The sequence below is a fragment of the Humulus lupulus genome, chromosome 8, assembly GCF_963169125.1.
Source record: "Humulus lupulus chromosome 8, drHumLupu1.1, whole genome shotgun sequence".
Taxonomy (NCBI): Eukaryota; Viridiplantae; Streptophyta; class Magnoliopsida; order Rosales; family Cannabaceae; genus Humulus; species Humulus lupulus.
The window spans coordinates 37148170-37292348 of NC_084800.1; the positions used below are offsets into that span (position 1 = coordinate 37148170).

Here is a 144179-nt window from a genome sequence, read left to right on the forward strand (position 1 = left end):
CTTGGTGGAGGTGCAATTTCTTGGGGTTCCAAGAAATAAACATGTATATCTCATTCCATTATGGAAGCAGAGTTCATAGCTCTAGCTGCTACCGGCAAAGAGGTCGAATGGTTAAGGGATATGTTGATAGAGATTCCCCTAATCAAAGATAATGTATCTACTATATCAATACATTGTGATAGCCAAGCGACATTGGCTAGAGCATACATCGGAGTGTATAATGGGAAGTCTAGACACATTAGTCTAAGACATGGATATGTAAGAGAATTGATTCAAAGAGGAGTCATCTCAATATCCTATGTGAGAACAAGTGAAAATTTGGCGGATCCTTTCACTAAGCCACTAACGAGGGATTTAGTGGCTGCATCATCTCGAGGGATGTGACTTAAACTCCCTAAAGAGATTCACAATTGATGGTAACTGTTACACCCGGATTTCGAGCTATGTTAATTATGACCTCGAAAGTTGGATTCGCAAATCAGTGGACTCATAAGGTTGGAAACATGCTCCAGGATTGTATGTCGAGCTTGCAGGATATAGACGACCTCGAGTATGGTGACCTCAAAATATTCATGATCTCGGAAGATAGCTCCGTGAACACACTCATCTTCAGGGACGACTTCGGATCAGGGGTCCCGAGCTCGACGCACGTACGATCTCGAAAGTCATGTGGCCTCGGGAGATGTTTCTAGCTCGATAGATGACGGGAAACCTGGGAGGCTAAAGCCTTAGAGATACACGATAACCACCTTGAATATCTACAAGTGTTATAAATATGAGATGTAATCCTCATTTATTATTGTAAATCCCTTAGAATCGTGGGATATTATTTGGTCAGTTATACGTCTCCTGGTCTTCAGGGGACGTTTCCTTTTATATCTGATTATAGGCATTTAAAGCCATAAATGTTATTTATACAAAAAGAGTAACTACCCAAAATATGTGGGATAGTATTCTTTAGCCTTCTCTATAAATAGAGAAGCCATGCACCATTGTAAGGGACGGAAATTCTGATCCTTGAGAGAAAACTCTGGAAAATTCATTCTTGAAGAATTCCTAGAGATAATCTTAAGTTTAATAACAAAAACTCGTGGACTAGGCAGATTTAACTGCCGAACCACGTAAAAATCGTGTGTTTACATTGTTTTATTTCAATTGGCCATTTTCAGTTATTGTTTACGTGCTCTTCTTTCACTGTTTGACGAAAAACGGCGTCAACAGTAACCTATCGTAACACTAGTTATTCAACTAGTGTTAGGTTCAATAGGTAACAACAAGTCAATCAAGTGAATATTAGTTGTACTCAAAACAAGTCTCATCTGAGATATTGAGTACTTGTGTGTTACCAAGTAGAAGGTTAAAACCGAAAGGTTTTTTAATAGAATTCAGTCTTGTAAAGACAAGTATTATTGGTAACAAAATACTATAAGAATTCTACCTATATGGACCTAGGGGTGGTGCCGCCTCTCATGAGAATTGGGAGTATTCTCAAGAACGTCCATGAATGGAAAGTGCACATGGCCATTAACGGTGCAAAGCGAGACATAGAGGTCTCAAGTGAACATCGCAAAGGTGTGTGTGTTATCACCGATTTGTCATCATGAAAAGATGGTTCAATGCCTAGTGCAACCTAATTTTCGACAAAATTTGTGATAATTACACTATAGTAAAGTTTAAGTTGAAAAACACTTTGCTTTATGCACTAATGCAATGACTCCTATAAGAGAGAGTTCTTATTTAATCAAGTGGGAGATATGTTATATTTCAAAATATAATGATTGATTAAATAAGTGTTACAATAGATGACTATTTAATCTAGTGGGGGAATGTTATATTATTTTATAATATAATGTAATATTATATTATATTATAATATAATGTTTTAGATTAAATAAATGTGACAAAGTGTGTCACATGTTGTAACATATAATAGAGAGTTACAATATTTAGATATATCCAAATAATGTAACATATTTGGTGTTACAAATTTGTAACTTCCAAATATTACCCTTTATTGTGTAAATTTGTTGTTACACAATATTGAGATGAATTTCATAAAGCCATATGTGATATGGCTGTTAGAGATATGATTTTAACCCCAATAATGTGTTTTGGGAGGGTTTGGAACCGTTTGGAAAAATATCACATTTTTTGTGCTGAAATTAGTCGGTGGCCGCGGCCTGTGGGTCAGAGACCAGTGGTCGCGGCCACTAATGTCTCTGGCCGCGGCCACAGGCCAAAACTGACCAATTTTTCAGTTTTTTCAATCTTTGTTGAACGGCTCAAAAAACCCAAATAACTCCCAAATCTCATTTTTAATTTCATATTAATCCAATTAAATATTGGTAACAGCCATGGGGGTTGGTGGAATTTGAAATTCAAAGGGTGTCTCTAAACTCTATAAATAGGAGCCTATATGTTATCCCCAAAAATGGAGATTGATGACGTGGCAATAGAGGTGACAAATGGCAGTACATGGTCCGTAAAAGACACATTAAATAGTCAATAAATACATTGACTCCTCAGAGTTGTGATAAAGTGACCCGGTAGACTGATGAAGAATTTTGACTGCTTGAGAGGTGTCATGTCCAAGCCAAGTGCGTCCGAGGAGAGCCCAAGGGGCGTGGTCGGACACATGCCCGAGGAGAGACAAAGGTCTGGTCCTTATGCGTATGTCCAACAAGTGCATGGTTGTCCAAATAAAGAAATGGCATGCTAGAGGAGAGTGCCATGTTAGAAGAGAGGAGAACCGTGAGGTGTGGTCGGACCTTGGTCTGAGGAGAACCATGAGGTGTGGTCGGACCTTAGTCCGAGGAGAGCCTAGAGGCGTGGTCGGAGGAGACCCCAAGAATGTGATCCTCGGAGAGCCCAAAAAGTGACTGGTCGGACTTTGGTCCGAGGAGAGTCCAAAGGGACTGGTCTTTATGCATGTGTCCAGCAAGTGCATAGTTGTCCAACGAGAGACATGGTATGTTAGAGGATAGTGCCATGTTAGAGGAGAGATATGGCATGCTAGAGGAGAGTGCCATGTTAGAGGAGAGATATGGCATGCTAGAGGAGAGTGCCATGATTAGAGGAGAGATATGGCATGCTAGAGAGGAGTGCATGTCCTACCCATGTCCTACCACCATGCACTTGTCCGACCAACAAAAGCATGTCCTACCAGCACTTGCATATGTCCAGCATGCATGTGTCCGACCAGCACTTGCATGGGTGGTCAGTAGGAGATATGGGTCGACCAGATAGAGGAGGACTAAGTCAAGATTCCCATAAACGGCTTCAACAAGAACCGGTCTTGGCACACGCGGGAATCTCTCATTCTTCCCACAAATTGGGGGTTTTGTTACATTTTGAATGTTTTTTGTAATTTAAATGTAATAAATATAATATGAGTAATAAAATATCCCGATCCTAAGGGGATATCAGTTTCTGGTCCCAAGCCTATAAATAGAGGGTTAATGAGATCAGAAGGAGGACTTTTGGCAATTTGAAAATTGGTCTGAGTTTCTAGAGAGAGAAAGTGTGTTTTCCTTGAGAGAAACCCTTTTTGTATTCCTGAAAATTTACACTAAAGAAACTCAGTTGACACTGGTTCATCTGATCTTAAGTGTAGATAGAGTAATAAAATCTCTAAGTGGATTAGGCTATTATCGACTGATCGGGGTTGAACCACTATAAAATCTTGTGTGTTATTTACTTTTCTTGATTAAACTGTCTGTGTCGTTTAACTTCTCTTGAAGGTTTGTCGTATTGGACGTTCTCACGTCGTTGGCTAAAAACACAGTCAACACTATAGCTCACTTGTAAGACACAACATTTCTATCCATTAGAGCACTTGGATAGAAACACCTTGAGGCTTGATAATTCCATAAAGTTTTTCCAATATCTGAGAGAGATCACTTAGTGCTTGAGTTAGGGGGAAATAAGCTTTTGAACAAAGGTTTTAAACCTTGTTCATGTTGGTGATCTCCAACCCTCTTCACTTAGGTTGTGTAAGTGAGAGTTTCTTGCATTTTTGTTCTTCTTTCTATTGTATTGTTTTCTTCTTATTCTCTTGTTCTTTTACTTGTATTTCTTGTTCAAGAGTTGTAATCTTTTCTTTACTTTTGTTTCAAACACCTTACTTTATTTGTAACATTTTGCTTAGAGTTGTATTTTACTATTCTTTTCTTCTTCTTCATCTTCTTCATTTCCTTTTTATTTGTATTTTCAGTTATAGAGTTGTAACACTTTATTTAATCAATCCTTGTCTATTGTAATATTTTCCATAGAGTTGTAACATATTATTATCATTTCCATTGAGGCAAAAAATTTTTTCCTAACAATAACAATCACGCATGTCATATATACACAGGGTGCAGTTTTCTTACCTCCTGTTCGAACGAGAGATAATAATAAGAACGACTCCTGAGAACGATCGACCTTTTGGTCCTTTAGCGGTTACCTGGTCATAACCAATTATGGTATTCCATCAATAAAATGAATGACAAAGGGTTCCCAAACCAAAACCTAGCCTCCGGGACATCGAATACTACTAAACCGGGTAGTAGGATCGATCCCGAGGCCTAAGGCTAGCATCCCCGAGCCAAAAACTCATTTCTGGCCAACAATGCCACTAAGGGCCGCGACCCTCCCTAGCCATGTCGCGACTCGCCCCTCAAACAGAGGCGGCCTCCTTCAGCACCCCTCAAGAGCCGCGACCCTCCTTAGCCATGCCGCAGCCCAACCCCCAGTTCAGCCAATACCCTGGTTTTTCCTCCCTTGCGATTTCCCTTGGAACCAACATTTCAAACCAAGCTCAAACACCACTCAAACATCCAATGCAACCCCTAAACTTGATCTATATCACACCCTTATAAAAACCCAAGTTAAACCCTAACCAAAACTTCCATCAATTCCAACTATCCACAACAAAATCACAAGCTGAAACTAAACACCAAAACAGAGCAAACCAGGGAACTAGTGGCTAGAAGATTACCTCAAACTCAGGTTGTGATGCTCTTCAATGGTGGAACACTCTCCCAAACTCCCAAGGTCTACTTCCTAAGCTTGAATCCTCAACAAGTGCTCAAAAATTCACAAAGGAAATGGAGGAGAAGGAAGGTATGGGTAAGCTCAAGAACTTGCTATGTTTTCCCTCTGTTTCACAGCCAAAGGTAGTTTATATCTATCCTAGGGTTAAAAAGACCATTACACCCCTAGGTCAATTAAGGGTTTGTAAAGGCTCCAAAGGGCAAATTTGTCATTTCCAAACTATCTCATTAATCATAATTAACGCTCTCCAATTCCCGCTATTCTCGATAATCTCAAACACCAATAATTTATATCCTAGTACCCTTTAACTCCCGGTAATGCTTTAATCATTAAAATCACCCCGAGACTCATCCCGTGCCCCGAACTTAAACCTATTATGACTAGACCGCTAATCAATAATCCAAGATCGTCTCATGCCGAATAGCTCGAACAAACCCACATTATAATGTGGTCTCAACAATATACCACCGACATGCATACAAATATGCAATTATGCCCTCAGCGGGCCAAATTATCATCACACCCCTGTAATTAAAATGTGGACCCACATGCATGCATTTAACATCATATTGTAATATAATTCACATAAACATGCATATATTCATTTAATGGCATAATTAAACAAGTATGGCCCTCCCGGCCTACTATTCCCGCCATTAAAACACATCTGAGAATTCGGGGCATTACATTTCTTTTGCTTTTACCTGCACCACATAGCACCCGTGAGCTGAAGCCCAGCAAGAAAACTCAATATGCTCATGAACAGTAATAACATGTCATCAAATCGTAAGGCACACACCTAGCAGATATAGCCCTAGTCAAGCAGGCAACAAATCCACGTAATGATGGGTATCCAGGATAAGAAATCCTGCCCTCCTGAATGGATGACTATCAAGTCAATCTCAATCAGATAAGTGATTTAACACTGGTGGTTTCGGTAACCATACCGGGCTGATAGCCCTGAATAAAAGAGTGACAGTGGTACAAGTCACTAAGGTGGGTTCCGTTCCCTTTTATAAATAAGTGATCCTTTCACTAGCTTAAACAGGATAGGTGCATGATGATTAGTCACCAACATAACCTTCCTCATGACCCTAGAGTAATAACTATGGAACATTGTTCCCTAGCCATGTGACAAGCAGTCACCTAGGCCTTAGGCCCTGGCTCTGAGTAACTAGTCCTAGACTAGCCAAGCGCTTATGATTTTCATCGACCTTCAGGTCGGTCCAACATTAATACCCTATATGAGTCATTCAACATTGATGTCGATTAGATCTAATCTTTAATTGGCCCTGCGTTCAGGACACTTATGCCGTTTCTGACTCTTAGGTCAGTAAAACACGACCAGTGTTCAACCCGTTGTGAACTTGACTAGCAAGTCAAAGCTTCATAAACGGATCTGACACCATTGCCGATTCTAACTAGTAAGTCAGTGCCACACACAAGTAAGCAATGCTATCAGGCATATACCATATGTCAAATATCCAAGTACAGGGCATTCAGCATGCTTACTTAACAATTGCTAGCATCATTAGGACCATGCATAAACATAGAGGCTCAAGCTCTAAACAATCTCATATTCAATATTCATAGCATGCCCTACTCACATGTTTCTCGTGCAACACATGCATCACATTTAATCACTTGACATGCCTCAACAATAACCATGCATGTCACATTTAAACATCCAACATGCATCAAGAATAATCATGCATGTCATATATATACAAGGTGCAGTTTTCTTACCTTTGGTCCAAGCACAGGTTACCAATAAATGAGCCACAAGCACGATCCTGATTCCAAGCCTTTAGTGATAACCTAGTCACAACCATAACATAAAACCTCATTAAAATGAGTAAATAAATACTTCCAAACCCAACCCAAGCCTCCGGGACGTCGAATCCCACTCAACTAGGTAGTAGGATCAATCCCAGGTCCTTAGAGTTAAGTTCCCATCACAAAAACTCATTTCTGGCAATTTTTCCCTTAAGGGCCGCGGCCCTCCATGGACCATGCCGCGGCCCGCCCCCCTGGCAGAGCCTATCACCACCTTCATTAAGCTAGGGCCGCGGCGCCCTAGAACAAGGCCGCGGCCCAACCTCGCACTAGCCTAAAAACCTCGTTTTCCACTTTTAAAACCTTCCAAAAACCTATCCAAACATCTCCAAATCCCAAAATCAAAGTTCCCAAACATCCCCATGATCCAAAACCCATAAAACCCAAGCTTCAATTCTAACAAAAACTCATCAAAACACAAAATCCAATTCAAGCTTAAAAACTTTAAAAACTTAAAACTTAAAACTTGAATTACCTCCAATTGAGTTGTTTCCAACTAAATCCTCCGGCTAATAAGCTTCTAACATTTCCTAGGATCGCTATGCCTTGATCCTTGCTTGATTCCGAGTCCTAGAACTCAAGCTACCTTCGAAAATACGATCGGGAGACGAAAAGGAAACTTAGAGGGAGAGAGAACGTACAGAACGTTCTTTTATTCTTTTAAAATGTTACTTCAAGCTTAAGTAGCCTCAAACAAATCCTAACGCTCGGGATCCCGAAAACACTCCCGGGGGCAAAATAGTCAAAACCTCCTGAATTTCCCCCTGATCTTACTAACTCCAAATTTATCACCAAATATTAATTCCCATTACCTAATAACCTGGTAATGCTCTGAATACCCCTTGACTTACTCCAAGTCAAGCATAAATCCCGTTGTGACTTTCCCACTAGCTTACCTCCTAGGATCATCTCGTGCTGGGTAACCCTGGCATAACCAAACAATAATAAAGCACCACACACATATCACATATATGCCAAATATGCCCGAAATGGCCAAAATATGAAAATCGCCCAATTACTCAAAAATGAGTTCACATGCATATTTAATACACCTAAACATGCATATTATCATTTAATAACATAACAAATCAATTATGGCCCTCCCGACCTCCTAATCAAGGTCCTAAACCTTATTAGGAAATTCGGGGCATTACATTAGAGTGAGAGACTTACTAGTCATCTACTCAGAGCGCAAGACTCCACAAACATTTATTTGTACCTGCTTGCATGCGTGATTAAGGCTATTATTTCTAGGCATGCACATTATGATTTGATGACATGTTATTACTGTTCATGAGCATATTGAGTTTTCTTGCTGGGCTTCGACTTACGGGTGCTATGTGGTGCAGGTAAAGGCAAAAGAAAGCTGGACCATCCTTGAGTTGGAGAGCTTATGTAATGCCCTGGATAGCCAAGACCGTCACACTGTGTACTTATAAGGTGCAGGACTTGCTAATCAAGTCATTTAGTTAAAAACGTGTCACTAACCATGAGTGTGCTAGGGTTAAAAAGGTTTTGGTCTCAAAAGTTACACTTTATATAATTAAACAGTTTTATACATGGGATCCCAAAAAGAAATAGAGTTTAAAAGTTGGTGTTTAACGCCCAAACGTGACTTCCACTTAGCGGTAGTCGTAGTATAGATGGGCGGTCGATTCCACAAGGAGGTAAATAAACAAGTTAATCAATAAATAAATGTTAGAGATAAATAATATGAAAAAAATAGAACAAGTGATATTTTTGTTGTTTTTGAGATTTAAAGATTAGAAATAAAGATAGATTAAAATGTGATGTAACAATAGATAACAAGTAGGAAGGATCAAGAATCACCAATATGCGTACTTATTTCTTTGGATCTTTGATTCACAAAATTTACACAAATGGATAGTTCACATCCCAACTATTCATCTGGAAGATTTAACATTGAAGCACAAATATATTTAACAAAAATGTATTCAAGTGATTATTATTCTTTACCATGGAAAGATGAGATAAATCTTATGAGAAATCTAAAATTGACATTATACCATTGACAATAATGCAATAAGAGATTGGACATAAAACCTACCACAAATATTACTTTTACTATTTATAAAATACATAGAAAGAGCATGACTAATTCTATATAGATTTTAGTAAAAGTGAATATATATGAATGAGATGGAGAAAATGATAAAGATATTATCTATATTATTTTCACTAATTTGATAATACATAGAAAGTGCATGACAAAATCTATATACTATTAGTAAACATAAATATAGATAACAAGATGAAGAAGTAGAGATGAAATAAAATAAATCACTCAAATATATAAACTTTAAGCACATGGTGAATCAAAAATATCAAACAAAGTCATAGTGCATATAGAATCATCCTAACCTTCCCAAGAAGGTTAGCCTATTATGCTAGACATTCTCATAAAATTCTAGAGATAAAATATGAGAGATGAGACTAAAATTTGGTAGAGTTTTGCTACCTAAAAATTACATAGAAACTGTGAAGAAAGTGTCCCTATTTATAGATGGAGAAAATGACTAAAAAGAAATTAAACAACAATTTGGGGTTTACAAAATAAATCTGAAATATTAATAATAAAATATGATTTTGGAAAATCAAATCTTATTATTAATATTAACCTAGTTATTTTGGTGTATGGTCAAAATGCCATTTTTCAAAAGCACCAAAAAAGATGAGCTTTAAAGCTCAAAATGGTAATTTTGTAAGGCCCAATACCCACAAAATATGGGTTGAAAGTGGTTGGTGGCAGCTGGTCCATTGACCCATTTTCAGCCAATGGGAAGAAGACACGTGGATAGCAGGCTGGAAAAGGGTGAGCTCGGGTTGGGCTTTCGGACTGGGCTTTAACTGCATTGGATGGAGCTGCAAAAGAAGGCAAGGCCTTCGTTGGGCCTCAGCTTTCTTGGGCCGCTGGGGGAGGCAAGGCCTTCGGATTGCTGATGAGTTGCTGGAAAGAGTGAGCCTGCTGGGATGAATGGCTGATGGTCATTTGCGTTGCTGAGGATTGCCGCGTGGCTGAAGGAGAATTGATGGAGGCTGCTGAAGGGAAAGCTGGTGGAGAGAAGGACGCGTGGCGCAAGGAGGTTGGCTGGCTGGGAGAAGAGTAGCTGGCGGGCCTAGGTCCTATTGGGCTTTCTTCTTGGGCTTTAATCTTCAAAAATACCATTTTCTCTTCTCTTTTTTCAGATTTAATTATTTTCTTTCCTCTTCATTTCAAAGTATCAAAATACAACTTTAATTCCTACAAAATAATAATAAATTAAATCATAATCAAATATTTTCATTTATAAAATAAATCATATTAATTCTATGAAAATATTAATTAAAACTTAATTTATTTTGACTATTAAAATCAATAAATGTGTATTTTTCACCACTAATCAGTTGGTTTACAGGATCTCCAAAATACAGACAACCATCAGCCATACTAAGGCAAAATAGACATTTCTAGTTCACACGTCCCTGCCTAAACCCCAACCGTGGTGGCTGAGCAGCTGGTCATGTACATTCAGCTTGCAGAGCTCTCCAAGTCAGGGCTGATCAAGCTTGCCCTTGCCTTTACCTGCACCACGTAGCACCCGTGAGCCAAGGCCCAGCAAGAAAACATAATATGCAACACAAACAACAATAACAGATAATAAACTCTTTAAGCATGTTCAAACACTTAATACTCCACATTAACCACTCAGCACTTGTACATAACCAATAATGCAACTAATCACAACTAACAATTAGGTCACATAATAGTCAGGGTCGACAACTTAGGTCGTACCCTCTGTTTACTCCACTGACTCCGGCCCGCTTAAACCGAGCTTAGTGCATAATAAGCTGTCCTCAGCTACCAGTGGCCAAGCCGCGCTCTGTGCGCTAGTGTAACTCTTGGCACTCTTAGGCCGTTGGTTCACTATCTACATGGTGTAATACCATCCTTTCAAGCATACATATTAGGGAGCCCTTAGTCCCATTACAGTTATACATCCGGGTGTAGTTTTCTTACCTTTAATTCCTACGTTCACTGATTACGAGCGACGTTCCTCGAGCACGATCTGTTTCCCGAGCCCTAGCCTTAATAGCTAGTCACAACCAAGATATTGGATTCCATTAATATTCAAATAAAGGTTTCCGGGTACAATACTAGCTTCCAGGACATCGAATTCCACCAAGCATGGTGGTGAAATCGATCCCGAGCACCTTAGGCTAGATTCCCGCGCTTAGAATCCCCAAATGTTCAAGAATGCACCTAAGGGTTGCGGCCCTTGAAACCTAGCTGCGGCCCGCCCCTAAGACAGAGCCCAAGGCCCTCAGCAAGCAGACACCTTGGGCAGGGCCGCGGCGCTCCCCCTTGGCCGAGCCTTCCTGGCTCTCTTACTTCGTAGGGCCGCAGCGCTCTAGAACAGAGCCGCGACCCTTCCCTTCGTGCCCAGAAAATCCACCATTTCTAGCATCCTAACCCCATCCAAAATCATTCCAAAGCACCCTAACTCAAAACCCATTAATCACAAAACTTTTATCATGACTCTAACAACATGTTCCAACAGAAATTCAGCCTAAAAACCTACCAAAACTCCATTTTGATTATCTGAAACCCAGCAACTCAAAACACCAAAACTAGTCATGCAAAACTCAAATTTAAACCTCTAAATTACGAGTTGAAGCTTACCTCTTTTGCTGAACCACTTCCTTGGCAATCTCTGAACTAAAACCCAAGCACTTATCTTCAATTCAGCCCTTAAACATCAAAATCATAATCACCTTCGTATTCAGCCAAAAAAAACTTAGAGTTCTAACACCCAGAAACACAATTCAACTCTTACCTTAATCTTGATTGAGTGACCCTTAGTCTGAACTGAGCTAAGCCTTCATGAATTCAGCTCAAACACAAAGTTTTCCCCAGCTGATTCCCTTAGGTTTTATGTAGTTTCTTGGGAGAGAAAAGATAAGAGAAGAGGAGAGAGAGCATGGGTCGGTTTGTGTGTTTATTCCTCTATTTTTCATTAACTTAGTCTAATCCTAACCAGTTAAGTCAATCCCGAGGCTCGGGGTACTAGAAACGTCCCCGAAGGCAAAACAGTAATTTTCCTCAATATTCCCGCCTAAGCTTTCTATCCTCAAATATATCTCCATATATTTATTTCCATAACCCTATAGTCTAAATAACTACCCGATACCTAAAATACCCCTGCCTTATCCAAAGTCATATATTAAGCTTGTTGTGACTTTTCCCGCTATCTAGCTCCCTAGGATCGTCTCAAGTCGCTCCCTGCAAATCTACCCACATAATAATGTGGTTCTCACAGATATAACATTTAACCACATTTACATTCATATAATCATGCATTAAATCAATAAATTCACTTATAAGTCAATTATGCCTTCCCGAAACACTAATCAGGGCCCTTAAGCCATATTAGTGAATTTGGGTCGTTACAGCTTAGGTGACGATGTGTACATATGTGGCTGCTCGACCACCACGGCCGAGGGTTTAAAGAGGAACTAGGGTTAAACCCTATTTTTCCGCTTAGGTCGGCTGGTTGTAAATCTTTTGTTGTAAATAACCTTTAAATTATATTTTTGGGATCTCAATGTATACAGTAAACGTTTTAGTGAAACGTTATATCTTAACAAAAAATTTTAATTCTAAACCGCTAATCATACTTAGTTACACGATTATGGCCAAATGACTCAGTTAGCGAGTTTAACACTGTTCAAAATGCACACCGTAACGGTCCCTGGAGTTTAGGGTGTTACATTGACACTCTCAAAGCTTTTTCATAGCAATTCGGCAGAGTATTCTGAGTACAATTTTGTGCGTGAAAACAAATGAAAAATCTCAGGCTATTTATAGACCTGGTTATGAGAATATCTTCCACTGATTCAGGGAAATTACAATCAATTATTCAAATATGAAATAAATGTAAATACATACATTAATTACATAATATCTCATGATAATTGAGATTTAATATCTGATAACAACAAATCCCTAAGGAATAAGGATTTTCTAATAATTGTCGTGTGCAAAACGCGTTGCTGATCTCGAATGTAAGGTTAACACGCTTTCGAGATCCACCAAGACGTCGAGCTCGTTATTCCAGTCAGCCTCCTCCTTACCTAGCGGTTTCGTCGAATTGATTCTTCGGAGACCAATGCCTTCGAGCTTGCAACTTTGGCTCGAACAATACACTCATGCTTTGGAGAAGATTCTCGCTTTCAAGCCTACAACTTATGCTCGATGGTTAATAACAACAGATCAGGAATTGTGTCAATTTATACAAGTGTTTAGCCAATGCTTGTTATTTTCGAGCTTACATCTTACGAGTCTAACAAATATATGTCCCCCATTTGTTAAAAAGAAATAACAAATTATTTTATTAGTAATATATATCTCCCAATAAATTATATTAATTTTTAGAGTAAATGACGGATAAAATACTTAATTATTTCAAAATGTTGCACTTTTATACCCATTCTTTTTTTCATCGGTAAATATAACTAATGTGTTCAAAATGTTGCACTTATATACCCAAACTTTTTTTTTGCGGTAAATATACTCAATGCTTTTAAAATGTTGCACTTTTATACCTATTTTTATTATTTTGACAAATAATAAGAAAATGAATGAAAAATATAGGATTTTAATTATTTTAAAATTTTAAATTATTTTCTCTTTCTTATTTTCTTCTCAAAATAACTATTTCAAATTAACCATTAATAAATGTTGTTGACTGCCTTTTTCGTTATCAACTTTTATAAGAGAGGTTAAAGAAAGAACTGTAAGAACAAAAAGATTTTTACGTGGTTCATGTTGTAAAAGAACCCTAGTCTACAAGTCTCTAGTATTAGGAAGACTGCAAGCCTGTGATTACAAGCTTTTATGGTGTCTTTTCAGGTAGCGTTTTGGGTGCTCTGAGTACAAATAGTTTTCTCTCCAAAAAACTCAACCCCTTACAATGAGATTTCCAACCTTATTTGTATAGGCTGGGGTCATTAATGTTAATCATCAATAATGAATACACATCTTCCCATAAATGGAGGGTTAATACATTTCAATGCATTGGGCTGCATTAAATAGAGACCACGACCCAAGCGAGATTTGCGAGGCCCATTGCAGGAAGGTAACCACTTTACGGGGAACATGCCCCTGAGATTGTCAGGGCATGCTGTACGTATTTCCGTGCTAGGCGGCGTAGTGGGAGTGCGAGTTGTCGAGTCGTACCATCGGTAACGCTGTAGGCGGATCGCCCAAAAATGTTGTCAGGTCTTCCTCTGAGACAGCTAGTCTGCATTGGCTGACACCTAGCCTATTCCTAAGATTCTGAGGACTAGGTCCTCGGCTTGGAACATAACTGGGAGAAGGGAAAAGACGTGGACTATCGAGCATCCCTGGGAGATAACCTTATGAAGACATTCGTAGCTCTCGGGACAAGGCCCAAGAAAGATATCGACGCCTTCTCATTACCCGAGGAGGTCGACCTCCAACTGTTGACCGATCCCCTGAGGACATATCTCTTGGGCGCTGCCTCATATAAAAGAGGCACATGTCCTTGGTTGAAAACACAAACAACAAATGTTTTATTAAAATTAATAAAAATGATTTAAAATAATTAAAAACTTATATATTTTCATCAATTTAAAATATAAATTTTAATTATTTTGATTAATTTTACTAATCTTAATTTTTTTATTATTTTGAAAGTAAAAATAACTAAAATCATATAATTTTCCTACACTTTCTTATTATTTATCATAATAATTTTAAAAAATAGGTATAAAAGTGCAATATTTTAAAAACATTAGGTATATTTACCACCAAAAAAAGTTTGGGTATAAAAGTGTAACATTTTGAAGACATTGAGTATATTCACCGCAAAAAAAAAGTATAAAATGACAACATTTTAAAAACATTAGGTATTTTAGCCGCCATTTACCCTAATTTTTACTTTCTTTAATTTTAGTTAGTTTCTCACATATTTTATTTCTCTCGGTATAACCAAAATAAAAAATAATAATAAACATCACAAAATGCATGTGATTTTATTTGGGATATTTAAATTTTGTAAGCTTTATAAAAGTAGCGGACCCACTATTCAATTTGAGCTCGGTTGATTTTTTTTTAAATAATATAAGAGGAAATTACACCAAATATGGGAATTTTTTATAAACTTTGAAAAATATGGCAGTTTTTTTTAAAAAGTTTTTTATGGCATATTTTTTTTATTTACATTTTTATGGGAGATTTTTTCCCATATATTTGTAGACCATATTTTACAAAAAAAACGTTTCGTTCAGCCCCTTGTTCGAAAAGCAAACTCGCGTACTCCACTTCTGCACTCTTTTCACAAAAATCCACCATTTTAGTGACCAAGGACCTGCTCTGAGATAGCGAAAACTTGACTACATGGGCATGGATTTTTTTCAACTCCTTCAAGTTAGTACAGTTTCTCAACGTGGGCACGAATCTAAAGGCGTCTGGGATTTTGGGTATTGCTGAGTATGGTATGCAGATTCATGAGTTGTGTGTTAAATCTGGTTTTGAATGGGTCATTGTGGTGGGAAATTCTATAATGGACATGTATGCTAAATGTGGAAGAATTAAAGACGCAGCTAAGATGTTCGACAAAATGCCACTTCGAAATCTTGTACTTTTTACCCATTCGATGCATATAATTTGTCATAAACAAATGCAGGTTGATGAATCTGTGACTGAGCTGGATCGCCGTGTGCCACCAACAATTAAGCAAGTCTCTTCCCAAGCCATGTCTGCGATCAGAAGGCCCCAGTGGTGGCCAGAGCCGTTGCCACCGAGGTTCAACGCGCTAGAGTGGTGGACACTGCCTCAGGGGTTGCTAAATCAGTGTATGCAAAGTGCAAGCCAAGGGCCAAGGAGTTGTACGCCAAATACGAGCCAAAGGCTGAGCAGTGTGCCGTCTCTGCTTGGCGCAAGCTCAACCAACTTCCTCTGTTCCCTAAAGTGGTTGATGTTATGGTGCCCATGGCAGCTTATTGCTCTGAGAAGTACAACCAAACGGTACTTTCTACTGCAGATAAAGGGTACAAGGTTTCCTCCTACTTGCCTTTAGTTCCAGTTGAGAGGATTGCTAAGGTTTTTGGGGAGCAGGGTTCTGAATCAGTGCCATTGGCTTCCAGCCATGGTGAAATTGATGTTGCTGTTAATTAATGTGGCCTTCATTTTTCTAATTGGCACATTTATTTGATTTTGCATTTTTTATATTGGTTTTTTTTTTCTTGTTCATGTTATACTTCTAGTGTTTTCGTTAGAACCTAAGGAATCAGAACATTTTGTGCCAATTTTTAGATATATGGTTATATATATATATTATATATATAAGAGACTTGCACTATCCTGGATTGTTTATGTGGCCGAGTACTCACTCTATGTAATTATAATTGTAACGCCCTGGTTACCCCAGAACAGTTACGGTGAACGGTGAACCGGAAATTTGACCCGCTACCCGAGTCCTTTGGTTAAAAACGTGATCTAGGTACCATTAACAGGTTAAGGTGAAAAACCAATAAAAAGGAAAGGGTACATTTCATTAAGTAAATAAACTGCTCATGAGCCTTTTAAAATGTTTACAAGTAGTTTGTAATACAAAAAAGTTGCTACAATTCCAAATTTACAATCCCCGCCGGCCTAAGCGGCAAAAATAGGGTAAACCCCTAGTCCCTTTGAGAACTCCTTGACCGTGGCGGTCAAGCGGCCCTGTATGTACATCACATCGCCCAAGCTCTCCACTCAAGGCTGGCCAAGCTTTTCCTTTCCTTTACCTGCACCACATAGCACCCATGAGCCAAGGCCCAGCAAGAAAACATAATAAAACATGATATAATATCAACAACGATCATAATAACTATTCAGGACTATCAGTCCCACAAATAGGTGACAATAGCCAAAAGTCACAATAATGAGCATCGCTCCCTCTAGCCATGTGACGATAGGGTCACCAGGGCTTAACTGATAAGTGATTCTTTCATAAGCTTGTTCAGGACAGGTGCATGGTGATTGGTCACCAACATAACCTTCCTCACGACTCTAGAGTCGAAACTATGGACAACGTCCCTTAGCCTTGTGACAGACAGTCACCGGGGTCATATACCTTGGCTATAATCATCTGGTCGTAGACCAGGCAAGTGCTTGTAAGTTTCTCGACCCTAGGGTCGGTGTGACATTAATGCTATAGAGCCATTCAATGCATGATTCTCAACTTTAGAGTCGGTCCCTGACTAGTCAGTGTCTCAAGCAGGTAATCAGCGTTCAATAGCATTTAAGATGCAATCCATGTCCACATATATCAACCAGCATGCCTCAAATACCAAACCAAACATGCCATATATCTATACAGGGTGCAACTGTATTCTTACACTGTTTTCTTACCTCTGGTTCAAGTGAGAATATTATATGAACGACCCCTGAGAACGATCAACCTTTAAAATCCTTGACGGTCACCTGGTCATAACCAAATTATAGAACTTATCAATAAAAATGATAACCGAGGGTTCCCAAACCAAATCCCAGCCCCCGAGACCTTAAATACTACCCAACCGGGTACTAGGTCCAACCCCGAGGCCTATGGTTTGAATCCCCAAGCTAAAAACCTCATTTTGGCAAAATTAGCCTTAAGGGCCGCGGCCCCCCTCTGCTGCTGCGCCGCGGCGCGCCTCCAGACAGAGAGGCTCCCTGCCTGCCAAACGCCAAGGGCCGCGGCGCTCAGCCCAGAATGGCTAAGTCGGCCACACGAACCAGTTTTCTCCCTGTGCAATTCCCTCTCAAACCAGACCTTTAAACCATCATAAAACCTCCTCCAAACATGTAATTAAACCCCCTTACAACATCCTTATCTCACTCACACCAAACCCCAATCAACTAACACCAAAAACCTCCTTTGATTCATACTTCCCACATCAAGAACATGAATTGAAAACTATAAACAAAAACAGAGTACCAGCTGTGTTAATGGCCAAAACTCACCTTGAAACTTGTCTTGAACCTTCCACACAAGCTAACACAAGTCTCCAATCCAGCCCTTAAGTTTTTCCCTAGCTTGAATCTCCTCCAAGAACTCAAAACCCAATGAAAGCAATGGAGGAAGTGGTGTGTACGGGAAGAGAAGATAGAGCCTCTGTTTTGTTCTACAACCTTCAGCTATCAAACATTATATATATCCACCCCTAAAAAGACCAAAATACCCCTTATGTCATCTTAAGCCTCTAAAGCCACCCCAAGGGCAAAATTGGTACTTCCCGCTTAACCCGTTAATTATAATTAACGCTTCCCAATTCCCGCTAATCTCAATATCCTCAAACACCAATAGTTCATATCCCGTTACCCTAAAATCCTCGGTAGCGCTATAACCATTAATATCACCCCGAGACTCACCCCGAGCCCCGAGCTCAAACCTGTTATGACCAAACCGATAAATCATGTTTAAAGATCGTCTCATGTCGAAATACTCGAACCAATCCACATTATAATGTGGTCTCACAATATATCATTATCACGCAAACAAATATTCAAGTATACCCTCAACGGGCCAAATTACCAAAATACCCCTATAGGCAAATGTGGACTCACATGCATGCATTTAACATCATATTATAATATAATTCCCATAAACATGCATAAACACATTTAATGGCATAATTAAACAGTTATGGCCCTCCCGGCCTACTAATCCAGCCATTAACCATAATAGGGAATCCGGGGCATTACAATAATTTCTCTCTTCCCTGAGACTGTATTAGACTATACTCATGTCAAGAGATGTCGTTTGGGTTTAATTATGTGTTTATTAATTATTTAAAGAAATAGAACTAGAACGTTTGCTCAAAAAATGTATCGATAGGTTTACAAAATTTATTCAGAATACAAGTACAAGAAATAAAAAAACAAGCAAACAAAACTTTTGATTTTTCTGAGTTTTTTTTTCCAAATATGTTTAAGAACCAGGTACCATGACGCCTGAATCATTTTATTCATATCAGATTTTTTAGACCTAGGTGTAACTAGTTACAGTAGCGATTAATTTAGATTTTTTTGTTTAGATTTGATTTTGTTTTCACACCTGACTAAGTAACCAGGTACCATAGCAATTGGTTATTTTTTTTAGATTTGATTTTTTTTCAAACCTCGCTGTAACCAGTTACGATTATCAATTTAGATTTTTTAGTAATGTGGCAGTAACCGGTTACTACTATCAATTTTAACTGTCATGACAAGTACTCGAGTGAATTGTAACTGGTTACTGACAGATTTGGAAGAAAAAAAAACAGATCAGAATACATCCAGTAAAGAAGAAGAAGAAGAAGTTAACCGGTTACTCCTATTAAAATAACTGATTGATAACTAGTTACTGAGCCAAACCTAAAAAAAAAACTCAGAAAATAAAAAAATAATCTGAGAAGTAGCAGTAGAAGAAGTAGGTGGTAACTGGTTACCCCTGTCAAAAAAATGTAACATGTATATCTCATTGGCCTTATTTTGTTCCCTTTTTTTAATTAAAAAAAATCATTTTTTCAAATATGTCCTCATTTTTTATTCAATATGTAATAGTTTGAGTTTCAATATTGTGCTGGTAACTGTGTATTCAATTTTGTTGTTGTAATTTTCACTCAGGTGACGTTTAGAAGTTAGCACACCCTGTTCTTGTCTCCTAATTTATTTATTACACAGTAGTTTCTACCATGTCGATTTTGCCTTCCAAATATGAGGTCGTCTCCGATTTCACAGTTGATTAAGAAATTGACAGTAATACCATTAAAAAAATAAAATAATAATAAATGTTGGAACCTTATTTGATGAATGTTTGGCTGCTAAACCTATTGATCTAAACATCACAGAGAAGAACCTTTTGACAACTTTTGCCATTTTCAACCAAAAAAACTAATCAGCTAACCTAAGCTTTCATATGTTAAAAGTACCCTAAAATATTCAACTACCTAGCTTCTTATACTACCCTAGTCTACACTAAATAATAGCAGTCAACTTTTCTTAAGTACATTTCTTAAATCAAATCAAATATGAAGTCAAGTACCTGGTTACTTAAACAGATTTAGAAAGAAAAAAAAACCCAGAAAAATAAAATATGAAGTCAAGTACCTGGTTACTTAAACAGATTTAGAAAGAAAAAAAAACCCAGAAAAATAAAATATGAAGTCAAGTACCTGGTTACTTAAACAGATTCAGAAAAAAAAAAACCCAGAAAAAATCAAATATGAAGTCAAGTACCTGGTTACTTAAACAGATTTAGAAAAAAAAACCCAGAAAAATCAAATATGAAGTCAAGTACCTGGTTACTTAAACAGATTTGGAAGAAAAAAAACCCAGAAAAATCAAAAGTTTTGTTTGCTTGTTTTTTTATTTTTTGTACTTGTATTCTGAATAATTTTTGTAAACTTGTGGATACATTTTTTGAGCAAACGTTCTAGTTCTATTTCTTTAAATAATTAATAAACACATAAATATTTATGTTAGAACCTTATTTGATGAAGGTTTGGCTGCTAAACCTATATCCAATTGATCTAAACATCACATGGAAGAACCTTTTGACAACTTTTGCCCTTTTCAACCAAAAAAACTAATCAGCTAACCTAAGCTTCATATGTTAAAAGTACCCTAAAATATTCAACTACCTAGCTTCTTATACTATCCTAGTCTACATTAAATAATAGCAGTCAACTTTTCTTAAGTACATTTCTTAAATCAAATCAAATATGAAGTCAAGTACCTGGTTACTTAAACAGATTTAGAAAGAAAAAAAACCCAGAAAAATCAAATATGAAGTCAAGTACCTGGTTACTTAAACAGATTTAAAAAAAAAACCCAGAAAAATCAAATATGAAGTCAAGTACCTGGTTACTTAAACAGATTTTAAAAAAAACCCAGAAAAATCAAATATGAAGTCAAGTACTTGGTTACTTAAACAGATTTAAAAAAAAAACCCAGAAAAATCAAATATGAAGTTCAAAATCAGATGTGAAGAAAGAAAAAGAAGAATAAGAAAGACCAAATAAGAAGAAAAAGAAGAAGAATAAGAAGAAAGAAAGAAGAAGAAGAAATATTCAGTTAAGTCCGCCATGGGACTGTGCCTATCCAAACTCTCATCGGAGCTCCCCCACTCCGACTCCCTCAACGGCGGCCATGAAAGCCGAGCCATCTTCTCCGACCAACGCAACTCCACCAATACTCACACTCAGCCCCACGCTCTCTTCTCTCTTTACTCCCGCAGAGGAACCAGACCTCTCAACCAAGACTCCACAGTTCTCTGTCAGGTAACCATGGCTTCCGATCCAAATCTTCTTCTTCTCTTCCGATTTCTGCCTTTCATTTCGATTTCATTCGCCTTGGTTAGGGTTTTGGAATGACTGAAGCAACCGTCTGTGCTGTTTTCGACGGCCATGGACCCAACGGCCATGTAGTGAGCGAGCTGGTCAGGAATCGCCTTCCTCTGATTTTACTCAACCAAAGAGTCGTCGTCAACGAAAGTTCTCCCGTGAAAATGGAAAACATTGAATTCAAATTGGTACCGCCTAATTTTGATATGGATCCTAAGATTTGGAATGAAGCGATCACCAGTTCGTTCAAAGTTCTGGACGCCGAGCTTGGGATTCCGCATAAATTTGACTTCTCTTGTAGTGGAACCACCGCCGTCGTCGCCATTGCACAGGTTCATATTTATGGTAAGAGAATTAAGTTTATGGTAATTTATTTACCATATTTTAAACTTTTTTTCCAAAACTTACCATATTTTGTTCAATTATTTTTTTTCCCATAAATTTAGAAACTATATATATTTTTCCCATATTTATGTAAACTTCTCATAATATAATTAGTAAAAAAAATTATTAAGAAATTGCTCTTAATTACAACATATATAAATATTGAATATCAAATAATTTAAAATGATACTAAAAATAAAAGAAAAACACAATACAATAAAATCTTAATAAAAAAAATCAATTTTGTTAGCAAAAATATTTTATTTGCAATGGTTCAAATTTGATAGGATTCATGTATGTGTGTAAAAAAATCATTAACATTTATATAAATGAGCTTGAACGTTATGCCAAAATCTTAATGGGGTGTTTGGTATGGGATAAAGTAAATATGAGAATGAGAATTTAAATTTATTTTTATGTTTGGTTCAAATTTTAAGAGGGTAAAATTACTAATTTGTGTGAGCCCCACATATATTTTAAGAATAAAGTGAACTATTTTATACACAAGAGTTTAATATTACCTCAATCCTAAGTTTATCTACAATTTATAATCAAACTACTCAAAACAAGTTTTAAATATAAGCTTCAATTAAAAATATATAAATTAATTAAAATACTTATATTTCTTTAAATATATAGATTAGTTATCATTGTTTAAAAAAAAAATAATAAACATTACAAAATAAAAATTAGGTGAAATTTTAAGGACGTAAATGCAATTTAAATATATATATACAAGCGAAAACTAAAAAAAATTATAACCAAACGCGTTCGGCCATATCCAAGAGGCAGTGAAATGGCGGGAAATACAAGTGGAACGATTGAAGAAGAAATGGACTCTCTTCTCTCCACATTCGACCATATCCAAGAGGTAATTCTCTTATATTTTCAGATTATCATCGTTTATTCTTAATATCTTGAAAAAGAAGGATCGGATCAATTATCAGCTTCCTGAATTATTGAGATTTTTATTTTAGTTTCATAGGCTTTCTTGGTAACCAAACAGAAAATCTAGTTAACTCTAACTGATAACGGTTGCAATGGTGAATTTGATGGTTTATAAGGACTTTAAGAGCGCCCTAATGGAGATCCATCGGCTGAAATCGAGTTCCAATGGAGAAATCAAGAAGCGTGAAGCTCTTGAACTTGCTTGCAAAAGTCTCAAACAAGGTCAGAAAATACCCTCTTGTCTTTAGTTTCCAGTTTCTTGCTCTTTTCAGCTTATTTTCGTAGATTATGCTTTGCATTTTTATCAATGGAATCTCTTAGTTTCCAATTTGCTTTTAAATGCTATTATTACTAAAAATCCATTTGTATCTTGCCATTTAACTTTGCCAAGTTGGATTCGAATCAATACTTGTCGAGAGTTTTCTCAGTTCTAGAAGCTGAAATTTATGGGCCTGTAATTTGTAAGTTCATATGTCATGTTCTATTGGATGACAATGATATTTGGTTCAAAAGTTATTGCTTGTCTCTTTGATAAAAAGGCCTTGTACCAGATTCTTTGGCATGTAAGGAATGCATGGTTAGAAAATTTGGGAAAAATTACTTCTATGAGTTTTATGGTTCTCACATATTGAGAATGACGCTATCTTTACTGATAGACTAATGGAATGGCACTATTGTTACTGATTATCTTACTATTCATTCTATAATGCAAACAAAATTTGTCTTTATGGATTGCTTGGCACGTTATGTCCTGTTTTTATGTTTCTAAAGTAAAGTGAATGAGGAAGGATTTGCTCAAACAAAATATTAAGGATATGCAAATATGTAATGAAATTCTACAAGTTCTTCAATTTGAGTGTTAGTGGGTTGATTGTCGAAAGTTTTGTATGTTTAGCTCTATGCAGATTTTACAGCAGGAAAAAGAGGGAAAAAATTAAATTGATTAGGAAATTCAGGATAAGATCTTTCCTAATTTTATGTTATCAGTCTTTCACAACATGCACGGCTGGTGTGTATCTTATTCAAAGGCACTCTTTGCAAATCTGCATAATATTTCTTCAGTCTCAAATAGAGTGTTCTGTTATCTTGCAGAAAATGAGCGACTTACTAAGCTCTACACAGAATCATTAAACAATGTTGTTGATCAGGTGTCCGTGATTTTGTTTTTCTTTTCACTCTTATATATGGGTCGTACAATAGATTTGCTAGTAGCAACGAGAACAGCTTGTGTCCCCATGCTCTGGATTTGTGTTCTTATAAAACTTTTTTTCCCCTTTCATTTTGGTGTTATAGCTGGAACACCGTACTACATGCCAGAGCTTAAAAGAACGATTGAAGAGAATGAATGATGGATGTCTCAGTAAAGAAGATGTAAACCACCCTGCTTGATCCAATCGTTTTTTCTGATCAGAATCCAGCTAATGGAATTTGGGGCTTGGTTTAGAGACCAGGCTTTTTCTATATGAAAGTGTTGTAGATAGGAGGCAACTATTTTGGGGAAGCTCTTTTTAAGATGAAAATTATTTACTACAAACACTTTTCCATGATATACATTACAGCTTAGAACTTAGAAGCTTTATTCTGTAAGCAGGAGCGCAGGAAGTTCGAGTCGATTAAACACGAGTATGCTAAAAAGATTTCGGACCTAGAAACTCAGATAAAGTGAGTTACCTACCTTATATAAGATTATAACGATGCATTACTATGCCATGTTCGTTATGAAACTTATTTGTTTTCTTTAAACAGAGGGCTCGTGCTTGAAAAGGCAACAAATGAAGCAACTCTAAATCAACTTCGACAAGATTTAGGAGCACACAAATCCCATATTCAATATCTAGCTGGCAGATTGGAACGAGTGCATTTAAACGTCGAATCAAAATGTGAAGTCTCGAGGAACTACACCATTTGAAAAATCCAGGTTCTGTTATATCAAAACCATAACCATAGTTTGCAATGATTCTGTTACAGATGAGCTCGAGATTCAGGGTTTGAGGGACTGTATAACTAATGAAAAAGAGGAGAAAAAGGAGTTGAACAATAAGCTCCAACAATTAGAAAAGGAACGTAAGTGTTGCTTTGCCCACAATTTTTATATGGTTCATTGCTTATCGTTGATGATGCCTGTTTTGGCTCCCGAACAATCTTTTGTTAGTTGCTAATACTTGTTTAATAAAAAGAATTTTCTCGTTCCGTTTAAAATTTGAATTTTCCTTGAAGTGCAGGACTCACAATAGTCAATGTAATCTTTATTTCGTTGTTGGTTTTATTATATTATGTTACGCAAATGCGTATAACCTGATTGCGTAATTACGTTTACAAGAACATCTTGGGTTGGTTCATCGTTATATTATATCATAACTGAAAAATAGAACTAAAGTTACTTGTTTCATGAAGTGTTGATTTGCAGATCAAAGATTGTTAAGCAGCAACAACATTTTACTTCAGATGTGCATAATGCAACGCTTCAGAAAACCAACGTAGAGTCAAGGAAGGAACATAAGATACTAAAACGAAGGCTTATCGAGTCAGAAAGGGAATAGACGAAGATGGCTTGACAGCCTATTTTGTATTTTGTGTTTGGCTTGTTGATGCGTTTACAGAGTTCATCGTAAAAGTATTTAGTATTCTAGTGTACTAAACTAAAATTCTAACAATCGTTTCCGAATTTTACTTTCTTCCACACACAATAAGTTTTTATTGCTCCGGCTTTGAAAGTGGTTTTTTTTTCAATAAACAAAGAACACCTTATCGTAAAAGTTCATTTACTAAATTTGCTTGATAATGAGTTAGTAATATTATTTCAAAATTTTCCTTTGCTATCTTAGTAAAACTTGAATCCGCAGTTCTCTGGCATACTTTCTACATTCTAAATAATCTCAGCACCCAATTCCTAACTAATGCCCCTTTTATGAAAATATATTAGTCATGTGACAAAAGCACTTGGGTAGCCTAAAAAAGATCTAACACATCTATGAAGGCGTGAAAATGAGGATAATATAACCAAAATCTTGTTGCCGCTATCAGACATGTAAACTTCTGAGACAGAAAATCAAAATTATGATTATGGGAATTTGATGACTTCCCATTAGTCAATCCCCTTCCTCTGTTATAAACACAATCAAAATATTTGAAATAAACAACATTGCACAAACTAAAATATAGTCAGACTTATCTAAAAGTTGGATTCTAGGCAATAAGCAATCTGCAAAATACTAACAAATTCAAGAAAAATGTCTCATTTCTTCTTCTCTCCAGCTCCTCCAGCTCTGCAAGCCAAATCATAAAAAATAAGGTAAGTGAAGCCCAATATACATGTTTCCTCATAGTTATTGAAATTTGAAATTACCTCATCTTGCGGAGAACATTGGACATCTCCTCACGCTTCTTCTTTGCTCTCTTGTGGGTTCCTAGCTTTCTTTTAGCCACTTTCAGAGCACGCTTGTCCTTGCCGACTTTGAGAAGCTCGGTGATTCTCTTCTCATAAGGAGCAAAACCAGCAACCTCGCGAATCAAGTTCCGCACAAAATGAACCCTCTTACTGGTTTTCTACATTAGAAAACAAAATAAATCAGCAAAAGATTTCTGCGACAGTGATTTACTTCAAGACTTAGTAACAAGAATGGAAATTATCAAAATGTAAAGAAAGAAAAAATGTCGTATGAAACTGAACAAACAAAATGACCAATAAATATAATGCAGAAATGAAAAACAATAGTACTTTGGGTATCAGGCAGGATCAACTTACTCCTTTACGATCAGAAGGCCGTGGAGCTAATTCTTTCTTGGTCACAACATGACCTCTATTCAATCCCACAAAGAGACCCGTGTTTGGCTGTTTTGGAGCCATTACCTAAATTCAATAAGACCAACCTAAGTTTAGATTCATCTAAAATATATCAAAATCATTTTCAAGTAATACACGTTATCAATTTCAATACATGAAGCAAATCCTTGTACAAACGTGTCCTGAATATAAGATAAAAAACCATCGTACAAGAAAGTAACCAAAATATAATTTCCAATAGTTGTGATGTAAGATTACAGAAGATTTGGCCATGTGTACATAGACATATAGCAAATAGCAGATGACTAAACACTGAAATAACAATAAAGTTGGGTCACCCACCAACCTAATTAGCAAATTATTTAACAAAAAATTTGAAAAATAACTGACTTGAATATACAAGATGTGCTATCTGAAAAGGGTCTTGTATATCCCATTAAAAAACTGACTTTTCATGCTAAGTTCAGAAACTCAAAAATATAAAGCTAATATAAATTAGTGTAAGTAAAGGTAAAAAGCCCATTAACATTCTCCATTCCCTCCAGCGATCATATACGACCAACATTAGAATAAACACACATTCATACACATATAGATTATATTGATTTTCTATCACTTTCTTTAGTAATTTACTCTCAGTTCTCAGCTCAACATCATCCACTTTCTTTCATTCTCTAATGATTATTCTTCTACTAAGCGTCAAAACGATAAATAAACTACAACAGAGTATGAAATCTAGGAACGAAAAGATCAGTGGTCGAGACAACTAAGAGGGTGCAGGAACGTACCTGAGCAAACTTTTGGAGGTGCAGCAGCAGATTCTAAGCCCTCTCGGCTATGGAGTCGATTCTATGTAGGGTTTTCCTTATAATAGGTTTGTCTTTGTTTATTACGAAGGCATACGAAATCGACGATCCACAGTTGTTTTCGAGTTAAACAACGAATCTTGGCCCTTGATGGCTTTGAGTCTTGCGTGTCGTTTTGTCTGGGCCGTCCAACCGCTAGATTTGGTGATGCACTTATTATTTTCTATTTTAATCAGAGATAAAATATTTTTTTTAATAAACAAACTAAAATAAAATAATGAAATCGTTGTTTACAAAGGGAAAATATAAAAAAGATAAGGGTTTATATCAATAGAGTTCATATTCTTTCTTAAAGTATCACGTACCTCGTCAAATATTATTTTGTATTATTTAAATCTCAAAACTTACTAAATATGTTTCATAAAGGTTTTTTAGGTTGAAAAATAACTTTAAAATAAAGCATCTGACTTATGAAGTTAATTTTTTTGTAATTAATTAAGTCATATTTTGCTAAGCTATAAAAATTGTTTTGTGTTGTATATTTTGAAATTGTTTTTCATCATAAAAGATTTATGTGCTACACATTTAGTAAATTTTGGGACCTAAGTGATACAAAATAAAATTTAAGATCAAAATGATACTTATAAAAATAAAAAAAAAAGAACTTCTATTGATATAAAAAGAACCAGTATATATCATTTTTTTCAGCAATAACAATAATACTCAATGTTCTCAAACACAACAATTCAGTTATTGCCTTCTCAATTTTTCTCCGAGTGAACACATGTAACTCCTTATTGTTATATTATTCTTTGTTAATTCCAATAAAAAAACTGAAACGTGTCCAATAAAAAATAATTTTGCCATTTAAAAGCATTTAAAGATAAAATAAAAAATAAATATATTTGTTACCATAACTCTTTTTCTCCAAAATTTTCCCTTCCTCTAAAAAATTGTAAGGGGCATGGCTTCTACTTCTATTGGTTGGAGTGTCATCGCCGTCTGTGTGTGCATCAATCGGCTTTGGTTGAATGGGTTACTCTTTTTGGCAAGGTGTTATCAAAGGTGACATGTTAGGCTTTCTCCCTTCGAGCATGTGGATCTTGGGTTCAAGTTCAACAATGTGAGTTATATCGTTTTGGCAGCTAGATCTGGTTCTGGCCAGGGTGGTTTATAGTTTTAGGGTTTATTTTCCCAATGGTTCGTGGGTTATTATTTCGGTGATTTGCAGTTCACGGGTTTCAGTAACTTTGACCGATTGTAGTATCAATTGGATTGATAGTTCGTTGATAGGCGATGGATGTAAGATGCCCTCATCAGCGAGTTCAATTAAGCTCTGTTTTATTTTTTTATTTTGTTTTTTAAGTTTAAGTTTGAGTTTTCTATTTTCTTTTAGGATTTTTTTAACGCGTAGTTTAGCTTTATTCAATAACTATTTGTATACCATATTGGGTCAATTTTAATAACTTTTGTTGTCGTTTGCACGCTTTTTTGGGATAATAATTTATCATTGTAGCTTATTAGAAAGATATTGTATTAGTCTTAGTTTGTATTGAATGAAATCATTCACTTAAAAAATATATATTACAATAATTTTTATCATTATTAATTTAATTATATATTTTTATTAATTATCCAAAAAAAATTATGTTATAATTATTTAAATAGAAATTTTTTTTTTAATTTTTTAGTTATCTTGTGTTTTTAAATATAAATGCGAGTAAAGTTTTTTTTAAACAAAACTAGTTAAAAGCAACATGTAATACACGCTTATTTAGTTTTAAAATTGTAAATATTGTCTATAATTTTAATAAAAAATTGTTCACTGTTTTATTTTATTTTTAAATATATATAAAATAAAATAAATTATAGTTCTATAGTATATATAAATATTTATATCAATAATCTCTACATATATGACATCTAAACACAAAGTTGACATATGTATATATTTACATGACTACATGACATATATATAAAATACAATAATATTTAAAAAAAATTAATAATAGAAATAAAATAAGAATAGAAAAAGTCGGTGTAAACAGTAGTATACATGCATTAACTATTTTTAGTTTCTAATGTATCTCACAATATCCTTTGGTGAATTTGATGAAGAAAAAGAGCTTCAATCACTTGATAAAAAATAAACTATCACACAATAAAATAAAAAAATGATATGTATGTCTTTATTATTTTTAAATAAATATGATTTAATTATTTAAATTATTATAAAATATCTTTAAAATGTTATATTTTAATGGGATATTTGCGGCGAAAATACATAAGTTCTTCACTTTATAACACTTAAAAATACCTAAGTCTTTTTTTTTTTGCGGCTAAAATACCTAACGTCATACTTTCTTGGCATCCGTAAGTACCTGGCTATTAAGTGTCAAGTAGGCGCCTACGTGGCAACTTCTAATTGGGTCACATTATTTATTATTTAATTTTTAGTTAAGAAATTCATTTAAATATTTAAAATATAAAAAATACTAATTTTAATTAACTTAAAAAACCAAACACATATTAAACTACAATAACCAAATAATTAAAACTAACAAAAACAAATTAAATTTAAAATAGATCAAAATAAAAAAAAAATAAAAAAAAACTCTTCTTCTTCTTCTTGCGGCTGGACTGGGAAGGTTGTCACGCGACTTAGATGGGGAGGCGGCGATGGAATGGCTGGGACTGATGGTTCTTTGTGCGCCTTTTTCGACATGGGGCTGAAATGGAGACTGAGAAGTGGCTGTGGTTGGGCTCCGACGATTGAGGGAGGCTGGGCATCTCCCAATTTTTGTTCTTCTGTTCAACAGGGCGGATCTTCAACGGTGGCTTCAGTGCGAAGTTTCACGACAGAGGCATGGATGCGAACTTGGCTTCTTCGAGATCTGGGGCTTCGTCTTTGTGGAGATCTAGGGCTTCGTCGAGACAGAGGCATGGATGGCTTCGCGAGTGGGTTGCTTCAGAATTGTGGATTTCTTCATATTTGGGTAATGTTTGATTGGTTTTGTAATGTTGTTTGTACAAATTTTGAGATTAGTTTTGATTGAATGTTTGAATATTTGTATGGATTTTGAAACTTGTTTTGATTATGAGATTAGATTGAAATGTTAATTTTTTTTTATGATTTGGGAATACAGACTTTGTAATTGTTCTTAAGTTTGGGTTAGCTTGGATCTTGTAAATCTAGGTTTGTAAATCTGGGTTTTAGATCTTATATACTTGGGTTTGCAAATCTTAGAAACAATGTCTTCTGTAACGACTCAAAATTATTAATAAGGCTTAAGGGCCTTAATTAGTGTGTCGGGAGGGCATAACTGAAGTTATGTGGTTAAATGGTGTGATATGCATGATTATATGAAATGCATGTGTTATGAGTATTGGATAAGCGTGCGGGCCCTGCTTGGTTGTAAGGACATAACTGTAATTTTGGCCCGTTAGGGCATAAATGTGATTTTGTGATAATTTGTTAAGACCACGTTATTATGTGGATATATGTGTTCGCAGCTTTCGGCACGAGGCGATCCTAGGGGGCAAGTAGCAGGAAAGTCACAATGGGACGCGGTACTTGACTTGGGGCAAGTCAAGGGGTATTTCAGGTATTAGATGTTTATTTGGGCTATTGGGTTATGGAAATAAATAATTTGAGATATATTTGAGGTTAGAAAGTGTAGGCGGGAATATTGGGAAATTTTACCATTTTTCCCTCAGGGACGTTTTCGGTACCCCGAGCCTTGGGATTGACTTAAGTACCTAAGGATAGACTAAGTAAACATTATAACTTTAGAAAGCAGTGGAACAAAAGGCTAAACCGACTCTTCTCTCCCTCTCTTCTTCTCTCTCAAGGAACTCAGTGAAACCAAAGGATTTGTGGTTGGGAATTCAGTGGATTGGGGGCTGGAGTCTTGAAAGATTAGTTATGTGTTTAGCTAAGGAATTCAATCAAGAACTGAGGGTTGGATTGAAGCTGAAACTTGGAAGTTAGCTCGGGAATCCTTTAGAGAATTGATTCAACAGAGAATGTGTACACTTGGGCTCAGAGCAAGATCGTGCTCGGGGGTCGTCTTTCCTAATTAAAGCACTTGGAACTAAATGTAAGAAAACTGCACCCGGTTGTGGATATATAATGGGACTAAGGGTTCCCTATCTTGTATGCTTTGAAAGAATGGTATTATGCCATGTATAATGTAAATGGATGGTATCACGCCGTGTAAATAGTAAACGAGCGGCCTAAGAGCGCCGGAGTTTACACATGCGCACAGGGCGTGGCTGTAACGCCCTGGCTGCCCCAGAACAGTTATGGTGAACGGTGGACCGGAAATTTGACCCGCTACCCGAGTTCTTTGGTCAAAAACGTGCTCTAAGTGTACTTAACAGGTTAAGGTATGAAACCAATAAAAAGGAAATTGAGATTTTCATTACAAACTGCTCTGCAAAGCTAATCAAAACATTTACAAGCTGTTTTCAGTACAAAACGGTCACTACTGTTTTAAAGTTACAATCCCGCCGACCTAAGCGGCAAAAATAGGGTAAACCCCCTAGTTCCTCTGAGAACACCTTGGCTGTGGTGGTCAAGCGGCCGCATATGTACACATCACCACATCAACTCTCCACTCAAGGCTAGGTGAGCTTTTCTTTCCCTTTACCTGCACCACATAGCACCCATGAGCCAAAGCCCAGCAAGAAAACATAACACTTTTCATAAACATTATCAAATGATTGTCATTATAAACACACTGAGCATAAAGCTTTCAAGCAAGTGAGTAAACATCACACGAGGTCCTGATAAACCATACTGAGTGACTGACTAGCATGTCACTAATTCAGATGGAAGAGTGGCTGTTAGGTAAGCCACTAGCCTTCAACAGGTTCTGGTAAACCATACTGAGTGACTGTCAAGCATGTCACTGTTTCAAGTGGGAGAGTGGCTGCTAGGTAAGCCACTAGCCTCCAAGCGCTTATTTCATTCATCGACCCTCGGGGTCGGTCTGGCATTAATGCTCTTTGAGTCATTCAATGCTGATGGTCGATTAGATCTAATCATTATTGGCTTGCGTTAACACGCTAAGGCTGTCCTGACTAATGAGTCAGCTCAGTGTGACCAGTGCCCAGTACCACTGCCGAACCTGACTAATAAGTCACAGCTTCACAGTTGATACTAGCACCTTCGCCAAATCTGACTAATGAGTCAGTACCATGCACAAGTGAGCAACATATGCTAAACATTCCATATTCAATCCAAGTCCATATTTACACAACTAACATGCCTCATGAATGTCCATGCATGTCACACTTGGGGTGCAGTTTTCTTACCTCTGGTTCGAGCTAGAGTGAATAAAAGAACGACCCTGAGAACGATCAACCTTTTGGTCCTTTAGCGGTTACCTGATCATAACCAATTATGGGATTCCATCAATAAAATGAACAATAAAAGGTTCCCAAACCAAAACTTAACCTCCGGGACATCAAACACTACTCAACCAGGTAGTAGGTTCAACCCTGAGGCCTTAGGTTTAAATCCCCATGCTAAAAACACTATTCTGGCCAAAATGCCCTGTTGGGCCGCGGCCTGCCCTAGCCGCGCCGCGGCGCGCCTCCAAACAGAGGCGGCCACCCTCCTGACAGGCACCATGGGCCGCGGCTCACCTATGCCAGGCCGCAACCTCCTCCTGCGTTTTTCCTCTCAACTCAGCCCTTCAAATCAACTCAAAACCTCTTCCAAACACCCATTTAAACCCCTAGAGCCTGACATCACCCATAACTCTCCCTCATCATAACCCAAGTAAAACACCACAAAAACTCTCCTTGATTCCAACTTTCCTCACCAAATTCTAGAGCTGAAAACTTAAAACGAAAACAGAGTATAACCAGAAAATTGATGGATAAAACTCACCCCAAATTCGAAACCAAACCCTCTTCAATGGCTGAACTAAGTCTACAACCTTAGCCCCTTGATCTCCTAGCTTAATTCCACCCTTTGAGCTCAAAACTCCAAAGAAGAAAATGAGGGACAAGAACGTACGGGAAGGAGAAGGAAATGTCTCTGTTTTTGTTCTGTTCTATTCTGTTTCTACAGCCATCTAAACCTCACATATATCCTAGCCAAATGACCTAAATACCCCTAGGTCATTTAAGGCTTCTAAACCATTTCAAGGGTAATTTTGGCACTTTCCACTAACACCGTTAATCATAATTAACGCTTCTCAATTCCCGCTAATCTCAATATTCTAAAACTCCAATAATTCACATCCTGTTACCCTTTAATTCCCGGTAACACTCTAATCATTAAAACACCCCGAGACTCACCCCGAGCCCCGAGCTTAAGCCTGTTATGACCAAACCGATAATTAACATTCCTTGATCGTCTCATGCCGAATGGCTCGAACAAACACACATCATAATGTGGTCTCAAAATATATCACCAACATGCATCCAAATAAACATTTTACCCTCATCGGGCCAAATTACCATCACACCCATGTAATTAAAAATATGGACTCACATGCATGCATTTCACATCATATCATAATATAATCAACATATACATGCATTTTATCAATTAATATCATAATTAAGCAAGTATGGCCCTCCCAGCCTACTATTCACACCGTTAAACACAACAGAGAATTCGGGGCATTACAGCGGCTCGGTCACTGGAAGCTGAGGACAGCTTATTATGCACTAAGCTCGGTTTAAGCGGGCCGGAGTCAGTGGGATAAACAGAGGATGTAGCCTAAGTTGTCGGCCCTAATTATCATGTGATTTGATTGTAATTTTTATAATAATTATGATATGTTGGTTAGTTGAATGGCAGACTGCTAGCTTGTTGACTATTATCGTTGAATGGGTGAATGTTGTGTTATGTGGAGTACCTAATTATGTCTTGTGAAATAATTGAGTATTATTAGTGATTGTGTCTTAAATGTTATGTTTTCTTGCTAGGCCTTAGCTCACGGGTGCTAGTGGTGCAGGTAAGGGCATGGGTAAGGCAAGTTGACCATGGGTTGGAGAGCTTTGGGGGTGAGGTGTACATTGTCAGCTGCTCGGCCGCCACATTAGAGGATTTGTACAGGAACGAGAACCTAAAACGTGTATCTTGCCATTAGAGTGGCTTGGTTATTTATAAGCTTTGGAAATTCTGTAATTATGTTATTTAAACCTTAATTTAGGATCCCATATACCAAACATGTATTTTAAATGAAAATTATTTGTTTATAACCAAAATATTTTAAACCTAACCTGTTTGTAACATTAGATTCACATTTTTTTTAATCAAATGACTTGATTAGCAAGTCTCGCACTATTTCAAATACACAGTGTAACGGTCTTGGTTATCCAGGGCGTTACATCTTCTTTAGTTCTTAATTGTTTTAAATTTATTTTAATTTTGATAATGTTTTAGTTTTAATTAGTTATTAATCAGATTTTTGTTTTATTTTTAATTATATTTTTATTTTTAGGGATTTTAATTAATAATATTTAATTTTAATTTAATTAAAATCTGAATTTTAAATCATTTTAAAGTTTTTATTAGATTTTTATTTAATTTTTAAATATATAAATGAATTTTTTAATTAAAAAATAAAAAATATCCACTTAGACAATCAGAAGCCACCACGTAGGAGCTCACCTGGCACTTAACAACCAAGTACCTACGGATGCCAAAAAAGTGTGATGTTAGGTATTTTAGCCGCAAAAAAAAAAGACTTGGGTATTTAAGTGTTATAAAGTGAATAATATAGGCATTTTCGCCACAAATATCCCCATTTTAATTAATTAATTTATTTATTTTTGTTTAAGTTTATGTTTGTTATAGATTTTGAATGTGGCAGTGACAACAAAATATTATATATTTTATGTTTAATATAATTTTTAAGTTTAAGTTTAAATAAATTTTATTTAAGTTATTAAATATATGATTTTAATATTTTAAAATAATTATTATTGTAAAATATCTCAAAAATATCATATATTAATTTGTTTAATTATTTAATTTTATTTAAGTTTAAGCCATGATTACAATCTACCGTTAAATATAAGAACATTCCGTTAAAGTTAACGAAAAAAATAAAAGACCATTAAAACCAATAATTTCCGTTATCTACACATTTTTTTATATAGAAGAGATATGTAAAAATGAAAGTACAAATTGACTAATTATAAGCTTGAGTGAATTTTGCATTAATATAAACATTGAGATTTTTTCTTTTTCTTCTAAATTCTAACTGATATTATTTTATTATATGATAAATCAAAAAAAAAATTTCCGAACTATTAACACTTTCAAATTGTGCTCAACTATTTTTTTTCGTTGTTAGATATTCCCACAAACTATTCACATTTATGAGTTGCAGGACTTTTGTTAGGTTTTGTCCTACGTTGTTAGTTGATGTGACATTTTTGGCCACATGTATAAAAAAGTTAGTTTTTAAATCCTAAATACTAATTAATTCTTAAAAAAATACTAATTTTTTTATTAATTTATAGTTTAAAAATGTTATAAATTTCAATTAAATGAAAATAAGTAATAAAAAAAATAAAAAAAACAAACTTACTAAACCACAATCCTAATTTAATATAAACTTTAACCTTAAAAAGGAAAAAAATATCAAATTAAACCTAGAATCACAAGTAAAAAATCAACCCCTTGAAACTTTAACATTTTCATTCTTTTCGCCAATCTTTTTCTTCTTGTTTGTTTTTTTTCTTCGCAAGTTTGGGAACAGGATGGGGAAGATCAGACAGGAGGGGGAGACGCTTGCGTGCGTCTAGGCAAGATCCTAGAGGTGAACATTTGACCCAAAAAAGCGCCCGACTCGCAACTCGAAAACATGATTTTTTTTGTAAAACCTGTTGATTTCGGGTGAAATCCGACCCGAACCCGACATGGTTCGGGTCGAGTTAAGGTTTTAAAATTGAGAACACACGGGTTCCGGTGTAACCCGAACCCAAATATAACTAAAAAAAATAAAAAATCGAAAAAATTAATGCTTATTTTTTTTTTAAATTACTAATGTCCAATTTCTAAAAAAAAAATCAACATTACCAAACTAATAACAAAGTTAAAAAAAAACATGTGAAAAAAAAGTGTCAAAAAATGGTATTTTAAATTTTTTTTTACCAAGGCCCATTTTTTGCCCAAAGCCCATTTTTGGACCAATCTTACCCGAAACGCGATCAAACCCGACCCCACCAAACCCGAAATCACTCCAAAACTTGAAAATTTCGGACCGGATTCGGTACCACTTTCATCAACCTGAAACCCGCAAAACCCGAACCCGATGCACCCGAAACCCGAAAACCTGATCTGTGTGCACCCCTACAAGATCCGACTGGAACCTCCATGCATTTGGGTGAGGCCGGAGCTAGAGAAGACAATTGACATTATCGTAGTTGGAGGAGAGTGAGTGATGAACATATCTGAGATTTCGACGGGAGTTGAGTGTTCAATGAGATCTCGTTGTTTTGGAGTCGCCATGCTCGGGAATGGACGGGGTTGAGTCATCAAGATATTTATGGTTGAAGAACATCATGAGTTCATTTCTTTATAGTTTTGAGATTGGAAGTTAGATATGAGATTCATGGTTGAAGAAGAATGTCTATGAGTTTATTATTGATGAATAAATTTTTGTTGAGTTTTATGATAAAGATGAATAGTTTTTAAAAATAAATATGGGTTCATTTAATGATGAATATAAAAATTTTCTTTTTAATTTTTTTAAATATATTTTTTATCTTTTAATTATTTAAAATGAATTTAAAAATTTTTAAAATAATTTTTATATTTAAATTATACACGTGTCATTTCCACGTTATCAAACTATCACATAAATGTTCAGTTAGCCAAATAACAGGAAAATTAATGGAACCCATAATTTTTAAGAATTATCAAACTATCACATAAATGTTCAGTTAGACAAATAACAGGAAAATTAATGGAACCCATAATTTTTAAGAATTTTTAAGAACGCCAAAAATTTAAGGGTACTATTTAAAAATAGTAATAGTTGTGAGAAAAAAATCCTAATTATTCTCTATTTTATAAAATAATAAACTCGTAAAACAAATAATGAGATTTGTCAAAAAAAAAAAAAAATCATAAGATTTGGACACTAATTTTAACAGGAGGGGGGCGATAATCCATTGGCCAAAGTAAACAGCCAAAAAAACGAATTAAAAGCCATAATTTTTTATTTATTGGTATTGTTTTATTTTACTTTTAAAAGAAAAATAAAAAAAATATGGCGGATGAAAATCCTAAGAACCCACCAATATCCTTATCGCCATTGTATTTTGCCAGGCAGAGAAGCAGCCACACATACCCGTTTCCAAATTTCCATTAGCCTGTAGAGAACTGGTTTTGCCTGTCTCTTTCGCTCTTTCTCTCCTTCGTTACCTTATATTATCCCCACTTTTATAGCCACACACCCTCTTCTCTCATTTCCTTTTCACTCACTCTTTCTCCCTCTCTCTCAACTCAACGTAACCCAAGTGTTTGAATTCTATTCATGTTGTCTCTTTGAGAGAGGTAAGAAAGTTTCTTTTTTGTGTAGAACTATCAGTTTTTGGATTTGAAATTTTGTTTTTTCAATCAGATTCTTTGTTGGGTACTTCTAATACTGCTGTTTTTGCTGAATTTGGTTCTTGTATCCCCTGAATTTTGCTTCTGTTGATAATTTTTCCCCCATATACTTGACTGTATACTTGTGGAATTGTAGACAAAGAAAATGAGTTTATCATAGAATTCATTAGTTTTACTGGAAGCATGCAAGGAACAATGGCTTCCATGGCTTCCCTGGTCAGTTTAGGAAGTGTTATGATAGTGGGTTCGTCTGAAAGGTCCCGTTCATTTGTTAGGAGAGTTTCTTTGTCTAGAAGAAATTTTAGAGGTAACAAAGGATGGCATTGTGTGTCAGTTTCTGTCTGTAAATATTCAGTCACAGCGACAGATTTAATTGCTGAGCAAGGCAATGCTGTTTCCCTTGATTCTAACACCTATAAAGGAAGTAGTAGTACTGATGGCCAAGCTGACTTTGTACTCAAGCCTTCCCCGAAGCCGGTATTGAAGTCCTCGGGGTCCAATGTAGAAACCCTTTTGGGTGGGAACTCAACAGATTGGGACCCTTCAAGAAATAGTCGGGGCTCTAATGATGAAGGGCTAGGTAGTGAGCAAGAAAGAAGTAAGGTGATTGAGTCGCTTGGAGAGGTTTTGGAGAAGGCGGAAAAGCTTGAAACTTCAACATCAGGCGAATTGGGTAATAACACAGGTAGTGGGTCTGTAAATAAACCAGCACTCTCTAATACAAGTAATGTCTCTAGAAATGCTGAACCACCTGTGAACTCGATGGCGAATAGGAGAACTAAAACAATGAAGAGTGTGTGGAGGAAAGGTGATTCTGTTGCATCTGTTAAAAAAGTTGTAAAGGAATCACCTAAACTCGATGGGAAGGTTGATAGAGAAGATCCTAAATCTGGGAGAGGAGTGAAGGTAGAGTCTCAAACCCCTGTTGCTCCTTTAAGGCCGCAGCCACCCTTGAGACCACAACCGAAATTACAAACAAAACCTTCTGTAGCGCCAAATCCAACAATCAAGAAACCTGTTATATTGAAGGATGTGGGGGCTGTTAAAAGTTCTCAAACAACAAATGACACTGATTCAACTATGAAAACGAAAGAACGGAAGCCGATTTTGATTGACAAATTTGCAAGCAAGAAACCAGTGGTTGATCCTGTAATTGCTCAAGCAGTTTTAGCTCCTACAAAACCAGTAAAGAGTCCTCCCCCAGGAAAATTCAAAGATGATTATCGGAAGAAAAATGCTGCTGGAGGCTCACGGAGGCGAATGAAAGCTGACAATGATGTTGATATTGATGATTCATCAGAACTCAATGTTTCCATTCCTGGAGCAGCCAGGAAAGGTAGGAAATGGAGTAAAGCGAGCAGGAAAGCAGCTCGACTCCAGGCTGCCAGAGATGCCGCTCCTGTCAAAGTAGAAATCCTAGAGGTTGTTGAAAAAGGTATGTCAGTTGAGGAGTTGGCTTACGATCTGGCCATCAGTGAAGGTGAAATTCTTGGGTATTTGTACTCAAAGGGAATTAAGCCTGATGGCGTTCAAACTCTGGACAGAGATATTGTTAAAATGGTTTGCAAAGAGTATGGCGTGGAAGTCATAGATGCTGATCCTGTAAAAGTGGAAGAAATGGCAAAAAAGAAGGCATTTTTTGATGAAAAAGACTTGGACAAACTAGAAGAGAGGCCTCCAGTCTTAACTATTATGGGACACGTGGATCATGGCAAAGTATGTGGTATTCAGTCTTGTCCCTTGGTTTTGGATATTTTCTCAATTTCTTGTATTTTGTTTGTTTGGGTGTACTTGTAGACTTTGGTATCTTAGTAATGCTGATATGCTTATGGTCTTCCTCTTTGGCAGACGACCCTTTTAGACTGCATCCGAAAAAGCAAGGTACATGTTCACACATTGTAGCTTATCTTATTTTGATTTTTTCTTTCAGCTGTTTTGCAATCAATCTCATTATTTAAGGTGTTTTAGTATGCAAGGCCGTTTTTTCATGCAACTTTGGAGAAATGTTTCAGTTTTTGTATTTGATTGGATACTTGAAGTTCAGTTATAGTGAAATCTTATTTACAACATGTTAGTTCTCATATTGTTGGTTTGTATTAATAGATCCATGTAGAGTTACCCAATAGGGGTTGCTCAAATGGTCAGGCATGTGGTTTGCTCCCACAAGGTCTAAGGTTCAAGTCTCTCCTAGGCACCTACGTAGCAATTGCTATAATTTTTTGGTCTAAAAGTATTGTAGATTTAGACAGGGATCATAGTTTCAAAAAGATATAAGAGTTCTATGTAGAATTGATGCTAGCACTCCTACTCATAATATAACTAAAGGCTGTTTGGTTAATATTTACAGGTAGCTTCCTCAGAAGCAGGTGGAATTACGCAAGGAATTGGAGCATATAAAGTCCTTGTACCTGTTGATGGCAAGTTGCAACCATGCGTTTTCCTTGATACTCCTGGGCATGAGGTATACTTGCCAACAATCACTTAAAACTTAACAGACAACAAACACTGTGTCTGGTCTTATTTTAGCAACCAGTTTCATTTTGCTAGAAAATGTTGTTATGAATTGTGACATCCATGCATTTTTCTTGCCTTATATGATGTATTTATACACAAAACAATATTATGTAATATAACAATATAATGTCAACTCATGTAGGCTTTCGGAGCGATGAGAGCTCGTGGTGCAAGGGTGACAGACATCGCTATCATTGTTGTGGCCGCAGATGATGGAATTCGCCCTCAGACAACTGAGGCAATAGCTCATGCCAGAGCTGCTGGAGTACCAATAGTGATAGCTATAAACAAGGTACTTAACTATAGTGGCATATTTTTTAGCAGTAGAGATGTAAAGGAAGTAAAATTTCATTGTTAGGTCATACCTGATTGTGCTTGGCATTGTCTTGGTTCTTTCTTCGGCAGTTATTCTTCTTGCTAAATGAAGTCATGTTATTCTTATCATGTGGAGTAAGGACTTGCATTTATGTTTTTTGTGTACATAACCCTAACACTCATTTTTTCTTCTTCTCTTCTCTTGTATTCATCAGATAGATAGAGATGGAGCTAATCCAGAACGAGTGATGCAAGAGCTTTCTTCAATTGGTCTAATGCCAGAAGATTGGGGTGGTGACATCCCGATGGTCCAGGTTATAATTTTTGCTTTTTTTTTTTGTTTGAAAAAGAAATGAATCTCTGATTTCTGTCTGCTTAAATTCTTATTTTATTTATTTATTTTTGTAGATAAGTGCTCTTAAAGGCAATAATGTCGACGAGCTGTTGGAAACTGTTATGCTTGTTGCAGAGGTTGGTCAAATCTTATTGGTGCTGATAATTTAGCTATGACACACTTGTAACTTAGTTCCATCATATAATTTTTTTCCCTCTGTTATTTGTTACTGCTTACAAAGACGTATTTTTTTTTGGTAATTTGTTTGGCTGGCCATTTTTGTGGTCTACTTACCAAGTGCCTGTATATTTATCTATTTTGATTAACCTCCATTATTGTTGTTGGTTTTGTTTATTTTTTAAAATTAATTTATTTTTCTCGATTTTACTTTATAAAAGGAAGACTAACTTCAGGGCTCAGCCTTCTTTGGAAATCTAATATTAAGTTATTTACTCATTGTTTCCAAATTACTTTGAGATGGACTCTAGTGTGCAATTGTGCAGTAAATATGTCATAATAAGTGAAGATTTAGTTGTTTGCCTGACTCTTGTTCTGTTTGAGCTTTGGTATTTGAGGAAATGCCTAGAATGCCAGTGCACTATAATATTGTATTAATATTCTTGCAGTATGTTCTTACAGGTTTCTTCTATCGATATTCTCATAATTATTAGTTATTTTTTTGGTTGCTTATATTCTCTTTAGTCTAATAATTTGTATATTTGTTTTAGTTGCAAGAGTTAAAGGCTAATCCCCATAGAACTGCAAAGGGCACCGTCATTGAAGCAGGTCTTGATAAATCAAAAGGACCGCTAGCTACAGTTATTGTGCAAAATGGAACTCTCAAAAGGGGAGACGTTGTAGTTTGTGGAGAAGCCTTCGGAAAGGTTTGTATGGAGGGAATATCATCTCTTAACACTTTTTTATTTGTTTGTTATTTTTTTCCCCCATTTGTTGCCTACCTGATCAATGTTAATCAGATGGGCTTTCTACTAGTGTAATTTTCACTATTACTAATTGAAGGTTTATTTGTCATACGTGGTCAGGTGCGGGCTTTATTTGATGATGATGGAAAGCGTGTTGATGAGGCTGGACCCTCCATACCTGTTCAGGTTTTGTTTTTGATATATATCTTTTTCCATCATCTTTCAAATGGTCTTTGTGATTCGTGCAGGTCACAATTTCTTGTTACTGGTTCATAAAAGAGAAATCCTGGATAAAAAAAAACCTTTCACCACAATTACACAGTATTTATTCTTTATGTGTCATTTTTAGAATTTGGTCTTATTTTTTATTGGAGGCGCTAATTTTGGCTCTATATGCTAGAACAGGCGAAATAACTTTAAATTCTAGAATTATGTAAGGCTGGGTGAAGCTTATTGGTTAATATGAGAAACTGATTTGAGTCCAATGTAAACCAGTTTTTCATGCAAGTAGCTTTGTAGAAATTGATGAAAATTAATACACAGGTTTTTTTTTTTCCTTTGTGGGTGTTCGTGGTAGAGAGAGGGGTAGACCTCTAGTTTTGAAGTGCTGTTCATTCTGTTTAATCCTATCATGTTTCCTTCTAAACCAGTAGCTCTTGTCCTTGTTATTCATTGCGCTTTTGTGGCTGAAGGGGATTCATTTTTTGTTTCGCATGAACATATAATATGTATGCACATAAGGTTTGTTTTAATTGATTATGCTAGACAGTTATCTGTTACTACTCTGAAATAAATTGATGACGATTTAGAAATAAAGTGGTTTGCACTATTATTAATAAATTATCATTAAACAATAAAATTAGTAACAAATTTCTTAAGTTCAATAAATTTTTTGTTGAAGTTGATTCATGTGCTTAACAGAAATTTTGAAAGTACCAATGCTTTCTATGGGTCACATTATTAACACCAACAAACACACACACTCACAAAATCATCCACTCTTTTCATTAGCCTAACGAATATTATCTGTGTGTTGCAGGTAATTGGATTGAATACCGTCCCAATTTCTGGTGATGTATTTGAGGTTGTTGAATCCCTGGATATTGCAAGAGAAAAGGCAGAGTCTTCTGCTGTGTCATTGCGGGACCAACGTATATCAGCTAAGGCCGGAGATGGGAAAATTACTCTTTCATCTTTAGCTTCAGCTGTGGCTGCAGGAAAAGTGTCTGGGATAGATTTGCACCAGCTAAATATTGTCATGAAGGTTGATGTTCAGGTATGTGTATCTTGTTATTTTATTTATATGGAAACCTACCAAGTTTGCTCGATCTGGGGAGTTTTGACTTTGAGTTATACATTATAGTCTACAACTTCATTTCAAGACTATCTCATCAACTACATAATCATTCGGATACTATCAATTAAAGAAAGCATTGCTCTTACTATTTGAAGAGAATTAATAACTTTAGAATTCTCAAGAGCTCTTCAAAATTTCTTTCATCCTTTTCATTTCTGGAGGTTTTAAGTCTAGGGTACCAAAAAAGAAAAAAAATACTCTAATTTTTCTATGAAATCTGATCAATCGAGATATTTCCCCACAGTAATTTTTTATGGCGAGTTGCTTAGAGTTTAAAGTCTTGGTGTTGCTTGAGGTGAGGGTTTTTATACCGACTAGAAAGTGGATAGATTACAGTTTAAAGAAAAAGCTACAATTTCTAGAAGCACTCACAGGCTCACAGCAGTTATCTATTAATATGGTTTAGTTCAGGCAAAGATTATGAATAGCTTTGGGTGACAGGGTACTTGTGTCTAAAAATAGGTTGCCTGATATGAGATTACTAGACGAAGAAACTTGGTTTTTATGATAGAAAGCATTGCCATTTGTATCGGTATTTGGTTGGACAGTGAATGATAATCCTTAAATTAAAATAGCATTCTAAACAACTTATGCTTATGTTCTAATATCCTCCATCAGCCATTATTAGTTCTCTGGACTGGAGTCTGGGAACTGCTACTCATCATTGAAGTTATATTATCTTATGACATTTGGTGAATGCTACTAAATTTTATATGTTGAATTATTATGGCTTTCTTAACTTCTTGGGTACTAAACTGGTCCTATCACAGAAACCATTAAATATTTAGAACTCCATTATTGTAATGTAATAAATGAGGTTTTTAAATTTTAATTTGAGTGCATTTTGGTGAATTACGTTGCATAAACATGATCCAAACTATTCTAGCTGTACTTCTGGAAACAAATTAAATTTTGTGTGGAAGTATCACCTTTTGCTTTATGGAAGACTAGTTATGATTGATATGAAGTCAAAGTGCTTGTGCGAGTAACATTAGGTGCTTGCTGTACTTGTACTAGAAACTTGACATCGGTATAATACAAATTACAGTATATTTTGTTGATAATTTGTTATTTCTCCGCTGCAATTAAAGTTTGTTCTTTGATCATGACTAGGGATCAATTGAGGCTGTAAAACAAGCCCTGCAAACTCTACCGCAAGATAACGTCACCTTGAAGTTTCTCTTAGAAGCAACGGGTAATGTAAGTAACAGCGATGTTGATCTTGCAGTTGCCAGCGATGCCATTATCTTGGGTTTTAATGTCAAAGTACCAGCTTCTGTGAAAAGTTTGGCAGAGAACAAAGGAGTTGAAATTCGGCTGTATAGAGTTATCTATGAACTTATTGACGATATGCGAAATGCAATGGAAGGACTCTTGGATCCTGTTGAGGTTAGTTGAATTATGAAATTTGTTATAATTCTTTTTGTTTCATTTTGAAGTGGAGACAGGTGAGATGACAGGTTAATCTTATGTAGCATTTGATTAATTCTTTTCTCTACTTTTTGGCCCTATCTGATGCCCAAGTGTATGCTACTTGACGCTTATCTCGTATTACTTTCCTTTCCATATTATTTCTAATTATTGAAGCAAGTTATTTCCCTTTATAATGCAATCAATGGTCTTGGCATTTAACTCCCTTATTCATGTAAAGCATATTTTTTACACATACCATGTCCTTATATATGTGTGTGGGTGGATACATAATAATATGTATCATGAATCAGCATGGATATTCATTTTTCTGGCAATGTTCAAGGGTTATATGATGATAGGGATAACTTAGGTTATTGCTGGATCTCATGGCTTCAAGTCCTTTCATTTTATAGGCTCATACTGCCTCACCTTGATTTCTCTTAAGTTTCTATAATATTCACAATTCATTTTACTGCTTATCTGTTCATAGGAACAAGTACCAATTGGCTCAGCTGAAGTCCGGGCAGTATTCAGCAGTGGCAGTGGTCGTGTAGCTGGATGCATGGTAAATGATGGTAAAGTTGTTACAGGCTGCGGCATCCGTGTCCTCCGAAGGGGTAAGGAAGTTTTTGTTGGCCTTCTTGATTCGTTGAGGCGTGTTAAGGAGATTGTGAAAGAGGTAAGTCAAATTATTTCTAAATCTAATCTCCTAGTTTCTTGTGCATTTATTTGTCTAGTGGTATCTCCATGTCATAATATCTCATGCATCAATTGAAGTTGTACAGACATTCCTATAGAGTTTTTTCTTTTAAATTCCCAATACTTGGTATTTTTTTTCTTCTTCCTTCTTCCGCCGTCTTTTGGGCATTCACCAAAGTTTTTTGGGGTGATTCCACTTTATGGTTTCTAATTTTCTGGGGGAACAGGTAAATGCTGGACTTGAGTGTGGAATTGGTATGGAGGACTTTGATGATTGGGAGGAGGGAGACACTATTGAAGCCTTCAACACAGTTGAAAAGAGGCGTACCCTTGAAGAGGCATCCACTTCAATATCGGAAGCATTGGAAGGAATGAAATATTAGAAGGCATGCGATTCTAAATTTGGCTGCTGTTCTTTTCTTGAGGAATATCAATTTTTGATTATCGTCGACAGATAGACATAGTAGCAGCGCTCTCCAATCAGTGATCCGACACTGCTTTGCAGCTATGTATCGGCAAGCTCCCATCGTGCACAATTTATTTGGAGTGGGGGGTGCCATGGCTCTGTCTTGGCATGAAATTACTTTTCTTGTAATCTATACACTGTATATAATTATGAATTTTGTAATTTCAGTTTCTTTTGTAAAAGAGAGAAGAACAACATTCATTTAGTTATTGTTTCAATGTGAGGATCTCTTTTGCCTTGAAGCAAGCCCAAAAAAGTGTATCATATGCCACAAAACTTGATATGGAATTACCAAAAAAAAAAGAAGCTGGATTCCTCATCCCACTCTTGAGCTACTGGTCTTGTTATTATTATTATTATTATTACTATTATTTAAATTCTAATGAAATAGTGTACTTAATGGTAAAAGAACTGAAATCATAATTCACAAGCACAACTCTTTGTGCAACAAGAAGAGCTGACTAAAGTACCAATCAGATCCGGCGAGTGTGCCAGTCAAAGGTCAAGCAAATTCAATCCAACCGCTAGTTGAGATTGAGAGGTACCTTTTTGTCCATTGGAAGAATTTTTCAAGTACATTGATACAACAGAAAAAGAGAACTCACAAACATTGACTGCTGTTTCATTAAGGGAGCTGGAAGTAAAATTTGATATGATGGGTGCAAAAATTAGCTGGACAGAGAAGAAGATAACAACAGTGAGTGTCGCTATCCTTGGACCAGTGGACCACCACCACGAGATTCTTCAGAAAGAATACACACATGCAAGCCATTGAGGTCAAATATGAACAAAATTGCTGGTGATGTTGTCACGACTCATGCTGTAGTTGGTATGTTTTACCTTTTATTTGTGATATCGGATTAAAATTCTTAGTTCCTTGATTCTAATTGTAACATGCGGTTTAAATTGGTTCTTATCTGCCAGAATAAATTAAACAAATAAACTATCACAATAAAAAAAACCAAATATATTTGTGTTTGTGTTGAGTGCCACTAGTTAACGATTTTCTATGTTTTGAGTTTATCAAGAACCATTAGTTAACGAGTTTCCACGTTTATGCTTATTAGGGACCATTAGTTAACAAATTTCTGGGCAAGTTGGAGAGTCAAGGGGACAGAGAGAATGATTGCCATTTGCACCGAACTCAGAAAGGTCAGTTTTCATGGCATGGAATGGTAATGTTAATGGTATGGTGTTCTTATGGGGACTGTGCAAATGACTCTTTCTTCACTTATCATGGGTGTTTTGGTTATGCAACTAAAACAGTGTCATTATTCTTAAGACTATATACAGTAGCGATTTGTGGTAAGATCTGCAATAGGTTTCTAGCAGCAGCACCGTCCAAGATCTATTTTATATTATAAGAGCACTGGTGTGGTGTAATATTATTTATTAAATGTTCATATGTAACAACAGGACATGGAACATGATGCCTGCTGATTAAAGAAAGGACTACCTTCACATGGGTTGGTGGTAGATACGGAGAAATTAAAGCCTCATTTTGTTTTTTCCTTGAACATACCAAAAAAGATGATCTCTTTTCATGGATATAACCATAGAATTTAAGATCTCGAATACCCTTTTTTGTTACATCTCTCTACTTGTGTTACAGTCAACTTGTTCAGTTTAATTGAGAGGTGAGAAAGGGAATAAAAGAGTTTGACTGTTTACCAGTAGTTTGTGAGAATGGAAAATAAAATAAAGGGAATTTCACTCATAGAAAAATATGTTGGAAGTGATGGTCAATTTTTCAAAAGGGATTTAGCATTTAATATTTGGATTCGAAAAGTGAATGAATACTATGATTATTATAATGATGAGTATAAATGTGGGAAATGTGGGGCATAATTTCAGCATAATTTTCTTAAACATTACTCTTTCTTTCATATTCTTGAATAGTTGAATCACATTGAGCTTTCAAATGAAGTAATACTATTTGTCTTGTGATCCCAAATAATACTGAGCTTCAACCACCCTCATGATTCAAGATAGTCTTATATAAAATTGCAACGTAAGGTACCAAACTACCAAATACCAATATAAATTCTTGGCAAGAAAAATGCTTACAAAGCTTGGTTTGCACTAAAAGTGCTCACTAAATAAATTGACTCAGATCAACCTTTTCTTTTCTTCCTTTTGCACATGAGATGTCTCCTTTCATATGCATGGCATACACCCCAAAGGCCCAAATTGGCATAAAACACAAAAAAGGAAGAAAATAAAATAATAATAATAATAATAAAACGCTTTTATGTTTACTAATCATGAAATAAATGTCAAAGTATGAAGGAGAGAAAATAGAGCTTTGTATTTCATAAATGAATTATGAGTGAACAGACTGTCATTACCTGGACTACTTTTGAGCTGTTTTTTTTTGTCAATAATTTATATCCATACATGTCTTCTTTTGAAAAATATTATTGCTTTTTTAATTTTATTTTATAATTTTTACATTCACGGTTTTGTCCATTTCTTAGTTGCAACTTGCACCAACACATTGAAATAAATAGAAAACGATAGACATATGTGATATGTTAACTGCAAAAATATGAAAGGCTATCAACCCAAAGCCGAAAGTACTAATTAAGTTTACACATTTAGTCTTTTTTATTTTAAAAAAAAAGTCAGAAATTTGATTAAGAAATACTTACAACTAAAGAAAAGGAAACCAATATACAATCTTTAAATATTAATTACCATGCAAGAGTGAGCATGGTGTGTATATATTATTATTATTGTACATATCCAACATAATTATAGTATGGAATCACTTTGTTGGCAAATATACAAACCTTAATCATGACTTTCACTAATCAAAATAAATGATATTATATATTATATGTTCTTTGCCTTAAAACTATCCAATTAGAGGTTTAATATTATTAAAGGGTTATTCTAATTGATATGGTTTTTATGTTTAAATCTAGAAGATTTAATGGAAAAAAGAAAACGGTAAGGAATCCCTACATTATAGCAACGTATAGCTACAAAAAAACTAATTTTTGTTCCAACAAAATTAAACAAAAAAAAGTTAATTTTCTTTAATAAGAATTGCTTTATTTTCGTTTTTACTATTTCGATCATGAAATGCAGCTAACTCTCTGGGTCGAGAGCTTAATAGTCAACACAAATCTCAACTTAATGAGAGGACTTAAGAATCTCAAGCCCCCACAAATGTCTCACTGCTTTCAATGTTGGGAAAACTAAGAACCCTTTAATTGTTTGTTAGCCTCAAGATCTCATCCACACCCTCCCCAACAAATCTCACTCCCCCAAACACCCCTCAATTCCCAAAATTAAGTCCTCCCTAAATATAGATTCACCCAAAATGAAGTCCTTGGACAAATTGAGGTATAATAATAGTCCCCAAATTCAAGGTTTTCCAATCAATCAAATTTGTATATATATATATATATATTAAATAAAAAAACCATAATAACTTATAATATAAGCCTTTCTATTAATAAACAAAAACAAAAAAACAAAAAACAGAACTTGTCATTGAAAACTAAATTAAAGTTATTACGTTAATTATTTATTAAAGATTATTTGTATCTTCTTGATCTCCATTGTTAAGGTAAGTAAAAAAGCCTTATCTTTAACACAAACAAACACAGAGAGGGATTTATAGCAATGCCTAATCAAAATCAAGATGCTAATCTTTTCCTTTTGCTTTATGTAATACGTAGTATATAGAGCTATAAACACTTGTACTATCACCACCGTTACCATTACCATTACCATCCTACAACCCAATCCTCCAAGAAACCAGAAGATTCCCATTACACACAACATGAAAAAGAGCTAAAAAAGGAATACCAACCAAAAAACCAAAGCTTTCTCACTTTCCTTATCTTTGACACCATATCATCACCCTTTCATCAATATCAATACCACCACCACCACAAAAAATCATAAATCCCAACTCACACCCCCATTTCCTCAAACCCTAACCCTAGCCCTGATCAATCAAACTGGGATTTGGGACTCACATTGCAATTTTTTCTGATTTTTATTCAAAAAAAAAAAAAAAACTGAAGATTAGAAATTAGGGACCTGGGTTCTCCTCAAAGCCCCAAACTTTCCCACATTTTCTTATGAAAATGTCACAGATGAAGCAAATGTCTCATCTTGACAACATTCCTTCAACTCCGGGGAAGTTCAAGATGGAGAAATCTCCCTACATTCACAGACTTCGGTGGCATTCCTCCCTCGCTAAGCTCACATTTTGGTCCTTGGTTTTCTTGGGTCTGATCTTTCTCTTCTTTTTCCGATCGCCGTCTAATCCTTTACCGTCTGATCCCTCTCGCCGCTCGCTTAGGACGTACAGTTGGGGCGGACCCGCCTGGGAAAAACGGGTCCGGTCATCGGCTCGGGTTCGGTCCCGGAATGGGATTTCGGTATTGGTCACGGGAGCAGCTGGGTTCGTCGGGACTCACGTGTCCTCGGCCCTGAAACGCCGTGGTGACGGCGTGCTTGGACTTGATAGCTTTAACGATTACTATGATCCCTCGTTGAAACGAGCTCGGCAAGCGCTTTTGGAGCGAACCGGGGTGTTTATCGTGGAAGGAGATATTAATGACTCGGCTCTGTTGAAGAAACTTTTCGAGGTTGTGGCGTTCACCCATGTGATGCATTTGGCAGCTCAAGCTGGTGTGAGGTACGCCATGGAAAATCCTGGTTCTTATGTTCATAGTAATATTGCTGGTCTAGTTAATCTTCTTGAAGTATGTAAATCAGTAAACCCACAACCTGCAATTGTTTGGGCTTCGTCTAGTTCTGTTTATGGACTTAATTCGAAGGTACCCTTTTCTGAAAGAGACAGAACTGACCAGCCTGCTAGTCTATATGCCGCCACTAAGAAGGCTGGTGAGGAAATTGCACACACTTATAATCATATATATGGTCTTTCCCTTACTGGGTTAAGGTTCTTTACGGTTTATGGTCCTTGGGGAAGACCAGATATGGCCTACTTCTTTTTCACAAGGGATATATTAAAGGGGAAGTCGATTTCAATATTTGAAGCGGCTAACCATGGCACGGTTGCAAGAGATTTCACCTACATTGATGATATTGTGAAGGGTTGCTTGGCTGCATTGGATACCGCTGAGAAGAGCACTGGAAGTGGGGGGAAGAAGAAGGGACCAGCTCAGTTGCGGGTTTTTAATTTAGGGAATACTTCTCCGGTACCGGTCTCGGATCTCGTCAGCATATTGGAGAGGCTCTTGAAGGTGAAGGCAAAGAGAAATATAATGAAGTTGCCACGGAATGGGGATGTTCAGTTTACTCATGCCAACATTAGCTTGGCTCAGAGGGAACTTGGTTATAAGCCTACTACTGATCTGCAGACTGGTTTGAAGAAATTTGTTAGGTGGTATCTTAGTTACTATTCTGGTGGGAAGAAGGCCGCTGGCTAACATAATTCTTTTGGTTGTGTGGTTATGGTAGGATCCTCCGAATCTCGTTCATTACAATTCTTATATGATTTGTTTTAAACATTTCTCTGTTCGTTGCCATATGATTACCCGATTATCATCTTTCCATATATCGTAATGATGATTCCATATAAGGACCCTTTGTGTCCTAAACTGAAGCAAGTTTTGTGGTTGGTGGACATTGTTTGCGGGGCACTCCCTAGCTGTATTAAAAAAAATTTGAGGACAGTCTTTTTTTTATTCCTTTGGAATGTAATTGTTGTAGCTTTGGTTCTTTTTTTTCTTCTCCTTTTTTTGTAGAATTCACGACTGATAAGCATATGCTAGATTGGTGGACATGTACCATTGCCATGCAATTTAATAAAATAGCACACAGTAGTTTGTTATTTCTGTTTTACTATTAGATGAACTGAACGAACTACTGTTATAGATTTTTATGTAATGGCTAATTTATCAATCATAAATGGAATGTTGTATTACATATGTGTCTTCCATTACTACTTTAGCTGCATTTTTGTATGTTTTTATTCTAATTCCACTCACTTGTCTCACTTTCACATTCATTTCTTCTCAAGCTAGTTTACTATGTGAGGTACACGCCAAACTTCAGAATCTATTTCAGCTTACTTTTTTGGTTTGCTTGCTAGCGTTGATGAGTATCAGATCATTCCTTTATGTTTCTTCCCCTGAGAAGTTTTCCTTATCTTACTTATTATATTAGTCTGTACTGTCGTTTTCTCATATGATATATTTGGTCCGTAATAAGACACTACATTTCGGAAAAAATATATTCTAAGATAGTATTCAAGGAGGGAATGGATTGATTGAGAATTGACTGAGAATTCAGTTTTGCTAATAATAGAATAAACGTTTCTGCAATCCTATTCTTAAGGTTGAAATATCATAGCGTTGCTTCATCAGGAAAAACAATTCCGAAGGTCCCGTCTATATTTGCACTTTTTTATAGACAAATTCACACACATATGCACATATACATATAAGTGACTAATAATTCTTTTTGAAGTATTCTTTTTGTGTAGTTTATCATTGCCATCAATAGTTTTATCATATTTACCCGTAGCAACTGAGATTTGTGTAAGAGACAGTTGGATAGCTTAGCTATTTTGGGAAGTGTTTTTTACTTTGTTATTATTGATTAAATGATGTAGTTCTGCCTAGTAATTAAGTAAGAGATTACCAATTCCCTGGAGAAACAGAATTTGCTATGTCATATGTCCTACCAGGAATGGATATATAGTTGGAGCCAAGACATTTATGTCCAGACTTTCAGAAAGTGTAAAGGGTTTAGTACCATTCTATCTCTATGTGTCAAATGGATAATTAATAGTTGACATGTTAGAATCTAACACATAATGATGTACATTTGACACTTACAAACTATGCAAATTCAGTATAGGGTAGCAACTGCAGTAAAATCCTAGAATTGTTATGGAAGAGAGGGAATCTGATTTTGCCTTCAAATTCTTGTCATCTATATAAATAAATGTAACTGTAAAACCAAATTCCATAAACCTGACTGAAAGTTTAAAATGTAAAATCATCATTGGCATGTAATCCTTTATAGTTAGTATAAGTATCGTATTGAAGAGGCAACCTTGTATCTATCTTATTTGTATAAGAGGAAGTGTAGGTCAGAGAGCCAGACATATTCGTTGTCTGGTTTCCATTAACCAAATGATAAGTGGATAAAGCAAGAGAGAAGAAAATAGGTCCAAACCAAAGCATATCGTAATAATTAATGAGTTGGGTTAAATGTGAGTCGTTTAATAAAGTTGCACTGTAATAAACACGAGATATCTGAGATTCTGAGGGAGAGAGTTAGTTACTAGAATAACACTTCTTCTGTTGAGTAAAATGACAAGGGAATAATAGCTCTATCCTACAAAGACAACCACAATTCGATTCCAAATATTAAGATTGATTTCTTTATTCCAAAGAGTCAGTCTAATGAAATCCAAGTGAAGATTTCTCTCCCAAATGAAGAGTACACAAATGAAGTTCTTGTGCTGCTACTAGTGGGATGACCCCTGAATTGATTTGGGTTCTTATTTTATGGTATAAGCTAATAAGTACACCCTCTCTCTTCTATTCTCTAGTGAGATCTTAATATAAATAGCTCTTATGAATGTTCGCCATAATCATTTGCGACTCATTGTGTTAGAGTATTGATTCAAATTTATTATAGTTTTTATTTTTAGAATTTTTAATTTTGGGTAATTATAAATTTGTGTAAAATGAGTATTTTGTTGTCCAACTTAGAGCAACTTTAATGGTAGCACTAATTTTGGTTGCCAAAGTATATAAAATATGAAAAAATAATAGTTTTTAAAAAAAAAAAAATAGGAGTCAACGTTGTTTGGCAGTGACAACGTTGCCAATATCTCTCACAATATATAAAACTCTTTAGTAACTATGTTGGTATTAATATGACAAAAGTCAATCAAACCACTCTTGTAGCTGTTGCATTAAAGATGCTCTTATGTTGTAGTTTTATATTTTTATAAATATGTATTATTTGTCTGAGAGTTTTGAAAAAAGTGTGGTGTGAGTTTTAAAAAGTGTGTTGAGAGAGTTTTTTTATTTTTTATTATTTCACTGTGTTTGGAGTTTGTCTTTTATCCTAACACATTGATGGCAGGAGTACCCAAAAATAAATTCTTGGCTTCTTTCAAGATAATTATCTCAATTTCATTGATCTTTGAATGAAATTCAGTGAATAATAATAATTCCATAGACAACACTAAGGCAAAAAACATAATTAAGGAAAAAGACCAGGTGAACTCACAATAATAACACAAATTTAGTGTGCTTAAAATACATGATTTTGCATGACGTCCAAACGACATGTTAATTTGTTGTTTTTAACTAAAACGACACATTATCATTAAAGAAGTTTGGTTAGTATCATCCGAAAGAAAAACCATTTATGACTTTGTGAATGATTGTTGTTGTTTTTAAATTTCGGATACAACTAGGGACTGATCCAGTGGTATAGGGAGGGTGGCTCAAATTAAAAAAAAATTATTTATATGATAATTTTGTAATAATTATTTTTTATTTCTTTGTAAATTGTATGTTTAGCCCCCACAAAACAAAAATTACACTTTGGCCCCCTTTGAATACATTCCTAGCTCTGTCACTGGATACAACCACGTCGTGTTGGGGCTCTCATTCCATTTAGAATATGATACCTCGTACACACAAACCACATGCTAGTGAAATTAAAGTTGGTTATTAATTTTAGAAAAGTAGTGATAGGTAATTACATGCATCATAGATTTCGTTTTCAATTGATGATGGAGAAACGATTAAGTCTAATCATTTATTTAACTCAAAAGTGAACCTAATGTATAAAGTGAATATGCATGCATGTACCGACCAATAGTTGCGATAGATTATATTTGTGTGTTAATATCAATACTAAATTTAAAATAAATATATATCAATACAAGAATACTATAAGTTAGCGCCCTGCAAAATTTTTTGTAATCCGCCCAATCTGAATAAACCAACTAAATTAACTCGAAAAAACTGGCAAAAAATACAACATGAAAAATCCTAACTTCATTTTGAACTGCTCAATTATTATATTGGGCGGGTTGAAATTTTTGGCAATTCGCCCAATGTATCCCGACCCGTCCTTTTTTAATGATTTGCCTACTTTTTTTTTAACTTTATATTTATTTAATTATTAATTATACATATATAAAACTAAATTCAAATTATTTTAGTTACAAATATAAACTAATAATAGAGAAAATAATAAAAAATATTAGTGAAAAATGATTTTTTTAGAAAAAAATTAAAAAAAAAAGTTTCGCCCAAATTGATGGTCGAGTTGAACTTCAATTTTTTTTAATTTGGTGAGTTACGGGTTGAAAAGTACCAATTCGATTATAAGTTTGAGTTTGTCAAAAATTCACCTAACCCGCCCAACTCCTACTATAGGTAATTATTTGAAAATAAAAACGATATAGTTAAAATAATATTTAATAAATGCACAACAAAATTTATTAAAATTGATTTTTATATAAATGAATATAAACAAAATAATTTTATTAGTAGATTTTAATAAATATTTATTTTTTAGTGTAAAATTTAATAAGTATTTAATAAAATTATTGTACCAAATTTATTATTATATGAAATTTGTGTTGAATTCAGGATAATTTATAATATCTTCGTATTATGTTAAAAAAAATCCTTGATCAGAATGATCAGCCTCGGAATAATTGATACAAACAAAACCAAACAATGAGGAAAAAAAAGCTAGTGAAAGCAAAGAAATAAAATTTCAGAATTGTTATTTTTTACCATTGGGCTATTATGTATTATAACATATTTTTCATTTTATAATTTTTTTTAATAAAATTATATTAATTTTATAATTTTTTAATAATGTTTTTAATAACATGTATTATGTATTATATTAATTTTATAATTTTTTTAATGACATATTTTTCATTTTATATAAAAGAGAGGATAACTCAAATAAAGATCCAAAATAATGAGCAACTTCAGCTTCTCACATCCCTCCCTTATATATATAAATAGTCAATCCAAACAAACATACTCAAAGATTAATGTATTTTTCTTTTCTTTTCTTTTTCTGTGTTGTGTTGGTAATTGTTTATGAATTATAAAATTTTCAAACTTCTATGCTCAAAAGGGGACAAAATATCACATGCACCATTTCGAAATCACTTTAATATCGCCATCATATCCTTTATTACGGAAAGTATACAGGAGACATCTGTAGATTCATGCATACACAGTATGGAAGGAAACAAAGCAAAGTGGTGAATTAAATGATGAATAAGAAAAGAAAGGAAAAAAAAAAGGTCATGAATTCAGACACATAATTTAACGTAGCCCATCTTTGTCCTATAATTGCTTATTATCTGCCACATCATACCCCTTGGTTTTATTTGTGGAATAATTGCATATCCAATAATCACCTAAAATATTTTGACTTCATTTATTTTATTTTTCACACTATTCTTTTTATTTTTTTTTCTTTTATAGTGAATGAAAATAAATGTGTCCACTCTTAAATGGAGTCAGGGACACTGAGTGAGCTCTGTACTAAAGAATATTATGACCGCAGTTTTAGTTCATAACTTGATGATCTATTCGTGGGAAAAAAAAGTCTTACTATGCTCTCATCATAGCTGCTACAAATTCAAAATTTGTGTCATGAAAAGTAAGAAGGCAAAAAAATACTTACATTGTACTATACCATGTATTTTTGTATATATATATATAAATATCTTTCTTTAATAAAATTTTTTACTCGCTATATAGTTGGATTTTTGCAGACTGGCTCCGTCAACGTGGTGAAACAAGATTCTTGTTGGTATTTATATATATATTTTCCTAAGTTTACAAAAACATTGTATTTTTATATATTATTGCTGAGAGATTCTTGTCTGTGTTAGAGGAGATAGCTTCAGAATATTTAATCATGCCCAAAGGAAAAAACCCATAAAATATGTTCCCTTCTGTCTAACCCCATGTCAAAATCAATTCACAAGCTCTACAAGAAAACTTTGGGTTTTACTAGGATTTAGGTCCCTTCTAAATAAACGACAATATAATATGATATAGTTAAGTTCACATGGAGCTTAATACAAGATGAAAAAGTAGTTCACATGAAGCTTTAGAAGAGTGGAGGAATGTTACTTTGTTTTTAAGACTTTTCTAAAGTATAATCAAACAAAGAAACAATCATGTAAAACTCCATTTTTCTTCTGATTTGGACATGAATGTGAATGGATGGAAATAAGAACAAAGTGTCCTAAATATTATTGCGTTTATTAAACTCGTAACATACATTTTAACTCTTCAGCATAGTATTGTAAAGTAAAATCACTTTTTTAGCCTTACTTTTTTGCACGACTAGACAATAGATACCCTTTACAGTTCATCATTTTGCTTAATACCTTTTTCTTTAAAAGGGGTCTTTGTGGAAAACAGCCTTTATTTAATAGGTGTCATTGTCAATGTGTTATTCTTTTTAAATTGGAAAAAGGAGCTAATTCTTTTCTTTTTTCCTTTTCTTTTTGTGGCAAAAAAAGGTAGCTAATTCTTAAATCAATATAGATGCAAGAAAAATGTTATTGAGATTAAAGTGCTCTTTTTAAAAAAAAAAAATAGAATCAATATTCTCCTTTCATCCATAATTTAATTTTTTTTATACTTGTATGGACAACAAAATAAAAAATTGACAAGAGCTTGTGCTTATAGTTATACTCATGACCCAACTGAATAATTGCTAAAAAAAATAATCATGATTTATTGTAGATTTGTTATATAGGTTTCAGACGATGATGAATGTAATGATGACATGTATACGATAGTCTTCTTCTCTACAATAATGATAGCGTACGTACGGACCATAATATGGTGAATTGGAGTAGGACCTACCTTTACAAATATTAATTGGTCTTAGATACGCTACGAACGAGATTCAAATTCTATCTCGAACCCACCAAACCAAACCAAAGTACAGAACCACTCACATTCCTCGATCTTCAAAACCTCTCACGTTTTCCCACACTCCCTTTCCCATTATCAAAACCCTGGGAACAAGAAGAAGAAGAAGAAGACCTCCTTCTCCTCCTCCATTTTCCTTCGAGCCAAACACCACCTTTGCTTGCAGAACCAGAAGCTAGAAACACTCTTGTGTGTGAACAACAAGAAGCAAGTAAAAAGGTCCAACCTTTCATTCTTCAGACATTCTCCTGTCTGTCATTTTCTTTCAAGCCAAACAGACATGCCTCCAATCATCTCTATCCTCTTCGTATTCTTCCTCTTTCCCTTTGTACCTCTTTCTTCCCTTTCTGAGCTGCCTGCTTTAATGGCCTTGAAAGCCTCTCTCGACCCACAAAATCAGTTCTTGACCTCGTGGACTCCTCACTCTGATCCTTGTAGCGGGGCTTTTGAAGGCGTGGCTTGCAACGATCAAGGTCGTGTGGCTAATATCTCTCTGCAAGGCAAAGGTCTCTGGGGTGAAATACCCGAGACTGTGGCTGAGCTCAAGAGCTTGACGGGTCTTTACCTGCATTTCAACTCATTGAATGGGAATATACCTAAGGAGCTTACAACATTAAGTCAGCTTACTGATTTGTATCTCAATGTCAATAATCTTTCCGGGGAAATCCCACATGGGTTTGGAAACATGCCTAATCTTCAAGGTGGGTCTTTTGATTTATGGTCGAAAGTTCACCATTTTCTTAATATGTAGAGAAAGATTGTGCGTTATTATGTTATTGGGACATGTCATTTTTATTGCACTTAACGCTTAGCTGATAAACCCCCCATTGCAGTAAAAAAAAACCTCAGCATTGTTTATATGTACTTCTTTTCTTTATTTTATGAAATCTGTGGGGGGTTTTCCCTGCTACTGTTTTTGGGGTTAGCTTCGTTAACAAATGTGTTTCTTATTAATCTTATATAGGTATCATTTACTTTTGCCTTCTGGGTTCTTACTGAAGCTTCTTTCATACTTGCTCTATGTACTAATGTTATGTTATGTCTGAACCTAGCATGGAAGAGTCTATATATTTGCAGTAATGTTTCCTGGTTTACTTTATATCAAATAGTTGATTGTTAAGAAAAAAAATCGTTTTTTTTTCTTCTTTTCTTTCTCTTCTTGGTTCCATAAACGTGTAGTGAGTTTTTAACTGAATTATTGGACTTTTGATTTTTAGCAAAGTAAGAAAAAATTTCAATCCAAGTACTCTCTTCTTATTTGCAGTTTTGCAGCTGTGTTATAATAGATTGACTGGAAGTATACCAATTCAACTTCGATATCTGAAGAGGCTTAGTGTTCTTGCTCTTCAATATAATCAACTAACCGGTGCAATTCCTGCAAGTTTGGGGGAGCTGAAGTCACTAACGAGGTTGGATTTGAGCTTTAATAACCTATTTGGTTCTGTTCCTGCAAAATTAGTCGAGGCTCCCATGTTAGAAGTCCTTGACATCCGAAACAATTCTCTATCCGGTACCATCCCACAAGGTGATGTGTTCTCTGAGTTCTCTCTTGTTTTCTGTTTTTTTTTGTCTTTCGAAGATTAAGGATGTAAGTATATCAACCTGATGGATTTTTGTTGGTCCTTGTGAATGAAAATGCAGTTTTTAAAAGACTCGGTGGAGGATTCCAATACGAAAACAACCCAAACTTGTGTGGGGTTGGGTTTCCTGACTTGCAGGTTTGCACAGCAAGTGAGGGTTGGGACCCAACCAGGCCGGAACCATATCAGCCTAGTAACTTCTCTGCCAACGGTTTCCCAAACTCAACCAGTAACCATTCCACAAAAGACCTCCCAGAGTCTGTAAATTTAGAGTCGAATTGCAGCGGAGCTAACTGTTCAAAGCCATCTAAGTCTCCTCAAATTGGTGTAGTTTTGGGGGTTACTGGACTCTTTGTTGCTTTTGTTGTTTCTGGTATTTTCTCATTCTCATTGTACCGTCGCCGTAAACAGAAAATTGGAAGTACTTTCTACCCATCAGATAGCCGGCTTAGCACTGATCAGGTCAAGGAGGTTTACAGGAAGAGTGCATCTCCCCTCATCAGTCTGGAATACTCGAACGGATGGGACCCCTTTGCTAAAGGTAGTGGTGGATTCTCTCAGGAGGTACTTGAGAGCTTCATGTTCAATCTAGAAGAAGTTGAGCGCGCAACTCAGTGCTTCTCAGAAGTGAATTTATTGGGAAAAAGCAGTTTCTCTGCCACCTACAAGGGCATCCTGAGAGATGGATCAGTTGTTGCTGTAAAATGCATTGCAAAGACGAGCTGTAAGTCTGACGAAGCTGCATTCCTGAAGGGATTGAAGATGTTAACATCATTGAAACATGAAAATCTTGTCAAGTTGAGAGGCTTTTGCTGTTCAAGAGGAAGAGGCGAGTGTTTTCTTGTCTATGATTTTGTCCCAAGAGGAAGTTTGTTGCAGTATCTTGACACTAAGGAAGGCACTGGTACGGCTCTTGAATGGGCAACCAGAGTATCTATTATCAATGGTGTTGCCAAAGGTCAGTCTATTCTAATTTCTTCAAAGCTTTATTATATCAGATTACTTGTAGTGTCTGCATTAGTGAAAAAATTGTTGATTGAAGTTGCTGGAAATTCACCTTCTTTGCTGGGACTGCAGGTATTGCTTATTTGCATGGAAATAAGGGGAGAAAATCAGCTATAGTTCACCAGAATATCTCAGCAGAGAAGGTGCTCATAGACACCAACTATAAGCCCATGATCTCGGATTCAGGACTACACAAACTCCTTGCAGATGATATCATCTTCTCTATGCTAAAAGCCAGTGCTGCCATGGGATACCTGGCTCCTGAGTACACAAACACCGGTCGTTTCACTGGAAAAAGTGACGTGTATGCCTTTGGTATGATCATATTTCAAATTCTGACTGGAAAACAGAAAATAACCCAATCAGCTCGCCAAGGCGCAGAAGCATGCAGATTTGAAGACTTCATCGATCCAAGCCTCGCTGGGAAGTTTGCAGAATGTGATGCAGTTAAGCTTGCTAAACTAGCTCTGCTCTGTACTCATGAATCTTTCAACCACAGGCCCTCAATGGAATGTGTTGTTCAAGAGTTAAGCGGGTTAGTAGTGAGTCAATAATATAATGTTAGAAAGTTTTTGGCCTAAATTAGTATGGATGATTTAACTAACTATGAATAGTTTGCTGCTTAAGTAGGGTTTTCTAGTTCTTCTGACTATCATGTATGTAAGGCTTATCTACTTGTTTGTTGTAATTCGTATTAGGCAGGCAGAACAAAATTAGTTTATTTAGTTGGTGGGTAAGACTACTTGAAATGTGAGTTTGTTCATAATTACTAGTGTTGAGTGTCTCGAGTTTTTGCTGAGAAAAAAGTGAGTCTTTTTCTGGCGACTAGTAATTAAAATCATTATACATTATTAGCTTGTTCGTTTTGCATTCATGAGCTTCTGTGGTTTTGATATTCATATGGCCCAGTTACACAATTTTGTTGATAAAATAAATGAGTTTTCGAAATAACTATAAAGTAATGATCGAGTTTACTGAGATTCTCAAAAAAAAAAAAAAAAAATTTAAATGAAACAAGTAAAATCCATATGAACCCCATTAATAAAAGTACAATAATTTTTTTTGTTTAAATATTAGTTTTAAATTTATAGAGATTTACAACATAAAGAGTACAGAAAAAAGAAACAAAACTATTAAACAAATCTTTATTTAGATCGATTAATATTAAATAAATTATAAATTAGATTTTTAATCCTTCCCAAAATTCTAGAATGCTTACCACTCCAATATTTACTGGTCATAGATTGGATTTGATTTTTTTTTTCCAGTGGATATTTACTAATCATTTACTAAAAGATGGTTAATGTATTTAATTAACAAAAAATATGGATAATATAATATATAGAAATTTGTTGTCCTTGATCAACTTTTACTATTATTTATTTTTATTTTGAAAGAAAATTCAGATAAAAGAACATAGGGAAGAGGCATAGCAGTCATTAGGGCAAGTCAATGGAAACCCTCCTTCCAAATAGGAGAAACTTTGTTCGACAAAGTATATTTGGCAAGAAAATATACAGAGAGAGTGGTAATTCTTAGAAAACATCATTAAAAGTCAACTTTTTTTTATCAAAATTTTACATTACATTATATATCAGTTTTTTTTTTACATTTTTTAAATATTATTATTAATTAAAATAATAAAAAAATGAAAAACTAATAAATTTAAAAAGAGAAAGAAAGAAAAGTAATCAAATTTTTTTTAAAGGAACTCTAAGAGATTCCCAATAGCTCTTTTAAAATGGAAGATTTCTCTATAATTATAAAAAAAAAGTTGTCAAAATCACCATCCAATAAACAATAGCTACTTTAAACCAAACCTTTATTTTAAAGCTCATTTCGAGCACTCTCAATCTTCCTTTAAATTAGATATATTCTAAAATTATGGCACTAATAAAATGCCTCTCCATCAAATCAGCTACTCTAATTTTTTTAACTCAATATACTATTCATTCTCTACATATACATACAACTATTCACTCTTTTATAAATATTTTATTATTTTTTCTAACTTTTTTTTATATATATATATATGTTTGATATTTTGAATAATATTATATGGTTCTAGTGATTTTTTTAAAACTTATATACATATTATCTTTTTATATTTTGTTATAATTGTTATATGGAGAATTATTTTTAAATTTTGTATTAATTTATATATTTTTTAATAATTTAAAATAAAGTATAATTATATTTTGATATTATATATGGATAAATATCATAAATATTAAAAGATATTATTGACAATGAGAGAAAAAAATTAAAATGAATAAAAAAAAATATATTTAAATGATATAGAGAAAAAATAAATAAGTTGATGTATGATATAATGTAAAAATTAGAGGTAAAATAGATAAGGTAGTGTTTTGATAAGGTAAAATCTATTAATAATTTCCTTCTCTACATTTATAGAATGTTTAGAGTTCCTTCAAATATTTTTTTAAAAAATAAATTTATTCATTTTTCTTTCTTTCTTTTTCCAAATTTATTAGGTTTTTATTTTGTTCTATGATTTAAATTAATAAAAATATTTAAAGATATAATTTTTAAATGATGTAAAGAAAAAAAAATATACAGATATAGTGTAATATAAACATTTGATGTAAAATAAAGACCATAAGTACCGCCACCAATTTGATTGGCCTCTCGAGGATGTTGCTTGTCCATAGCCTATGTTGCGCATTGCAGACCAATATCCACTTTTGACAGAAAAAATTCTAGATTTAGTATGATGCCATGCTAACCTATAAGGACCCTACGTGATATGTATATGAATAGAAAGAATAGCCCACGCTTCCTCACGGCCAAAAGATTGAAAGATAAGGTCCACATTCCACTCCCCTTATAGTGTTTTCAATGAGCCAAAAGATTCAAATTGTTTGTGAAAGCAAAAGTTAGGAATATAAATATTATGTAACGTCCAAAAACTACCTAATAAGACTTAGGGCCTTGATTGGGGGGCCATGATGACAATGTATGGAATTATGTGCTTAATTGTTATATTGATTGTAATTATGTGAATTATATGATAATATGATTAATTGTGCATATTTAGGGGTATTAAATATGCATGTGGGCCTGTTTCTTATTAGAATGGCGATTTTAGTAATTTGGCCTGTTGCGGGCATAATTGTATATTTATGTGCATATATGTGTTATATGTGAGAGACCACATTATTATGTGGGTTTATCTGGGTTACTCGGCACAAGGCGATCCTAGAGAGCAAGCTAGCGGGAAAGTCACAACGAGACCCAATATCCGACTCGGGGAGAGTCAAGGGGTATTTTGGGTATTAGATATTTAATTGGGTTATCGGGTTAGGAAAATAATTAGTTTGAGATATATTTGAAGTTAGAGAGTTTAGGAGGGAATATTGAGAAAATTCACCATTTTGCCATCGGGAACGTTTTTGGTACCCCGAGCCTTGGGATTAACTTAAGTCAGTTAACTTAAGGAGATAAAAGACAAAAACACCAAAAGGAACACACATAGAAGCTGTGGACCGACTATTTCTCTCTCTTAATTTACTCTCTTTATTTCAAGAAGCTTTTCCACGATAACCATTGAAGCTAAGGGGATTTAGTGATTAGAAGCCATAGAATTGAAGCTTGGGATTGGGTTTCAGATTTCTTGAGGCTAGAAGGACTTCATCTACAACTAAGGTAAACATCTGAACTCTCTTTTATGGTTTATTTCCTGTAGAATCCATGGTTTCTTGAGGTGTTTTTGAACCTCTTAACTCAAGGATTGAATTGAAGATTTAATGGGTTTTAGGATTGTATTCCTGTTGGGTTTTGTTGCTGGAAAGATGTTAGAGTTATTGTGATGATTGAATTATGGTATTGGGGTGATTTTGAGTTAGTTTGGTTCGAATTTGGCTGCTGAAAGTTAAGGAATTTCTGGGTTCGAGGGGCCAAGTCGCGACTTTGTTCTTGATAAGTCACGACCAAAGTCGCGACTCAGCCTGAGCCCAGGTGCCTTGGGAGGTCTCTGCCTGGGGGGCACGCCGTGACCTGCTAGGGCAGGTCGCAGCCCATGCCTCTAGACAGAGGCAAGGAGGCTCTCTGGTTTGAGGGGCGCGCCGCGACCTGTTAGGGCAAGTCGCGGCCCGCTTGGGCATTTTTGCCTTGGGGAGTTTGATTTAAATGGAAACCTTTTTCTTAGGGCTCGGGATCGATTCCACTGCCCGATTTAGTGGATGGAACTCGAGGCCCCAAAGGATAGGACTTGGTCCGGAAGCCCTTACTCACTCGTTATTAATAGAATCATATTTTATGGTTGTGACTAGGGTATCGCTCGGGGCTCGGAATCAGGATCGTGCTCGAGGGTCGTTATTATTTACGCTTATTCGGACCCGAGGTAAGAAAATTGCACCCAATACGTGTTATATGTGATTAGGGCTTGACCCAACTATGATCTATTATCATGACTAGGGTTTGGGCCCTGAGAACGTTTATGCTTAGGTTGTTGTTTTACATATTGATTGATAATTGCTTATGTGATTTATGACTGCTAAATGGATTCCCTAGTTAGGGCATGAGACCCCGTTACATCAGTATGAATAGTGTTATGAGAATGATAAATCACGGTGTTGTGTGGTTAACATGCATATGTGTGTATTATGTTGGGATATGCTTATCCATATCTGTTTTTGTGTTGAGGTCTGTAATCCTGGAATAGGGCTTGATTTATTAGTCAAGGATGACAATAGCGCGCTGCGCGTTGGTCGAAAGGCTTAAGCCTAACTTCAGTAATGTACTATTACGTTGGTCGACTGAAAGGTCGATGGTGAACCAAGGGGTTGGGCTAGCTCTATGACTAGTGAGACAAAGCTAAGGGCGAGGGCCCCAAATGACTCTATGGTCAGGTAGCTAGGGCATAGGCCTGGGAATTGGCTCTAAGGCCAACTAGTTAGGGCAGCGGCCCCAAGTTGATCCAATGATCATTCACTTGAATCTAATTGATAGTATCTATGAGTTGATATTACTGATTATGTTGAATGGGTATTTCAAGGTTTATATTCTATATTCATGCATATGTTGAGTTTTCTTGCTAAACCTCGGCTCACGGGTGCTTTGTGGTGCAGGTAAGGGAAAGGAAAAGCTTGACCAGCCATGAGTTGGAGAGCTTCAGTGGCGGCGTATACATATGCGGCTGCTCGACCACCACGACTGGGGTTATCTCAGAGGAACTAGGGTTGAAGCCCTGTTTTGCCGCTTAGGCCGGCTAAATGTAATTTTGATGTATACATACCTTTTTGACAGCTTAGTTGTAATATTTTGGGATCCCATGTTTATATGAAACTTTTTAAATAAAAGTCAACGGTTTTTTGACCAAATTTTTTAACCCTAACCCTTATCACTAACCTTAGTTACACATTTTAAACCAAATAACCTGATTAACAGGTCTGACAAAATTTTGAGTACACAGTATAACGGTCATGAATTAGGAAGCCGTTACATATTATTTCCTTAGAAAACCTTTAAGTATAATCAATCTTCAATACTATTTCCTTTTTTTTTTTTTCTTTTTTATTAAAATTATGATTACTTTATCCTCTAATTTGATTTATCCTGTTATATGCTTAAATAATTTCAATTATGATTACATTAAAAATTAAATCTAAAGTCAGATTTAAACTTTTCAAATCATGATAAAAGAAAATGATTAGATTTTGTAAAATTCATACTACCAAATAGCAAATATACGCCTTTTAAATATTACTTTTTAAGAATAATAAAAAAATAGTTAATATCAAAATCAAGATTAAAGGTGTAAAAAAATGTCTAAAGGGTAAAACAGATGCATTTATTTTGAATAACATTTGATATTTGCTAAATCATTAGGAATTCGTATGAAGAAAGCACTATTGGTATGAAGAGAGGATTAAGCTTTCAACTAAATAATTATATATATATATATATATGTATGTATATATAAAAAAAAAGGTTTTCTTAAGGTTTGATGTTAGTTAGTGGAGAAATAGTGACTCACATATATAAAGGGAAAGCTCAAATGTCACACAATGTTTGCAAATAAACTATGGAAGTTCAATAGGATTAATTTATTTATTTAATAGAATTATTTATCTCAAAATTATTGTCGGAAAAAAAATTAAGAATTACGCTGTAAATTTCTCATGATAATTTTGAAATTAACGGCCCCAAAGACATACTACCGTGCAATTATCATGATTATTTTAGTAAAAAATGAAAATATAAGAATAACAAACCTAAATAATTAATAATTTAGCTTAATTGCAAATTTTTCATCAAAAAAATACATACGCTCTAGTGAGGCCGTTTTTTCGTAAAGTTTAATTTAGAATACTGCTTTCAGATTTTTTTTATGGGAAAAAGACTGCTTTCAAATATTAATGTTGATCAATTTGCAGATTTTAAAGAGCTAATAAGTAATAACTATCTTTTAAAGTGATTTTTATTGGTAGCCAACTGTCAAACTAGAATTATTATTAATATTTTCAGCATATCCACTTTAAATTTCTCATCATCCCGTACTCATTCGTGGTCTGTGGATTAAAAATATTATAGAAGTTTGAGAAACTATTAAACTTTTAAAAGCGTTTGTTTAAGTAATATAATTACATTTTTTGTTACAAAAAATATATATTATGGTTGACCAAAGCGTTGATAAAATAGATCGAGTTACCATTTAAAATAAATAATTTTTATAAAAATACTTAAGATTTAAAAAAAAAACTAAAAACATGAAATCTAGAACAAATTACAAAAAATACAAAAGAACAAAAATAGGGAGATTTTTTTTTTGTAAAAGGCGATCACAAAACGTTACAAACTATTATCGATATTTTTGTAATTTTTATAAAATTTCTTATTTTCAATTTTTTTTTTAAATTTACAAACTATGTGTAATTTCTCCTTTAAAATATATATAGACTGCTTTACCATATGATATTCCACAATAGAAAATAAAATGGAAATAGCATGATTCAACTCTTATCACTTCACAACTTGTTATTACCCATTGAACCTAGTTCTTGGGATCTCCAGTCTTTAGGTTGGGTTACCATCATGAGTGATTCATCATTCTAAGGGCAATAGTCTCATTCCCTTCGATGTTTGATGGACTTTCTCTCTAGCTAATCCTTTCGTCAAAGGATCTGCTAGGTTATCATCAGTGCGTACATGATCCACTCTAATAGCTCCTGTTGAGAGAAACTCTCTAACAGTACTATGCTTACGACGTATCTGTCGTCTCTTACCATTGTAATAACGGTTCTTAATTTTTGCAATAGCCGCGATACTATCGCAGTGGATCAACACAGCTGGTATCGGTTTTTCCCATAAAGGGATCTCAGCTAGCAGGCTTCTCAGCCAACCTGCTTCTTCACTAGCTGTAGCTAGTGCTATCATTTCTGACTCCATGGTGGACTGTGCCAAAATAGTCTGTTTCTTTGATTTCCAAGAAACAGTTCCACCAGCTATACTAAAGATATAGCCACTTGTTGCCTTGGAGTCATCAGACAGAGAGTTCCAGTCTGCATCACTATAACCTTCGAGAACAGCTGGAAACTTCTGATAATGTAATCCAAGGTTCATGGTTCTCTTTAGGTATCTCATGACCCTTTCAATAACATGCCAATGCTCTATACTAGGTCTGCTAGTAAACCTGCACAATAATCCCACGACATAGGCAATGTCGGGTCTCGTACAATCAGTGGCATATCGAAGACTGCCAATGATGCTCGCATAATCAGATTGTCTTACACCGTCACCAGTGTTCTTAAATAACTTTACACTTGGATCATATGGTGTGCAAGCAGGTTTACAATCAAAGTAATTATATTTCTTTAGAATCTTCTCAATATAGTGAGATTGATCCAGAGAAATTCCCTTTTCGGACCTAGTAATCTTAATACCAAGGATTACATTCGCTTCTCTGAGGTCTTTCATATCAAAGTTAGCACACAACAGAGATTTCACAACATTAACAGCATGGATATTCGAACCAAATATGAGCAAGTCATCCACATATAGACATACAATAGTGCAAATGTCATTACCAGATTTATAATAAATGCATTTGTCACTTTCATTCACTTTAAATCCATGTGAGATAACTAAATTGTCAAATTTCTCATGCCATTGCTTAGGTGCCTGCTTAAGACCATACAGAGATTTATCTAACTTGCAAACCTTATGTTCCTGGCCATGGATCACAAACCCTTCCAGTTGATCCATATAGATCTCTTCTTCCAATTCACCATTCAAAAAAGCAGTCTTAACATCCATTTGGTGTACAACTAGATTGTGTATGGCAGCTAGGGAAATCAAAACTCTAATGGATGTTATCCTCGTAACAGGTGAAAAGGTGTCAAAGAAATCTATGTTTTCTCTCTGCCTAAAACCCTTGGCTACCAAACGAGCCTTGTATTTTTCAACAGTACCATCGGGTTTCAATTTCTTTTTTAAGATCCACTTACAACCTATAGGCTTACAACCAGGAGGTAAATCAACTAAGTGCCACGTTTTGTTAGACTCAAGAGACTCCATCTCATCATTTATTGCTTCTTGCCAAAGGTCAGCATCTAAAGAGCACAAGGCTTCTTGGAGGTTAGCAGGATCCTCCTCTAATGTATAGACACAGAAATCAGAACTATAATCTTTAGCAACTCTAGTTCTTTTACTTCTCCTAGGTTTTGATTCTCTATCCTCAATATGTTCATTATTCCTAATCACAGGAATGTTGCTAGTAGATGCGCCCCCACTATTTCTCAATTTAAAAGGGAATCTATGTTCATAAAAATCAGCATCATTTGATTCCACAATAACATGCGCATTTAGATCATAGAACCTATATGCTTTACTATTCATTGCATATCCGATAAATACACATTCATAGGCTCTACTTGCTAGTTTAATTCTCTTAGGATCAGGAATACGAACATAAGCCAGACAACCCCAAGTTCTAAAATAAGACAGGTTAGGTTGCCTATTTTTCAAGATCTCATAAGGTGAAACTTTACTTTTAGACTTAGGAACTCTATTCAGCACATAACAAACAGTCAACAGAATTTCACCCCACCAATGAGATGCAGCACCAGAATTCAATAAAATAGCCACAACAGATTCAGTAAAAGTTCGATTCTTCCTTTCAGCTTTACCGTTCATTTCAGGTGAATATGGTGCAGTGGTTTCGTGTACAATGCCATGTGAATTATAAAACTCAACAAACATGTTTGAATCATATTCAGTTCCTCTATCACTACGAAACCTTTTAATTTTCTTATTGAATTGATTCTCAATTTCAGTCACAAATAATTTGAACATGTCAAGCGCATCACTTTTATTTTTCATCAAGTACACATAAGTAAAGTCAGAACAATCATCAATAAAAGTGATAAAATAACGTTTACCATTCCTAGTTAACGTTCCGTCAAGTTCACAAATATCTGAATGAATTAAATCTAGTGGCTCAGATTCTCTAGTTACAGACTTATGAGGAGTCTTAGTTATTTTTGCTTGACTACAGAAATCACATTTTTCAAAGTCATTTTCTGACACTTTAGGAATCAGTCCTATGTTACTCATGTTCTTAATAATGCACTTATTAACATGACAAAGTCTAGCATGCCAACCATTAAAATTACACAACATATAAGCAGAAGGAGAAACTTTATTGGATTCAACATTTAACTTAAACATACCATCAGTAGCATAACCCTTCCCAACAAAAATACCATTCTTAGTGATGGTGTACAAATCAGCCCCAATAGTTTGAGTAAACCCAGCCTTATTAAGCAGAAAACCAGAAACCAGATTCTTTCTCATCTCAGGAGTATGCATTACATCTTTCAGTAATAAAGTCTTTCCTGAGGTAAACTTAAGCTCCACATTTCCCATCCCAACAACAATAGTGGTGTGGGAATCTCCCAACATCACTTTCTTATCATCAGCAGCAGTGTATGTTTTAAACATAGCACGGTCATAGCAGACATGGCGAGAAGTGCCAGTGTCTACCCACCACCCATCTGATCCACCAATAAGGTTGATCTCAGAAATCATAGCTATAAAAGCTTCTTCAGTCAAGTTAGCCTGCGGAGCAGTGCTTGGCTTGTTCCTACACTTACGTGCCATATGACCTGGCTTGTTACAAACGTAACAAAGGAATTGTCCAGAGTCATTCTGTTTAGGTGGGGGCTGCTGCCTTCCATGTTGGTTCCTGTTATGGTTCCAATTCTGATTGTTGTTTCGAGGATTGTGCTGGTTGTTGCGGTTGGAATTTGAATTCGCGTTGCGGTTGGAATTTGAATTCGAGTTGCGGTTCTGATTCTTAAAGGTTTTGCCATTTGGCTTTAGAACCGCAGATGTGGGCTTCTTAGGGATGCTGTTAGAGACAACAAGCACATCTTCTTTCTGGTCTTGTTTCCTTGCTTCCTCCTCGATTCGAAGGCGGGTGATCAAACTTTCTAAGGAAAATTCCTTAGTCTTATGCCTGAGAACATTTTTAAAGTCCTTCCAGGAAGGAGGTAATTTGTCAATTAAAACAGCAACTTGAAACTGTTCATCAAGGGCCATACCTTTCGAGATAATCTCATGAGCAATTTTCTGAATTTCGTGAGATTGGGCCTCCACAGATTTGTCATCAACCATCTGATACTTCAGGTAGCGACTAACAGCGTATTTTTTAGTCCCCGCCTCCTCTGTATCGTATTTCTTTTGCAGCGCCTCCCAAATCTCCTTTGCTGACTTGTCTGAGTTATAATAGTCATATAGATCATCAGATAAACCGTTAAGAATAAAATTCTTACATAGGAAATCGTTTTCCACCCATGAGTCCAAGTCCTTCTGTTGCTTCTCACGTTCAGTTTGATTGTCCTTGTCGGTCGAGGCTTCAGGGACAACCGGCTTCAGAGCAGTGAGCACAAACGCCACCTTCTTCATGGTCAGATAAAAAAGCATCTTCTGTTTCCAACGCTTAAAGTGTAAACCCTCAAAGCGAAATGGTTTGTTAATATCAACAGAGGTAGAACCAGAAAATTCATCGGTCGCAGCCATAGCAGAACAGAAAACGTCTTAAAATTGATATTCCACAATAGAAAATAAAATGGAACGAATTTAACGATCAATATTTCTGGCTGAGTCGCGGACAAAGTCGCTATCTTTAAGACGTTTCGCGGCTCTGCCCGAAGTGTGCACGCCAGTCTATCAACTACGCCGTCCCCAGGATAAAACAGCCTTTGACGGACGGCGGCGGCGCGCGCGCGTGTATGGTGGTCAAGTGTGTGAGTCCTCACCCATTCGCACAAAACTGGGTACCCCTTGGGGCACGCCCCAAGTCATTGCATTTGCAATATATATACACTCCAAAAAGAGTGTTCCAAATCCATGTGGGACTTTTCTCATATCACACACAAATGTATCAATTTTTAATAATTCATAACAAAAGGTTCCAACACCATATTAATATAAGATCGACAATATTAAGCTTCATTTATTGTGAGTTCGCTGAATTAAGGATATAATTTAACGATATTATTTTATTTAATATCTAATGCTTTAATAAAGCTTTTCCATACATTTGATTTGATTTGATTTGATAGGGCTCATATTTAGAAACCCCATTAACTAGTATCGGCAAAGTAGTGTTATCTATGACAGTCAAATTCCCTTGTTAGACATCCATCATGCTATTACTTTAATATTTTTTCTTTATATATATAAAATTATATGATTCAAAACCCATTAGCTAAGTTTTGAACATAAAAATAAAAAGATGAAGATATACATGGCTGTTTTGACACAAACAGGTCTCTATTAATCACCTCCATCATATACAGGACAATAGTATAGTTGCTTTCAAAGATGATGATGGTTGATATGATTTCAATTCATTAGATATCATATGATCATCTAATTCAATAATTTACTTTATTTGATTAATACCGCCATGATTTTCATTAGATGTATCATATATTATTATAATTTTGATTGGAACAATAATTTAATTAATGCTTGTGATGACTCAATATGCTGTGTCGTACATATATAATTGATAAAGATGTTACTTGTATTGCCTTCTAAATTACAATGGCCATTTTAAGTTTCTTATTATCCTTTTTCGTTGATGTCACAACCTTTTGGACTCAAGTAAATATAATCATAACAAAATGCAAAGTAATCAAGATGAGCTCATCATCAATGCATTAATGAAAGGGATTATACAAAATTCATATGATTAGACCATTTAAAAAAAAAATTAGGGCAAATATATATATATATATAAATAAAATTGGGCCAGTTTAAAATAATAAGACATAATTATTAAAAAAAAATAAATAAGGGGAAGGCTTTCTACTTCAGTTATTATGTAAAAACCGAAGTAGAAATTGATTATTTTACTTCGGTTTTTACATAATAACCGAAGTAAAAAGTGCATAGCAAGGAAGTATACCCCACTTTCTATACTTCGGTTATTAGGTAAAAACTGAAGTATAATCTCCACTTTCTACTTCGGTTTTTACATAATAACCGAAGTAAAAAATCTATTTTTCACTTCGATTTTTATCTACTTTTTGCTTCGTCTTGAACTACTGCGACTGCAAATTTAAGCGAAAATCAAAATAAATCCAGCTTAAAATTTGAAGTAAAAGTCATTTTTTCTTCTTGTAGTGAATGTAATATTCTTTTAAAATAAACTTTTAATTATTACATTGTTATTTATTTATTTGAGGGGATACTTTTACTTAAAAGAAGAAGAAAAAAAGTTTCATTCTTAATGTGAGGAAGATTAACAAGCGACCCACGAATCATTGAAAAGCTTTGTCACGCATCATCATCACTACTCTATATAATTAAGAAAAGGTCAAAATAAAGATGCGGAATTAATTTTAACACACCATCTACATCTACCCTTGTGAAAATCATTAATGAAAAGTAGAGGAACAAAAGAAAAATGGAAAATAAATAGTTTTGACTTCAAAACAAATTCACATAAAGCACGCATATAGAGATTTTTCACATGAATCATGATCATATACTCTTAATTTCTACTAAACGTTAATTGAGAATACCCGTAGAGACCGTACATGCGTAATTGTTTTGTTTTAATTGTTTTTTATTTTTTTCAAAGTTAACTTAAACGTACTATTTATATATTTAACCGAATATTTTTATATTTAACAGTAGTTTGTAAATATTTAAATAAAATAAAAAAAATAATTAAAAAAATTAAAATAAGATATTTTTTTAGATATTTTACAATGATAATTATTTAAAAATAATAAAATCATACATTTTATAACTTAAACAAATTTAATTAAACATAAACTCACTTATTAGAATAATATCATATTAAACATATAATATAATCTACTGTCAATTAGTAACAAATTATTTTTTTTAAAAAAACTTAAATTTAAAATCCACGTATAATATTTAATATTACATTAAATATATAATATTTTATTGTTACTCTCAAATTCAAAAATTAGAACAAATATAAACTTAAATAAAAATAAATTATTTATTTAATTAAAATAAGATATTTTTTATTTAAAATTTATATAATATTAATATAAATTTAATAAAAATAATTAATAAATTTTATAAATAAAACTAAACACGATTTAACAAGTATATGTATATCTATATTATTTTGAATTGTGATCCATTGTATTTATATATATATATATAAATATATTGGGTATTTATGGGGGCAAGTAGCGTTTTCCTAGGGCAAGTAATATATATTGAGTATTTGACTTGGAAGAAGTCATAGTCATTGTCTGCTCATGTTTTTGCAACTTGTCTCATTTTATATACAATAGCCCCTTATTTGACAAGCAATAAAATAATTTATTATAGTTAGTAGAAAGCTTGATTTTTAGAAGCTGTAACGAGCTTGTTCATATCCTAAACCGCTGCGTAAGAAAACAATAAAAACGTTAGGGGTAGACTTTATATATACAAAAAAATCGTACTACTTGAACTATTCTAGTAGTACGGCTGAGACTTTGTGTGCAACTTTGTAAATCTTAAATATTTTGTCAAATATATATTTATAAAAGGTCATCTATGTATACCCCATCTAATGGTCGCATATTTTTACCAACTTGATACATAAAATTATTGTTGCTAATTTGTAAGATATTTATATCTAGAACCTGCTAGCTAGATCCAATCTTTATTTAATAGCAGAAAAACAAGTTTTGAATACTATTTATTTATGAACGAGTCATGAGTAACGACACATTTTTGTCGATTTATAGTAATTGAAAATTTTGATATTGTCAAGAATATTAAAAATATTTTTATGTATACATGTGTTTTGAGAATATTCCCTCTAAAAAAATATAAAAATATTCGATAGAAAAAATAAATCAGTTCCTCCAAAAAAGAAAAAGAAAAACTCAATGCATGTCAGAATTTACTATGACTTATATTACGTGTAGAGACTACAGCTGAGTAGTTGACAGGGACCAATTGCGCAATTCAATATATTTAAGCCATTTGACAGTATTAATATTTTTGACAGTTTCTGACGTATACATAAAAATAAACACATATAGATACGTATAAACAGTATTACTTGGATGAAAAATTAATTAAACATGTTATATATTTCCTATATTTGCATTACTTTAGCTTTATTTTTACTCCTAATGGGAACGGCTATACGTACTTTTACACAGCTTAACTTGTACTAATTTGCAGCCAGCAAGATGAGAAAAAAAAAATACCCCCTTTCAAAAAAAAAGGAAAAATATTCATTATAATAATTTATATGTTTGTATAAATTTATGGCAATTAATTCCATATTGGTTGCTATATATGTAAACGTATATACTGTGCTCATAAGAAAAACGTATGTTTGTTTATACTTAGGGATGAACGTGCAATATATTTGCTTAATTTTATTTAAAAAAATTTATTAATTATTTTTATTTTTAGTAAAAGATAAATGTTATTCTAATTTTTTATTTAGTTACACAGTTATATTATTTATACACACAAAACTTATATAATGTATTTATTATGTATTATATATTATTATAATAATGATATTTTATAATATTTAAATTATATTAATATAATTAATAAATATCTAGTCTTGTATTAAATAATATTATAATAATAATATTTTAAAACATTTGAGTTTATATTAATATAATTAATAAATATCTATTTTTTAATTAATTTTACAAATATATTTCGTTAAATATTTAGAATATTTCATTAAAGTTAAAAAATTATTAAAATAAAAAATTTATGTTATATACATATTTTTTATATAGAAGAGATATAAACCTATGTTGATGGAGACAACATGGTTATTCTATAAAATAGATTACATCAACCAACTAACTTAGTCTATCATAATTTTTTACAGAGTAAAAAAATATAATATAAATAATTAATATTATATTTCATTGTTTATTTTGCAAAATATCCTCCATTTTTTTAAATGTTAAGTAAGATGTCCTATTACAAATTAAATAGTACTCGCTATTATTTAAAAAAAAATCAGAAAAATCGAATAATAAATAAAATATAATAGCCTCTTCATGAACCACACCAAACCTTCTCTCTATATATGTATATATAGTCGTTCTTGTTCATCCATTTTTTCTCATCTTATTATTTTATTTTATCATAATTTTTCTTTATTTATTTGTTTATTTTGCTTATAAGAGTAATCTTGTCTATTAAGATTTGAGCATTGTTAAAAATATGATTAATTGCAAGATGCAAAAGATAACTATATATAATGATTCATTACCAAGTGTATGTTGTCTATAGATACATATAAATATACATATATATTTAGAGAGGACTGCCATCACTACTACTACCACTAATCGTTGACCTAATATAAAGAAGAAAAACAATTCAGAAATATATCTAAGCATATACGTATTTTCTTAATGCAACTTGGTTTGAAAAGTGTTATTTAATCAACTCTAATAATAAATCAAATGATTAACCCTAGCTTGTCAACTTTTTCTTTCCTTAACTTTGTTCTTATAGTTATTATTTGCAGCACTTTTGGGTAAATATTATTTAATTAATTAGTCCATTATTTGTGTACGTACATACATATATATTTTATAATAAGGAAGATATTAATTGTAGGGGTTTTACCAATTGTACTCCACGGAAGTTTCAAGAATTAAGAACGACCAATAAGTACTTTGTAAGAACATCTGAAATATTATTATTTTTGAGTAAGTAACTATAAAAAATAATTAATTAGTATTAGTATTAATACATTATTAATTGATCAAATAGTAGTATATTAGTATACATAGGTGCGAGTTATATCAATGAAAATGTGATACTACTACTCTTTAAAAGTCAGATTTTATTTTCACGAATTTTAATATTGTTGTATAATACACACCATTATTATTATAACTACAAATAAATAATAGTACCCCTTTATCGTTCTATTTTCTTTCTTAGAGCATCTGCAACCAAACGAGATTATCCCATATATATGGGGTTGGTGTGTTGAAATACCTCCAATCAAACGGGAAACTTAACAGCATTTAGCCGTGTGTCAACAGTGACACGACATATATGCCGTGCACTGTTCACACGGAAAAACTTTTTTTTTTCAAATATAAATATATTTATATCTTTTATATATATATGAGTGCACTTTTAATGGTTACTACTCATGGATGATTACTTTAATATTAACCATTAGATTAAGATCAATGGTTCATATTTATAGTTGTTAATTAATATTTCTAAAAATAAATTTTGATTTTTTTCAAATTTTTTGAAGGATTACCTGATGAAAAATGTTTATTTATTATGAAAATATAATATTGTAAACTTTTTTATTTTTCAAATGTATGTCAATTTCTAAATATAACTAGTGTTTCTCATTGGTTGAAAACACCATTATGATGGAAGACTTCTCAATGGTTACTACCCATAGATGGGTACTAACAATTATGATGATGTGGCAACATAGTGACTTGGTATAGCAAGTTACCAACAAGTAAATATTTTTTTTTCTATATTAATTTCGAATTTAGTTTTTTTTTTTACCATAATTAATGGTGTTTTCAACCAATGAGAAACATTAGTTATATTTAAAAATTAACATACATTTGAAAAATAAAAAAGTTTACAATATTATATTTTCATAATAAATAAATATTTTTCATCAGGTAACCCTTCCAAAAATTTGAAAAAATCAAATTTTATTTTTAGAAATATTAATTAACAACTATAAATATGAACCATTGATCTTAATCCAATGATTAATATTAAAGTAACCATCACGGGTAGTAACCATTAAGAGTGCACCCATATATAATATGAACCATTGATCTTAATCTAATAGTTAATATTAAAGTAACCATCCACGGGTAGTAACCATTAAGAGTGCACCCATATATATATGAGTTTATATTTTATGTTGGGTTTTTTAAATTATAAATACACATAATTTAATTTTTTAAATAAAATTTCAAATATTTCATAATTAATTTTTTATATAATTTATTTTAATTTGTGTGAAAATTCTTACTCTACACTATAAGAAAATAAAATTAACATTGAAATTGATTAAATATATAAAAGATAATTAAAAAATAATATAATAATAATATATTTTTTGGTGTAATTTTTGGTGTTGTGGTTGAAATGAAAAAAAAAATATAATGCTAAGATTTCTTAGTTTTGGTGTTGGTGCAACACTATACATGGAGTAATGGGTTGGAATGCTCTTAATTCTCTTAAAAATGAAAAATAAATAATTTATGGTACATATTTTTAATTTACTTTATATATATTCTCTTTCCTAGCTAGCAGAAAGAGTACTTTAAAAAGCATTGTTGAGGTAAAGTTTGACTGAAGTTTTTGGTGCATCAGCCTCCCTTCTCACAAAAAATAGTTAATTTTTTGGCGCCTTGAAAGATAAACAGCAATGTCATTTCATTTCCAAAAAAAACAAAGAAGAGGAGATGTCAAATTTCAAATGAAAAAAAAAAATGAGTGGATCTACTGGTACTTCTCATCCATTTTAGTTAAATTTTTATTTGAGGAGGATAATTTGAATTTGAGACCATTTTAAAAAAATATATTATATTTGTTTTAGTTAATTAAGTGCTATTAAATATAAAATTTTGGAAAATTAATTTAAATATATCCTCATTAAATATTAAAAAAAAATTAATTGCACAAACTTTCAAAATATATATATATAGTATATCACTTATATATTAATTAATTATCAGTTTAGAAAAATGTACTTCGATTTTTACAAATATGAAAAATAATTGTTGTGAACTTTGATTACTAATGATTTTAATTCTAATGATGATTTTTTAATATTAAATTATCAAGTATATATCTATTCTCATTTTAAGTTAAAAATAAAATGCGTGATTATTTTTTATATTGTTTTTTAAGGAATTATGTTCTTATATTGTTACTATTTTAATTAAAGATGTTTAATTTTAAAAAATAATAATAGAGGTAATTAATAATAAGTAATTTTGTACCTTTTTTTGACATATTAAGTACTTTTGTACTTAAACATGTAGATGTGAAAAGAATTATTTTTTTTAAAATGTTTTAGAGAGAAAAAAAAGTGCATATAGAAACATTTTATTTTTAAAAATATTGAATATTATTATATAGGCCCATGAATAGTACATGCACACATTCTACTTGTGCAATAGTGCAAATGTCAACGCTACTTCTAAAACTATTACAATAACTCTCCTATTTCTCTATCTCTTTTCCTCTCACATAAGCAATTGTATATAAATACAGCGAACCTGACACCTTTCTCAATTGTCCCATACTTCCACTCTCTCTCTAACTTTGTAGAGAGAGAGTATCATTTAAAGAAAAAAACAACTTTTAGAGAGAAACTGAAGAAGCAAAGTTGAAAACGATGAAGCTCATTTGGTCTCCTGAAACAGCTTCTCAAGCTTATATCGAAACAGTGAAATCGGTAAGCTATAGATGTAGATATATATATATACAGAATTCGAAATCTCAAATTTATATGATTCGCAATTTATTTATTTATATTTTGTTATTATTTTTCAGTGTGAGAAATTCACAGAATCCGGAGTGGCCGAGCTTCTTTCTGCCATGGCAGGCGGTTGGAACGCCAAGCTCATCGTCGAAGCCTGGTCCCACGGGGGTCCCATGGCAACGAGCGTGGGGCTCGCCGTCGCTGCCCGCCACACGGGCGGAAGACACGTGTGCATAGTGCCAGACGAGAGGTCTCGGCAAGAGTACCTCAAGGCCATGCGGATCGGCGGCGCCGGCTCTAACGCTTTTCCGATGCCGGAAGTGGTGGTCGGGGAGGCCGGTCCGGCCATGGCGGATCTATTAGGTGTTGATTTTCTGGTCGTTGACTCGAAGCGGAGGGACTTCGGTAGAGTTTTGAGAGTGGCCAAAGTGAGCAGCAGGGGAGCCGTTTTTGCATGCAAGAATGCATGGCAACGAAACGTTTCCGCGTTTCGATGGCAGTGGGCGGTCGAGAGGGGGACACGTGTCGTCAGGTCAGTTTTTCTTCCCGTGGGGAAAGGATTGGATATCGCTCACATAGGGAGCTCTAATGGTGAGACTGCAGGGTCAAGGAAAGCTCCTAGCCGTTGGATCAAACATATCGATCAACGGTCGGGAGAGGAACACGTGTTTCGGGAGTGATTTTTGACTTGCAGGGGAAGAAACGAACGTCAATAAATTTTGATGCACAAAAATGATCATAATCATTCATTATGGTCATTGTATAGAGAGCTAATATATATAGATGTAAGTTTATATTTTTAGTCTTTTTTGGTTCTCAAATTATCATAGTCAACAAGTAAATGGACAAAATTGGTAAAATGCTTTAAAAACATATGTATTTTCAAAGCAGTTTAACAATTGTTTTTTCCTTCCTGTGATATTTTGTTGATCCAGATGAAGATTTTTAGAGTAAAAGATTAGTATATAAATAAGCTGTAATTATTAATTAACTTTCGTTTTCGAGATATTGTAAATATTAACGTTGTATATATATATATATAAAGTAAATATATCTTTTGAGTGTTCTCTTATCATTTATATATTTTTTTTCCAACTAGCAAGCCTTCTCATTATTTATTTATTAATTAATATATATATATATATATATATAAATATCCTCATGCTTATATGTCTTCACGTAGCATGAAACCTTTTAATTTTCATACACATGGTATCCATCTTTTTTCACAGTTAATTGGATTTTAAGAATTTATCTTTGATATATATGAAGTTAATGAATGAATGACATTTGATTTAGCTTTCACACAGTGGCCTTTGTATACCTTATTAATTAGATTGTCAAAACCAAAATAATAATAAAGACAAAAAGAGCAATAGCAGCTTGAATATATATTCAATAAATTACTTTATTTGGTATAAACCTTGCTTAAAACCTTTTCTTTTTTGGTGTCTTTAAATTGTTTTTTTTTCTTACTTCCGCTTAATTTGTATAATATCATACTAATTTGGACATATAAAATTCTTTTATTTTTAATGCATTAGTCAATTGATACTCTTCATAACCTGGAGTAGAAAGTGATAATTGGTTTTTGCTTACCGACTTATTATAAGCTGGAAATGTACAAGAAGACAAATACAAAATGGAACAATTTTTTTAAATTGTTTTTATTAAAAAAAAAAAGAAGCAGCTAAAAGCTAATGGGTAATAGCTGTTGTTTGCACTTGATCAATTTAAAGAAGAGTGGAAAGAGAATAAAATTATATTAATTATAAGACCATCTCTAGTTATTCTTGTGTTAGTATAGTGCAAATGTGTCAATGTCAAAACTATACAATAAAAGGTGATTAAATATTGAGAAATGGGTGGAAATAGACATTTTTTATAGTGCATTTTGTATAATAACCTACTTTCAAAATATTTTAGCTAAATGACCTCTTTTATTAATGAATTTTTTGTATTACCCATTTTATCCTTAAAATAAAATAATAATAAATTAAAATAAAAACTCTAATAACTATAATCTTCTTCCTCTCACCCATCCACCAACACCCATCCACAACCATCCACTTTCATCCCCCGCCGCCACCACCACCGCCGGCCACTGTCCCCTACCGCCGGCGAACACTGCTCATCACCGAATGCTGCCATTTCTCCAAAAATCCATCCACCACTCAGTCAAAATGTTGATTTATAAATGTTTTTTTTATATATAAAATATGAGATTTTTGATATTGTTTTTGTAGATTTAAAATGCAAAATGATTATTTTAGTATATTGAAAGTATAAGTAAGGATTTATGTTTATTTCTGGGGTTTTATGGAGGTTAAAGCTTGAAAATCTGAAAAAATTAATGGTGGTTTCGGCTATTTTTGAGATAGAGAAATCCAGAATTTTTTGACAGCTTGTCTAATTTTTCGACAAGGAGTCTAATATTTTAGACCAATTGTCTAAATTTCAGACCAGTAGTCGTATTTTTTCGACTACCTGTCTAAATTTTAGACCATCTGTCAAATTTAGACAGATTGTCTAATTTTTAGACAGATCGTCCTATATTTTCAACTACCTGTCGAATTTTTAGACAAGTTGTCGAATTATCAGACAGGTCGTCTAATTTTCAGACAGGTTGTCGAATTTCTAGATTTTAAACTTGATTTTCATTTTTTTATATAACTTTTTAATCAAAGTAATACCAATAATTTATATTTGTTTATTGTATTTTTTTTTCAGATGTCATTAAAAAATATTGTAATATTATGTGATGGAATGTGGAAAAAGAATGAGGATTCGTGGAAATAGATTTCAAATGGTTCACGATCAAGATCAAGTTTGGTACAAACTAACCTAACTTATGAGGAGTTAGTTGAACATATTTATGAAGTTACATAAATCGATCGCAACCTCTTCGATATAGATTTAACTTACAAGATAACGACAATGGTGGAGATTGAACCAATTGCAATAAAAAATAGTAGAGACATTGTTAGTTTCTTTACATGGCAAGAGCGTGATTTGGTTCCATTATGTGTGAGTTTGATCAAGAAGATGGAAAATGTGTTCATTAAGGATAAACTTGTTACTAATATTGATTCCACTACAAATGTTAATTAAGATCCAATTCTACATGATAAAGTGTTGTTCTTATACTATAAACATAATCATCATAATAGTACCTCAATAGACTATCTACCACTCAATCGTTGATCATCATAGTAGTTTGACTGAAATATGTACCACTCAATCTGTAATCATCATAATCTCATAAATATTAAGTTTTGTTTAACTTTATAAAATGTTAATTGAGATATATATTCTTGTATTGTGTTATTGGAGTTTTTTTTAAACATTTCAAACATTTTAGACAACCTGTCGAAATTTGAGACTAGTTGTCGAAGTTTTAGACAGGCAGTCCAAATTTTTAGACTAGCTGTCAAACTTTTTAGACAAGCAGTCGAAATTTCAGACTAGCTATCGAAATTTTTAGACAGGCAGACGAAATTTCAGACTAGTTGTCGAAAGTTTTAGACAGGCTGTCAAAATTTGAGACTAGCTGACGAAATGTTTAGACAAACAGTCAAAATTTCAGACTAGCTGTCGAAAGTTTTAGACAGGCAATCAAAATTTTAGACTAGCTGTCGAAAGTTTTAGACAGGCCGTCAAAATTTGAGACTAGCTGTCAAAAGTTTTAGACAGGCTGTCGAAATATAACATAAAGAGGTCTGAAACAGAAACATCCAACACAAGTAGTCTATAACAGTTTGTGGTATACCAGAACATTTTTATACATAAACAAAATACCATTCCATTGCCTTTGCTAATAAATATCCAATACAAGTTATACTATAAGAGTTTGATACATGAACATTGTCATACTACAAGGAGAAGATGGCTGTCGGGTGGAACAATTTTGAAAGTAGGTTATTGGATCTTAATTAACATTTGTAGTAGAATCAATATTAGTAACAAATTTATCCTTAATGAGCACATTTTCCATCTTCTTGATCAAACCCACACATAATGGAACCAAATCACGCTCTTGCCATGTAAAGAAACTAAAAATGTTTCTATTATTTTTTATTGCAATTGGTTCAATCTCCACCATTGTCGTTATCTTGTAAGTTAATTCTATATTGAAGAGGTTGCCACTACAAGAAAAAACAGTATTCATAACACTTAAAAACTGCTAACCGGGAGTATTGATAACGCTTCTGAAAATGCTAACATAGCCCATGTTATTAAAAGTCCTGTCTTTTCTATAACATTATTCAAATGTTATGTTCAATTTTATCTTAAACTATTCAATAACACATTTTTAGTTGCTATAATATTCAAATAATAATATTTAGTTAGAGTACTTAGTTATAAATTTGAAGTTTAATCTTATACTTTATGCATAACACTTTCCAACTGTTATGAAAATTGTTATATTTGATCATTTTATAACAATTTTAGTTCATTCTATTATATAATTCATAACTTTTTGTCCCAATTATAATATATTATACAAAACAACCATAATTATTGTAAATTCTCCCAGTAATAACATTTTGTTATTTTGTAGTGTGCATTTTTAATTGTTGTAAAAAAAGTTTTTATTATTGTATTTTTATTAAAAAAATCACAATTGCTCACAAGTGTAATATTAAATAGATCAAAAAATCTAAAATATTCAATATATATGATAAACCATGAGTATTTTTACATTTGAAGACGAACTACTTCAAACCATGACACTGTCCACTTCAAAAGTTCTTAGTTCTAACTTGATTTTGAAAGCATATATAATAAAATTCTATAGTCTTGCACATCTTTTGCTTCAAAAGTAAAAATCAGAAACATAACAAGATACACAAAAAGTAAACCATGAAGCTTGCTCCACCCTCCAATTCATCATCCATTCAATTGTGCACTTTTCTTTGTTGTGAGGTTGATTTGCTTAGCTACACAAGAGTTTAAATAATTAATGCTTAAACTTAGTTAATAGTAAACTAAAAGAGTACAAAAAGAAAGAAAGTTAATAACCTCATCACGACTTTATAAGATGGCCATGCAATTACACTAACTACAGCACATACATCACATAGGCATGAAATATTGAAGATTTATGCTTGGTAAAATACTCATTAGAAAAGTTAGCTCAAACACTTTATGATTATGAAATGAAAATGCAAATGATACACCAACCAAACATATAAATATATATATATACAATACAACAACTAATTTATAAAGAAAACCCAATAGCATAGACACATGAACTAGAATTAGATCAAATATAAAGTTCCAAATAACAAGAGTAACGAATTTGCCATTTTTATTGTAGATTTCCAAATACTGTCTTCAGGGACCCTTGAAAACTCTGTTGTAATATAGAATATCAGTTCAGTGGCTTTAGGAACCCTTGAAAAGGGTATATGAATAAACCAATTCCAATCATGAAACATTTTTACTATAAATAAACCAAGCACTTAGGTTCAATTTCTTCGTGTTCAGCCAAGTGTCATCATATTGTATTCTACTAAAATATCTTAAATTAAAGAATGCTAGTAGTCATCACCCTCTGCCACCATACTTTTTAATCACCCAAAAATGAAAAAGAAAAATGCCTTGGCACTAAATGGAATGGTTTGGAAGTCCAAAAAAGTGCTACTGGCCAAGTAGTATGAGCACATTATGACATTAGAAGAAGAATACCAGAAAAAAGTAAAACAATTAAAAATATATCAAAATCGCAAGTTCCCTAAATCAATGTAAAACACAATAGCAGAAGAAAAAATTTGAGCATAAGACATGAGCAGGTAAGGATCAATAAAGCTACAGAATTACTAGAATCTAGGCTACACTAAGCATCATTGGAAAAATCATTCCCAAAATATTAAAATCCTGCTAGGCAGCAATAAACTGTCATGGTAGAATTTTAAGTTATTACCTGGGCAGTTAGACTTTGGATAGTATCCACTACATATTTTTCATGACCCAGCTCAGGATGGCGCCTTGCACCAATAATTAAAGACATAAGCACCCTTGAAAGCTATCGCATGCTAACAACAACCATTAGATAGGTACTTATCTCACTCGCCATAAACAAAACTTGACAACAATCTCTAAAGCATCACTCCGTTAAGGTGTCTTTTTCATAAAGTGAAAATAAAATTTAAAGCAGCAACTTAGTAATTTGTCAAAAAACTAAAACTTCACAATTCAAAGCAGCAACTCAGTCATTTGTCAAAAAACTAAAATTAACAATCCACTAAAGATTAAATGCCTTTCATTTAATGGTAGGAATTAAATATATAATAAGATCGATTGAACAAAAGGAAAAAATTATTTCAACTTACTTTAAATGGTAATCCATGTTCTCTTGCATCATTCAGATTCTTTACAACTTCAGCATAGACAGCTGCCTTTTTCTCAAGGATAGGATTGTTAGCAAGAGGTACAAGCTGCATGCTAGAAGCACCAGATGAAGCTTGAGGGCTAGAAGTCATCGACATTATCTGACCAAAGCGAGCACCCCCACTACTGCTAACTATCATGTTGGTTCTAGGTAATGTGGAAATTTGACTCAAGCTTTGAAGACTATCTCATTTTTCTCTTTAACAATCCTCCTACAGAGCATTAAAATTTAAAAACCATCAGGATCAAAGCTCAACAGCAATGATAATCACTGCATAGAATATATTTATGCACACATAATCTATCTATAATTTGTTCATTATTCAGCTCAATGATATAAACACCTTATAAAACATCAAAAGAATTTAAAATATATTAGATTAATAACCAAATATTATTCATCACGTATGTGCTCACAATATCATTGATTGATTAGGGTACATTCTGCATATCCCGTGTGTCATACTAACCTCCAACACTTTCAACATGTAATCATTAAAACTTCTGAGGTTATCCTTTTGAGCTTCTTGGACAGCTGAAATAATTTCCATTTCATGCACCTGGTGCATAGGTATGATTAAGAAATCATTATCAGTCACAAACATGGCCAAAGTATATCAAGTTGTTAGAAGAACAACTATTTTCTCATAATCAATTAAATTTTCAGGCTTGCTTGCAACTATATATTGAATGATTCTCTATTCTTAACAAAATATAAATATATATTATAGAGGAGAGTGAGAGAGAGAAAGAGACTATAAAACTAATTCACATGCCAACAATCAGTACCAATGGCTTGAATAAACACTTGTATTTTAGAAAATTCGAATAATTGTTTTAAGTAGCTAAATTGGTTATAACATTATGCCAACACATTCAAACCACTTTAACAAAAGTAACATACAAGGATAGTTACTCCAAAGCAAGTAGAGAAAGCAAAAAATATCTTTTAAACAAAAAATAAAGGATAACAAGCACAGATGCAAACAATTTTAAGACTAACGTACCTGCTGCAGATATTCCTCAACAGTTGTTGCCTCCGCAGGGAAAACATCCTCAAATGTTGTCTTCATAAAACATACAGCAGAAGAAAATCAAATGGCAAAGCAATTATAAATTTTAAAAATACTGCATAGTTGTTATCTGAAATTCAACAAAAACACCAAAGAACAAAAGTAGGGAGAGCTTCAAAAAGGACATGTTTTACTACAAGAGAAAATAAAAAAGGAAAGTAGTTGAATTTGGATCCAATACTTTTGCAAAAGGTTGTTGAGTTGAGGAAACGATAACTGAAGAATAAAGGTACAACAACAAACATATTTTAATTAGTTTTATAAGTCCAATTAAATTTTTGAAAGATACAAAATCTTATTTGAGATTTAAAGTTGAAATGGTGCAACTTTTTTTGCAACTAATACTTGTCAATAGTTAAACAAGTTTGAAACCACCTTGACAAAAAAAAAAACTAGAACCCATGGAGCAAGATTATATACACGCATACACATATCATCACAGCAGCATCATCAACACACAATACTTCAATATTTTTTTACTTAATTTTGCATCATATGCTACAGAACCCTTTTGACCTTTCAAAAAACATTATTGTATACTCAAATACAATAATGTTTTCCATTATTTTAAATGCATTATTCGCCTAGTTTTCCATTATGTACTAGTGCATTCCATTCATCAACAACAACTATACTTCACACTAGTTAAAACAGAACATTTCACAAATGACAAATATGGAATAGAATATAGAAATAAGTTGAGACAACTGTAGTTATATAAATATATATAGAGAGAGAGAGAAAGAGACATTTTCTAAACTATGAGGCCTTGAAAGTGAGTATCAAAATCTGAAATTCCAGAGCTTAACTGGTCAGAATCCATTGATGCTTCTGCTGCTTCAGCAACGCCCAAAAGCTTTAAACACTCATTCCAACACTCAGCACCCCTCCATATAGAAGCTTAGCTGCAATACCATAATACCCAACATCATTAGCTGCATATGTATATAACAACATTGGTGCTCTCAAAAGTTTCTCTCTTGACACATAAAAGCTCTTTGGTCTTTCTTGTATTCTAATGCTTACAACCTCTCTAATTTTTCTCACTATATCCTCTCCATTAGAAACAATTCCAACACAAACAAATATATGTATTGATATATTCAAAATGTTTCTTGATATTAAACTAAAATCTTAAAACATAAAAAGAAAAGAAAACTCACAGACAAACGGCTTCTTGAGCAGCTGGGTTGCTTGGGTTCTTGCTTCAGCAGGGGAATCATCATGTGTGCTTCAGCGGCTCAACCAAAGAGAGTGACGAGAGACTAATAGACTGTATTTCATTTCATTGATAGCTCATCTTTTTTGTACTGGCTTTAGCTGCATTGCAAATTTAAATTGTATGTATGTTAGTTTAGTGAATCTAATAGACTGTATTTTATCTTTGATATAACTACTTCTTTATTAGATAGCTCATACTCAACCTACAAATTTGCACACTTGTACATGTATCAATAGTGGAAAAAACTTGTTAGACATATGACAAATAAAAAAATAAAAAAACATGATCAAAGCTTCTGAGTGGTGCTTATTGCATAATATCACTTAATATCTGAGTGGTGCTTCCACAACAAGCAGCAATAATTATATACATCAACAGAACAATCAAGCAATGGCTATTAGGTTCAATGTTATTCATAAAATAAAACTACATTTTAAAGTGATGAAATTAGGAAAAAAAGTTTTACCTGAGCGAATATAGAGTTGACTTCAGAAATTTTCGCTCAACTCTATAGACAATGAAGCTCAGGGAGGAGGTTTAAGCTCAGTATTACAGTATATCTATATTCGCTCAACTCTATAGACAGATGTAACTCATAAAAGTATATCTCAGAAACAGTATTACATGTATATACCTGAGCGAATATAGAGTTGACTTCAGAAATTTATTAAAAAAAAAATCTTAATAAATGAAGACCTGATGTCGTGAGATACTGAGGTGTTGTGCCTACTGCTTGCTGCCATCTGGCTTTTGTGAAGCTTTGAGGTGTCCTTCCGAATTGATGCCATGACTAGTGAGGTGAGCTACCATGAAGACCTGGTGTCGTGAGGTTATGTGCCTTGCGTGAAAGATAAGATTTGTAGTGCATGAAAGATGAGAATGCCTCTTGCTTTTTGTCTTTCATAAACCGAAAATCTTGGACTCTTGGAATATTTCTGTACACAACAAAAATAGCACAGAAATTTTTTAAAACAAAATTGTACTTAGAATAGTATTCAAAATATGAAAACTAACAACGGCTTCGAGTACTTGAAGTAATTAAGGAAACATTTCCATTGGTAGTCTTGAAAACAAAATCAAAACCAGACAAGAACAGAACAGAACAGAACAGAACATTGAGAAGAAAAAATAATACATAAAAAGATCTAATAACCACCGTTGAGATCGTTGACAACATCGTAAGGAATGGGGGTGACAGTTTCCAACTGAGCTCCTTCGACCATGAAACCTGGCTTGGGACCCTCTGGCTGCCTCTTGGTGCTGATGGCCCCACCCTTTAACTTGGCCTCTGCCTTGAGCTTATCATTCCTTAACTTTCTGTTTCTGAACTCCTCAGTGCATCTAGAGGGCTGGACATGCTCCACACGAACATGAAACCTCTTTTTAATGATGCGGTTCCCAACCTGCTTATTAACCTCCAAGCCAATAGCGCGCTTGGTGATGTTCCAGATACGCCCAGTTCGGCCATGGTAGAACTTGTGGGGCATACCCTTGTGAATGGCGCCGTTAAACTTTCAAATCCATTAATCAACACCAAAAAAAAAATCAAAATTGACAGGGTCATACCTTAGTTTACATATAAATCATACTTCATATATCATAAATTAAAAAAATGGGTTCAAGTTACCTTACTTCACATAATGGACAGACTTGGTTGCCCATCGCCCATGGAGGAAAGGCCTCTGGTTCGCGCTAGGGAGAAGAAAGGGTCAAAGCACTTTGGGGACCATCTGCTTCGCCCCTTATTGCGTCTTTTCATCATCGTCCCAAAGCCCTTTCCTGGGACCCTTCATCATTGATCCTTAGCACCCACATCTGAAAGAGAATGAGAGAGAGAGGTCAGTGAACGATGGTTCCAAACCAGAGAGAGCGAAAGAGAGAGTCATTGTGAGTGGGATGAACGAGAGATTGAGAGAAGGCGAGAGATTGGAGTGTGTGTGGCTATTTTTAGAGGGAGAGAAAAAGAGACAGAGAAGGGAACGCGGTTAGGGTTTATTTGTGAAGAAGAAGAAGATACAAGAGAGAGAGAGAGAGAGAGAGAGAGAGAGAGATACTTTAGGGCTAATAGAATATTAGAGGGGGAGATGGAAAAGCTAGTGGCGGGCTTTAAAATTTACTGTACCAAGAGCGCGCCTAATTTTTCTATTTAACCATAGCATTTTTTGAAAATTGTGATTTTTAGGTGTTATATTAGGCTAAAATTCTTGTAGTGTGCGATCGATTTCTGTAACTTCATAAATATGTTCAACTAACTCCTCATAAGTGAGGTTAGTTTGTACCAAACTTGATCTTGATTATGAGCCATTTGAAATCCATTTCCACGAGTCCTTATTCTTTTTCCACATTCCATCACATAATATTACAATATTTTTTTAATGACATCTGAAAAAAAAATACAATAAACAAATATAAATTATTTGTATTACTTTGATTAAAAAGTTATATAAAAAAAATGAAAATCAAGTTGAAAATCTAGAAATTCGACAACCTGTCTGAAAATTAGACAACCTGTCTGATAATTCGACAACCCGTCTAAAAATTCGACAGGTAGTTGAAAATATATGACGATCTGTCTAAAAATTAGACTACTTGTCTAAATTTGACAGGTGGTCTAAATTTTAGACAGATAGTCGAAAAAATACGACTACTGGTCTGAAATTTAGACAACTGGTCTAAAATATTAGACTCTTTGTCGAAAAATTAGACAAGCTGTCAAAAAATTATGGATTTCTCTATCTCGAAAATAGCCGAAACCACCATTAATTTTTTCAGATTTTCAAGCTTTAACCTCCATAAAACCCCAGAAATAAACCTAAATCCTTACTTATACTTTCAATATACTAAAACAATCATTTTGCATATTAAATCTACAAAAGCAATATAAAAAATCTCATATTTTATATATAAAAAAAACCTTTATAAACCAACCTTTTGAAGGAGTGGTGGCTGGATTTGTGGAGAAACGGCAGCATCCGGTGATGAGCAGTGTTCATCGGCGGTAGGGGCAATGGTTGCTGGTGGTGGTGGTGGTGTTATTAGGGTTTTTATTTTAATTTATTATTATTTTATTTTAAGGCTAAAATGGGTAATACAAAAAATTTATTAATAAAAAAGGTCATTTAACTAAAAACTATTGAAACTAGGCCAAAGTACAAATTACACTATAAAAAAAAAAAAAAAAAAGCCATTTTACCAAGGATCCCTTAGGGCGTGATTGGTATCAGTTTTGGAATCAATTTTATGTTTCCAAATACTATAATTATGTAGGACCCACAATAATCAAGTGATTGGTTTGGTATTTCCTAAAACAAAATCTAAATCTGATTTTAAAATTTTGCCTATCTAGTTGAAAACGATAAAACATCGTTTTATGTTTTATCTCTATGTTTTTTCTATTTTCTAATTTATTCAGTAAGCCTTGATTCTATTAATTCTACTGTGTGTTCGAGTATATATATATATTTATATATATAAATATATGAGTGCACTTTTAATGGTTAATACTATGATTACTTTAATATTAACTATTGAATTAAAATTAAAGGTTCATATTTATAGTTGTTAATTAAAAATTTTCAAAAATAAATTTTGATTTTTTCAAATTTTTGGAAGGGTTACATGATGAAAAACGTATATTTATTATAAAAATATAATATTGTAAACTTTTCATTTTTCAAATGCATGTCAATTTCTAAATATAAGCAGTGTCTCTCATCAGTTAGAAACAACATTAATTATGACAAAAAATAACTAAATTCGAAATTAATATAGAAAAAATATATTTACCTGTTAGTGACTTGCTATACAAAGTCATTGTATTGCCACATCATCATAATTGTTAGTACCCTATGGGTAGTAACCATTGAGAAGTCTTCTATATATATTCTATATATATATATATATACTGAAGCAATAAAACACCTATATACTGAAGCAATTTTATGAATATAATCAATGCACTATTATTAAATTTTACTTAATTAAATCTATTGAAAATTTTAAAATCATACAACCTATGTATATAGAATATATAAAATTAAAATAATATTCAGATTCACTTGAACTAATCACATATTTAGTTCCTATTATATTTTCAAATTTAATACCAATCATAGATTCAGTTTTTTAAAACTCAAAAACAGTTTACAGATATTGAACCAATCACATTTTCAAAAACATGTTTTTAGTCACTAAATTCAAATTTTCATTTCAGAATCTCACTTTTAAAAAATACAGTTTTATAATCGCAAATCAATCAGACCCTTAAATATTACGTTTGGCATCATTAGAGACAAGAGGTAGCCGTCCTATTTTTTTTACTTTTTTTTTAAATTGACATAATTTAGTATATTTTTATATATAAATGTTTACAATGTTCTCTAAGTTATTTTTAACTTTTGGTGAACAATATTTAATATTATGTTTCAATCATGCATAACTATTTATTTGCAAAGCTAGTTAAAAATAAAACCTATAAAGGTCAATAATATGTCATGTGTGCACAATAAATTAAATATATTGAGTTTAAAATTTTTAAAAATAAATATAAAAGAAAAAATAGTTTGGTCAAATTTAACGAATATTTATTAAAAATATAATATTTATTATTATGTCAAATTTGGTATACATTTTATATTATTAGATGTATTATTTTATTATATTAAAATATAACATGATCATAAAAATTTAGTGCGGGGATGCTCTACAAAATTGATCCAGAAAGAATGATGGAAAAGAGATCAAAATTGTTGATTAGTGATAGAGCCACTCACATATTATTTATATTTTTTTTTGAGAGAGAGAATTTATTTGTTGACAATGATATGCTTAATTTTTTTATTATTATTAAGTAAAATATTTTCCTCTTTTTTTATGTGTATTTATTAGTTAAATAATTAGAAAAAGCTTTTGAACTTGAGTTATAACGCCCATGGTTTTGGTAGTTTTCAACGGTGCCAATAGGATTGGTCATTGAAAAATGAATGGGAAATTTGAGTTTTTATGCTTGATGAGGGGTTCTAATTCAAACAAATGCTAGGTATTTAAATCATTTAAAAAAAATGTCAATTTTTTTACAATATAAAAATACTCCTCTCATAATTTTTCTCATCCACTTTCTCTTCTCTATTCTCTCTTCTCTCTTCTCTCTTCCATCTCTCTCTCTTAACCCATTCCTTTCAACTCCCTCTCTAAAAAAAAAATCCTATGGGTAAGGTAAAATATAATAGAAATCAATGTAACGGCAAATATTTCTCACTTAAGATACTAAAATACTATATTTCGAACATATCTAGGCATGATTTTTGGGTTTTTTTTGCAATTTTTTTTTTTCAGATCTGAAACTTTGAAATCTGCAGAAAATCGACGTGATTCAATGGTGGTTCGACGGTGCTCGATAGGGCCTTCAAAATTAAGATTTTCATGAAAAAATCGATGTTGCTCGATGGTGGTTCGATGGTGTATGTGATTCTTGCAAGATACATAATTTTTCACTCGGGTGTCCGTTTGGAGTGATTTTTTTTTATTTTGGGTATTTTTTCAAGATCTACACATTTGAGATATGTATATTGAAAAACCTAAGTTTTAGCCTATCTTTCCAGATTTACAATCTTTATCTTGATTTATGCTTGTATATTAACTGAACAATTATAAGAGTTGACACACAAGAATTACAAGCTTCATCTGCACTGAAAACACATTTCAGCCGACTAGTGCTTGGGTTCCCTGAACCAGGGTAAGAACTTTCACTATATTCAGAAGTAATTTTACATAAACCAGTTCAAGACTCAATATGTAAAATCAATACAAACTATCTCAATATACAATGAAGCTTTTACCCTAATCAACCAAATCCCTTGGTTATTAATGCAAGATCCCCTTGCTTCAATGTTGAACTCCCTTCAACAATTTCACAAATCCGAAAACCTTCAGATCTACACCTTCAAGACCCAGCTGAACTCCTTCAGCAATTACAGCTTGATCCAGGAGCTTCCACAGAAACCTCCAGCTATCTTCAATGGAGTTTCTTGAAAAAAAAACCTGCAACAAATCAATGAAAGAAGAAGAAAGAAAAGCAGAGCAAAAACCCCAATCAAAGCTTTCGAACAAAGAGAGTTAGTTATAACTAATTGCCCAGCCCATTATATAACCTTGGCTGCAATTAGGTATAATCCCGAACTAACTAACAGCTGTAACTCACTAACAGACTTGCTTTACACACATGCTGACGTGGACTCTAACTAAAAACAAATATACTCCAGACATAACAAAAGTCCATTCCAGACGCAACTGAACCTAATTTGTCATACACAAAATATTGGTCCTTACATATATATACATTTGGGAAATGTAAATCTTGAAAAAAATGACAAATGCAAAACATACCTCACGTTCAAGCTATGTTTTGGTATGTTTTCAAGTTCTAAACTTTGAAAATGTGTATGTGAACATCTAAAACGTGTTGATCTAAAAAAAATACCCAAAATAAAATTTTTTTTTATCACAAATGGACACTTGAGTGAAAAATTATGTCTCTTACAAGAGTTGCATCGAGCAACCTCGATGGGGTCTTCAAAATTAAGATTTTCATGAAAAAATCGACGTTGCTCGATGGTGGTTCGATGCAATTCTTGTAAGAGACATAATTTTTCACTCGGGTGTTCGTTTTGGATGATTTTTTTTTATTTTGGGTATTTTTTTAGATCTACACGTTTTAGATGTTCACATACACATTTTCAATTTATAACTTGAAAACATACCAAACATATCTTGAACATGAGGTATATTTTGCATTTGTCATTTTTTTCAAGATTTACACTTTCCAAATGTGTATATACACATCTCAAACGTGTAGATCTTGAAAAAATACCAGAAATTAAAAAAAAATCACCCCAAACGGACACCCGTGTAAAAAATTACGTATCTTACAAGAATCGCATCGAACACCATCGAACCTCTATCGAACCACCATCGAACCTCTATCGAACCACCATCGAGCAACATCGATTTGTTCATGAAAATCTTGATTTTGAAGGTTCCATCGAGCTGACATCGAGCACCATCGAACCACGTTGATTTTCTGTAGATTTCAAAGTTTTAGATCTGAAAAAAAAAATTGCAAAAATAACCCAAAAACCATCCCCAGATCTGTTCGAAATGTAGTATTTTAGCGTCCTAAGTAAGGAATGCTTGCTATTGCATTGAGTTCTATTAAATTTTACCTTACCCCATGGATTTTTTTTTCTAGAGAGAGAGTCGAGGGAGAGAGAGGGAAAAGAGAAGAGGAAGTGAATGGAAAAAATTATGGGAGGGGTACTTTGGGTATTATCAAAAGATTTGGCATTTTTTTTAAATGATTAGAAGGTCTAGCATTTTTTTTTATTTAGGACACCTCATTAAGCATAAAAACTCAAATTTCCCTAATGAATATTAAAGCAAACATAAACAAATAGCTGATTATATATTAATATATGTACATAGTAGGTGGAAGCATGGTGCAATTGCATGCAAGTTTGCTTAGTTTTATTTAGAAAATTTATTAATTATTTTTATTAAGTTTGTATGATTGCCATATAAATTTTAAATAAATTAAACATGTTAAAAGAAAAACTAAACCAAAACATTGTTTATGGTTTCTTTAAAAAATAATATGATAACATTTTTTATCACAAACTACCATATTTAAGGTACAAAACATTCATAATATTATCAAATAACACATTAATGATTGGAGAATAAACTTCTTTATTCTTGATGATAAATGTTATTCTAATTTCTTATTTAGTTACACAATTATACTATTTCTATACATACGATACTTATATATAATTTATTTATTATTGTAATAATAATATTTTATGTGTGAATTTATATTAATATAATTATTAAATATCTAATTTTCTATGAAATATTATTATTATAATAATATTTAAATTTATATTAATATAATTACTAAATATTTATTATAGTAAAATTTTATAACAATTAGGATTAAATATTATATGTTATATATTATATATTATAATAATAATATTTTATAACATTTGAATTTATATGGATATAATTAATAAATATCTAGTCTAGCTAGTCTTGAATATTATTACAATAATGATATTTTATAACATTTGAATTTATAATATCTAATGATATTTTATAATATTTGAATTTAATAATAATATTTTATAATATTTTGAATTTATATTAATATAATTAATAAATATCTAATGATATTTTATAATATTTGTACTTATATTAATATAAATTAATAAATATTTATTTTTAATGTGTTTAAAAATTATATTTCGTTAAATATTTAGAATATTGCGTTAAAATTAACAAACAAAAAAGTCTTTAAAACCAAAATTTTCTATTATCTACACACTTTAAATATATATATTTATTTAAGTTTAAGTTATGATTACAATCTGCTTGTTAAATATAAAAATATAATATTCTGTTAAATATAAAAATATTCTTTTAAAGTTAACGAAAAAAAATCTTTAAAACTAAAAAATTTATGTTATTATATAGAAGAGATTTGATATCGGGGTACTCTCTAATAGATCTTAACTTTTGATGTCTCATAAGAAAATAATTAGTTTATAGCTACGTGTTGTGTTTTATATTTTAATTGACTAATAAATCTCTTCTTCTTTTTTCTATCAAGTACCATATCAGATTTATTTTAATTTTTATGGGCATCTATCTAATTTGAATTGGTCCTTTCTGCATGGTAGGACTGAAACTGTCAATATACTTGCAAAGGCATCTTTCAACCACAATTAAGCAATGGAATTATTCTTAATATCTCCCATGTCTGCATTATTTTTGATCTTATCTTGTAGTTTGCCACAATAAACCAAAAACTTAATCCAAAGATAATCTTGTTTAAGTTGGGAACCATAACAAAATTTGGAAAGTACAAATTAAAGCATATTCCTTTTGGTTTTAGCAGCAGTTTGATAATAATATGTTAAAAAAGATAAGGTTATTTGCGGCAATAATGTCTATGTAGTTCATTTTATAGCACTTAAATATTTATGTAAAAAATTTGGCGACAATAATGCTTACCGTTAATGTTTTGGTGCAGCCGTTGGTCCCTGAGCCGTTAGAGGTATACAAGGTATACGTGGCACAACCCGATTGGATTAAATTATTAAATTTTAAAAAAATAAATATATATATTTATATAAAATATTTTCAAATAATAAAAAATTAATATAGATATGTTAATCGTTTCAAGCAAAAAATTAAATAAACCTGATACTACTAATTTGTTCGTCTTCTTCTCAAGAAATTTTCATCATCATCACAACCAAATCCCCGTTGCCCAGATCGTTGTTCGACCAAGCCCCACAAGTCGACATCGTCCTTGAGGTCTTTCATCGTCTTCAAATGTACACCTCATTCTCAGATTTCAGCTAGGAAATTACCCAAACCAATATAAACATTCAAAACCCATATCTATAATCTTCAAATGTTCATAATCTGGATTCAAAAACTAATGAGCTTTACTCCATCATTTCAGAAAGAAAAAAATCAGAGAGAAAAAAAGAGTTTCCTCAGATCCACTGAAGAGCTTTACTCAAGACCCATTGTTCCTGAAGCCCAGACCCAAGAGCCAACCCCGTTGTTCCAGAAGACTCACCAGCTCCGGCGTCGGCCTTCCTCAGATCTATAGCAACCGAAGAAGTGCAGAAGGTGGGTTGGCTGGTGCTTCCGCACTATGGTGGCTATCCGCAACGACAAGGTCAACGGCGACAACCTTCTGTGGTTGTCGTTGCTGGAGAAGAAGAAGAAGACGCCGAGCTTCAGATCTGGAAGTCCACCTCCACTTTGGGAAGAAGAGGCCGAAGATGGAACTTTGGTTCCTGGATCAGTACTCCCTTCACCCCCGACGGAGAATCCGTCGAGCTACGTGGCTGTGCATCTGGAGAACGAGCCAACCAATGCCGACAGGAGCTGTATGGTCGGATTCTTGTGCCTGGAACAGTGGGCGTGCTTCACCGAAGTGGTGTGCCGGGGGCGGTGGTGATCGAATTGGAGGCCAGCGGCTGGGGAGTTTGTGAAGAAGAGAACGTCCCTCAAAACAGACCCAACTTCTTGTTTCTTTATTATTTTTTTTTCTCTTTTATCTTTTCTTTTTATAAATTTAATAGAAAACAGAACTATATATTTATTTTTTAAAAATTTAATAATTTAACCCAACCAGGTTGTGCCACGTGTACCTTGTATACCTCTAACGGCTCAGGAACCAACGGCTGCACCAAAACATTAACAAAACATTAACAGTAGGCATTATTGCCGCCAAAAATTTTACATAAGCATTTAAGTACTACAAAATAAACTCTATAGACATTATTGCAGCAAATAACCCAAAAAGATATATATGCCTAAGTATACAAGAGTCCAAGTCCAACAATATATAATAACATAGATATTCAGGCACACTAGGACAGAAAAAACTGGAGTTTACTATTATACATATCACCACACCTCAGAATCAGATCTATAATTCCAGTGAAATAGTGAATCACTTAGAAAACATAAATATAAATATATTTTTATGACCTATATAAACATCTATGGTCTCCTAAAAAATTCAAGGAGCCTGCAGACGATGATTATTACTTTATCGTACTCTTTATCTACACTTGAGTTAAACATGATTATATGTATAGTAATAAGCGCCACCTCTAACTTGTGTTTGGGAAGACTAACTAAAGAGAGCAAGATAACTAATCAAGCTTCAATCCATTGCCTTTTTGGAGAAGTGACCCTAAAAACATGTTCTTCTCCAGTGCACTCATCTACTTTGACCACCCAATGGCTTTTTTTTGGACTGGTGATTCTTGACACCAGCAAGCCCTCTCCAATGGGTAAAAAATGAGTATGTGCCCTTAAATCATTGCCCCATGATCCCTTTCTAAGAGCATTGTATCCCACAATGATTGCTCCAACTTGTTCTGAGACACCCTTTTGAGCAGCTAGGAAGATCCCTTTGTGGTCTTTAATATCACAGTCAATAAGAACAAAATCTGCTCCTTTGAAGTTATTAGCTGGCAAAAGGGTCTTCGGATTTCCTATGAGAAAGTCAATGCATTTGGAGTAAGGTCCTAGATAATCCTTGGACTCCTTCAGGTAGTTTTGGCTTGGTAGAATACAGACTACTCGCCCACCAGTTTGATGTCTTGCCGCAACCAATGCCAGAGCGTTTGCTCCTGCGGCACCAGCACATGCCATCACCATGAGTTGTGCATTGTTGCCTGCGGCCAAAGCTGATATGAACTCTGCTACATCTGGCTCTTTCCCTCTTTTACCCTGGAAAACAGATCAGAGAAACTCAATGAGAAATAGATAATATAAATGGGTTACTTCACATAATAAGCTAAGTAGAACACAAGGAAGAGACAAGTTCATTAGTAATAATACTGTTGATACTACTAGCTTACCATTTTTAGAGCTTTGAGAAAAGCTTTTGTGGCATTCTCAGGAGACCAACAAGCCATTGTTTTTTTCTTTGTTTGTTTTGTATTTGATAAGTTGGGGTTCTTGTTTGAGAGTAGTGGTTTAATGGTACTGTCTTTGCTTCAGAATTGGAGAAGGCATTGGTCTTATATATTGTTTGGGGGGCTGAATAATTGCTGATGGGAACCGTAAGGCTCATGAGTTATATGCGCTATTAATTATTTGTATGCAAGCATCTGAGGTAGGTTTTAATTGAAGAATAATATTTATCATTCTTTGCCAACTGGCAATGTTGAAAATTTAGATTAAAATAGCAATTAATCGGCTATCTTTACTAGAAATTAATTTATTCCTTTTTTTGTTTCTGAAAATGGTCTAAGAAAGTGGTTGCGCACGCTAAACTCTGAGCTTGGAGCTAAAATGATTAAAGGCAATCTTGATATGTAAAAATGAAAGAGTTAAAATACCTCAAACTTTAAAATGTAGCTAAAAAAGATCAAAATAAACTTCCAATGGATAATGAAAATCATGAGCTAAAATGACTAAAGGCGATCTTGATATGTAAAAATCTCTACATCTAGAGACAACTCTCCTAGGTGTTAGTGATATGTAAAAATAATTTAATAATTTTTTACACACTTTTGGTGCATTTATATTTAAATAAATATTATATATAATATAATATAATATTTTATTAATTTGTTTATTAAAAATATATTATTTAAATGATAAAGAGAAAAATATAAAGAGACTGTTGTATGGTATAATGTAAATATGTGAGGTAAAATAGAAAAAATAGTGTTTTAATAAAGCATTTTGAAGTATAGAATAGAACAACTCAAGAGAATGCTCTTATAATCAACATTAGGACATATATGCTTTAACAAATTACAACTATATATATTAGCTAGATGACTTTTTTTTCTTTTTTGCTGAAGGGATATTCATTAAAAAGCTGATAAATCGAGTGAAGACCACAACTGGGGGCTTCTCCCTTTTGATAAAATCACTAACAAAGACACATAAGTCTAGTCCTTTTAGCTAAATAGTCAACTTACGTTGACATTACTTGTGAGGATTCAACGAGTCCTTGAACAACATATTAGAAAATTACTTGAAAATAAGTTAAACCCATTTCTAGTAATATGATTGTCAGGTATTTTAGCTGCTTCAAAAATTCAGATAAATAAAATGTGACAATGTTTTTGCTCAGAACAGAAGTATATGCAAAACACATTACTTCATTCTGTAAACTTTGTGTAACATCGAGGACAACACCTCCATCTCTGTGCTTGAGACTTGAGAGGGAGCACATTTAAAGCTTGTCTTCTAACTCTGCAGTCGAAACCTCATCATTTTTCATAAAACCAAGCAAATCAACAAAGAATCACTAGGTCAACATGTCACTTGCTTGTCCCCCCAATTAGCCAATTAATCTTAGGAACACTTCTGCAACAACCCCACAAGCTTTGTTTCATAACATATAGATATATACAGGGATGTATATATATTGATAACTTCGTAATAAATTTCAATGCAACGACCTTCCTAGATATATACCTCTTGAATTGTCGTTAGTTGTAATGTATGCTTTATATTCAATCGCAAACACTTGGCTTTCTTGTATAAACTACTGATATCTCATATGCTCTCTACGCCACTGCCAAATTTATTGCATTGTAGCTGTGATGTCCTCCACGTTCTAAACACTGACTTTTAAAACGGTCAAAAATTCAACCCTGTACATGGTCCTGAGCAATACGATTCTATTGGTCTTTAAAATATAATATCTTGGGGGAGATTTCTATGCAAAGAAAATATATAAAAAACAAAAAAAACTATGATGCACGAACCAAAAAACGTACTAGTAGGGAGAGAGTATTGATGTTAGAGAACAGGCCCTAAACACTGTATAGTAAATAACAATATCTAAGACAAAACTTAGAATTGAAATTTATAATAGTACTGGAGGAAGGTACAACAACGATGCTTGGTGACCCCAACACAGGACACGGATATCTAAGCCTGATCACGTTGCTTTGCATGAAATTTCATTGAGAATCACAGCCTACCCTTTATCAATCTAATGTTTTTTAATACTTGTTCCACTCTTTTCTTCTGGGAACTCTCAAATTACGACTCATCTTTTCTAACATATGATTATTTTTTCTTTAATTCTGTGTCAGAGCAATTTTTTGTAAGAGGAAGAACCGGAGAAGCACAGCCTTGATTTTAATAGATATCGACCATTGCAAGTTGCAACCGAACTGTTGCATATGCATAATATATAGAACTAGGCAAACAAAATTACATCCTAAAAGCTAACCTTACTATTGTCTTTGTCTATGGGTTTGGATTTTATCTTCTATCGTAAGCTGACTGTAAAATATGCTTTGATGGTGTCTAACTGTAAGAGCCAAAAAAGTAGTACTAACAATTCTCAAGTCTATGATGATGATTAACGATAAACTTCATAAGTTTTTTTGTCCATCATTGGTAGGGAAATCTTTGCATAAGGTATATAATTATTTAAAGTTTAGGACAAAAGAGTTTTTTCAAAGGTAAAAATTTTATGAACTATGACCCTTGTAAAGTCTTTCCTTTTCGTTTATTTTTTATCCGATTTGCCAATATAGCACACATGCCATATTTGAATTATGGACGAAACGAAAGAGGAAAACTCTACATAGAATATATAGATCAGAAGATTCCATACAATAAAAATTGGAGGATAAAATTTTACAAAGAACATTTCTTGCATCAATCAAGAAACATTTTCTATTAACTTATTTAATAATGTAACATTTTTCATTGGATGGACAAGAATTGGAACACAATTTTTGGAAAGGAGATCTGAATAAAAAAAAAGCACATTTTATATCCATGGAATTCGGCTCTTTCACACCCCAAATCGAATCAGTCATGCATCATTCATTCAATACTTCCCAGTTTTAATACATCTCATCTCAGTACGTAAAAGAAAATCATATACTATATCTTTAACTGTAGGTGTAGGTAGCGAAGTTCAATTCGATTAACTCAATGGTAAAAGTAGTCTCGCTAAAATGGAAGAAACTTTATTCTATATTGATTCTGACAACTTTTTTGGTTCTGGCTTCGTTATGCGATGCCGTACCTCTGGTCTTCTGCGCACCTTCTGAAGAAGGTAGGAGCCAACCTGCCATGGAGTCTCGCTTTTGTTCACTTCTACCAGAAGCTACATTGAACCAACCATGTATACTTAAAAAATCAGGTAATGGCAAATAAGTACGAATAAGACGTAAATATATAGTTGAAACTAAACTAAATCAGGGAGGGTTATTTCTTCGTAACACCTCAATCCAAATGAATAATTACAGGATACATGACCTTTTGTTATAAATGTGATGTCTGGATTGACTGGATATAATGAGATATAGAATAGTTTAACTATGTATGCATGTTTAGTAAATATATAATTTTTAAAAAAAATGGGGCTATTATATAACTTAATATGATATCAAAATCCTCTCTTTTGTTTGGTAGGAGGGAGAGCCGAAAGAAATGGGGATATTATTTGTGAAACTATAACTTAATCACTTGATGAGTTAGCAAATCTCTCCTATAATCTATCAACTTTACAGAGATTTAAAATTCACTAAAACTTTATGTGAAGTCTATTACCTAATCCCTTCCAAAAAATCCTTCCACCAAACAAATTATCCCATCACAAATCCATTCCATAACTCCACCACCTCTCTATCCTTCCACTCCTCCCTCCTATCAAGCACAGTCTAAATCGGGCAAATCGCAATGATGAGCTATCATCATGCAAATTCATTAATCTTACCATATCTCTGATTTTTAACTTATTATTTTGACCTTTTTTTAGGACATAAATGGAAAATGACCAATATACATCTAAACATATGAGAATGAATTAAATCAACCAATGTCACCAGCATTACCATGCATATTAAATCTATTTCTCCAGCCAGTCATGTCACCTTTAGCGTTATGATTCCATGCTTCTTCAAATCCAGCAAGCTCATCTGCAATAACAAAATTAGTTCTAACATTGACCTACCTAAATGCAATAATTTGATGATTACAATAAGCAGAATGTACAAACCTTCATTCAAATTGTGTAAAGTTTGCAACGTATCCACCTTACCATCAGCGTTAAGCTTTCTTGTGACAGAGTGACCCTGCATAGGCATTCAACCATCTCATCTCAGTTTTGAATTATATTTATGAAGAGATTCTTTTCGTTTCTTTCCTTCCTATTGCTGCATTGTACATGAGAAAGGGTTATAATCATACCGCTGCACATGATAACAAACCAAATTGCTACAGGAAAACAGTCATACCGCTGTACATAACAACAGACCAAATGGCTACATGAAAACATATAGAACTTTATTTAACAACAGTTATGACACAACACAACCAAATGGCAACATAAATTTCAAGTAAATGTTTGAGAAAATGCATTGAATAACTCATTGACTAAACACTAATAATGCATCAGAAAGTGAGTATCATCCGGCCAATAAATCCTAAAACAGATATATTTCTTGACAAGTGTCATAGTTCTCTGGATAAGCACTAGTAACCAAATAAAGCAAACCTTATCGTGAATTCCTCTTGAGATCTTATGTGCAGCTTGACGAGTTGTTTTGTCTGCTTCTTTGGTTTCCTCAATGACTACCTGGACCACAATCACATGAGAAAGAAGAGTGTCAACAATAGTAATAATAACAATAAGAGGCAGTTAAATTATTGGTCACAACTTTTACTCACCCCGTCACTGCCTGCCCTTCTAGTTCTTGTAGAGGAGTAATATGCTCCATCTACACCACCATAAGTGACTTTGCAAGTCTGAACATTGTAGCTATGACGCTGAGGCTGTGGCCTTTCCATCTTACAAGGCTCATTCCGAAGTATCGCATTCTTGTCTTCCCTCTCTTCTACAACAACCATGGAAATAATCAAGGGCTTATAGTTAATATAGAATTATCCTTGTAGAGTTAGAAATGATCCAACTATTTGAGCTTAATTACCATCATCTGGATGCTCAATCGATGGCTCTCTACTTGCCTTGCCGTGCTTTCGGCCATTTTCATTGTTGTCCGCAGGGCCCTTGTGTTCTTGTTCCTCCTCATCGTCAGAATTTAATTCTTCTATAGTAATACCCTTTTGTATGAAGCTGTCCTGAGCAGCACTAGAAGCAGCACTAGGACCGAAGATACTAGAGTCAAACAAGCTTCCAAGCGGGCGAGAAAAAAAGGGAACATCAAATGGACTCCTCCCGCCAAAAAGACTAGGGAACATACTTCTTTGAAAACCAGACCCCCCGAAAAAATCGTCTGAACCTTCTCTTTCCCTCTGCATATTGTGTGAACTCTCCTCTTGTGGGAGAAAAATGGCAAACCAAATGTAAGGAGGAAAAAAAGTCAAATAATTTCTTATGCTTTTGGGGCTTGCTTGACAACAATTTTTTTTTCTTAATCTTTGTTCTTTAAAAATATAGTTCCTCGAACTACAGATTGAGAACATATTCATCATTCATTTAACTTTTAAAACACAACTTATAAAAAATATTGCTAAGATAAAATTACTACTCATCGCTATTGGTTTCACTTCTAATTCTGTTATTGTTTTACGATTTCATTAATTACCCTGCATATAACCCATTTTCAATCAGAATAATTTCGGTTCGAGTTTTTAAATTTAATTTGAGAAGAACGATTACCATGGTCCATACATCAAGAAAAATTGCATTGATTAAACAACATTAACATCAGAGAAGCACCATAAAAATCAAATCAGAAGAGCATTTATCAGAAAACTCCATGTCAAGGGGAAACATATTACCAGATTTAGAAAACTATAGATTCTTTACAGGTCCACCTTGAACACTGTTTAGATACCGAGAAAATACACAAATAAGATATAAATGCATATAAATATAAATACATATATACATATAATATAGTTTAGAAGACAGAGAGAGAGCTTACCTGAGAAAGTTTATGCGAATTGTGATTTAGAAATGGGAGGGAAAGAACCAGAACGATCTCGGTTGTTCTCGGATTCTGGTGGTTGAACTTTGAAGCCTCTGGAGGTTATATAGTGTGAATTGAGACTGTACGAAAGCGACACGTGTCCCCAAACAACGTTCTTTGTCATGCTAGAATGTTCGGTTATAATGTTTTCATATTACAGACGACATGTCGTTTTGGATATACAACTCAGTATGCACTACATAACTACGTGTCGTTTTGTGTAAGAAAACATTGTTGTGAGTAAAACAACATGTCGTTTATTCGGCTGACGAAATACTTTCGGGCAGCGGATATTTTAATGGGTTTATATGTGTTTAGACTTTGTATTTTGACAAATTATTTTTTGAACGCTGTATTTTGTAAAATTGTTTAAATATGCCCTTAAATTTAATTTTGATGAACAAAAAATTGAATATAACAACACAGTTTTTAGGGAGAATGATTGTATTTTTTTTCTAAATTTTTAGTTTGATGAATTATTTGTGATTTTAGTTCAAAAAATTTTGATCAAAATCAGGTTTAGTGGTTTATTTGAACTATTTTAGAAAACACAATATCAAAAAAGTAATTTTTCAGAACACAGAATTCAAATAGGTAATGAATCAAAACACAAAGTCTAAAAAACTATAAATCCTATTTTAATTATCACATTTTATTATATTAATTTCGATCCATTATTTATAACAAGATTGATCTAACTGGAAATCAGGGTCATATTAAGAAAGGGTAAAAAACTTACTTCGAGTTATTCTGCATTAATTTTAAGTTGTTAAATAAATTAGACAGTGATATTTGGTTGAGACTTTTTTTGTTTTTGAAAGAGCGTTCGGTTGATACTTGAGAAAAAAAATCAAATCTCATACTACTTTCATTTGTTTGTTTACTTCAATAAAATAATTTTTTTTCATTGGGTAGAATCATTTTATTATTGTTATTTTAGAAGTAAATACCAATTTATTGCATAGTAATTTTTTGTTATTTTACTCCTATTAAACTATATATCCACTTCGTTATCATTCTATGTTTCTATTACTCTTATTCAAACGTTACTAATTATACAAGCAATTTTTTATATTATTTTTTTAAAATTAAATAAAGAACACTATAGTCTTAATAAAAAATTTAAATTACAATGGATAGGGTGGACTTTCCATCTTTATTTGACTATCTTAGGTTGTCAGCCAATTTCATTTATTAATATTATTTTTATTTTATTATTATTATTTATCAAAGTTATTAGTTATTTTTTCTTTTGTAAGATCTCAAACCTGATATATTTTTGAGATTCAAAGAAAAAGATATCAATTTTGGAGGATATAAGTTTTTTTGCATTTTCTTGTTCATTATAATTGATATTTTTTATAATTACTAGATACAAGTAATGGACAATATTTGTTTGTTTAATTTTATTTATAAAATTTATTAATTAATTTTATTAAATTTATATCATTACTATATAAATTTTAAATAAATATAACAATATTATATATAAAATAATAACATAAACATATTAAACATTAAACCAAAATATTATTTATGATTTATATATATAATATGATAAATTTTTTAAACATTAATGATAATTTTTTAATAAAAATTAAGATTATGTATTATATATTATTATAATGATATTTTATAATATTTAAATTTACATTAATATAAGTATTAAATATTATTATAATGATAATATTTTATAATATTTGAATTCATATTAATATAATTAGTAAAAAATTAGGATTATATATTATTATCATAATAATATTTTATAACATTTAAATTTATATTAATATAACTATTAAATATTTAGTCTTGTATTATATATTATTATAATAGTGATATTTTATAACATTTGAATTTAAATTTATATTTATATTTATATTATTGTAATTATTATATATGTAGTCTTACATTAAATATTATTATAATAATATTTGAATTTATATTAATATAATTAATAAATATCTATTTTTAGTTAGTTTTAAAGATATATCCTATTAAATATTTAAAATTTCCTTTATTTATACACTTTTTATATAGAAGAGATATTGTAGTAGTTATTGTTATCCATAAAATTGTTATTATTAATTTGTTTATTCATTTAATTTCAATTTACTAATATATATGTTTTCAATCAAAATAAGCATTAGGTAGTGCTTAATTTGTAAACTCCTTGTAAATGATGTCCTTAATTTTGATTGTTAGTGTGATCTTTCTAATGTTTATTTTTTATGGTTCTTTAGAGTTTGACAATAATTGGTCATAATGGTTAACTTTATTTTCTCTCCTCGTAAGTGGGATTGGGATTGTATTATTACTTTAAATCTTGATTTTTTTAATGCATGTCTAGTGTTGCGTGTAATTTCGTCAGATTACACTACAAAATAAAAAACGAAGTTACTCGTGTCATCTTCAACTAGATGGCATATCACAATTTTAGTGTTGTTTTCACACCAAATTAATTCCAACTAAACTGCATATTCCTCATCATTTTGATGATGAGCTACTTCCCACCATAGCAATGGCAAAAATACTTTTTGGTGTTTTTTTAACTTCTTTTTATTAATATATTTATAAATATATATAATAATTGTTATGATTTAATAAAATAATATACATTTTTGTATAACTTTTAGTGTTATGGTTGGAATGGAAGAAAAAAAATATAGTGCTAAAATTTTAATATTTTGATATTAAACCAATACTAGAATAACTTTTGTGGTTAGTGTTACTATTAGTTTGAAGATATTCCATTTGTGTACTTTATCATTAAAATTGATAAAAAAATAGATAGTAATCTTTTTTTTTAACAATGAACATTTCATTGAAAATAAAAAGGAAGTAATTATTTAACACTTTGTATTTTCGTAAAGTATTATTTTTATCCCATATGTTTACAATAATCATATGTTTACAATAATGCTTATCTGATACACTATATTTCGAAATCATACATATTTAAAACCCTATATTATGAAATCATATATACCAATTTAATCACACTACTTTTAATTATTTAATTATATGAATTTCAAATTCAAATTTAATTACATATAATTAATAATAGTTTAGTCATATTAATAAAATTTTAGTACCAAAACAATACTTTTAAATTCCCTAAAATAAATAGAGGTTAATACATCTAATAAAAATGAAAGAAAATATTCTATCCATACAAGTTTACATGCACACAACTAATTCTCGAGCCTCCTTATTGGAGCATGCCATAACAAAAGAAATAAAACTCTGAAGTAAAATAAGACATTTGAGAATAAATAATATGACATTCAACAATTGATTAACAGATCACACTGATTCTACCGATGAACAAAATCTACCGTAACTAGCATCAGCCACATAAAATAAAAAAGGAGAGTTAACATTTCTGTTTTACACTTCCCATCTTTCTTGAGAAAATTATAAATAAAACATCAAGCATGCCTTCCCCTGCATTTCTTAGACCCATAAACCACTCTTTCTCATCTTTCATTCTTGCTCCTCCATTTCTTCCCCCTCTGCCTCTGCCTCTCCTTCTCTTTCTACCTCTCTTTCTCTCTCTCTCTACAAACTATCAAGTTTCAGGAATATGGCTGTGGGAATGAGTGATCTCGAGTATGGTAAGCAGTCGGATCAGTTATGATTATAAAAGGACCCTTCTGCAGGGGTCCCATATCTAATTTACAAAGAAAATTTTCTGGTGTCTTGGCATATAAAATGGTTCTCACTTTACAGAACTACTGACAATCGAAGTCAGGCTTCGATGGATACTCAAGACCCTGAAGTGCAGGCATTCTTCGCAAGTCTTCTTCGGAATATGCTGGGACGAGCCAGTATCGCTGATCTGCCCCAAACACCTAGTACACAAATACCAAACAGAATTTTTTTTAAATGAAACAAGAATATGGTTCAACTTCAATACACAAACAAATTCAAAAACAAGTAGATGCTCAAAAGCATAAACATCAACAATTATATTTTCTTATTAATGTACATTACACAATTCATCCTTGGATAAACTCAGAAAACATTCTGTTTTGAGGAAGTGGCCAAGCTAGAAGTATTGCAACAATTGATGATTATATGTTAAAAATCACGACTGTGCTTCATATGTTATAACTTTAGAATGTGATGGTCAGTATCTTTTAGCAACTATTTTAGATCAACGATTTGCACGCTTAAGAAATCTAATGGTCTTAAGATTGCTTAATTCACCAACCTGTTCAAAATTCTTCTTTCGCCCAAGGTCATATCGCCATTTTGGAGTGGTTTTCTTCTCATAAGCCTGATCACAAGACAATAAATAATCAATATATATCAGCACCTTTGTCTGCACAGAGAAATTATTTCACTAGATATCCACTCAGGAAAAGGTTCTTAGTAAGGTAATGCAGGTCAATCTGTTTGATGATATTAAATGCTCATGCATACGGTTAATTATTTGTAGACACATGTGTTCCCTTCATTTTTTTTTTCTCTGATTTGGTTTTCGATAAGGGAACATGTAATGTGGCAATTTAGTTTGATAAGAAATACAGAAACTCCTGAAACATACAAATCACATGAAAGATAAACAAAGTAAAATAGAAAAGTGTTCATACCTCAATAGTTGTGGTATTTGCTGATACCAAGGATATATGCATGATCAGAAACCCCATGACACTTAAAGCAAACGCCAGATTCAAAACTGTAAAGTGAGACCAATAATAATTATAAAGAGAAAAAATAAAAAATAAAATGACAGAGAGAATGCCCAGTCAAATCTTACCAAAGGCAAGAAATGTAGTTGCAAGGGTTCCTGGTGTTCCAGCAATTTCTCCGTCACTGAAAAATGCGATAAAATGTGGAAGCAACGATAACGTCACTAGACTAGTCTCAAGAAATGTGTAGAACTGCATTATGATCAAACAAGATTAAAAAAAGAATTTGTCAATCACTATTTCTATATCATTTGGATATTGGTACATGAAGAGATCACGAGGAGAAAAGAAAAATAGAACCTCCCAAAAGAGCCATATAAAGTAAAATTAAAATACATGATGACATAAATAAAAACATGGGAAAACAAAACGAGAAAAGTACATGGGTTACCTATAATCATAGAGAAAAGTACATGGGTTACCTATAATCATAGAGAAATATACATTCCAGTTTGGTCAATAAAAGCCCACCAACAAAAGGATAACAAACCTAGTGTGAGAATAAAAACACTTGATTTTATACATATTTCATAGTAGTGACACTAACAACAATCAACTTTCACGGAGAAAAAATCTCTAGCTGCCATGCCTAAAATTCATAGTCATCGTCACCATAAATTTAAAGGTCGACTTCTCCAACAAAAATTTAAAAAAATACGCATAAAATAAAACCCAAACTAAAACCTTAAATTCTACTTATAAAAGACCACACAACTAAAAATAAATAAATAATCACCTAAAACACATTTCACTTTCAGTAAAAGTGCCAATAGAAGTAAGAAAGACTAGCTGGTATATGCAGAATAATCTGATCATAAAAATTGTCTAATACCCATATATTTACGACTCCGCTTAAATCTATTAGAGTGGCATTTATCTTCACTAAAGCCAGTATATAGATGAGCAAATGCTTAAATCCATTAGAGCGGTTTATATATCTTGTCGGATTCCTAGAAAATGAAGAACTATACACCTCTTCTGGAAAACAGGCTAACAATCCTCCTAAATACACCAAATTAAAGCCCCTTGATGTACAAAGTCGACTGTGTTTCTTCAACGCGGAAAAGCAAAAAGAAACAATAACAACAACAGAGCTGAATAATGAGCGTGTAAAGAATACTGAAAAAAGAATGCAGTTGTCACCATAGAGATGTTTTTCAGCTAAACCAGAAACACCAACTCACCAAGAACAGAAGAAAGTACTTGTAATTTAATGCCCCTACGCAGTTAACAACCCATACACAGTGGTGGTCCATTTTTAGCACACACCGCCCACCTGAATCATAATGTCAGTGACAGTGACAAAAAATTATCTTCTGATAAACTTTGCATAATTATAACTACTCACAAACAGAGCAATGATGGCAGCGAGGCGGTTTCAGCTGGTTGCACTTTCGACAGTAGCGAACTCTTTGATTGGATGGGTCAGTCTGCAAACCAGTGAACTCAGACCCATTCAAGGGGTCGGCCTCTCCTATCTCTTCATCAACAGTAGGCCTCCAGTTTGGCGGAACACTACCCGGATCAGTCAAAACGACAGAAAAATAACTCCATAACAGCATCACCAACTGCACATTACAAGAACATTCCACTTTAGGCATTCATTACAGCTTTTTAGAATCTTCTCTATCAAAAGCAGGCACTAAATTTCACCATAGTTCTGGAATTCCGTTCCTTCTTTCAATCCCAAATTAAAATTTCCCAGAAAGAAAAAACCTTTAGATTCTAGCAAATTGCATGAAAAGCTAAATCTTTTAAAGTATACACGAAAAAACAAAAGACATGGCAATTGGATCTCATTGAAAAGAAACAAACCCAGATTCCAACAAAAAAAAACTATTTAACATGGAAGAAATGGTAAAATTTAGAAACAACGAAGTAAAAAATACTATAACCTAGAATCTAATAATCAAAGCACAAAAAAGTGGGGATATTTTGGAAACTTACCAAGGAATGGAACAAGATCAAGACAATAAAAGCAATGAGCGAATCAAGACCACCATCGTAGAGTGCTGGTCCATAATTAGTCAAAACGACAGCGTAATAGGTGACACCCACGACCCCAAGAACCAAAAGGATCATGATCGAGCCCAGACCACGAAGAGCTGTACAGAACTTAAACACATTCCAAGCCATCGTAACACCAGATCTATGCATACCTCAGACAACCCACAAAACCCAAAAACTAAACCAAACGTTTCCCCTTTGCTCCTTATTTCCCCAGATTTCTCCCTTACTCAGCGATCTGGGCCTGAGGCTTCTGATTCAGCTGGTTTCATAGTCCGAATTCACATAACAATAAAAAATAAAAATTAATGTTTATACAATAAGGGGGAAAAATGGTTTTCTGTTACAGTAATATCTACGAAAGAAGTGCTATTTGGGAAATTGAATCTAGGGTTTGATAAGTTGGACAGAAATAGGATTATGGATTAGGGATTAGAAGCGGGCTTTGTCGATGAATCCATTTTAGAAACAGAGAAAAGAAGGTGACGTAAGAAATTTTTATATTATAATCACTTATATATAACGCTTTCTTTAATTATCTATTTTTAAATAAAAATATTTATCTTTCAAAAAAAAAAAAAAAAAAAAAAAAAAAATATTTATTTATTTACTAGGGTACTTAACGCAAAGTATCTATCTATCTTCCAACAACAACTTCTATTTTCATAATTTAATTTTATAACATTTCATCCATATTTGATATTTGGTCTTTTTTAACAAATTCTAGAAGGATTCAACTTCTTAGACTTTCTTTTTCGTGTAATTTAAGTTTTTTTTAATATTAAAAATTATTTGTTTAGGATTATTTGACTAACGAAAATGTTTGAACAATTGCTTGGCTTTCTTTTATTCTAGTTGTCGGATGTAAAATATGGACTCTCATTTAGTCCCGATTAGCACTTCATCCCATGATGGAGTTTTATGTACTTATTAAAACTTAATTTATTTATAATCTTATTTTATTATCAATAAATAATATAAATTATTTTTTACATTTTGTTCACATGTTTTATTTTTATAGTATTTTGTCTAATATGAACTTCTATTAAATTCCGAACATATTGTTAATCATATTTATAGTGACGTAATTATAGTGGAATATAAATATGGTTATATGTTAAAAAAAATAGTTCTAAGATTAATCAGTGCACAGAATTTACACTGACTTGTCAATTTACGATATGATCTACTTATACTTACACATTCCAGTATTATATTTGTTGACGCCGTTTTTCGTCAAACAGTGAAATAAGAGCACATAAACAATAGTTAATAATGGCCAATTTAAATAAAACAATGTAAACACACGATTTTTACGTGGTTCAGCAGTTAAATCTGCCTAGTCCACGAGTCTTTGTTATTAAACTCAAGATTGTCTCTAGGAATTCTTCAAAAATGAATTCTCCAGAGTTTTCTCTCAAGGATCAGAATTTTCGGTCATTTACAATGGTGCATGACTTCTCTATTTATAGAGAAGGCTAAAGAATAATATCCCACATATTTTGGGTAGTTACTCTTTTTGTATAAATAAAATTAATGGCTTTAAATGCCTATAATCAGATATACAAGGAAACGTCCCCTGAAGACCAAGAGACATATGATACCAAATAATATCCCACGATTCTAGGGGATTTACAATAATAAATGAGGATTACATCTCATATTTATAACACTTGCAGATATTCAAAGTGGTTATCGCGTATCTCTAAGGTTTTTAGCCTCCCAGGTCTCTCGTCTTCTATCGAACTAGGAATATCTCCCGAGGCCACACGGCTTTCGAGATCGTACGTGCGTCGAGCTCGGGACCCCTGATCCGAAGTCGTCCCCGAAGATGAGTGTGTTCCCGGAGCTATCTTCCTAGATCATGAATACTTCGAGGTCACCATACTCGAGGTCGTCTATATCCTGCAAGCTCGACATACAATCCTGGAGCATGTTTCCAACCTTATGAGTCCACTGATTTACGAATCCAACTTTCGAGGTCATAATTAACATAGCTCGAAATCTGGGTATAACAATATTCTTTCTAGAACATTAGCAAAGTAGATAAAATCGGATGTATTTGTTACATCGAACTCAACCGATATTAACTTTAAATAAATAAGTAAATATACTGTTATTATCTAATACAATCATATTATAAAGTTGATCATAGGTCAATTAAATTTCAATTTTGAATGGTTAATATTCTAACTGATTGTATTATTCAAATCATTTGATTTATTTGTTACAAGTTTACCCTACGGACTAGATTATACTTACTTCTTTGTGACTTGGTAGTATAATTGAGTGGGAGTGTTAATCATAGATATGAACATCTATAACTTCTAGCAAGAAGTGAAATGATGATCACCTTATAGCTTGACTCAACGCATTAAATGATTGAGTACTCATTTTTGTGATTAAAGAATCACGAAAATATCATTTACAAGGAACTTAGTAGTATTTAAGGATAAATAAAATGAGGGGTAAAACAGTAATTTGTACCTGACTTAATTGTAGATCATCTATAGAGGATTGAATGACAGATTATGGTTGTAACAATGGATAATGTATTTACTTTTAAGTGTAAATGTTCTATGAGTTCAATAGTGCAATTCTGAGTCTTTAGTGGAGTCACGATGAATTAATAAGGTAGTTATTCGATAATAATTTTACGACAACTTATTGGAGCTTTAATTCATGGTTCCATGGTTCCCACAATGCCTTTGATTAAATCATCTAGATAGTCTCGATTAATTGATTTAATTATAGGATTGTCAAAATTATTTTGTGTCTATTTTGTATAATTTTACTAAGATGTGGAATTTAAAGAAGAAAAAAGAAATTTTGGTAAATTTATTAATTATGATAAATTGGTGTCAAATTGATAAATAGTATTAAATCAATGTTCAAATTATAATTAATTAATTTGAATAAATTATTTAATTAATTAATTACTTAATATTTAAATATAATTATAATTATAAATGTATATAAAGTTTTAATAAAACTTTATAACATTTCGTTTATAATGAAATCTGTCTATAATATATATTATATTTATTAAATAATTAATAAGGGTTTTGTTTTATTATATAGTTATAGAAAATAATAGTATTTGAATTTAAAAGATTTTATGTTTTGAATTTAAAAATGAAAAATCAAAAGGTTTGGCATTTAATATAGTTGTTATCCCCAAAATTTCAGTTCGATGACGTGGCAATCAGAAGTGACAAGTGGCAATGCATGGTCAGTAAATGGCACATTAATAGTCAATAAAAGTGTTGGCTCTTCGGAGTTGTGATAAAGTGATATGACCGATCTGATAGAATTTCTATCCAACTGGTAAAGATTTTGACTGACCAGTCAAACGTTTTGACTGACCATTCAAATGCTTTGGGCGACCAGTGAAGTATTTGACCGACCGGTGGAGTGCATGGCTGACCGGTGGAGTGCATGGCAGACCAATTAGGTGTTTGGCTGACCGGTGGAGTGCATGGGCGACCGGTGGAGTTCATGGCAGACCAATTAGGTGTTTGGCCGACCGGTGGAGTGCATGACCGACCAGTCATCTATTTGGCCGACCGGTGGAGTGCATGGCCGACCAGTGAAGTATTTGGCCGACCGGTGAAGTGCATGGCCGACCAGTCAGCTGTTTTGGTCGACCAGTCGAGTGTTTTGGCCGACCAATCTTTCTTCAAGAAGTGAAGTTGGCCGACTAGACAGATCATCGTTATGCAAGCGAAGTTCCAGTAACAGCTTCGACTAGAATTAGTCGTACCTACGCGGGAATCTCTCAGTTTATCCCAAAGAAGTCGCATATTGTTGTATTTTAAATGTTATTATTAATTAAATATTGTGAGAGTAACAGAAATGACCCGGTCAAAGGGAATATCTGATGTACGATCCATGAGCCTATAAATAAATGGCTCATGGCATCATTTTGGGGGATCTGATCTTTTTAGATTGAGAAAAACTCTCTAGTTTGGAGACTTTGGGACTGTTACTTGGGGTATTCTTGGGGCATTTTCTAAGAGAGTTTAGAGAGAGAAACTATGTATTTTTCTACTTACACTTAAGAAACTCAGTTGGCTCAAGTTCATCTGATCTTAAGTGTAGGATATATATCACAACTCCAAGTGGATTAGGCTATTACCAATAAATTGGGGCTAAACCACTATAAAATTATCTGTGTCATATTTTTCTCTTGAAGGTTCATTGTAGTTTTGACGTCTACTCGTCGTTGGCCAAAATCGTGGTCAACATTTTGGTGCTTTCATTGAGAGTCTGAAGAGAAGAAACACACAACTATCATATCAAGATGGCGCCCAAGAATACCAGTGTGGCATCCAAAAAGTCAAGCACGTCAAAAGAGCCTGCTAGTTCAGAAGGTCCTGGACTGCAAAACCCAGAGACTGAGCCCAGGGTGTTTCTCGAGGAGACCACTCCAGAAGTTGAACCACTCCAGAAGTTGAACAACTCCAGGAAGCAATAGGTGCTTTCCAAGAGGAGATGGTGCAATTCAATGCTCGGCAGGAGTCTTTCGCTGAAGAGATGGCCAGGCAGAGAGCTGCGTTAGAGCAGCAAAGGCGCGATATGGAGGTCAGAAGCGAAGAGCTCAGACAGCGACAGGAGGAAGTCTGTAATGCCCCAAATTTCCTAATAAGGTTTAGGACCTTGATTAGGAGGCCGGGAGGGCCATAATTGATTTATTATTGTATTTAATGAATATATGCATGTTTACGTGAATTATATTATTATATGATGGTGGATGCATGGATATGGGAGAATTTATTATTGTGAGGGTATTCTGGTAATTTGGCCGATGTGGGCGTAATTGCATAATTTGGGTGCATGATTGTGATTAATTAATATAGCCACATTATAAGGTGGATTGGTTCGAGCTAGTCGACATGAGACGATCATGAGATGCGAGAGTTCGGTCTAGTCATAACGGGTATAAGTTCGGGGCTCGGGGTGAGTCTCGGGGTGAATTTAATGATTAGAGCATTACCGGGAATTAAAGGGTAATGGGATATGGATTATTGGTGTTTGAGGTTATTGAGAATAGCGGGAATTGGAGGGTGTTAAATGTGATTAATGAAATAGGTGCAAAAGGACGGTTTTGCCCTTGGTGGCTATTAAGGTTTTATTTTAGACCTAAGGGTATTTAGGTCTTTTTACCCTAAGAGATATATATCAGCCATTAAGGCTAAGGAAGAGTATCAAAAACAGAGTTTTCTTTCCCTTCTCTCCCGATGGATTCTCTTCCTCTTTTCTCTTTGGATTTTCAAGCTTAGTTTGAGGAATTAAGCCAAGGAACCAAGCTTAGCCAAGCTAGGGTTGTGCTCCACCATTGAAGAGGGTGTGTTGCCAAGATTGAGGTGAGTTTCTAGCCACTAGAACTCTTGGTTTTGCTCTGTTTTCTATGTTAAGTTTCTGCTGGTTTTTGAGTTGGAAACTTGGGAATTGGTTGGAGTTTTGGCTAGGGTTCTTGGGGTTGTGGTCCTTAGGACATGTGGGGATGGTTTTTGGGTTCATTTGGCACCAAAAATGGGATTTGGAATCATTAGAATCGAGTTAGAATTGAGGAAATCGAAGAAGGAAGTTTCAGGGGTGGTGCTGTCTGGGGGTAGCGCTACAGCGCCCATCAGAGGGCGCTATAGCGCTACACAGGGTTTCAGCAGGGCGGTTGTGGTTCTGTTTTGAGCGCTGGGGCGCTAGAAGGGCAGCGCTGTAGCGCTACCCTGTTTCCTCATAACCCTGTTTTGGGTGTTTTTAAGGGCTTTTGGCTTGGGGTTTTAATCCTTAAGGCCCGGGATCAAATCTACTCACCGTATGGGCATGTTTCGAGGTCCCGAGAGTGGGGTTTAGGTTAAGACCCTATCTTTGGTGATTTTCATTAATTGGAGATTGTTTTGGTTATGACTAGGTGACCGTTAAAGGATTAAGGATCGATCGTTCTCAGGGGTCGTTCTTACTCTAACTCTCACTCGAACCGGAGGTAAGAAAACTGCACCCTGTGTATATGTGACATGCGTGGTTATTATCGATGCATGTCGGTTGATTATTATGTATGACGTGCATGGCTATTCTTGATGCATGTTGGCGGGCTATTAAACGTGACATGCATGGCTGTTATTGGTGCATGATAGATTGCTGGATGTATTGTATATGATGCATGAGAAACAGGTGATTAGGACATGCTTTGTATACTGGGTATGATATTGTTCAGAGCTTGAGCCTCTGTGTTATTGCATAGTCCTAATTGTACTGGTATCTGTTAGTAAGCATGCTAAATACCTTGTTTATGGACATTGGACATGTGATATATGTTTGGTGGCATGGCTTACCTGTGTATGGCGCTGACTTATTAGTCAGAATCGACAATGGTGTCAGATCCGCCTGTGAAGCTGTGACTTATCAGTTAAGTTCACCACGGGCTGTGCACTGGTCGTGTTTTACCGACCCAAGGGTCAGAAGTGGCAGCGCGTTGTGAACGATGGGCCGATTAAAGATTGGATCTAATCGAGGTCGGCATTGAATGACTCATATGGGGTATTAATGCTAGACCGACCGGAAGGTCAATGAGAACTATAAGCGCTTGCCTGGACCAGATGACTATAGCCAAGGTATATGACCCCGGTGACCGTTTGTCACATGGCTAAGGGACGTTGTCCATAGTTTCGACTCTAGAGTCGTGAGGAAGGTTATGTTGGTGACTAATCACCATGCACCTATCCTAACCAATCTTATGAAAGAAACACTTATCAGTTGAACCACGGTGAGCCTATCGTCACGTGGCTAGAGGGAGCGATGCTCATTATTGTGACTTTTGGCTATTGTCACCTATCTGGATGGACCATTGGTTCCAAATGGTTACTATGGTTGTAGTTGATATTATATCATGTTATATTGTGTTTTCTTGCTGGGCTTCGGCTCACGGGTGCTACGTGGTGCAGGTAAAGGCAAGAGGAAGCTGGACCACCCTTGAGTTGGAGAGCTTAGGTGATGACGTGTACATATGCAGCTGCTCGCCCGCCACGGCCGAGGTTTAAAGTGGAACTAGGGTTGAACCCTGTTTTGCCGCTTAGAACGGCCTGTTGTAAATATTTTCTGTAATAAATTCTGAAACTTTACATTCGGGATCCCAATGTATATGCTAAACGTTCTAGTGAAACGTTATCTCTTAACCAAAATGTTTAATCCCTAAACCGCTAATCATACTTAGTTCACGATTTTGGCCAAATGACTCGGTTAGCGAGTTTAGCACTGTTTACAAGGCACACCGTAACGGTCCCTGGAGTTTGGGGCGTTACAAAGTCGACCAGAGACATTGTGAAGTAGCACTTGCTCTAGAAGTGGCTACCCAATTGACCCAAGCCAATGCTCAAGCCGCAGCACAGCAGCCACCCAGGGAGCAAGAAATAATAATGTTGGTCGGAGGACCACTGATAGAGCCAATTCTCGGGGACCGGACAGAAGCAGGAGTAACCCCCCTGGTCGGGAAGATGATAGGGATCGATCTAGAACTGCCTCGACGCAAAGGGAGCACTCTAGAACCCCCTCCAGGAGCCACCGATCAGAAACTTCTAGATTAGGGAGTCACCGATCGGGCAGTAAAAAGACTCCACCCAAGCAGGATCACACCAGGACTCCTCGAGATAAGAGGACTTCACAATTCAAAGATGGGCATGGTCATGATGAGGCTGATAGTCATCACACCGACCAGTCAAAGGAAAAGGAGGGAAACGACCAACAAGGAGGAAAAGACTGCCCGGGGCGTACCGAAATGCCTCCGCTACACCCTGGCCAGCAACGCAGTGGGAGAGTGCAAGTCCCGCGTAGTAAGCCCTCTGAAAAATTGAAAAGTATGGTGTTCGATCAGGCAGGAGAGCTTCCCAAAAGGATCTGAGGGACGTTATCACCAACAAGAGGAGGACCGTCCCGGTCGAATGGCAAAATCTAAACCGCCCTGCCAGCCAAGTAGAAATACTTTACGACAGTGCACCAGATGGTAATGCCCGACAAGGCGGTCAATACCTTGGAACTTTGTCAGTTGCACCAGCCATCCAAGCCCAGCTTGACGTGACAACAGCTGCAGTGCAAGGTTTGTGAAAACGACCTTCTGAGATAGATGCGATAGACCACCGAAGTGGCAGCCCATTTTGTGCCTGGATTAGAGCAGCCCAGCCGCCGGCAAAATATAAAGCACCGGTTCTGCCAGTATACAGAAAAGGCAGATCCCATCAGACATGTTGGGAAATTTGAGGACCAGATGGAATTGCTCGGAGTAAGTGACGATTATCGGTGTAGAGTTTTCTTGACTACATTATCGGATACTGCCCAGGAATGGTATTGGAAGTTTAAGCCGAACTCCATTACCTCTTGGGAAACATTCAGGAAGGAGTTTTGTAGACAATTCAACACTTCCCGGACTCCACCAGTTTATGCCAACCACTTGGCAGATATCAAACAAGGAAAAGATGAGTCTTTAAAGAATTATATACAGAGATTCATGAGACAAGCCAATAGAGCAACTGTTGTAGGAGACAAGGGGAAGATGGTTGCCATATCCGCTGGGATAACTTATCGGAGCCCTTTGTGGGACAGTATACATAGAAATCCAATTTCAACACTTCAACAATTTCTTGACCGAGCAGACAAGTATATGAAATTGGACGATGCAATCGAGAAAGAGGAGAATGGCATAAACAATCCGGGCGGATCAACTGACCCTCCTAAGGATGGTGGAAAGAAACGTGGAAATAATGGGTCCGACCACCATGAGGAAAAGAAAGCAAAGTTGAGTTCAAATGAAAATCCAATCAAGTATGATCCTCAATTCACTAATTACACCACTCTCTCGACCAGCCGAGCGGGAATATATCTTGCTAGTCATGAAGAGGTTCCCTACAAGAAACCTCCACCCATCAGGAAAGAGATGAGGAAGAGAGATATGAATAAATTTTGTCGTTTCCATGGAGATTATGATCATGGCACGAATGAATGCAATCACCTCAAGGACGAGATAGAGTTTCTTCTCCGGTCGGGCAAGTTGAGAAAGTACCGGGCAGAGACACCCCAAGGAGAAGGAGGCAGCAGCAATCCTGGGTTCAAATGACAAAGATCTCCACCCTTGCAGCCCGGACCTGTGGACTTTACCTTAGACACTATATGTGGAGGTCCACACTTGGCAGAGGATAGCAACGAAGCAAGGGAGAGGTATGCTGAGCGGGAGTGCTAGGATCAGAAACCATGGGAGCGGCGAGCATCGGAGGATATATTATCGCTAAATACTGCTTTCAAAGTGGTAGTTTAATTTCAAGTTGTTTAACTTGTTATTTAAATTTGGTTTATGAGCTGGTTATTTGCTGACCAGTCAGCTATTTTTGAACATTTTTTGTTGTTTAAGACTCGTTATTAGACACGTTTTGTCCTTTTTAATTTACGAGTAATAAAAGAGACTACGCGCAGCATGGTCGATTCTTGCTACAAATGTGCATGTGTGTTAATTATTCGAACAGTGTTCAACTGGTCGGTAAAATCGGACAGTGTTCAACTGGACGATACGTTCAAGCAATGTTCAACTGCTCGAATATTTTCAATATATTCTATGTGTTTCACGAGCAATTAACTGCTCGAACAGATTCAGTCAAGTAGCAAGTGACCCAGGATCTTTCAACCCTCGATTGATTAGGGGGCACATGGGGTATGCTGGTATATAATTTAACACAGGCAATAAGAGCACGAGTAAACATATTTTTTTTTAGGCTAACTTGTAAAATTTTGAAGTTAAAAAAGGCCATTAAGCTAACTTGTTTGACAAAGCTTAAGTAACTTGGAATTTTTAAAAAATTCCAAGTTAGAAGCAAATATTCGTGTAACAGTAAACGTTATGCTCATAAAATGTTAGAGCAATAAGAGTGTGAGAAAGTATACTTAGTATGGACTTATGAAATGTCTAGAATTTCTAAGTTAGAAAACTAAGTACTCGTGCAAAAATATAAGGCATACATCAGAGTGACTTTACTATTCACAAAAAACTTATAACTTTTTAAGTCTAAAAAGACTTAGAATGTTTCAAGTTAACAAAGAAAAGTAAAGTATAATTGCATGAACCATAAAGATTTTGTGCAAACCCAAGGACATAAGGGCATGTATCCGAGCAGTTAGGCTGTGGTATCCGAGTAGATGGCGTGCGTCTGAGGAGCAGCATGTCCGAGGAGTAGCATTGCCAAGAAGCTGTTTAGGTTCCGAGGCACAAGGCTTCCGAGGGACAAAAGAAATTTGATCGGTTAGGAATGGTAAAAGAAATAAGTTTGATAGGCTAAAGGAAACGTTTGATCGTGGGTTAACTACAAAAGTGAAAGTTACTGACCGAATGGAAGCTTTTGGATGACCTCAAAAACATTTTGCTAGAGAAAAAGTTTATCATACGAGTAAATCATATAATAAACTTGGGGGGCAAATGTTATCCCCAAAATTTCAGTTCAATGACATGGCAATCAGAAGTGACAAGTGGCAATGCATGGTCAGTAGATGGCACATTAATAGTCAATAAAAGTGTTGGCTCTTCGGAGTTGTGATAAAGTGATATGACCGATCTGATAGAATTTTTGTCCGACTGGTAAAGATTTTTGACTGACCAGTCAAACGTTTTGACTGACCATTCAAATGCTTTGGCCGACCAGTGAAGTATTTGGCCGACCGGTGGAGTGCATGGCCGGCCAGTGAAGTATTTGGCCGACCGGTGGAGTGCATGGCCAAGCGGTGAAGTATTTGGCCGACCGGTGGAGTGCATGGCAGACCAGTTAGGTGTTTGGCCGACCGGTTGAGTGCATGGCCAACCAATGAAGTATTTGGACGACCGGTGGAGTGCATGGTCGACCAGTGAAGTATTTGGCCGACTGGTGGAGTGCATGGCCGACCGATGGAGTGCATGGCCAACTAGTGAAGTATTTGGCCGACCGGTGGAGTGCATGGCCGACCAGTCAGTTGTTTTGCCCGACCAGTCTTTCTTCAAGAAGTGAAGTTGGTCGACTAGATAGATCATCGTTATGCAAGCGAAGTTCCAGTAACGGCTTCGGCTAGAATTAGTCGTACCTACGTGCGAATCTCTCAATTTATCCCAAAGAAGTCGCATATTGTTGTATTTTAAATGTTATTATCAATTAAATATTGTGGAGTAACAGAAATGACCCGGTCAAAGGGAATATCTGATGTACGATCCATGAGCCTATAAATAAATGGCTCATGGCATCATTTTGGGGGATCTGATCTTTTTAGACTAAGAAAAACTCTCTAGTTTGGAGACTTTGGGACTGTTACTGCAATGCCTCAAATTTCCTAATAAGGTTTAGGACCTTGATTAAGAGGCTAGGAGGGCCATAATTGATTTATTATGTTATTTAATGATTATATGCATGTTTATGTGAATTATATTATTATATGGTGGTAAATGCATGCATGTGGGTTCATTTTAATTATAAGGGCATTTTGGTAATTTGGCCCGTTGAGGGCGTAATTGTGTATTTTCATGCATGTGGGTGAATTATAAATAATACCACATTATATGTGGATTGGTTCGAGCCATTCGGCATGAGACAATCATGGAATGCAAGTTTTCGGTCTAGTCATAACGGGATTAAGTTCGGGGCTCGGAGTGAGTCTCGGGGTAATTTGGTGATTAGAACGTTGCCGGGAATTAGAGGGTAACGGGATATGAATTATTGGTCTTTGAGAATATTGAGAATAACGAGAATTGGAGGGTGTTAATTATAATTAATGAAATAGGCGAGAAATGACGATTTTACCCTTGGGAGTCTTTAGAAGCCTTTATTTGACCTAGGGGCAAAATTGTATTTTCATCCCTAAGATATATATCAACCCTTTGAGTTTAGAAGGCTGTGGAAATTTTGAAAACAGAGCATCATCATCCTCATCTCTCTCCCTCACCCGTACACCATTTCTCCTCTTTCTTCCTTTCATTTTTTAGAGCTAATTTGAGGATCCAAGCTAGGAGAACAAGGCTTGAGGGCTTAGGACCCTGGTTTAATCATTGAAGGGGATCTAAGTCAAGCTTGAGGTAAGGAAATTCATCCATGAAAACCTTGTTATACCCTGTTTTTCTTATAGTTTTTAGTTGAGGATTTTGATGTGTTAGTTGAGAATTAATGAAAGTTCTTGAGTTTGGTTGCTTGGTGTAACGACCTAAATTTACTAATAAGGCTTAGGGCCTTGATTAGTGTGCCTGGAGGGTAATAAGTGAATTACTGCTTTAATATATGAATTTATGTGAATATGTGATACAGATGCATGTTTAGTTGAATTAAATATGCATGTGGGTCCCGTTTGGATATTAGAGGTATGTTTGTGGTTTTAGCCCGTTGAGGGTATAAATGTGATAAATATGATATGTATGTGATATATCTGTGTAGCACGATTCGAGACAGTCCTAGGGAGCAGTTAGCCGGAAAGTCACAACGGGGTTGAGAATTCGACCCGGAGCGGGTCGAGGGGTATTCCGAGTATGGGATATTTTATGGGGTTATTGGGTTATAGAAATAAATATTTTGAGATATATTTGAGGTTAGAATGTCTAGGAAGGAATATTGGGGAAATTTACCATTTTTCCCTCAGGGACGTTTTGGTACCCAATAAAACAAACAAATAGGAAAACCCCAGACTTATTCTAACCGACTCACCCCCTCTCCCTTCTCTGGTTTTCTTACACTCTTGGAGACTTAGAACATCTTAGAGAAAATCCAACCAAAGCTAAGGAATTAGGCTGATGGTCTTGAGGAATTAAAGCTTGAAACTTAGAGAATCTACGGAGAAACATAACTCATCAAGGTAAGCTCCTAATATGTGGAATTTTGTTGATTTGCAGCTGGTTTTAAGGTTGAATATTAGAGTTTTGCATGTTGGAGGGATGAGGATTCAACTTTGTTTTTTATAAGGTTTTGACTTGAGTTTTTTGTTTGGTTTTGCTATTGAATCTATGGTATAACCTTTGTGATGATTAGTTAGGATTGTTGGCTTGATTTTGGGGATAATTGGATTGATTTTTGAGGTGAAAATGGTTTTTTTTTTTTTTCTGGGCACGAATGGTTGGGCCGCGACTCTATTCTTGAGTGCTGCGGCCCTACGAAGCTGAGGAGCCAGGGAGGCTCTGCCTCTAGGGAGCGTCGCGGCGCCATAGGGCAGGGCCACGACTCAAATGGGCGTAGAGTGGTTTTAGCCTCTGTTTTGGGGGTGGGCTGCGGCGCTAGTTCTTAGGGCCGCGACTCAAAAGGGAAATTTTGGCTAAATGGAGGTTTTAAGCGCAGGAACCTAACCTAGGGTGTTCGGGATCGATTCCACCACCGTGTTTGGTGGAATTTGATGTCCCGGAAGCTAGAATTATATCTGGAAATCGTTACTCGAATATTAATGGAATCCTTTATTATGCGTTGTGACTAGGTTTTCTTCTAGGCTCGGGATAGAGGACTGTGCTCGTGATCGCGGTGCTTGGGAAGCTCGGGATACAGGTAGGAAAACCACTATTCCCATAGAGCTTGTGTAACGACCCGAATTTGCTAATCGGGCTTAGGGCCTTGATTAGTGTGCCTGGAGGGCAATAAATGAATTAATATGCTAATACATGGATTTATGTGAATATATGACAATGATGCATGTTTAATCGAGTTAAATGTGCATGTGGGCCCCGTCTAGATATTAGGGGCATAAGTGTGATAAATGTGATAAATGTTATACATATGTGATGTGTCTATGCAGCACGGTCCAAGATAGTCCTGGTGAGCGATTAGTCAGAAAGTCACAACAGGGTTGAGATTCGGACTCGGGGCGAGTCGAGGGGTGATTTGGGTACTAGATGTATTATGGGGTTATCGGGACATGAAAATAAATATTTGGAGATATATTTGAGGATAGAATGTCTAGGCGGGAATATTGGTGAAATTTACCATTTTGCCCTCGGGGACGTTTTGGTACCCCGAGCCTTGAGGTAACCCTTTAGACTTAAGTTAAGTAAAACAAAAAGGAGGAATTACTTAGAACTTTGGGGAAACCGACATATACAATCTTTCATAACTGAGATAGCTCTTATCTTCTTCTCTTCTTTACTTTCTAAGGCAAACTCAAAGGGAAACTCAAAGGAAAACTTGGAGGAATTGGCTAGAAACTATAAGGATTTCAGCTAAGATATCTTAGGAGCTTGAAGCTTAAGGATTGAGAATCAACCCCAGGGATTGAGTTCAGCAAGGTAAGCTCTAATTATGGGGATTATGTTGAGAATTGTTGCTGGTTTGTTAGAGTATGGATATTAGTTAAGCTTGATCTGTGTTTGGGTATTTTAGTTGGGTTTTGGAGCAGATTTTGATGGGTTTTGATGTTGTTACTGAGTTGTTATTGAGCTGGAATATATTTGTTAATTATCTGGGTTTGATAGATGAGTTTTGGGTGAATTGGCTTGAGGAAAGGTGTGGAAAAATGGTGAGAAAATCTGGGTTCGGTGATGAGGGTCGCGGCCCGTGTGCTCACGCGGCCAAGGGTGGCCGAGAAGTTCATGTGCGCTGCGGCCCGTGTGTGTTGCAAGGGTGTGCTAGCCTCTGTTTTGAGGCTAGCCGCGACTCTTGTGGGTGGGGCCGCGGCCCTTAGTGCCAGTCTGTGTTTTTAAGGGTATTTAGGCTTAGGAACTCAATGGGTAAGCCTCAGGATGGATTTTATCACCCGGATTGATAGAATTCAAGGTCTCGGAGGTTAGGGTTATGGTTCAGAGTTATTTATTGGATTAGAATTTGATGGATGGATATTGTTAATATGTTGTGATTAGGGATTCAGAGAGGCTCAAGTTAGAGGACTGTGCTCGAGACATCGGTGCTCAGAAAGCTCGGAACTCAGGTAAGAAAACCCTTGTTCCCATAGAGCTTGTGTGCAGGGTTGAGCCCAATGTGTTTGAATAGAATTGGTATGTAGGGCTGAGCCCAATATGTTAGAACAGCGGGGCGTAGCCCTTTAACTGAATATGCTAGAATTTTGTACTTGTTTGCTATGTTATGTACGTTATGATGTGAATGATCGGCAAGAGCCAGGAATGGTGTAGACCGAGAACGGCAAGGGGCCGGGAGCAGCGTTGAGCACGTGGAGTGCGAGTTGCCAGGGCGAGTCCCTAAAAGGATACCTGGGATATCCTTACGGCGTGGTCCGCAAACCCAGGGCTTGGTAAACGCCTTGGACGGCTAGGCCGTATGTGTTTAGCCCATTGGTGGCCTGTTTACATGCTTAATCTATGTGTTGCATATGTTATCTGTTTGTGGGTTTTCTTGCTGGGATTCGGCTCACAGATGCTCTGTTGTGCAGGTAAGGGTAAAGAGAATGCCAACCAACCATGAGTATACCAGGCGTGAGGCGACGTGTACATGTTTGGCCAGCCTGGCTGCCACAGCCAGAGGATTTTGGGAGATGCTTGTAAATGAACTTAGATTTTGTCGTTTAGTCGACCTGGTTCAATTGTTATGTTGTAAATGTTTCTAAATTGTATTTTGGGATCCCAGGTGTCAAACTTTTATGGTTTCAATGAAATGGAATTATTTCTAAAGTTTTTCCTCTGTTTATGGCTTAATTACACTGTTTATTCTAAAACCTCGACTAGCGAGTTGATCGCACGTCTTTAAACTCACTTAGTAACGACTCTAAGGTAGTAGAGCGTTACAACTTGTGTGCAGGGCTGAGCTCTATATGAATGTGTTGCAGGGCATAGCCCTTGGATTGAATTTGTTCAAGTTTAGTATTTTCTTTATTATGCTATGGTTGCATATGTGTAAATGTTCGGCAAGAGCCGGGAACGGTGCAGGCCGAGAACGGCAAAGGGCCGGGAATGACGTTAGGCACGTGGAGTGCAAGGCCGAGTGCGGCAAGGGGCCGGGAGCAGCGTTTAGCACGTGGAGTGCGAGTTGCCAGGGCAAGACCCTAAAGGATACCTGGGATATCCTCACGGTGTGGACCGCGAAACCAAGGCCTGGTAAAGCGCCTGGGATGGCTTGGCCGTATGTGTTTAGCCTATTGATGGCCTGTTTATATGCTAAGTGTTTGTTGTGCATATGTTGTCTGCTTGTGAGGGTTTTCTTGCTGGGCTTCGACTCACGGGTGCTCTGTGATGCAGGTAAGGACAAGGGGAAAGTCGACCAACCATGAGTACGGAGAACATGAAGCGGCGCGTACATGTTTGGCCTGCCTGGCTGCCACAACCAGTGATTTTGAGAGATAATTGTATTAAAACCTAGATTTTGTCGTCTAGTCGACTTGGTTTGTACTTATATGTTGTAAATATTTCTAAACAGTATTTTGGGATCCCAAGTGTCAAACACTTTATGATTTTTAGTAAATGGAATTATTTTCAAAGTTTATTTCTCCGTTTATGATTTGATTACACTTTGATTTAAAACCTCGATTAACGAGTCAAATGCACATTTAAAACTCACTTTGTAATGGCTCTAAGGAAGTAGGGCGTTACACTTGGGTTTTGATGAGGGTGTGTTGTAGATGAAGTTTAGGGGTTGAATTTGATGTTTTGATGATGTTTAGGATTGGTTTTGAGACTTGGTTTCAGGGGGGAATCGCATGGGAGAAGACCAGAATTTTCTCTGGTTTGCTGATGGCACCCCAGCGCCATTCCTGGTGCCCCAGCGCTAGGCAGGGAAGATTCTGGGGTTCTCTGACATTGGGGCAGCGCCCCAGCGCCACTAGGCAGTTCCCCAACGCTAGTGAATTTTCCAGCAACCTATTTTTAGGGCTCGGGATGACTTTTAAGGCTCGGGGGTTGGTTGCTTTACCCCGTTTGGGTAGATTAAGAGTCCTGAGAGTGCGGGATGGATCCCGGGAGTGAGGTTTTAGATTATAAACCTTTTTATGATTTATTTTATTGATGGGAATCCATATTTGGTTATGACTAGGTGACCGCTAAAGGATCAAAGGATTGATCATTCTCAAGGGTCGTTCTTTTACTAATTCCTGCTTGAACCCGAGGTAAGAAAACTGCACCCTGTGTATATGTGACATGCATGGTTATTCTTGATGCATGTTGGATGTTTAAATGTGATGCATGTAATGCACGAGAAACATGTGATTAGGGCATGCTATGAATATTGAGTATGAGATTGTTTAGAGCTTGAGCCTCTGTGTTTATGCATGATCTTAATTGTGCTAGCAATTATTGAGTAAGCACGTTGAATGCCCTTTATTTGGATATTTGACATATGATATATGTTTGGTGGCATTGCTTAATTGTATATGGTACTGACTAGTCAACGAATTGTCTGTAATAACCTGCCAACCCAATCAAAGGTAATCTAAGTTTGAAGTTTTGAGTTTCTAAAGTTTTTAAGCTTAGAATTGGACTATGTAAATTGTTGAGTTTTTGGTTGGTTTGAACCTTGGGTATTGAGGGTTATGGAGCTTTGGGAAGATTGGGAACTTTGTTTTGATGATTGAGGAATGTTTGGGTATGATTCTGGAAGCTTTTAGAAGTTGAAAACATGTTTGGGAATGGCCCAGGGTTGGGGGTCGCGGCCCTAGCTCGATGAAGAAGGATGTAACTCCCTACTTCCTTAGAGTCGTTACTAAGTGAGTTTAAACACGTGTTTTCATCTCGCTAATCGATGTTTTAGATCAATCAGTGTAATTAAGCTATAAACAGAAGAAAAACCTTAGAAATATTAATTTCCATAGAAAATCATAAAAGGTTTACACTTGGGATCCCAAAATACAGTTTAGAAATGTTTACAACATATTAATTAAACCAAGTCGACTAGACGACAAAATCAGAGTTTATTTACAAGCATCTCCCAAAATCCTCTGGCCATGGCGGCCAGGCTGGCCAAACATGTACACACCGCCTCACGCCTGCTATACTCATGGTTGGTTGATCACCTCTGTACCCTTTACCTGCACCACAGAGCATATGTGAGCCGAAGCCCAGCAAGAGAACCCACAAGCAGATAACATATGCAACACATATATCAAACATATAAACATGCCACCAATGGCTAAACACGTACGGCCTAGCCGTCCCAGGAATTTACCAAGCCCTGGGTTTGCGGACCATGCCGTGAGGATATCCCAGGTATCCTTCTGGGGACTCGCCCTGACAACTCGCACTCCACGTGCTCAGCGCTGCTCCCAGCCCCTTGCCGATCTCGGCCTTGCACTCAAATTGCCCAACGCTGTTCCCGGCCCTTCACCGTTCTCGGTCTACACCGTTCCCGGCTCAGGCCGACCATTCACATCATAATTCACATAGCATAACAAGCAAGAATAGAATTCTAGCATAATCAGATAAAGGGCTACACCTCGCAATTCTAACATATTGGGCTCGGCCCTGCATACTAATCCATTCAATCACACTAGGCTCAGCCCTGCATATCAGTTCATTCAAACACATTGGGCTCAGTCCTGCACACAAGCTCTATGGGAACAAGGGTTCTCTTACCTGAGTTTCGAGCTTTCTGAGCACCGATGCCTCGAGCACAGTCCTCCAACGTGAGCCTCGCCGAGACCCTAGTCACAACACATTAACAATGTCCATCCATCAAATTCTAATCCAACAAATAACTTAGAGCCATAACCCTAACCTCCAGGTCCTTGAATTCTATCAATCCGGGTGATATAATCCATCCCGAGCCTTAACCAATGAATTCCCAAGCCTAAACACCCTTAGAAATGCAAGCTGGTACTAAGGGTCGCAGCCCCACCCTCAAGAGCCGCGGGTAGCCTCAAAACAGAGGCTAGCACCACATTGACCCCCACACGGGCCGCGGCGCGCATGAACCTTCTCGGCCTCCCACGGCCGCGCGCGCACACGGGCCGTGACGCTCCCCTCCTAGGGCCGCGACGCTCCTCACCGAACCCAGAATTCTCCATCAATTTCCTACCTTTTCTTCAAGCCAATCCTCACCAAAACTCACCTATCTAACCCAGATATTAAACACATATACTCCAGCTCAATAATAACTCAGTAACAACATCAAAACCCATTAGAATCCACCCCAAAACTCAACTAGACCACACAAGAACAAATCAAACTTGCTAGCATGCATATTCTAATAACCAGCTGCAACTTTAGACTTATCCACCATAATCAAAACTTACCTCTTGCTGAATTGAGCCTTAGAACCAGTTCCCCCTATGCTTCAATCTTCGAGCTTTAAGTTCCCTTAGATTTCCCCAGCTGAAATCCCTTAGCTTTAGATTAGTTTTCCTTAAGTTTCCCCTTGGGTTTGCCTTAGTGAGTGAGAGAGTGAAGAAGAAGAGAGCTATCTCAGCCAAGGGAGAGTGTATAAGTCAGTTTCCCCAAGGTTCTAATTAATTCCTCTTTTGTTTTATTTAGCTTAAGTCTATGTGGTTACCTCAAGGCTCGGGGTACCAAAACGTCCCCGAGCGCAAAATGGTAAACTTCCCCAATATTCCCGCCTAGACATTCTATTCTCAAATATATCTCCAAATATTTATTTTCATGCCCCAATAATCCCATAACACTCCTAGTACCCAAATTACCCCTCGACTCGCCCCGAGTCGGAATCTCGACCCCGTTGTGACTCTCTGGCTAACCGCTCCCCAGGATTGTCTCGGATCGTGTTGCACAGACATTTCACATATATATATAACATATATCACATTCATGCCCCTAATATCCAGACGGGACCCACATTTAACTCATTAAACATGCATCACTATCATATATCCACATTAATTCACCCATTAACACATTAAAGCATAATAAATCATTTATTGCCCTCTAGGCACACTAATCAAGGCCCTAAGCCCGATTAGCAAATTTGGGTCGTTACAAAGGAGAAGGGTTCTGACTTGGCTGGGCGCCGCGGCCCTTGGTGTTGGGCACCGCGACGCTTGCTTCAGGAAATTCTGGGGGCCGCGGCCCAAGGTGCCAGGGCCGCAGCCCTTGCCCTGTTTTCACCCCGTTTGCTCGTTTTGACCCCGGGCTATAGGCCTCGGGAGTGTTCCTACTACTTGGATTAGTTTGGATTAGTTTGGATTGTTGTCCCGGAGGCTAGATTTCGGTTTGGTAACCTATGTTGATCATTTTATTGATGGTGTCTCATATTTGGTTATGATTAGATGACCGCTAATGGCTTAAAGGTTGATCGTTCTCAAGGGTCGTTCTTATGTTGGTTCTAGCTCAAATCTGAGGTAAGAAAACTGCACCCTGTGTATATGTGACATGCATAGCTATTCTTGATGCATGTTGGTTGATTATTAAGTATGACATGCATGGCTATTATTGGTGCATGTTGGATTGTTGAATATAATGCATATGATGCACTAGAAACATGTGAATAGGACATGCTTTACGCATTGAGCATGATGTTGTTCAGAGTTTGAGCCTATGTGTTCGTGCATAGTCCTAATTGTACTAGTACTTGTTAGGTAAGCATGTTGAATACCTTGTTATGGATATTGGACATGTGATATATGTTTGGTGGCATGGCTTACTTGTGTATGGCACTGACTTATTAGTCAGAATCGGCAACGGTGTTAGATCCATCTGTGAAGCTGTGATTTATTAGTCAAGTTTACAATGAGTTGAACACCAGTCGTGCTTTACTGACCTAAGAGTCAGAAATGGCATAGCGTTATGAACGCCGAGCCAAATGAAGATTAGATCTAATCGATATCGGCATTGAATGACTCATATGGGGAATTAATGCTGGATCGACCGGAAGGTCAGTGAAAATTATAAGCGCTTGGCTAGTCTGGGACTAGTTATTCAGAGCCAGGGCATATGGCCCCGGTGACTGTTTGTCACATGGCTAGGGAACGTTGTTCCACAGTTATGACTCTAGAGTCAGGAGGAAGGTTATGTTGGTGACTAATCACCATACACCTATGCTGTTAAAGTTAGTGAGATGCTCACTTATTTATTAAGCCCTGGTGATCCTATTGTTACATGGCTAAAGGGTGTTGTCCCCATACTTGTGACTTTTTGTGATAGTCACCTATTTGTTGGACTGTTGGTCCTGAATAGTTAATACAATCACTGTTGATATTATATCATGCTATATTGTGTTTTCTTGCTGGTCTTCGGCTCACGGGTGTTATGTGGTGTAGGTAAAGGCAAAAGAAAGTTGGACCATCCTTGAGTTGGAGAGCTTAGGTGATGACGTGTATATATGCAGCTGCTCGTCCACCACGGCCGAGGTTGTTAGGACTAGTTTTGGTATGTTTTTATGGCGTGTTTTAAGATGCAATTTTAATCTTTTATTTGGTTTTGTGCGATATTATGCCGATGTTTATTGTGTTTTCAGGATTAAGTGTGGTTATGAAGGAAATAGCTTGAAATTGGAGGAAAAGCGCTTAATTCTTGAAGAAACGATGTTAAACGGGCTAAGGAATGGAAACTAGGTGAAACCGGGGGTCAAATTGATGATTTGGTGAAAAGTTGGAATTAGAGCCGCAACTCTATGGTGTAGAGCTACAGCCCTAAGAGTTTCAGAGAAGAGAAAAAAAAATCTGTCAGCATTAGAGCTGCAGCTCTATCAGACAGAGCTGAGGCTCTATTAAAATCTGTCAGCATTAGAGTTGCAGCTCTATCAGATAGAGCCGGGGGTCTATTAAAATCTGAATTAGAGCTGCGGCTCTATCAAGTAGAGCTGTGGCGCTACAAGAAGTCAAAGAGGAATTCCGGATCACGAAATGCACTAGAGCTACGGCTCTATCAAATGGAGCCACGGCACCAGTCCGTACGGAAGCCGAAGTTAGGGCATTTTTCAAGGACAATTTTGTCCTTTCGCACAGAATTAATTAGGGATTATAAAAGCTTTCTTAATGACGTTTTTAAGAGGAGATTAACCCTAGGAGACGACTGGAGGCACATTGTGGAGGATTGCAAGTGGAGTCGAAGAATTCATCACAGTTTTCTTCTTTTCTACTTTGAATTTCTGTATTTTGGATGTTTTTTATTTCTTCTATGGTTATTATGAATTTGATCATGAACTAAACTATTTTCTCTAGAGTGTTAATGGATTCTCCTGAATCTTTATTTTAAATTAATGCAAGTTTTATGATTTCAATTTTATCTTGTGATTTATTCAATTTGAATCTAATGCTTGTGAATGATTGATCACCATTGACATGAAATATATGATTTTGATTCGAAATCTGAGAAGTGAGAATTGAATATGCTATAATTGAATAAACATAGATTTCATATTAGGACGAGAGTACCTGCAACGCCCTGGCTACCCCAGAACAGTTACGGAGAACGGTGAACCGGAAATTTGACTCGCTACCCGAGTCCTTTGGCTAAAAACGTGTTCTAAGTGTTAATATCAGGTTAAGGTGGAAAACCAGTAAAAGGAAAGGGTACATTTCATTAAGTAAATAAACTGCTCATGAGCCTTTTAAAATGTTTACAAGTAGTTCAAGTTACAAAAGAGTTGCTACAGTTCCAGATATACAAACTCCGCCGGCCTAAGCGGCAAAAATAGGGTAAACCCCTAGTCCCCCTGAGAACTCCTTGACCGTGGCGGTCAAGCGGCCCTGTATGTACATCACACCGCCCAAGCTCTCCACTCAAGGCTGGCCAAGCTCTTCCTTTCCTTTACCTGTACCACGTAGCACCCATGAGCCAAAGCCCAGCAAGAAAACACGATAGGATACGGTATAATATCAACAACGATCATAATAATCATCCAGGACTATCAGTCCAACAAATAGGTGGCAATAGCCAAAAGTCACAGTAATGAGCAACGCTCCCTCTAGCCATGTGACGATAGGGTCACCAGGGCTTAACTGATAAGTGATTTCTTTCATAAGCATGTTCAGGGCAGGTGCATGGTGATTGGTCACCAACATAACCTTCCTCACGACTCTAGAGTCGAAACTATGGACAACGTCCCTTAGCCACGTGACAAACGGTCACCGGGGTCATATACCCTGGCTATAGTCATCTGGTCGTAGACCAGGCAAGCGCTTGTAAGTTTCTTCGACCTTAGGTCGGTCCCGCATTAATGCCATAGAGCCACTCAATGCGTGATCATCGACTTTAGAGTCGGTCCCTGACTAGTCAGTGTCTTTAACAGGTGATTAGCAATCATTAGCATTTGATATGCAATCCACGTTCACATATAACAAACAACATGCCTCAATATCAAACCATGCATGTCATATACCTGTACTGGGTGCAACTGTGTCCATACACTGTTTTCTTACCTCAAGTTCGAGCGAGAAGTATGATAAGAACGACCCCTGAGAACGATCGGTCTTTTAGCTCCTTAACGGTTACCTAATCACAACCAATTATAACCTCCATTAATGAGAATCCACAATGATAGGGTCTTAACCTAAGCACCATCCTCGGGACCTCGAAACATGCCCACACGGTGAGTAGAATCGATCCCGGGCCTTAAGGATTAAAACCCCAAGTCAAAAACCCTTAAAAACACTCAAAACGGGGTTTGGAAGGAACAGGGTAGCGCTACACCGCTCAACCCCTAGCGCTACAGCGCTATACTCAGAACCGCCCAAGTGCCAGAAACCTCCCTGAGGAGCGCTATAGCGCCCTAGGGTGGGCGCTGTAGCGCTACCTCCAGCCCAGAACACCCCTGAACCGACCTTCTTCATCTCCTTCGATTCTAACTCGATTCCCAAGCTTCCAAAGCCTATTCTTGATGCCAAATGAACCCAAAAACCATCCCAACACATCCCAAACATCAAAAGCATGGGAACCCTAGCCAAAACTCCCAACAAAACCCATGAATTCACCCTAAACATTTCAGCTGCAAAACAAAACTAAAACAGAGCAAACCAGAAAAACTATGGTTAGAAACTTACCCAAAGCTTGGATTATGATGGCCTTCACTAGTGGAACATACTCCCAATCTCCCAAGGCTTGCTTCCCAAGCTAGATTCCTCAAAATTGGTTCAGAAACCACAAAGAACAGTGAAGAGAAAAGGTACGGGAGGACTCTCAAAAACACTCTGTTTTTCCATCACCTTTTTCAGCTGAATAAGGGTTATATCTATCCTAGGGGTGAAATGACCATTTTACCCCTAGGTCAATTAATGGTTTCTAAAGACTCCCAAGGGCATTTTTGGTACTTTCCTCCTAACTCGTTAATCATAATTAACGCTCTCCAATTCCCGTTATTCTCGAAAATCATAAACACCAATAATTCACATCCCGTTACCCTTTATCTCCCGGTAACGCTCTAGTCATCAAAATCACCCCGAGACTCAAACCAAGTCCCGACACTTAAACCCGTTGTGATTAAACCGCTAATCAATAATCTACGATCGTCTCATGTCGAACAGCTCGAACAAACCCACATCATAATGTGGTCTCAACATATATCACCGACATGCATACAATTAACATTATATTATAATATAATTCTCATAAACATTCATAAACACATTTAACAGCATAATTAAGCAATTATGGCCCTCCCGGCCTACTATTCCAGCCGTTAAACCACATTAGGGAATCCGGGGCATTACAGTACCTGTGTGGTCTATGTAGTTTTATGGTTGTTAATCTTAATGCCTATCTTATGTTTATTTATCACAGAGATGTAGAAAATTTGCATAAGGTTGAGACTTATATATCCTAGTACGAATATAAGTTATTATTGTTGACCTGCTATCACAAGAGAAAAATTGAATAGTAAGATTTGTGTTAATAAGAATTAAAGAGGATGGTTGATGAAATTAATTGCCCTAGTTTTTAATCCATTGAATTTTCTTAACGTTGTTTATTTTCAGTTCTTGAAGTTAATTTTATATTTTTGGTTTTACAATTTTAGTTAATTCTTGAGACTCAATTATCGTTAGCCAAATAGAATTAGGAATTAAGTTTTGGTACTTAATATACAGTCCTTGTGGGAACGATCTCACTTACTCTTTATTACTTGTTACGATTACGTGCACTTGCGTATCGATTTTACACAATAGAGGTTTAAAGAGGAACTAGGGTTAAACCCTGTTTTGCCGCATAGAACGGCCTGTTGTAAATATTTTCTTGTAGTAAACTCTGAAATTATAGTTTTGGGATCCCAACATATATATTAAACGTTCTAATGAAACGTTACATCTCAACCAAAAATTTTAATCCCTAAACCGCTAATCATACTTAGTTACACGATTTTGGCCAAATAACTCGATTAGCGAGTTTAGCACTATTTACAAGGCACACCGTAGCGGTCCCTGGAGTTGAGGCGTTACATTGGATGTGTTTCCTGAGGATTTGCCTGTGTTGCCACCGCGTAGAGAGATTCAGTTTGTCATTGAGTTGGCGCCAGGGACAGAGCCAGTGTCGAGGGCACTGTAATGCCCCGGATTCCCCATTATGGTTAACGGCTGGATTAGTAGGCCAGGAGGGCCATAATTGTTTAAGTATGCCATTTAATGTGTTTATACATGTTTATGAGAATTATATTATAATATAATGTTAATTGTATGCATGTCAGTGATATATGTTGAGACCACATTATGATGTGGGTTTGTTCAAGCTATTCGACATGAGACGATCGTAGAATATTGACTAGCGGTTTAGTCACAACAGGTTAAATGTCGGGACTTGGGTTGAGTCTCGGGGTGATTTTGATGATTAGAGCGTTACCGGGAGGCATAGGGTAACGGGATGTGAATTATTGGTGTTTAAGATTATTGAGAATAGCGGGGATTGGAGAGCGTTAATTATGATTAATGTAATGTCCCAAATTTCCTAATAAGGTTTATGACCTTGATTAGGAGGCCGGGAGGGCCATAATTGATTTATTATAGTATTTAATGATTATATGCATGTTTATGTGACTTATATTATTATATGATGGTGAATGCATGCATATGGGAGAACTTATTATTGTGAGGGTACTCTGGTAATTTGGCCGCTGTGGGCGTAACTGTATATCTTGGGTGCATGATTGTGATTAATTAATATAGCCACATTATAAGGTGGATTGGTTCGAGCTAGTCGACATGAGACGATCATGAGATGCGAGAGTTCGGTCTGGTCATAACAGGTATAAGTTCGAGGCTAGGGGTGAGTCTCGGGGTGAATTTAAGGATTAGAGCATTACCGGGAATTAAAGGGTAATGGGATGTGAGTTATTGGTATTTGGGAATACTGAGAATAACGTTAATTGGAGGGTGTTATTTGTGATTAATGAAATAGGTGTGAAAGGACGATTTTGCCCTTGGTGGTTGCTAAGGTTTTATTTTAGACCTAAGGGTATTTAGGTCTTTTTACCCTAAGAGATATATATCAGCTTTTAAGTGTTAGAAAGCTGTGGAAATTCAGGGGAAAAAAACAGAGCTTCTCTTCCTTCTCTCCCGATGGATTCTCTTCCTCTGTTCTCTTTGGATTTTCAAGCTCAGTTTGAGGAATTAAGCCAAGGAACCAAGCTTAGCCAAGCTAGGGTTGTGCTCCACCATTGAAGAGGGTGTGTTGCCAAGATTGAGGTGAGTTTCTAGCCACTAGAACTCTTGGTTTTGCTCTGTTTTCTATGTTAAGTTTCTGCTGGTTTTTGAGTTGGAAACTTGGGAATTGGTTGGAGTTTTGGCTAGGGTTCTTGGGGTTGTGGTCCTTAGGACATGTGGGGATGGTTTTTGGGTTCATTTGGCACCAAAAATGGGATTTGGAAGCATTGGAATCGAGTTAGAATTAAGGAAGTGGAAGAAGGAAGTTTCTGGGGTGGTGCTGTCTGGGGGTAGCGCTACAGCGCCCATCAGAGGGCGCTATAGCGCTACACAGGGTTTCAGTAGGGCGGTTGTGTTTCTGTCTTGAGCGCTGGGGCGCTATAAGGGCAGCGCTGTAGCGCTACCCTGTTCCTTCAGAACCCTGTTTTGGGTGTTTTTAAGAGTTTTTGACTTGGGGTTTCAATCTTTAAGGCCCGGGATCGAATATACTCACTATGTGGACATGTTTCGAGGTCCCGAGAGTGGGGTTTAGGTTAAGACCCTATCTTTGGTGATTTTCATTAATTGGAGGTTGTTTTGGTTATGACTAGGTGACCGTCAAAGGATTGAGGATCGATCGTTCTCAGGGGTCGTTCTTACTCTAACTCTCACTCGAACCGGAGGTAAGAAAACTGCACCCTGTGTATATGTGACATCCATGGCTATTATGATGCATGTTGATTGTCTACTAGGCATGACATGCATGGCTATTATGATGCATGTTGATTGTATACTGGGCATGACATGAATGGTTATTATAGATGCATGACGGTTGATTATTGTGTATGACATGCATGGCTATTCTTGATGCATGTTGGTTGGCTATTAAACGTGACATGCATGGCCGTTGTTGGTGCATGTTGGATTGTTGAATATGTTGCACATGATGCATAAGAAACATGTGATTAGGACATGCTTTATATACTGGGTATGATATTGTTCAGAGCTTGAGCCTCTGTGGTTGCGCATGGTCCTATTTGTACTGGTATCTGTTAGTAAGCATGCTAAATACCTTGTTTATGGATATTGGACATGTGATATGTGTTTGGTGGCATGGCTTACTTGTGTATGGCGCTGGCTTATTAGTCAAAATCGACAATAGTGTCAGATCCGTCTGTGAAGCTATGACTTATTAGTTAAGTTCACCACGGGCTGAGCACTGGTCGTGCTTTACCGACCTAAGGGTCAGAGGTGGCAGTGCGTTGTGAACGCCGGGCCAAATAAAGATTAGATCTAATCGAGGTTGGCATTGAATGACTCATATGGGGTATTAATGCTGGACCGACCAGAAGGTCAATGAGAACTATAAGCGCTTGCTTGGTCTATGACCAGATGTTTGTGGCCAAGGTATATGACCCCGGTGACTGTTGTCACATGGCCAAGGGACGCTGTCCATTGCACGACTCTAGAGTCGGGAGGAAGGTTATGTTGGTGACCATTCACCATGCACCTGTCCTAACCAAACTTATGAAAGGATCACTTACCAGTTAAGCCCTGGTGACCATATCGTCACATGGCTGGAAGGAGCGATGCTCATTATTGTGACTTTTGGCTATTGTCACATATTTGCTTGGACTGATAGTCCTGAATGGTTATTATGATCGTTGTTGACATTATAGCATACTTTATTGGGTTTTCTTGCTGGGCTTCGGCTCACGGGTGCTACGTGGTGCAGGTAAAGGCAAGAGGAAGCTGGACCATCCTTGAGTTGGAGAGCTTAGGTGATGATGTGTACATATGCAGCTGCTCGTCCGCCACGGCCGAGGTTTAAAGTGGAACTAAGGTCGAACCCTGTTTTGCCGCTTAGAACAGCCTGTTGTAAATATTTTCTGTAATAAACTCTGAAACTTTATTTTCGGGATCCCAGTGTATATAGTAAACGTTCTAGTGAAACGTTACATCTTAACCAAAGTTTTTAATCCTCAAGCCGCTAATCATACTTAGTTCACGGTTTTGCCCAAATGACTCGATTAGCGAGTTTAGCACTGTTTACAAGGCACACCGTAACGGTCCCTGGAGTTTGGGGCGTTACAATTAACGAGTTAGGGGGGAAGTACCAAATATGCCCTTGGGAGCCTTTAGAAAGTATTAATTGACCTAGGGGTAAAATGGACATTTCACCCCTAGGATAGATATAACCTTAGACAGCTGAAGAAAGTAGTGGAAAAACAGAGTATGCAAAGGAGTTCTCCCGTACCTTCTTCTCCTCACTGTTCTTTGTGGTTTTTGAACCAATTTTGAGGATTTAAGCTTGGGAAGCAAGCCTTGGGAGTTTGGGAGTGTGTTCCACCATTGAAGAGCATCCTAGGCCAAGCTTTGGGTAAGTTTCTAATCATGTTTTGCTCTGGTTTGCCCTGTTCTGGTTTTATTTTGCAGCTGAGATTTCTAGGATGAATTCATGGTTTTGTTGGGAGTTTTGACTAGGGTTCCCATGCTTGTGATGTTTGGGGTGTGTTAGGATGGTTTTTGGGTTCATTTGGCATCAAGAATAGGATTTGGAAGCTTGGAAATCGAGTTAGAATCGAAGGAGTTGAAGAAGGTCGGTTCAGGGGTGTTTAGGCCTGGAGGTAGCGCTACAGCGCCCACCCTAGGGCACTGTAGCGCTCCTTAGGAGGCTTTCTGGCGCTTGGGAGGTTCTGAGTAAAGCGCTGTGGCGCTAGGGGTTGAGCGCTGTAGCGCTACCCTGTTCCTTCCAAACCCCGTTTTGAGTGTTTTTAAGGGTTTTTGACTTGGGATTTCAATCCTTAAGGCCCGGGATCGAATCTACTCATTGTGTGGGCATGTTTCGGGGTCCCGAGGGTGGCGCTTAGATTAAGACCCTATTATTGTGGACTCTCATTAATGGTGGTTATAATTGGTTGTGATTAGGTAACCACTAAGGAACTAAACGATCGATCGTTCTCACGGGTCGTCCTTATCATACTTCTCGCTCTAACCTGGGGTAAGAAAACTGCACCCTGTGTATATGAGACATGCATGGTTACTATTGATGCATGTCGATTGATTATTATGTAAGACATGCATGGTTACTATGGTACATGTCAGTTGATTATTATGTATGACATGCATGGTGATTATGATGCATGTTGGCTGATTAATGAATATGAGACATGCGTGGCTACTCTTGATGCATGTTGGTTGACTATTAAACGTGACATGCATGGCTAATATTGGTGCATGTTGGATTGTTGGATATGTTGCATATGATGCATGAGAAACATGTGATTAGGACATGCTTCGTATACTGGGTATGATACTGTTCAGAGCTTGAGTCTCTGTGGTTGTGCATGGTCCTAATTGTACTGGCATCTGTTTAGCAAGCATGCTAAATACCTTGTTTATGGATATTGGACATGTGATATATGTTTGGTGGCATGGCTTACCTGTGTATGGCGCTGACTTATTAGTCAGAATCGACAATGGTGTCAGATCCGTCTGTGAAGCTGTGACTTATTAGTTAAGTTCACCACGGACTGAGCACTGGTCGTGTTTTACCGACCTAAGGGTCAGAGGTGGCAGTGCGTTGTGAACGTCGGGCCAAATAAAGATTAGATCTAATCAAGGTCGGCATTGAATGACTCATATGGGGTATTAATGCTGGACCGACCGGAAGGTCAATGAGAACTATAAGCGCTTGCCTGGTCTACGACCAGATGACTATAGCCAAGGTATATGACCCCGGTGACCGTTTGTCACATGGCTAAGGGACGTTGTCCATAGTTTCGACTCTAGAGTCGTGAGGAAGGTTATGTTGGTGACTAATCACCTTGCACCTGTCCTAATCAAACTTAAGAAAGAATCATTTATCAGTTAAGCCCTGGTGACCCTATCGTCACATGGCTAGAGGGAGCGATGCTCATTATTGTGGCTTTTGGCTATTGTCACCTATTTGGATGGACCATTGGTTCCAAATGGTTACTATGGTTATAGTTGATATTATATCATGTTATATTGTGTTTTCTTGCTGGGCTTCGGCTCACGGGTGCTACGTGGTGCAGGTAAAGGCAAGAGGAGGCTGGACCATCCTTGAGTTGGAGAGCTTAGGTGATGATGTGTACATATGCAGCTGCTCGTCCGCCACGGCCGAGGTTTAAAGTGGAACTAGGGTTGAACCCTGTTTTGCCGCTTAGAACGGCCTGTTGTAAATATTTTCTGTAATAAACTCTGAAATTATATTTTCGGGATCCCAATGTATATGCTAAACGTTTTAGTGAAACGTTACATCTTAACCAAAGTTTTTAATCCCTAAACCGCTAATCATACTTAGTTCACGATTTTGGCCAAATGACTCGGTTAGCGAGTTTAGCACTGTTTACAAGGCACACCGTAACGGTCCCTGGGGTTTGGGGCGTTACAAGCACCATATACGATGGCACCGGCGGAACTGAAGGAATTAAAGATACAGCTACAGGAGCTTCTGGATTTGGGGTTTATCAGACCTAGTTACTCGCCATGGGGTGCTCCAGTTTTGTTTGTAAAGAAGAAGGATGAGACTTTGAGAATGTGCATCGACTATCGAGAATTGAACAAGTTGACTATCAAGAATAAGTATCCCTTACCAAGGATTGACGACTTGTTCGATCAGCTGCAGGGTAAGACGGTGTTCTCAAAGATTGATCTTCAATTTGGTTATCACCAGCTAAGGATCAAGGACGAGGACATACCTAAGACGGCCTTCCGAACGCGGTATGGGCACTATGAGTTCTTCGTCATGTCTTTTGGATTGACCAATGCCCCAGCAGCCTTTATGGATCTAATGAACAGGGTGTTCAAGGATTTTCTGGATTAGTTTGTTATAGTCTTCATCGACAACATCCTGGTGTATTCCAGTTCAGAGGCAGAGCACGAGCTTCATCTTCTACAGGTTCTTCAAAGGTTGAGGGAGCATTAGTTGTACGCCAAGTTTAAGAAATGTGAGTTTTGGCTACCGGAAGTGACATTCCTTGGACATATAGTGGGTGCAGATGGGACTAAGGTGGATCCATCTAAGGTGGAGGCAGTTAGGGATTGGCCGAGGCCAAGGAACGCCTCAGAGGAGCGGAGTTTTCTTGGTTTGGCAGGTTACTACAGACGGTTTGTAGAGGGCTTCTCGAAGGTAGCAGCACCGATGACAGAATTGACACGGAAGAATCTAAAGTTTATAATAGGTCAGACAAGTGTGAAGACAGCTTTCAAGAGTTGAAGCGACGGCTCATTACAGCACCTGTGTTGAGTCTTCCTTCGGGGAAAGGGAAGTTTGTTGTTTACTGCGATGCATCGAGGTTGGGCTTAGGCTGTGTGTTGATGAAGAATGAGAAGGTTATAGCTTATGCATCACGACAGCTGAAGGAGTATGAGCAGCGGTATCCTACCCATGATTTGGAGCTGGCGGCAGTGGTTTTTGCACTGAAGATTTGACGACACTACCTGTATGGGGAGAAGTGCGAGGTATACACTGACCATAAGAGTCTGAAGTATTTCTTTACACAGAAGGACCTGAACATGAGACAGAGGCGTTGGATGGAGTTGGTAAAGGA

At 35.3% G+C, this 144179-nt stretch overlaps 12 protein-coding genes and 1 pseudogene across 16 annotated transcripts; 7 read left to right on the forward strand and 6 right to left on the reverse strand.

The window, feature by feature from the left end:
* Positions 1 to 15145: 15145 nt before the first annotated feature.
* On the forward strand, positions 15146 to 16120 carry LOC133793697 (REF/SRPP-like protein At3g05500; annotated as a pseudogene).
* Positions 16121 to 20985: 4865 nt separating this feature from the next.
* Positions 20986 to 22033, forward strand: LOC133795269 (probable protein phosphatase 2C 72). Its single transcript, XM_062232724.1, has 3 exons — positions 20986 to 21180; positions 21261 to 21588; positions 21915 to 22033. The coding sequence occupies exons 1-3, from the start codon at positions 20986 to 20988 to the stop codon at positions 22031 to 22033; spliced, it is 642 nt and encodes a 213-aa protein (XP_062088708.1).
* A 369-nt stretch (positions 22034 to 22402) lies between these two features.
* LOC133796828 (protein At-4/1) lies at positions 22403 to 25395 on the forward strand. 2 transcript variants are annotated; one of them, XM_062234500.1, is made up of 8 exons: positions 22403 to 22498; positions 22692 to 22797; positions 23668 to 23723; positions 23869 to 23946; positions 24167 to 24237; positions 24322 to 24455; positions 24544 to 24639; positions 24983 to 25395. In XM_062234500.1, the coding sequence occupies exons 1-8, from the start codon at positions 22424 to 22426 to the stop codon at positions 25054 to 25056; spliced, it is 690 nt and encodes a 229-aa protein (XP_062090484.1). In that variant the 5' UTR covers positions 22403 to 22423; the 3' UTR covers positions 25057 to 25395. The 2 variants fall into 2 exon arrangements, with proteins under 2 accessions (XP_062090484.1, XP_062090483.1); XM_062234499.1 differs by having other exon boundaries at positions 24970 to 25381.
* Positions 25396 to 25609: 214 nt separating this feature from the next.
* On the reverse strand, positions 25610 to 27298 carry LOC133796829 (large ribosomal subunit protein eL36x-like). Its single transcript, XM_062234502.1, has 4 exons — positions 27148 to 27298; positions 26321 to 26425; positions 25922 to 26121; positions 25610 to 25841 (listed from the first exon to the last, which is right to left on the reverse strand). Exons 2-4 carry the CDS (start codon positions 26420 to 26422, stop codon positions 25811 to 25813), a joined length of 333 nt encoding a protein of 110 aa, XP_062090486.1. The 5' UTR covers positions 26423 to 26425; positions 27148 to 27298; the 3' UTR covers positions 25610 to 25810.
* Positions 27299 to 37498: 10200 nt separating this feature from the next.
* LOC133796830 (translation initiation factor IF-2, chloroplastic) lies at positions 37499 to 46093 on the forward strand. 2 transcript variants are annotated; one of them, XM_062234504.1, is made up of 13 exons: positions 37499 to 37699; positions 37890 to 39469; positions 39602 to 39634; positions 40101 to 40214; positions 40410 to 40559; positions 40798 to 40896; positions 40991 to 41053; positions 41645 to 41800; positions 41960 to 42025; positions 42879 to 43115; positions 44310 to 44585; positions 45100 to 45288; positions 45536 to 46093. In XM_062234504.1, the coding sequence occupies exons 2-13, from the start codon at positions 37937 to 37939 to the stop codon at positions 45689 to 45691; spliced, it is 3072 nt and encodes a 1023-aa protein (XP_062090488.1). In that variant the 5' UTR covers positions 37499 to 37699; positions 37890 to 37936; the 3' UTR covers positions 45692 to 46093. The 2 variants fall into 2 exon arrangements, with proteins under 2 accessions (XP_062090488.1, XP_062090487.1); XM_062234503.1 differs by having other exon boundaries at positions 37499 to 39469.
* A 3303-nt stretch (positions 46094 to 49396) lies between these two features.
* On the forward strand, positions 49397 to 51595 carry LOC133796831 (UDP-glucuronate 4-epimerase 3). The gene has a single exon (XM_062234505.1). It carries the CDS (start codon positions 49872 to 49874, stop codon positions 51189 to 51191), a length of 1320 nt encoding a protein of 439 aa, XP_062090489.1. The 5' UTR covers positions 49397 to 49871; the 3' UTR covers positions 51192 to 51595.
* A 6109-nt stretch (positions 51596 to 57704) lies between these two features.
* On the forward strand, positions 57705 to 61167 carry LOC133796832 (LRR receptor-like serine/threonine-protein kinase RGI5). Its single transcript, XM_062234506.1, has 4 exons — positions 57705 to 58426; positions 58990 to 59250; positions 59367 to 60263; positions 60383 to 61167. The coding sequence occupies exons 1-4, from the start codon at positions 58006 to 58008 to the stop codon at positions 60862 to 60864; spliced, it is 2061 nt and encodes a 686-aa protein (XP_062090490.1). The 5' UTR covers positions 57705 to 58005; the 3' UTR covers positions 60865 to 61167.
* A 17947-nt stretch (positions 61168 to 79114) lies between these two features.
* Positions 79115 to 80079, forward strand: LOC133793699 (uncharacterized). The gene is made up of 2 exons (XM_062230997.1): positions 79115 to 79274; positions 79373 to 80079. The coding sequence occupies exons 1-2, from the start codon at positions 79215 to 79217 to the stop codon at positions 79979 to 79981; spliced, it is 669 nt and encodes a 222-aa protein (XP_062086981.1). The 5' UTR covers positions 79115 to 79214; the 3' UTR covers positions 79982 to 80079.
* A 5551-nt stretch (positions 80080 to 85630) lies between these two features.
* Positions 85631 to 86253, reverse strand: LOC133795270 (nuclear pore complex protein NUP93A-like). The gene is given in 2 exon segments (XM_062232725.1): positions 85631 to 85909; positions 86168 to 86253. Coding segments are annotated over 2 exon segments (360 nt in total). The 5' UTR covers positions 86249 to 86253.
* A 2678-nt stretch (positions 86254 to 88931) lies between these two features.
* Positions 88932 to 94214, reverse strand: LOC133795271 (large ribosomal subunit protein eL21x/eL21w-like). Its single transcript, XM_062232726.1, has 3 exons — positions 94200 to 94214; positions 93918 to 94031; positions 88932 to 89503 (listed from the first exon to the last, which is right to left on the reverse strand). The coding sequence occupies exons 1-3, from the start codon at positions 94212 to 94214 to the stop codon at positions 89138 to 89140; spliced, it is 495 nt and encodes a 164-aa protein (XP_062088710.1). The 3' UTR covers positions 88932 to 89137.
* Positions 94215 to 98732: 4518 nt separating this feature from the next.
* Positions 98733 to 99763, reverse strand: LOC133795272 (uncharacterized). The gene is made up of 2 exons (XM_062232727.1): positions 99443 to 99763; positions 98733 to 99311 (listed from the first exon to the last, which is right to left on the reverse strand). Exons 1-2 carry the CDS (start codon positions 99497 to 99499, stop codon positions 98733 to 98735), a joined length of 636 nt encoding a protein of 211 aa, XP_062088711.1. The 5' UTR covers positions 99500 to 99763.
* Positions 99764 to 102316: 2553 nt separating this feature from the next.
* On the reverse strand, positions 102317 to 105612 carry LOC133796833 (uncharacterized). Of its 3 annotated transcripts, none has more exons than XM_062234509.1 (8): positions 105461 to 105612; positions 105315 to 105358; positions 104501 to 104848; positions 104241 to 104404; positions 104068 to 104148; positions 103570 to 103645; positions 103406 to 103489; positions 102317 to 102675 (listed from the first exon to the last, which is right to left on the reverse strand). In XM_062234509.1, the coding sequence occupies exons 3-8, from the start codon at positions 104829 to 104831 to the stop codon at positions 102536 to 102538; spliced, it is 876 nt and encodes a 291-aa protein (XP_062090493.1). In that variant the 5' UTR covers positions 104832 to 104848; positions 105315 to 105358; positions 105461 to 105612; the 3' UTR covers positions 102317 to 102535. The 3 variants fall into 3 exon arrangements, with proteins under 3 accessions (XP_062090493.1, XP_062090491.1, XP_062090492.1); XM_062234507.1 differs by having other exon boundaries at positions 104241 to 104407; positions 105461 to 105610; XM_062234508.1 differs by lacking the exon at positions 105315 to 105358 and having other exon boundaries at positions 104241 to 104407; positions 105461 to 105553.
* Positions 105613 to 108754: 3142 nt separating this feature from the next.
* On the reverse strand, positions 108755 to 112698 carry LOC133796835 (probable protein S-acyltransferase 14). Its single transcript, XM_062234510.1, has 7 exons — positions 112147 to 112698; positions 111548 to 111767; positions 111384 to 111475; positions 110268 to 110391; positions 110101 to 110186; positions 109719 to 109784; positions 108755 to 109356 (listed from the first exon to the last, which is right to left on the reverse strand). Exons 1-7 carry the CDS (start codon positions 112354 to 112356, stop codon positions 109237 to 109239), a joined length of 918 nt encoding a protein of 305 aa, XP_062090494.1. The 5' UTR covers positions 112357 to 112698; the 3' UTR covers positions 108755 to 109236.
* Between the last annotated feature and the right edge of the window lie 31481 nt (positions 112699 to 144179).

Bases quoted from the DNA above. Each gene is read 5' to 3' on its own strand.
- LOC133795269 (XM_062232724.1), top strand. From the start codon at position 20,986: ATGGGACTGTGCCTATCCAAACTCTCATCGGAGCTCCCCCACTCCGAC. The intron at 21,181-21,260 runs GTAACCATGGCT...CGCCTTGGTTAG, and splicing joins ACTCCACAGTTCTCTGTCAG to GGTTTTGGAATGACTGAAGC. The intron at 21,589-21,914 runs GTAAGAGAATTA...CAAATTTGATAG, and splicing joins TGCACAGGTTCATATTTATG to GATTCATGTATGTGTGTAAA.
- LOC133796828 (XM_062234499.1), top strand. From the start codon at position 22,424: ATGGCGGGAAATACAAGTGGAACGATTGAAGAAGAAATGGACTCTCTT. The intron at 22,798-23,667 runs GTCAGAAAATAC...GTTATCTTGCAG, and splicing joins TTGCAAAAGTCTCAAACAAG to AAAATGAGCGACTTACTAAG. The intron at 23,947-24,166 runs GTAAACCACCCT...TTCTGTAAGCAG, and splicing joins GATGTCTCAGTAAAGAAGAT to GAGCGCAGGAAGTTCGAGTC.
- LOC133796829 (XM_062234502.1), bottom strand. From the start codon at position 26,422: ATGGCTCCAAAACAGCCAAACACGGGTCTCTTTGTGGGATTGAATAGA. The intron at 26,122-26,320 runs GTAAGTTGATCC...TTTCTAATGTAG, and splicing joins GGCCTTCTGATCGTAAAGGA to AAAACCAGTAAGAGGGTTCA. The intron at 25,842-25,921 runs GTAATTTCAAAT...TTTGGCTTGCAG, and splicing joins AATGTTCTCCGCAAGATGAG to AGCTGGAGGAGCTGGAGAGA.
- LOC133796830 (XM_062234503.1), top strand. From the start codon at position 37,937: ATGCAAGGAACAATGGCTTCCATGGCTTCCCTGGTCAGTTTAGGAAGT. The intron at 39,470-39,601 runs GTATGTGGTATT...CCTCTTTGGCAG, and splicing joins GACACGTGGATCATGGCAAA to ACGACCCTTTTAGACTGCAT. The intron at 45,289-45,535 runs GTAAGTCAAATT...CTGGGGGAACAG, and splicing joins TTAAGGAGATTGTGAAAGAG to GTAAATGCTGGACTTGAGTG.
- LOC133796831 (XM_062234505.1), top strand. From the start codon at position 49,872: ATGAAAATGTCACAGATGAAGCAAATGTCTCATCTTGACAACATTCCT.
- LOC133796832 (XM_062234506.1), top strand. From the start codon at position 58,006: ATGCCTCCAATCATCTCTATCCTCTTCGTATTCTTCCTCTTTCCCTTT. The intron at 58,427-58,989 runs GTGGGTCTTTTG...TCTTATTTGCAG, and splicing joins AAACATGCCTAATCTTCAAG to TTTTGCAGCTGTGTTATAAT. The intron at 60,264-60,382 runs GTCAGTCTATTC...CTGGGACTGCAG, and splicing joins TATCAATGGTGTTGCCAAAG to GTATTGCTTATTTGCATGGA.
- LOC133793699 (XM_062230997.1), top strand. From the start codon at position 79,215: ATGAAGCTCATTTGGTCTCCTGAAACAGCTTCTCAAGCTTATATCGAA. The intron at 79,275-79,372 runs GTAAGCTATAGA...ATTATTTTTCAG, and splicing joins ATATCGAAACAGTGAAATCG to TGTGAGAAATTCACAGAATC.
- LOC133795271 (XM_062232726.1), bottom strand. The intron at 89,504-93,917 runs GTTTTCGGATTT...TGGATTTGAAAG, and splicing joins TTGAAGGTGTAGATCTGAAG to TTTAACGGCGCCATTCACAA.
- LOC133795272 (XM_062232727.1), bottom strand. From the start codon at position 99,499: ATGGCTTGTTGGTCTCCTGAGAATGCCACAAAAGCTTTTCTCAAAGCT. The intron at 99,312-99,442 runs GTAAGCTAGTAG...TCTGTTTTCCAG, and splicing joins TTCTCAAAGCTCTAAAAATG to GGTAAAAGAGGGAAAGAGCC.
- LOC133796833 (XM_062234507.1), bottom strand. From the start codon at position 104,831: ATGCAGAGGGAAAGAGAAGGTTCAGACGATTTTTTCGGGGGGTCTGGT. The intron at 104,408-104,500 runs GTAATTAAGCTC...TGGTTGTTGTAG, and splicing joins GATTGAGCATCCAGATGATG to AAGAGAGGGAAGACAAGAAT. The intron at 103,490-103,569 runs GTTTGTACATTC...TTGTTATTGCAG, and splicing joins TTTACACAATTTGAATGAAG to ATGAGCTTGCTGGATTTGAA.
- LOC133796835 (XM_062234510.1), bottom strand. From the start codon at position 112,356: ATGCATAGATCTGGTGTTACGATGGCTTGGAATGTGTTTAAGTTCTGT. The intron at 111,476-111,547 runs GTGAGTAGTTAT...ATTATGATTCAG, and splicing joins CTGCCATCATTGCTCTGTTT to GTGGGCGGTGTGTGCTAAAA. The intron at 109,785-110,100 runs GTATGAACACTT...TCTTGTGATCAG, and splicing joins CAAATACCACAACTATTGAG to GCTTATGAGAAGAAAACCAC.